The 144,179-nt window shown below is 41.6% G+C and overlaps 2 protein-coding genes and 1 long non-coding RNA gene across 3 annotated transcripts; 2 read left to right on the forward strand and 1 right to left on the reverse strand.

Moving 5' to 3' along the window:
* Positions 1-4,958: 4,958 nt before the first annotated feature.
* PAH (phenylalanine hydroxylase) lies at positions 4,959-75,802 on the reverse strand. Its single transcript, XM_005572043.3, has 13 exons — positions 75,654-75,802; positions 71,503-71,610; positions 54,457-54,640; positions 37,240-37,328; positions 26,709-26,776; positions 21,526-21,722; positions 19,216-19,351; positions 18,088-18,157; positions 13,487-13,543; positions 10,928-11,023; positions 10,241-10,374; positions 7,036-7,151; positions 4,959-5,860 (listed from the first exon to the last, which is right to left on the reverse strand). The coding sequence occupies exons 1-13, from the start codon at positions 75,711-75,713 to the stop codon at positions 5,817-5,819; spliced, it is 1,359 nt and encodes a 452-aa protein (XP_005572100.1). The 5' UTR covers positions 75,714-75,802; the 3' UTR covers positions 4,959-5,816.
* A 40,829-nt stretch (positions 75,803-116,631) lies between these two features.
* On the forward strand, positions 116,632-119,478 carry ASCL1 (achaete-scute family bHLH transcription factor 1). The gene is made up of 2 exons (XM_045365793.3): positions 116,632-117,976; positions 118,339-119,478. The coding sequence occupies exon 1, from the start codon at positions 117,213-117,215 to the stop codon at positions 117,927-117,929; it is 717 nt and encodes a 238-aa protein (XP_045221728.2). The 5' UTR covers positions 116,632-117,212; the 3' UTR covers positions 117,930-117,976; positions 118,339-119,478.
* A 4,541-nt stretch (positions 119,479-124,019) lies between these two features.
* On the forward strand, positions 124,020-127,274 carry LOC141408087 (uncharacterized). Its single transcript, XR_012420536.1, has 2 exons — positions 124,020-125,441; positions 126,857-127,274. It is a non-coding gene; the product is annotated as an uncharacterized lncRNA (long non-coding RNA).
* The last annotated feature ends 16,905 nt before the right edge of the window (positions 127,275-144,179 follow it).

Raw genomic sequence — 144,179 nt, forward strand, 5'->3', positions numbered from 1 at the left:
TGTCCTCAGTGCTGAGAATCTCCACTCTGGAAGGCATGGATAGTCTGCTCCGCTCTCTCTTTGCCCCAGGCTGAGGTGCCTTGTCTTAGAGGTTATATTCCTGGAGCAATACAGTGGATTTCACAGTCACAAAACCTCTATTGTGTAATTCCAGGCTGCACTCCACGCGGAGAAATTAGCAGCTATTTTTCACAAGAGTGACCTCAAAGAGAGTCTCTTGCCTCCGTGGCTTTCCCAAGGACATTCTAGGAACAGAAAGTTTGGGAAAGTTTCTGCTTCCTCCTTTTTCACTCTCAAACTTGATTTATTTTATTAGGCCAAGGAAACAGAGTTTATCTATCTTCACAGATTTGGGGAAGGTGGGCAGAAGCAGTATTTGGGTGCTGCTGGAGATGGAAAGCCTTTCTAGACCAACAGTTACTCTGCAGTCAAAGTTAGGTATTTCAAGCTAATTTTTTGTTTTGGGATGTTTTTGATGCCTGGTGACTCTCTAACGAACAGCTTTAAACTGTGTTCTATTCCAATATATGGCAGGGTGGGTCTTAGGGAAAGGGCCAGCTGCTCTGTGCCTTTGCTGATGGAATTCTCAACTTAGCCCTATCTATGGCCTCTGAGAGGTAGGAGGAATGGCGGGGAGTGGTGGTAGAATTAATGACTTCTCAAAGAAATTCACACTTTTGAAAAGAGAGACATGAGGGAGAAACTCAAAGTCACAAATGAACATACATCTTAGTTCTTCCTTTCTAAATCCAAATTCCATCCTCCCCAGGCCCCTCATAAGGAAAGATGAAAATTATCCCTTTGACACAACTCACTTACCTTACATTTGCAAGGTAAGATTGTGGGATAAGACAGGTCCAGCTAACATTTGTTTGAGAACCCTTTGGAATAAAGAGACCTTAAAGAGGACTAAATTTCTTTCTTTTAAAATAGATATTCCTTAATTTATGTCTACTTCTAGGAATAGTAAATTAAAGGCATCCAAACTATAGAAAAATTTTAATAAAGATGCTGATCCACTTACTTCCTCTGGGCATCATGTACCACCTAAGAATGATCTAGGGAAAAATAAGTACCGCAGTTCAAGCTTAATTACTATTTATCTTTTATTCATTTAGGCAAATTTAAAAATTAACAGTCTGTTATGATTTCTTTAGTAATGTTTTCTTTTCTTGGAAACTTAAGAATCCCATCTCTCAGAGAAGCACATCTTTTTAAAAGGAAGTTTTAAAATTCACACATACAAATTACATATATTTATGGTGTATAATGTAGTGTGTGTATATATATGTGCAATACATATATGCATATATACATATGCATATACATATATGTGCACACACATTGTGAAATGATTAAATCAAGGTAATTGGCATATCCATCACCTAACATATTTATATTTTTGGAGGGTGAGAACATTAAAAACTACTCTTAGCAACTTTCAAGTTTCAAGCAATTTTACTTTTGAAACTTCACAGGAAATCTATTAAAAGGCAGTGACCATCTGTGTGTGTGTGTGTTTGTGTGTGTGGAGGGGGCACGCACACTTTACTGGGAAGAGTACTTTAAACACATTTTTAATCTTTCCTTTGCCAAATACATTTTTATTTCTTTCTTAATTTGTTTCCTTGATTTTTTTTTTTTTTTTAACAAATGTTAGGGAAGTCACTCAATGCTTTCTGAGCATTTCAGCCTGACTATGGACAACAGTGAAGTTTTGCTGGTGTAATTTTTTATCTTTATTTATCAACAAACATTTATTAAGCACTTACCATAGTGCAGTTATTATCCAAGCAGCATAAATACAAACTATCCATAATCTAGTCTAAACTGGATATAAGGGGTAATATCTTTCTTTTTAAAAAATCGCAGTTTTGTCTGGGTACGGTGGCTCATGCTTGTAATCCCAGCACTTTGGAAGGCCAAGGTGAGTGGATCACTTGAGCTCAGGAGTTCAAGACCAGCCTAGTCAAAATGGTGAAACCCGTCTCTACTAAAAATACAAAAATTAGCCAGGTATGGTGGTGCGTGCCTGAAATCCCAGCTACTTGGGAGGCTGAGGCAGGAGAATTGCTTAAGCCCAGGAGGCTGAGGTTGCAGTGAGCCGAGATCATGCCACTGCACTCCAGTCTGGGCAACAGAGCAAGACTCCGTGTCAAAAAAAAAAAAAAATCACAATTTTGACTAATTTATAAATTTTCTTTTTTTAATTATACTTTATGTTCTAGGGTACATGTGTACAATGTGCAGGTTTGTTACATATGTATACATGTGCCATGTTAGTGTGCTGCACCTGTTAACTCGTCATTTACATTAGGTATATCTCCTAATGCTATCCCTCCCCTGTCCCCCCACCCCACAACAGGCCCCGGTGTGTGATGTTCCCCTTCCTGTGTCCAAGTGTTCTCACTGCTCAATTCCCACCTGTAAGTGAGAACATGCGGTGTTTGGTTTTCTGTTCTTGCAATAGTTTGCTGAGAATGATGGTTTCCAGCTGCATCCATGTCCCTACAAAGGACATGAACTCATCCTTTTATATGGCTGCATAGTATTCCATGGTGTATATGTGCCACATTTTCTTAATCCAGTATGTCATTGATGGACATTTGGGTTGGTTCCAAGTCTTTGCTATTGTGAATAGTGCCACAATAAACATACGTGTGCATGTGTCTTTATAGCAGCATGATTTATAATCCTTTGGGTATATACCCAGTAATGGGATGGCTGGGACAAATGGTATTTCTAGTTCTAGATCCTTGAGGAATTGCCACACTGTCTTCCACAATGGTTGAACTAGTTTACAGTCCCACCAACAGTGTAAAAGTGTTCCTATTTCTCCACATCCTCTCCAGCACCTGTTGTTTCCTGACTTTTTAATGATCACCATTCTAACTGGTGTGAGATGGTATCTCATTGTGGTTTTGATTTGCATTTCTCTGATGGCTAGTGATGATGAGCATTTTTTCATGCATCTGTTGGCTGCATAAATGTTTTCTTTTGAAAAGTGTCTGTTATATCCTTTGCCCACTTTTTGATGGGGTAGTTTGTTTTTTCTTGTAAATTTGTTTGAGTTCTTTGTAGGTTCTGGATATTAGCCCTTTGTCAGATGAGTAGATTGCAAAAATTTTCTCCCATTCTGTAGGTTACCTGTTCACTCTGATGGTAGTTTCTTTTCCTGTGCAGAAGCTCTTTAGTTTAATTAGATCCTATTTGTCAAGTTTGGCTTTTGTTGCCATTGCTTTTGGTGTTTTAGACATGAAGTCCTCGCCCATGCCTATGTCCTGAATGGTATTGCCCAGGTTTTCTTCTAGGGTTATTATGGTTTTAGGTCTAACATTTAAGTCTCTAATCTATCTTGAATTAACAAATTTAGTTGTTTCTAAACTTTTCTTACACAATAGTTTATTTGTGATCAACAATCTTTGCTACCTTCTTTGTGATGCAGCTCACTCAGCAATTGTTTTAAAATAAATTATTGAGCATCTATTATGTGCTAAGTGCTAATGGTTTCAGAGGTGAAAATAAAGTCAAGGTTTCTGTTTTTATAAAGCTGATATTTTATTAGTGGATTTTTTGAAACACAACTAAATTATATAACTTAGAAACCTACAATTAAAATTCAGATTCCTACTTTCGGAAACTTATTAAACATCAACGCCTCACACTTGGAATTTTTTATGTATTTCTCTGGATTGCACTCAGCAAGATCATCTGTCAGTAAAGACTGATACTGTTTCTAAAATATTGCTCATTTACTAGAAATTAAACAAATAAAAACACATATTGGAAATTTATTAAATCCCATTGCTATAGACTGGGCTTTTATATCTGGATAAAAAAGAGTTAAGAACTGAGTAGCACATTACCAAAAGTACAAACATTATATTTCATTCAGTATGTAACTTCCTGGGAAAATCCTAACTTAACCAAAACTTTACCTTCAAGCTCATTAAAACATCTTTACTGGACTAAAACTCACTCTTCAATATTGTCAAAAATATTATCTAAGTTCCAGAGTCAACAATTAACTTTTCATGTGAAATAAAGAAACATCAGAATAATCCCTTTGCAGGGATTGTTTGGTGTTTAGAGTAACACCAGAGAAAAAAGTCCATTTTCACTTTTAAAATCAGTGGGTTTTACAAAGGCATGAACATAGATACAGGCATAAAATTCCAACTTCTAAACAATGAAATTTCAGACACATTCAGTAAATTCCTCCTTCCTTCCAGCTGTCTTATGTAAGCAGGTATTGTAACACCCTATTAGTGGATCAGGGATAGCTATATAAAGACACATGTGAAAACTTGAATCATATTTCAAGGCTGCAATGGACCTTGGTTTATAAAGTTTAACTCCCTCATTGTTAGAGTGACACTGAGGTCTGAAGAAGGGAAACAGCTTATCTACATTGGCATCATTGGCAGTGGCAGACTGACCAGCACAAGTCAGGTTTTCTCAAACTGAATGTACCTGATAGAATTTGGCTATGAATAATGAAAATAATAATTTTGGGATACTTAAAATACAGGTATCTGGGCCTTATCTTTAGAGATTCAAATTGGGTGGAGCTGGGAAGGTACCCAGAATTTACTGTTGATACTACAGCTGATCTGAGAACTACACTTGAAGAAACACTATGGAAATTCTTTAAGACTTAACAATTTCCAAAATAAAATGTAAAGTAGTGTGAGAATTTCAAATTCAGAGCTTTAAAGACATTGTTTTTCTCCCCATTGCTTCTAAGATATTCATGTGTTCATGGCAAACACACAATCAACAAAAGTCAAAGTCTGCTGCCTGTCCAGGCATGACTTTGAATGTCACAAGGAGCCCCTGCAAAGGGTTGGAAATATAAGCCTCTGGCCATTTTCTCATGTTACAAAATTATCTAGCTAATGTATTTCTAAGGCAGTGAGAAGAATATTTCATTCCAGGAAATATCTGAAACAGCAAAATTGCTTAAACTACTAATGTTTTATTTCTAATACAAATAAAATTTTCACATGTATAGAGATTTGCTTTTCAATAATGTATTTACTTATTTATTCAATGAACATTTCCTAAATATCTACCAAGCAAGCCTTTAGTCAACATCTGCTGCATAATAAATGTCTTCAAAATGTCTCCCAAAACAGACTTGATAATTAATTGGAAAATGAAACTGGAAGTTATGGGGATTAGGTGCACAGTTTTATTACCTTATACAGCAGTATTTGTAATTACAACAAAACATACAAAAATGTTTTATATTAATATAATACTAAAGAAGTTCAATGCTTATAAATATTTTAATGGGCTTCTGAATTAAGGAAAATTTACTTAGGTACAATAACAAAGCAGTAATTGGAATCATAGTTAACTCCAACAGAAAATAAACTTCATAGGTTACGATTTATAGGAAGCCCACTAATTCAATTATAATGACAGTCTTGTGTTTTACATTTAGCCTTATATGCTCCTTTATGAATTCTCTACAAAGCATATATGAAGCTTGAATGAAGCAGGTCCCAAATTTTAATTAACCTTGATGAAATGCGACAGATTACTGATTTAACTCAATTGAGAGTATGGAATTATCATGTCTAAAGCAAAGATGACCCCAAAAGATTTACCATTATGCGTTTGAGTATGTACTCATATCCTGTCATTTCAGATTATTTTGACTTATTTGTTGTTTCTCCATCTTGTTCTATAAAGGATTTAAGGCTCTTATTTCAAATTAAGGTTTGCTTTTCAGACTTTTTCTGATGAAAGAAATAGTTGGATCTCCATCAATAGATTCACAGTTGACAGACCAAGTTCTGTCCATGGCTTTACTTTATTTTCTGGAGGGCACTGCAAAGGATTCCAATTTCACCTACAAAGAAAAACACCCTCAAAATGGGCCACTCATATAATAAACAAACACTCTTCAAGTATCCACAGTGCAAAGCACTGGGGGATAAGTGGGCTTCTTGGATAAGCTGGATACCACCCCAACTTTCAAGGAGCTTTCATTATGGTATAAGTACTTGCATGTTTTAGAAAATGCCAGAGCCATTAATGTAATCAGCATCCCTTTTCCATAGGTCACTTCCCAGGGAAGGACTTAACAGGTCTCTCCCCAGGCAAATTATTAGCCGTTCCATTCCTCTTTTACATTACCATCTACAGATGCTTCAGGAAGCAAAATCATTGAACCTAATAGTATGGTTCACACAAAACTCGAGTGTCAGAATCACCTGAGGTCTATAAACTCCCAAGAGTTATCACAGATTTGGTAAATTTAGCCTTGGCTATGACTCAAAGCTATTAATTTTTAGCTAGCTTTTCATTTGATTCTGATGCACATTCAAAGTTTAGAATCCATGGTTTAAGCAGATAACTCAATTTAGATGGCAAGATCACTGGATGAAGGTGTGAGGCAGCCTTCCATTTATGCCATGTTCTCACATACCAAGTAAATGAGAATGGAAAGGAGAATATTTTAAACATAAAGAACTGCATGGGCAAGAGTTAAGAGTCAGGAAAGAGCATGAGAACTAAAAATTGATCACTGTTGCTGGAAGAGAATGTGAAGCGCTAGAGAGATAATCAGGTGATAAATGAAGTAACCCTGTGACATTCTTAAGAGCAATTATTATAATATTCTCATTACGAAAGAAGAGTGGAAGGTCAACAGATGAGCCACTGGACAGCTTATAAAGTGGATAGAACCAGGAAGAGTGATACCAACTGGTCACTTTGCGTAGAAGGGATGGAGAGGTGAAGGAGAAAAAGGAACATGGCGGTGACAGGCTAAGTGTGGAAAGGTAGAATGATGGTGGGAGGTGGAGTGGAATCTAGGAAGGTCAAAGGAAAAAGGACACAAAGGTAATTCCTATCTTTTTGTCAAGCTCTTCTCCATCAGTGAACCCGTGGCTTAAATGGAGATGCTTTTCTCCTTAATTAAATATTTCAATAAATTTCTTATTTTTCCTATGGCAATGGTAAGGAAACACAGTCTTCTATTACTGAGAAACAGAGTGGCCTTGTAAGGTGTAAATTACTTACTGTTAATGGAATCAGCCAAAATCTTAAGCTGCTGGGTATTGTCCAAGACCTCAATCCTTTGGGTGTATGGGTCATAGCGAACTGAGAAGGGCCGAGGGATTGTGGCAGCAAAGTTCCTAAAACCAAAACCACAGGCTTGAGTGAAGGGCACCATTTGGAGAAAGGTAATCTTAAGAGAATTCTCAGTGACATTTTACTTCTCTTTTAGGAATACGGACACCTCCCTAGAACACGGTCTTCAACAGCCAGGGCTGAGGAGGGGAACGGAGTTTTAGTGAGTCTTCTTAGGAAGCCTTCTTGTGTGTATGCGTATGTACAAACACGTATATACACATATTTAGTCACTTAGCTCCAAGAAGACAGAGGTAGCTTACAGTGAAAGTACTGAATACAATAAAGCCACAAACTCCTATCATTAAATAAAATCAAGAGTGAGTAAAATTTAGCTAAAGAATGCTATATATAGAAAAAAAAAAAAACCTCTGAAATGCTTGACAGTCAATGCAGAGGGAAATGGCTCTCAAGTGGTGAAGAAAGCACCTTCTATGTACCAAGAACTATGTTAAGTTCTAACTGCCCAATGCTCTTTACAAATATCCTTCTTATTTAAGCTTCACAAAAACCTTAGCAGAAAGGCACCATTACCATACCCATTTTATGGATGAGGAAACAGGCTTGGGAAGGCTACGTGACTACTAAGGCAATACCGTCAGTAAGTTAACTAACTGGGAAGGAACCCAGGTAGTCTGACTCTGGCCTGGACCCTTTGCTTTCTTGCCTTCCCAATACCTTACTCCTGGATCTGGGAGAAATCCACCATGAGGGCCTCTATGAGGGACATCATGCAATACCAATAACAAGATGTTCCAAAGTAATCACAAATTTCTAAGTTGGCCTCTGGTGAACATATAAGCTGCCGTACTGAAAATACAGTGTTACAGGAGACAGTAGGGACCTCCAAGTTTGGCAAGAGTGGCTCCCCAAGTTCCAAGTCAAGCTGCCTAGGCTGAAACCCTGCCTCTGTCTATTACAGCCCTTGTGACCGTGGGCACAGGGGACCACTCTTCTGTACCCCAATTTCCTCTGTAAAATCGGGGCAAGAGTAATAGCTGCCCCAGGGGGTTGCAGCAAGTGCTGTTATACTATGGAGTAAGTGCCCCATCAGTGTTAGTTGCTACCTTTAATGAAGAACAAATGGCCAGGTATGTATTTCCACCTCTTCTTCTCTGAAAAGAGCGGTCTCAGTCCAGCTAGTGGCATGAGCCATGTGTTACACATCTGTAATTTTGCCTGCTCTGCACCTCTTCCTCCTTCTTCCCATAAAGCAGCTCATTTTTTGCTTTGGGTGATTTACTCCTACCCTACTAGGTGTGTATCAGTCCAGAAGTCAGTATTTGGTGCCAGCCATCCTCTGGCGAAGAGGTAGCATGTGAACCCTGCTCAGCCAATCACATCTCTGCCTACAATTTGAATCTTGAAATTCCAAGTGGTTAGAATTGGTTGCTCTTGGCTGGGACGCTCTGAGAGAATCCAAAGGGATGCACAGATTCCTTGTTTTGAAGCCTGTCCTTTAGCATTCTCTTTGACTCTCTGAACCACTTCTCAGCAGAATGGAGTTTTCATGGTTGTTTCCCTTGAGGCCTTGGTACTGACAGGCCTGTGTCCTGGCAAGCTCTTCCCTGCTGGTCTGGGACCGATCACATGCTGATTAGAGAGCTGTGTCCAGGAGGGCTCATCCAAATATTATCTTGGTATGACAGGGTGCTCATCAGCACTGCCTCTAAGCCCCAATGCCTGGGTCCAAACCTTGGGCCTTGGAGGAAGAGGAGGATGGTGCTGGAAAGTGTCTAGGCTTCCAGTTTAGGAGAGAACTAAGAAAGCAGAGCAGGAAGGACCTGAGAGCTCTGGACAGAGCTGGAGACATAGTCATTTTAGGCCAAACCAAGTAGATTTGTGGGCCAGCATTTTACCTTTAATTATCTAAAGATAGAAGTAGACATAATTTAAGGAATATCTATTTTAAAAGAAAGAAACTTAGTCCTCTTTAAGGTCTCTTTATTCCAAAGGATTCTCAAACAAATGTTAGCTGGACCTGTCTTATCCCACAATCTTACCTTGCAAATATAAGGTAAGTGAGTGAGTTGTGTCAAAGGGATAATTTTCATCTTTCCTTGTGAGGGGCCGGGGGAGGATGGAATTTGGATTTAGAAAGGAAGAACTAAGATGTATGTTCATTTGTGACTTTGAGTTTCTCCCTCATGTCTCTCTTTTCAAAAGTGTGAATTTCTTTGAGAAGTCATTAATTCTACCACCACTCCCCGCCATTCCTCCAACCTCTCAGAGTCCATAGATAGGGTTGAAAGCTAACACACTCAGCTTCATAGACTCCCAAAGGCCCGTATGTCCCATGCCTGTCATCCATCACTGATAAGATTTTTTTAAGTGGTAACATACAATGAGTATTAGGATATCCATGTCCAGGTTGACCCTCTGCCCAGTCTGTCTCCTGCTTGGGTGCAGGAACTGTGCACTCAGAGGGCCAATAGTCTCAGAGTCCCAGCACTGCTCCATCAGCCTCTTGCTGAACTGCCTCTGAGATTAATGCCTCCACCAATTATTTATTGAGTGCTTACTCTGTGTCAGGTATTGTTCTAGGGGCCGGAGGAAAAACAGAAAATAGAAAGAACAAAATTTCTACCCTCATAGAGCTTACCTTATGTAATATATTACAAGTTAATAAGTATTACAGAAGCACTGTAATACTTGGCAGGGATGAGTAGAAATAAGTTGGTTAGAGAAAGACATATGGAGATTAAATTTGGGTAAAGATACAAAGGAGGAAGCACGTTTTGTAGGTGTTTGGGAGAAGGAAGTGATGAAAGGACTTCCTAGGTTATAAGACTTCTTTGATTTTGTGGGGAGACTTCTGTGGCCTCTCTGTATGCAGGAGGGTTCAGTATCTGGACTTGGTAGTTGCGTTGAACAGGGACCAGGTGGCAGGGGTGTGTGCAAAGGTCAGCACGCCCAACCTTCCAACGGAGAACGGAAAAAAAGGAGGGAGGATGGAGAACATGGGAGAGAAACTGTCTATGGTACAAAGTTGCAGTAGGCATTGGAGTCCACTCTCCTGGCCAACCACCCACAGATGAGTGCCACCAGCCAGGAGGCCCCCAGAGCTAGTGGCTCACCTTTGTCACCACCTCACCTTACTTTCTCCTTGGCATCATTAAAACTCTCCGCCACATAATACAGGGGCTGGAACTCCGTAACAGTGTACTTTTGGATGGCTGTCTTCTCCAGCTCCAGGGGAAGGAGCTTTGGCTTGTCTGATAAGCAGTACTGTAGACCCCAAGTGACAAGTTATTATCACTGTTAAATAAGGATCAGTATTCCCTACTGCATCCCAGAGGCCATTTGTGCCCCTTCTCTCATCTCACCCCGATTCCTTCTATATCACGGCCCAAATGCAGTGAGCCAAATTACTTTGCACATACTAGGTTCTACCCTTCATAGCTCATCTAAAACCTACAGCCAAGGGAGAAAGGAGTAATTCATTCCAATTACTTTCAAGTAAGGTGGTCAATAGATGATGTGGGAGCCAACCACACTTTCTGGCATGTGTTTGCATACTCACAAGGCTGCATGCATAGGTCAGTCTTGGAATCAGGAGGCCCTTTCTCCCCAGAGATGCGTGTACTTGCAATTCCATTTCTATCTGTAACACCCACAGCCATAATCAAATCATAGCTGCTAAGGTACCAATCACTGAATGAGTACCCAGGTTGCATGTCAAAATGGATACAAATAGGGTTTCAACAATATCGAAAGCACAATAATGGTTTTCTGTACCCACCACTTTTAAATCCATCCTTGGTTCCTGTTAAGGTCATACCTGTAATTCACCAAAGGATGACAGGAGCCCAGCACCATATGCCTTTATGGAGTCTCCTTGTTTGCAGAGCCCAAATTCCACAGTAAACCAGTAAATCTGGAATGGAAAGTCAATCTGAGAGCACACTGTGATGGTTAATTTTATGTGTCACCTTGAATGAATGAAGGGATACCTGGATAGCTAGTAAAGCATTATTTTGGGGTGTGTCTATGAGGGTGTTTCTGGAGGGGATTGGCATTGAGCCAGTGTAATGAGTGGGGAAGATCTTTCCTCAATGTGGGTGGGAACCACCCAATGGGTTGGAATCCCAGATGGAAGAAAAAGGCAGAGGAAAGCCACATTCATATTCTATCCCTCTTAGAACCAGGATACCCTGTTTCTCCTGCCCTTGGACATCAGAACTCCAGGCTCTCTGGCCTGTGGACTCTGGGACTCGCACCTCATCACCACCCAGGAGTTCTCAGGCCTTTGGTCTCAGACTGAGAGTTATACCATCAACTTCCATGAGTCTGAGGCTTTTGAACTTTGAATAATCTACGCCACTGACTTTTCAAGTTCTACAGCTTGCAGCCAGCATATTGTGGGACCTCTCAGTCTCGATAACTGTGTAAGCCAGTTTCCCTAATAAGTCCCATCTCAGATTTCCCTCTCTCTCTTTATCTCTCTCTCTATACATCTCACTGGTTCTTTTTCTCTGGAGATCCTTGACTAGTACACATCCCAAAGAAGGAGAAGGCAGCAACTGCCCCAGTGCCACGGACAAGATTGCCCAGGTAGGAGCCTGTGCAGGTTTGTTCTCTAAATCAGCATGACCTGTGATCATGTCTGTGTGTCCTGTGTCTCACTCTATCCAGTCACCTGTTGAATCGAATGTTGGCTGAATGTAAAGAGTGATGGAAAATATCAGGTGGTACTAAGAAGCCCCAAAAGGAGACTTCCAACAATTTGTTCTCCATATGACAGGAACTCTTCTATCTCTTTTGTCTGTGGTGTCAACTAGATGGAGATGTTCCTCAGATGCTCTGAAGCTAGTAGAGCTCATCAGGCACAACAGTGGGAGGTAGCAGATTAGGTAGTGATAGAATCAATGAGGAGAATCTCCCATCATCTATGCTAAAACTTCGGGGTGTTTCTGAAGTCAACTACTGCATTTATCTCCCCAAATAACCAAGTATTTTTCTTTCAATAACCCACAGGCCAATATGTCCTAGAGAGTTGGCCTGAAAAAAAGAATATGGGAGTTCTGGGACTAAGAGGAACCCAGAGCTCAGTTAGCTGCTAGAGACAGTCACAGTTTTGGAGAATTCGGGGTAGGTTATTAGTTACATCTGTTTATTGGACTAGAATATGTTAAACCTGGGAGGGCTGTCAGAGCTCAGTCAGTCTGACCTCCTCACATACAGGTGAGGAGTCTTCAGCCCAGGAAGGTAAGGCAACATGCATGTAGTTACACAGCAAATTAAGGGCAGCAAGAATCCAGAACTGTTCCCCAACCAACCAGTAACATTTTTCCAATCAGTAACAATTTTTTAGAGAAGTCGAATTGGTGATAAGTCATTTTAATATTGTTATGGTAGATAACATGATGCTTTGAGTTCCAAATTTATTTTCTTTGTAGAAATGAGAAATTCTATCCAGCTCTGTAGCTTCTTTGAAAGCCGCTCCTTGTATCTCTGAAGCCTCTGGCATTTAAAAACCCATGTTCACAAAAATTTAAATAATTAAATTTAAATAGTTAAATTTTTAGTTGCTTTTGAGATGGGCAAGATATGAGCTATTGCATTTCATTTTTAGAGATAAGGAAGAAAAAGCCACTTGTCCAGGGCCTAAAAGCAGCTGTCAGTGAGAAAATAACCTTCTTGGAGTTTTTAGCCTTTCTGACGGAACGAGTTCATAAGCTTCTAAAACTGATATATCTTAATAATAGATTTGCACTCATTGGCAGTCCATAATTCAATTATAAACGTTTATTTTTCAACTTCCAGCACAGGCAATGTGGCTAGTGGCTGGGGTGGGATGTAGTAAAATTAGAAATGAGTATGAAGGAAGGAAATCACCTGCTATGCAGAATTGCTGCTTCTATAGCCCCAGTGGACAAGTGTCATCAAATATACTCAGGAGAGGAAAGTGTTCAGCAATAACGGGAAAGCCCACCCCTGTTTCTCCCTCGTATCTGAGAAAGAAAAAATCCTAATGCATGCTCTGGTGTGAAAGTAGAGATGTAAACATTCCCTCTTCAAAGTTCTGGATCCAGATTACTTCATACACACACTTTATGCCAAAGGTTTTCAAGGGCTACTGTTATAGCCTGTTGGTGGGTTCAAGATACCGCTTAAAATTTAAGAGATGTAAACATCTGCAGGTAGCTGATTTCAAAATCAAATTATTAAGGAGAAATCAATCAAAATGTGAAGTTTCACTTGTGCAAATGTAATCCACCACATTCTGATTTTTTTTCCCCAGATAACCTGGCTTCCAGGGGAGTAGCAAAGCTTCAAAGACCTGAGGGCCATAGCCTATAGCACTCCCACCATCCACCCAGGGAGAGAAGGGACTTACTGTAGCGAGCTTTTCAATGTACTCATCAGGTGCACCCAGAGAGGCAAGGCCAATTTCCTGTAATTGGGGGAAAACAGAGTCACTGGAGTAGCTGGTGTCTGGCCGTCTTTAACATTCACCCATAGAGCCAACCTGGTACTTGGCCATAAAAAGGTGATGGGTGGCCAGATGCCTTCAGAACGGCCCACATGGACCCTGAGTGTGGTGTCAAGTCTTTCCTGCCCACATGTTATAGAATCACAGATCTCCAGGGCAGGGAGACCCTTTCACCCTCACTTAGTCCTTTGTTTTCACTTTATAAGTGAGGAAACTGAGGCACAGAGACGGGAAGTGACTTGCTCATGGTCACAGGGTTGGTTAGTATCTAAAGCTTCTTCTCTTGACTCCAGCTCAGTGATTATTCATCAGCAGAACATTCCTGGAGTGTTAAATTAGTCTTAATCATGTACCCTGGAAACTTCACAGGAGAACTGCAGATAAGTGGTGACATCGGTCCAGGCATACATATAACTGGAGAGTCTAACACGTCATCGATTAATTCTCACCACAGCTTCTGTTGCAGAATTCCTCTATTGGTCTCTTTGTCTCTTTTACAGCACTTACTGCAGCCTGCCTTGTGCGTATGTGTCTTTCTTACTGTATACATTAATGCATTCTTGAAATATTAAGTTCATTCGATGTGCCAGGCAGTGTATAAAATCAGTAAAGGCATCTTGTGAATTCTAGTGGAGACAGACAATAAATAATGAACGTATACATAACTATGTTAGAAGAATACAAGTTCTTTGGAGAGAAGAAACAAAAGAAGAAATAAACAAGAGGGACTAAGAGCTCCAGGGGATTGAGAGGAGGCTTCGATTTTAAATAGGGTTCCAGGGTAAGCATTGTTGAGAAGGTGATATTTGTGCACAGACTTGAAGGAAGTGGGGTTGTTGGTTATACTGACATCTGAGGGAAGAACATTGTAGGCCAAGCATATAGCCAGTGCAAAAGCTTGCATTTCTTTCCCAAGAAAAGGAAGTGTTGTTTGGGTCAAGAAACAGGGAGGAGCCAATGTGGCTAGAGCAGGATTAGTGAGGGGGCAGTGGCAGGTGATATCAAAGAGGGGTCCAAAGCCAGATCATGTAGAATATTTTTAGACATTTTAGGGCTTGAGCTTTTCCTTTCAGTGAAACAGGAGCCATTGCATGGTAATGAGCAGATAGAAGGTCATGATCTCACTTGTGTTATCAAGTACTCCTTCTGGCTGCTATGTGAGAATAGATGGTAGGAGTTGAGGGTAGAGGCAGGACACCAGGAGACTGGATGGTAGACAGGGAACCAGGAGACTGAAGGGGCTGAGGGTAGACAGGACACCAGGAGACTGGAGATGTGGAGGGTAGACAGGGCACCAGGACACTGGAGAGGTTGAGTGTAGACAGGACACCAGGACACTGGAGAGGTGGTGGGTAGACAAGACACCAGGAGACTGGAGAGGCTGAGTGTAGACAGGACACCAGGACACTGGAGAGGTTGAGGGTAAACAGGACACCAGGCCACTGGAGACATGGAAGGTAGACAGGAACCAGGAGACTGGAGAGGTGGAGGGTAGACAGGACACCAGGACACTGGAGAGGCAGAGGGTAGACAGGACACCAGGACACTGGAGAGGTTGAGGGTAGACAGGACACCAGGAGACTGGAGAGATGACAGGTAGACAGGTCACCAGGAGACTGGAGAGGCTGAGTATAGACAGGACACCAGGAGACTTGAGAGGTGGAGGGTAAACAGGACATCAGGAGACTGGAGAGGTGGATGGTAAACAGGACACCAGGAGACTGGAGAGGCTGAGTGTAGATGGGACACCAGGACACTGGAGAGGTTGAGGGTAAATGGGACACCAGGAGACTGGAGGAGGCCAGGGTAGAGACCACTAGATGGGGCCAATGAGGAGGCTACTGCAGTCACCAGGATGAGAAATGATAGTGGCTGAGACCAAGTTGGTAGCAGTAGACATAATTGAAATGGTCAGACTCTACACATATTTTGAAGGTAGAACACACAGGATTTTCTGAAAGATTTGTTGTGGGGTTAAGAGAGAAAGGAGCTGGTAATGTCCCAAAGTACTTATGGTTTGATCAGCTGGAAGGGTGGAGTTCCTGTGAACTGATAGAGAAAAAGCTATCCTGGAGAAGGTTTGCGAAGGAAGATCCATAACTCAGTTTTGGACAGTATGATAGAGATTTCTTATAGACATCCAAGGGGAGATGTTGAATAGGCAGTTCAATATGTAAGTCTGAATTTTGGGATGGAAGTCCTGGCTGGAGATATAAATGTGTCCATCATCAGAGTAGAGATGGTATTTAAAGCAATGAAATTGAGTGAGATCACCAGAGGAGTGGGTGTAGACAGAGATGAAGACTATGATTAGACTCACTTTGAAGCAAGAAGCTACATGGTCTATATCTGTATCACTCCCTGGGCCAAGTCCAGAGCCTGGTTTGGATTAGGCTTATAAAATGCTTTCTGATTTAGAGTGAACCGAATTCAAATTGTTAGCCTGGATCTGCTCTGCTGACCCTCAGCCATCTCCAATCCATCTACCCGCCCAGACATACCACAGTCTCAATTCAGCTAGAAACCACTGATAAATCCAAGACCAAAATGGCGCCTTGTTCTCTTAGTCACCATTCTTTGTGAGCCTAGAGCTTGCCTACAACAAGGGGCCCAACATCCCTGTGCTTCAGTTCCACTCCATCCTGTACTGTAGTGGGAAGCAAGTCCTTCCTCTGTTTAACAAGGAATGTTCTCAGGAAACTTTCAACACGTCTCACTGCCTTGGGACCATCCAGATCAAAATTGGAACCATGTGACACTGATGCCCCAGGAGCTCCTGTTTGTTGACTTGAGTAACCATCCACTCTTCTGTGGGGTTCCCCAAGTGGAAATGGCTTAAGAAGGACTGCCACTTAGCCTCTGACTTCAGAAACTAGCTTCTGGTGGTAAGAATAAAAGTTTCCTATTCTTCAAGGAAAAACTGATTGCTTTGGGGCCATAGTAACAAATCCAGATTTTAAAACTGTCCCAAGCAATCAAAGATATCTTGGCAGCCTAACCACACTTCTGAATGTCATTGGTGATCCTTCTACAGTTAAAGTTCAACTAATCCCTAAACACTCCCACTTCCAAAAGTCCAACAATCTTTGAACTCCATAATTCCTCAAACCTCACATAAAAGTAATTTTTCCTTTTGTTTAGAGAGGCTGCATCTTACAAGTACAGTTTTCCCTCACTTAGCAAGCAATAAATTCCAGTTTTTTGTTTGTTTGTTTCAAATATTTACTGGTAGCTTCCTTATTTGACCGTGGGAATGTTTATTTCTTTCAGCTAAGGGAAAATGCCCATTAAATTCACACATGATCCCATTATTCTGAAATCCCAATACTTGGCTCAGCATTTGCTCATAGGTCATTCCATTTGATCCTCATGCTTCTTTGTGAGGAAGCTGGCTGGTGCAGAGGGCTTTTGACTGATCCACATTTATTAAAAAGGAGGCACAGGGTGGCTGATAATGTAAACCCAGGTCATACAACTGGTTAGTGGCAAGGTTGGAGCCTTGGTACATCAGAACACCATTCAACCTTCTCATGATCCCAGCTACCAAACCATGGTTTTAGGCTGCCTCTCAGTGCCTGGAGAGAATTAGTAGAATTATTTTACTCAGCCCAAAACTTTCTTTTTTGGCCAGGTGTGGTGACTCTTGCCTGTAATCTTCTCACTTTGGGAGGCTGAGGTGGGAGGATTGAGGTCAAGAGTTTGAGGTCAGCCTGGGCAACATAGTGAGACTCTGTCTCTACAAAAATTTAAAAATTCAGCCAGGCATGAAAGCACGTGCTTGTAGTCCCAGTCACTCAGGAGGCTGAGGTGGGAGGACTGCTTGAGCCCAGAAGACTGAGGCTGCAGTGAACCATGATTACTCCACTGCACTCTAATCCAGTCTGGGTGACAGAGTGAGACCCTGCCATAAAAATAAAAAAAATTTTTTTAAAAAAAGCTTTTTTTTTTTTTGAGCTTGTTAACCACTGTGAAAGATGAATGAAATTCTAGGTTGCAGGGTTGCAGCTTTGATGATGGTGATAAGATATTCAGCTCATTTTTATTTCTTTGTTAACTGTAAGTCAGGGTTTCAGCATTGAATTCTTGGCAATGTCATCTCACTTAATTCAAGCATATACACAAATAACTGCCTGACAAGGCAGAAAGTTACAATGGCCCTGAAAAGGTGAGGGGAATGCACTAAGAGATTGGAAGAAGGTGAGGTAGTTCCTGCATGGGCATCAGGGAGGCTTTCATGCATGAAAGGCTCTAGCAGGAAAAATGAGATTAGTACATTGAAGAACACACATATGATTCAGAGGATGAGTGATGCACCAACCCCATGCTTGATCTCTGAAATGGGTATTTAGCTTCCCAGAACCACTCACCCATTTCAGGTGGGATCATAGAACTGTACCTGGTTTCCACTCTTGCAGAGGGCATGAGGGCCCCTCCCTGGGCTCAACTCATTTGAGAAATTCAGGTCACAGACCTATAATTAGAAGGCTAAAAAATCCATTCCTTACCTGGGAAAACTGGGCAAAGCTGCGATCTGAAAACAAGGGCACATGTCCCAACAGCTCATGGCAGATGTCACTGAAAGACAGAAAGCACAGAGAGCTTGGAGGGGAGGAGGTTTAAGCCAAGCCAGACTCAGTCTTTCCATGTGAGGAATGGGTAGAAAGAATGGAAATAACTCTTTTAGGCTTATAATCTCTCTCCCAGGAATAACTGATATGCAGAGGTTGGGATCAGAAAAGGTAAGGTAAAAGATAAAAAGAAGAAAAGGAAGGAAAAATAAGAGACAGGTACAGGGCAGGGCACAGCAGCCAAGGGTCTTAGGAGTATGCCCAGTGGGGTACAGGGCAGAAGAGCTAATATTTCTGTGGACATGCTCCCATATACCTAAGCAAGCTATGAGTCATGAACACTTCTCATCCTGTCTTCTCCCTGGTATTGACTTCCCTGGGCAGATACAATATGCTCAGCTATTCCACTGGGAACTAAAACAAAAACAGTGCTGCTCTTCTCTTAGTCTGGAGGTGGACAGCAGTGAGGGAAGAAAACCTACCTTTACTTAATATTTTATGTGCTATGTCCATTTGGAACAGGTCTTTTTGGATTTGTAGCAATGAACTTTATGGGCAAGGAAAAATAATTTTGGATGTTCTACTGAATTTTTTATAAGTTGCATAAGTTTTATCAGACTAAGGGGATAACTAAACACCCAAGTAAGAAGCATAATGGCTGCCATTCTCTCCCTCTACCCAATACACAATCTAGGCAAAGAAAGATAAGAGTAATCTAGATGTATACTTAGGAGGTATTGAGATAGCTTGGCTGCCACTTGTTCCTGTTCTCATTTGCAATTTCATAGCTTTGACTTTGGAACTTGATTGGGATCTCTCATTCTCACTGCCAAGGGAGTTCTGAGTTATTGGATCACAGGATGCCCAAATCTCTAATCAGTCTGGTCTATCTACTTGGATGGAGAAAATCTCCAGAATAGATGAGTTGTTTTTAGTACTATCAGCAAACAGTCTAGACAACTAGTCCTATGGACCAGCCAGTAATGAACCCAAATCTCATTCTTGCAGCAGGAAAGGATGGTGCTCATTGTGCCTGGCAACTAGTAGCTGGAGGACAGTACTCACGGTTCGGGGGTGTACATGGGCTTGGATCCATGTCTGATGTACTGTGTGCAGTGGAAAACTCGGAAGGCCAGGCCACCCAAGAAATCCCGAGAGGAAAGCAGGCCAGCCACAGGTCGGAGGCGGAAACCAGTGCAAGCTGGGATGCAAAGAAGAAAGAAAACTCAAAGCTCTTCACCACTGAGCCAGAAGTACTAAGAGACCTTCAGGTAGTGGAGTAGCACACATAATTGCCCAGGGACATAGGCTTTGATGCTAGGCAAATTTGGCTTCAGATGTCTGCCTCGCTGCTTTCTAGCTAGGTGATCTGATCAAGTAAATTCACATTTCTGAGCCTCAGTTTCCTCATCTGCATAATGTAGACAGATACCTCTTAGAGATGTTTGAAGAATAAAAAGAGCTAATGAATATAAAGTACTTAGCACAGAGTCTAGCACATTGGAAACATGCGATAAATTTAGCTTTCATTACCATTTGTTAGGGTGGAACAATTATTCCCTACTTCTCCTGCTTCTAGAGTGAAAAGGGAATTTGTACCTCATTTCCCAGAAGGTAAGAGTATGGATAGAGTGCTTCCAGCTTCTGTCCTGCACCTCACACAGTCCACCCCATGAGTAGCAGTGACCTGTCTGACTGGAGCATTTGGGAAGAAAATATGAATATTATCAATTTAACTCTTTCTGTACTGCTCTTTCTCTTTTGATTGCTCACAGAGGACCTCATTCCAGTCTGCTCTTGGCCATGCAATGGACTGTGCTGCATGAATTGCCAGGTAAGTTTACCTAATTAAGGGGGTAAAATATTAGCAAGTCCATTTGTGTGCACATCTATATCACATTCTCTAAATCGCTCAATTTTAAAGTTGACCTCTGATCACCATCTCTATGGTTCCTGTATCTGTCTCTCAATTTGTTCCAAACTTTAAAGGATAAGGACAATGACAGTGATAATGGTAATAATAGCTAACACTATATATTACCTACTGTATGTAAGACACTCTTTTAAGCTACTTTATGTGTGCTACTAATCCCCACAATAGCCCTATGAAGTAGACACTCTTATTATGCCCACTTTACAGATGGGAAAGCTGAGACAGAGATAGGTTAAAGGTTTCATTCAAGGTCACAGCCATAGGTAGTCTAGCTTCAAAGTCTGTTCTCTTAATTACTATTATATAGCTTCCCAACTGCTAGTATTACTGTTTTATTACTCTTATTATTGGCCATGGCAATGGGAGTAATTAGCTAAAGAAGTCTTTGAGATCTCCTTGCCTCTTGCCCCCTGTTCTCTATGTCTTCAGGCTGAAGCACACTCTGCTTGGACCCTTACTCCACTCTTTATCTAAGAAGCAAAGACTTTCTAATGGAAGGGACCCAAAAGGTCATCTAGCTCACCCCCGATCTGTCCTGGCTACAACTTCCCTTCCTGCCAAGTAATTTCCCTGGCTCATTGTCCCCAGAGTGGCTCATCTCTGCACAGCTCTGATATATAGAAACTTTTGTAACCTGTAGTCTGTCTCCCTACTTTTGCTTATTCTACCTGGCACACAGTAGGTGTTCAATATGTGTTAGTTCATTGTTTTGTTTTTGCTAAATTAACATCCTCTTAGCAGAAAGAATAACACCTATTTCCCCTGAATATATACTGTATGGAGAGGCCTGCGACTCAATGTATTTACCTATTGAGCTACTCAGGTTTCAATTCAGTCCAAATTCACTGAATACCTGCTGTGTATGCAAGACTGTGCTGAGTGTTTTCATATGCAGCATCTTACTTCATTCTCGTAATTTCCCTATGGGAAAAGCTAAAGCGTTGATACAGTGTCCATTTGACAGATGACAAAACTGAGGCAGGTTTACTTAGCTGGAGGGTGTCAAAGGCAGGATTCATACCAGATGCACAGACTCAGAGCTCAGGGCTCTTGGCACCATCCCCAAAAATAGCACATTTCTTACACAAACACACACTCCTAACTCATAACACAGCAGGAGCTACAGGGAAAAAACAAAAAACAAAAAACTCAGTGAAACAGCTTGGGCTTTAAGTGTGAAAGAAAATACTTTTCAGGGACATGTACACAGCAAAATCCACAGCCTCAGGTGTTTGATTGAATGAAAGTGGATAAACACAGTAGAGACTGGAGGGAAGGTAGAGCACAGTGAAACTGAGTTCTTCCTGGAGGAATCAACCTGCATGCATTTCTACAATCACATGCTTTCATACTCGCCTCCACATACGTCTTCCCCTTCCCTCTCCTCTGCTTCAATCCTGCCCCCACTTTCTGCAGGGTCATTGACCCTCATGTGGACCTACTCTGCAGAAATTGAGAAACGTCTTCCAGCTGGGGAATGTTATCTTCACGGAAGCCACAGTACTTTTCAAGAAGTGGAAAAATGTGATTGTACTCGTAGCAAGCATGGGTTTTATACAAGGACTTCAGAGTCTTGAACACTGTACCCCAGGTTTTCTTTTCTTCCTCTGTGTATTCCACTCGAGGAATGGGCTGCCCACTAGAATACAGACAAAAATAGGTGTCTCAAGCAGGGCAAGGGCACAGCAGAATGCAGGTTAGGTTAGCAGAGGGAGTCGGAGGCCAGAACCTGTGAGCTGCCATCACTTGCTCCAGTGAATTTCATACATTATTTGAAAGAGAAAAATTACACATCTTGATACAGGAAACATTACTGTTTTGATTTCCCACATGAAATTGGCTAAGCAATGGTTAACCACTTTGATTAAGCAATGATACAGGCTGCATTGAGGATTTGCTCTCACTTTCAGGAAATCGCTTGGTTTTTCTACTCTTCCAATTCTCTAACTGCTTACCTAGGGTGGAAATTCACTTACCTGCATGGGCCAGTCAGGTATCACAAAGGTGTAAAGTTTCAGAAATAAGGCAATAAGGAGAATGGTGGCCAGCTGGAGAATGCATTGCCTTTCTAAACCAGGGCATCTAAGTCCAGTTAAAGCAAAATAGTGTATTTTTATGGTGTTAACTAAAGCAATTATACCAGTGGGCTGAACTGGATTTAATATGTAGGCCACGAATCTGAGATCCCCTTTGTTTGGTAGGCATGCACTTATTGGGTTTGATATTTCTTCTCCTGTGAAGTTATAAAGGTATTTAAATACAGGCTAAGTAAGATTCCACATTGTATACATATATCAAAACATCATGTTGTACACCATAAATATACACAATTTTTATTTGTCAATTAAAAAAACTAAATAAATAAACAAGTTCTAGATCAAGGATAATAAATATTGGAACAAAGGAGAGAAAATTTTATAAATCCATGCTAAGGTATAAAATGCCTTACACCTTCTCTACACTGAGCTTGTTCAAGTACATATGCCAGGCCCCACAGATTCTGAATCTCTTGGGGAAGGGAAGGCTCACGTATCTGGAGTCTAGTAAGCTCCCCACGTGACTCTGATGCAAACTATAGTTTAAAAGTCATTCGTTGTAAAAGTCCTTTTGAAAACCACCTGGGAAGGAGCTGTGTTCTGAACAGCACAAACAGATGAAAACCAAACAAAGCCTGACTTCAAAGACCAGTGACTCTTCCCTAGGCTGCAGGCCTATTTCTCTAACAGGAACACAGAGTCTGGGACAAAGTGAGACTGTTTATCTCAGAATTATGGATCATGATTAGGCTCCAGATTAGGTCTTTCTTGCCCTTTCAGAATTGTACCTCATCTAAACGCATTAGAGCACAGTCTTCGTTATTGTCTACAGATGAGTGACAGGGATTAGGCAAAAAGATAGCATTTTGCTTAAGTATTGAAAGCCAGACAAGTTCAGAAGGTCTTGTGGTAACCAGCAGTGATGGTGAAAAAAAAAAAAAATCAGGTAAGCTCTTGCCCAAGAACGTGCCATTATCAAGACTAAGAACTGATACAGGAGACGAATAGACTTTGGAAACAGACACAGACTGTTCAATCCTTGGCCCTGCCATTACCTAGCTGTATCAGCTCAGGCAATTCAGCAAAAATCTCTAAGCCTTAATCTGCAGCTGCTACATGGGCTAAACATAAGTAACTATTTAAATTTAAGTCTAATACTATGTATAAAGTACCTAGTATTAGTACTGACAAATCCTAACAATTGGATAATTGATCATTACCATTATTACTGATTCTAATTTTAAAAGAAAGGCATCTGTTATTCCTGGCACAAATTTCAAGAGATGGTAACATCCTGAGCACCAAGATGTTCTGCTGGTTGACACCTGCTGTTCTAGGGACTCAACATCTGTTCCCCATTCATCAGTAAAGCACCTTTCTGCCCTCTCAGTCTGTGAGGTTCGGGTGAGGCGAGACTCCATTCCTACCTTCAGAAGTGGGCATGTGACCAGGCTAAGCAAATTGAAATCCCTCATTCCCCTGCATTGTGCCTGGCTGACAGATGGGCCTATGTCCTAATCAGAGTCAGTGGACTCAATGCTAGAACTGTGATTGACCTTGTTGGAAATAGACAGGACCTCTAACTGAGTTGAGGTATCAGCCTAGAGGTGCTAGGTTCCCTCTCCAAGAGAAATGAGGCCAAAGTCTGAAAGCAAGGCCAAAGCAAAGGACACTAGAGTCAGAGAGGCAAATAATGAGACACTGAATCCTGGACCTGCCTGAGCCTAAACGACCCCCCTTAAACTCTTCATTTATAGTATCCAGTAGAGCTTTCCTTTATGTTTGAGTTGTTTTGCAGCTGAAAAATATAAGCTCCTATGATCCATTTTATCTATTCCTAGATAAAACTTAAAAGCCCAACCTCCACTCCAGTAATATCATCAAAACCTGCTGTAGCAGTCTTCCATATGGTTCTAGACACAATTCCTGGCTCTGCCTCCAATTCACCATTTTGAATCTTTACTCTTATATGGTCTCTTGGATTAATTCATTCGTTCAACAAATGTTAATTGAGCACTGTGACAAAACAGTCAATTACCCCTGCCCTCATGAAGTCCACATTTCCAGTAGAGGGAGACAGAAAGCCAACACAACTCCATTAGATGGTGAGAAATGCTACAGAGAAAAAAAGGACAAAGGTATAAAGAGTTTCAGAATGGGTTTTCACTTTTACATAGGGTGTAGAGAGGGGCATGGCTGAGAAGGTGACATCTAAATGAAAACCTGAGGAGATGAGGCCTTGGTGCTTCACTCTGGAGTCTTCCATTTAGCTTGAACATAACTATTTGAGATTCTGATTCCACTTTTCTGCAGGTTAATCTGGTTAGCACCAGTCCCTGAAGTCTAAAGCAGTGACAGCTGTATCCCCTTCATGCAGGTATTGGGGCTGCTCATCCCAAGCTTGATAGCAGTGGCTCAGCACTCCCTGCTTTCCTGGGAAAAGCAGGAGAATCTCAACTCTAACTCTGCTGCTTCCTAACTGAGTGAGACCTTGGTCAATTGTTAAAAAGCAAATCACAAACGAAAGCACAAAAATGTTAAAAATGTGACACTAAACAGACCATGTAAAGGACACAGGTTGACAAAATGAGGGTAGAAACAGAAAGGTAGAGTGTTGCCTTGTTTGACCTCAGTTGGAGATATACACCTCAGTAGAATCAAATTTTTTCTCCTGCTCTGTGCAAGTCTGGGAATGACTGTGAAAGTGTACAATTTTGGGGTCACAAATACACTTAAGTAGGCAAATTCACAAAGTAGAATCTGCAAAAAAAAAAAAAAAAAAAAAAAGGATGAACTATATCAGACCCTGAAGTAAGACTATTTACTATTTTGAGACTAATAGACTCTAGTAAGACTAGAGACTATTTTGAAGAAGAAAGACATAGTAAAAACAGCATCAAAAGCTTAAATGACATGAGATAAAGTAAGATCTGAAATAGGCTTTGAATTTTTTAAAAGGCGAACCCTTAACTAGCTACACGACCTTTGGCACATCAGTTAATCATCTGGGATTCATCTATAAAACGTGAGAAATTGACTAAAAAATTTTAACGTACTTCTGAGAGTCCAGCCATCTATAGATGATTTTCAATAACCAATGTAAATGATTAACATGCAGGATTGTGAGGTGATTCACCAATTTCACTCTTCTTCATAAGGTTTCACATTTCTATGAGAAGGAGGTTGAGGAGGATCTGTCTTCGCTCTCCCCAAGTCCCAGCAACCCAGAAGTAAGTGAATGTACTTTCTAAGCACCTCCTCCTTGATTATATGAAGTGCAGTTTCTAGACTCTAGGAGTCCCCAGACACTCAGAAGAGTGGCTAAAAATACCCTTAGAATTCAACAAACCTGAGTTTAAAACCTGATTATGTCACATACTAGCTACATGATGTTGGCAACTTACTGAACCTTTGTAAGCTTTGATTTCCCCATCTGAAAAATGAGAAGTTATTATTATTAAGGCTGAACAAAGCATGTACCAAAGCCCCCAGACACATAGCAAGAAGATAACAAGTATGATCTGTTATTGCTGACTATCTGAAGGACTCTTGCCTGCACCCGCTTTGATGGTGTCCACCTGACTGTGCTGGGGCAAAGGTGGGGTCAGGAGAGGGAGGTCACCATCTTCTGTGAATCCTGCTCAGCAGGATCCAAGGCCCAGATGGGCTTAGATCTGACCAAAGACAGCACATTTTTTAATCCTTCCACTACCAAAAGTCATTCAGAAAAAAACTTTCCCTCTCTTTTTCTGGAGGTTTTTCCATGTTGAAAGTAACTTTGTATTCAGTATAGAAAGGCCCATCATCTTCTCCATCTCCCTGAGATTCTGTCAAAGCTGTCAAAGTACTATGCCATGAGCATTCTGGACAACTTTTACGTTTCTTCTTGTGTATGTCTTTTCTTAATCCCTTAACTCAATAACGGCACTTGTCAAAACACTGTTTCCCATGGTGGCATTTCTGTAGTTCCTTAAGACTCAAAAGAGCAAAGCTGTTGTCTTCTCAAACATGTTTGATACTTGCATTTTCTTTTGGCTAAAATAGGGTAGGAGAGGAACACAGAACCTCAGACAGAAACAAAACAAAACAAAAAAAATCCTAAAATTGTCCTTCACAGCTGGGTCAGACCAGATAAAAGTAGAAAGCTGAAGTTTGGCTGGCCTGAAATCTTGAATGATTCATTATTTCAGTAAAGCAGCCAGCTCCTTCTTGAATGTAAATGATTCTCTTTCCTTCTTCCCTGTTTAATGTGCAGAAGACCGGAGGCTGTTTTATTCAGGACTGAGGCCTTTTCTAATTACTGCAGACACCACTGAGTAATTAGACAACAAAGCTTGGGAGAGAGCAGGGCCCCAGCACAGTGGGTAATTTTGTTTTGTCTAGCAGCAATCGTTTTTTATCGTATGTTATTAAAGGGAGGGTTTAAACACACCCCCAAACACATACACGCACGCACGTGAACACATGCACACACAGAAGGCAGGACTCTTCAAGCTGGTATTTTCCATTCTCAACTGGGTGAGGGCAAGGGAGAAACAGGCTAGGGGTGTGTTTTTCTCTCTTCCCTGCAACAAGCAAGGCAGACTTACTGGCGGTAATTGTAGGCAGTGTCAGCAAACTGCTTCCGTCTTGCACGGTACACAGGATCTTTAAAACCCTAGGAGAAAAGAGACACCTGATTTTCAAGGCTTCATAGAAAGAGGTCTGGTACCTTTGTGAATGCTTTGAACGGGGGCTCTTGAGCCATGACAGTGCATGTCTCCTTCCCTTGTTTATACCCTAAAACTAAAGTCTTGGTTAAACTTAGGATAAGCTCTCCTGCCAGATATTGTGAGTGACACCTGGTTAGTAACTCCTTTGATTTAGCATGAGCCTCCTTGCTGTGGATTCCAATGTGCATGCTCCGTTCTTAAAGAAACCTCATCTACAGTATATCTGACTGACACACTTGCTAAATTAGGCAAAGTTCATAGGATGGATGTCTATGATGAAGATATACAATATCCATTTAATTCCTGATTGAGGTGTGTGTCTAGCTCTACCTTTTAATTTCTTGATAGAAAAAGGTACATGCTTATTGCTCTTGCAATTTTTAAAAATACGATTTATTAAATATATACTATGTGCCCATCTGTGAGTACTAGGAACTGATTTTACATATAATTCTCACAACAAACTTGCAAGTTCGACGAGTATGATTATCCTGTTCTTTCCAGAATAAATGGTGGTTCGGAGAAGTGGAGCCGTAGTGGAGGTGAGGCTGGGATTTAGATCACCATCAGTAATTGTCAGCCTTTACAACCTGGCAGGGGCCTAGCTAACTGAGAGTCTGTCTCAGGACCTAAAAAGGATGATAATGGCTTCTCCTCTGAAGCTGACTCACAGGCAGCCTTTTCCCAGTGATTTGTAAGCTCATTTCTTTTCACTCATTTCTGAGTGAAAAGAGGCTAAGTGTGTCTTTGAGTGTTTGGGGTGGAAGTGGGATTCCAACTGATTGAAAGACAATTTTCCAAAAAAAGTTGATTGCAGTCTAAATTTCAGTAAGACAAGAGACTGATGTCATTGCTGTAGAACTCTGCTGTGGTTCTTCCAAGCCTTTCCCAGTAAGCCATGCCATCCACCACTTTAGCTCACAATTTCTCTGCTCCACTCTCCCTCCAAACCAAGGCAGTAGTGAATTCAAAACAAAAGCTTATATCACAGAGTGTAATGTTTAAAGGAGCTTTTAAAAAGAGAAATATTCCCTGATTTTTAGATATTGTTTTTTGTTTTGGTTGCTTGATTGGTTGAATTTTTATTTTGGCAGAGTTTCTCTCTCTCTCTCTCTCTCTCTCTCTCTCTCTCTGATATATATATATATATATCAGGGCCTACCAGTAATTGTAAAGACACAGAGGGCAATGTAATATAATGTAATTTCTTCTGAGAATCTGCAGCATTGATTTTGGCACACAGAAAAAACTACAGACACTTGTTGGAAGAAAGGAAGGGAGGAAGGGAGGGAGGAAAGGAGTTAATTAGTTTATTTCCTGGAATATATTTTGAAAAATAGAAATATCCAAATGTTTCACACTTGAAAAGTGAAGTAAAACTACTACACATTTTTTTTTCACTCCAAAGCTAAATCCCAGATAAATAATGTGATTACTCTGTTTAGAAAAGATTTTATGACGCGGTTATTACAAAGTATAACTCTTCCTTTCCCTAGAGCACTGAATGGTTTTTAATCATTAATTACAGATTAGAAAGCTTAGGAATCTGAAGACTTAAAACTACTGTTGTGCCTCATTTCTACTGGGTGAAGATAAGTTGGTTTGAGATGATGTGGTTAAAAAAAAAAACAAAAAAAAACCTGGGCAGCATGATTTACTTTCCAAGCATCAATAACACACCATTTTAGAAACCTGTCTACTGGACTAATCAAAGAACATTTATTTGTCCACATCTCCATACTTGGGGCTCAAAATAAAAATGTAATATTGGTCAGTCATTAAGGTTTGATTGTTACAGTCATTCTCACTTGCCATTCTTATTGAATAGTTAGTAATGAATAGCCTTCTTCAGGCCCTAAGGATAATAGGTAGACTTCTGACCCTGTAAGGCACCTTGGAGAAAGGTCCATTTCTATATTTTGGTGTCGAATTGAAGAATATAAAGCCCATGGAGCCGTTTGCCTAAAGGCCCTAAACTACAGAACTAGCACCTCCATTTGGATTTTGTGGCCCTGCCTAGGCTGGCAAGCTGAGATTTGAGCACTGAAGTAGGAAGCCAGGAAGAAAAGAGAATTCCTTCAATCCATGGATTTCCACTTCATCATGCTGCTTCTAGGAATGAGATGTCCATGAACAATTCTTACCCCCATTTGCCTTTATTGTTTATCTTTCATGTACCTTGCCTAGGTGGTTTAAAGATTTTCCACTTGTGAAAATAAAACCTAATGTAATACTGTATATCCAGTTGATATTATCAGTTATGTCATATATCAATTAGGTCAGAGGAAATATGTAAGTATATAAATGAAATGACTAAAGAAATACACCAAACTCTAACAAATGTTACCTCCAGGTAGTGGGAAAAATAAGTAACACTAACAGTTGTATTCTTGAAAACTATTTATGCTTTTCAAGTTTTCTAATGTGAGAATGGGTTTCTTTTAGAATAAGAAAAAAAGAAAATAGTATTAAATATTCATCTCAAATCATTTTAGTGAAGTAGCAGGAGATTCACATGAGAATGTGAGAATAGGTTTCTTTTAGAATAAGAAATAAAGAAAATAGTATCAACATCCATCTCAAATCATGTTAGTGAAGTAGCAGGAGATTCACACACTGGTATACAGGAACACACACACAGATAATGCACTATACAGATCTTCCATGTGGGAAGGCTTCTAACCATGACCCTTTCCAGCTCTGGTTTCTAAGAAGTTCATTATCAGCCTGCAAGGGGCCCCCACCAACCAGGTTGCAAGGAGTTTTGCTTTCTCAGTTACCAGTGGTCAGACATCTCTGTGGCCTGAAGCCCAGCCTCTTGGGGATTTGGCCTCGCATCCCTTGGGCTACCAGATGATCACAGGGCCTCTGTAGCTGTCCATGTGGAGTACATTCTGAATCAAATCACAGTTGGTGATGACTGATCACCCTGTCTCAATTTAGACTAATAGCAGCAATTTCAGTAGCACTGCATGTAATTTATTTATAATCACCCTGTCTCAATTAAACTAATAGCGGCAATTTTGGTTGCACTGCATGTAACCAAATATGTTTTGACAGGAAAATATATTGTTGGTGAAGGAGTGGTGAAGGGGAGGGAGAGGGGATAGGAAAAGACGGGAGAAAGTCGAGAGAGTTCTACAGGACGCAAGTCATGACATCAACAGGAGTCTGCATGTATTCAGAGGTATAATTTGTGTGTGTGTCGGTTTAGCGGAGAGGGTAACTACATATATGGAAAAGTGTTGAGTACTCTTGTAGACAGATATTTATCCCATCATTTCCTAATATCATAGTTAAGGTTAAACCTCAGAAGTGCTCTCTTTAGGCTAGTGAGAACACGGGTTTTAAAGTCAGAAAAGCTGTGTTGGAATACTAATTCATTTATTCATTAGGAGCATGGCCTGGGGGCGGCCAGGTTATCTCTCAGCCTTAGTTTCCTCATCAGTAAAATGAGACTGTCAATCCTACCTGCTTCACAGTGTTATATAGTTTAAGTCAGGTAATGTCAGCAGCACATTAAGTAAAATTCGGAGCACATCGTAGGCGCTCAAAGAATGATGCATTTGTGCAAAATGGCGGGAAATCCAAAGACAGAGAAGTCTGGCTCAGAACATAAAAAAGATATACTCTGGAATGGGTCAGTGATCCCCACCAGCCACATGGGGCTGTTAAACCAACATCTACAGAATTCTTACCTTGCTGTGTATATTGGCTAGGCCAATAACAAGAGGCATTTTGCATTTTCCATAACGTTTCATGACAACTGGGGGAAGGATGGAACACAGAAGACAAAAGGTTCAAACTAACTGGCATTTATTAAGTAGCTGCCATTCCCATCCTAGAGATACTGGTCAAGGAGGACTTGCAAACAGTAGACTAGGGGACTACCGACTGTTCCTAATTCCTTTGCTCACCCTACAATTGGCCAAGAAGCCTATTTTGGAAAAATGTATGTACCTAGTTGCCCAAGCCCATAAGCTAGGAGTTATTGTTTTACTTCCCCCTTTTCTCTTCCTTCATATCCAGCAACCAATTTCTGCCCATTCTACCATTCAAACATCTAAGTCTGTCCTTCCAACTTCATTCTCACTGCTGCACCTGCATTCGACCACCACCATTTCTTGCCTGACTATTGTAGCTGCTGTGTAAGTGGCCTCTCAACCCCGCCACTTCAGCCCAAATTAGATTTATAAAGCTCAAGTCTGGTGAGGCCACTCACCTCCTCAAAAGTCCTTCAATGGCTTCTCATTGCTGTTAGACTATTGTCCAAAATATTTAGCATGGTCCACAAGGCTTTACATGATCCAGCTCTGTCTATGTGTCCAGCCCTGTGCTGACTTACTCTGGCCTTCCTAGGATGCTCCAGAGTAGGACCCTCTTCCCCACTTGTTTAGACCAATAAGTCACTACCTGTTCTTTCTGTCTTCCTGGATTTTTCCAAAATTTATTGGTTTCCCTCAGTGTGCTGTATATTTCTCTTTTCAGATGGTCTCACATGTGTTAATAATGATTAAACTCAGGAAACTCTCTTACATATCACTGGATTTTTGGGGCATAGCACATTCAGCATACCCCCAAGCAGAAGCTGTTGAAAAAATTATGCAAAACAGGCCAGGTGTGGTGGTTCATGCCTGTAATCCCAGCACTTTGGGAGGCCAAGGTGGGCAGATCACCTGAGGTCAGGAGTTCGAAACAAGCCTGGCCAACATAGTGAAATCCTGTCTCTACTAAAAATACAAAATTAGCCAGACGTGGTGGCGCATGCCTGCATTCCCAGCTATTCGGGAGGCTGAGGCAGGAGAACTGATTGAACCTGGGAGGCAGAGGTTGCAGTGAGCCAAGATCGTGCCACTGCACTCCAGCCTGGGTGACAAGAGCAAAACTTCGTCTCAAAAAAAAAAAAAAAAAAATATATATATATATGCAAAACCTAGGAAAAAGGGCAAACAAATTACTGTGTGCCTTTTAAATGTCATATGAGATCATTGTCTCACAAGCTCACTCTGTGCTCTAAGGGGACATATATTTACTACTTATAAAGTTACAACCACTTCAAAGTAGATACTGGCTTCCTAGAAGACCAGTAAGTTGTAAAATATTCATTTGATGATCAAATTGTAAGTTGTTTCTGTCTAGTAGAAAGGATAAGACACATGATTATGGCTTTATTGCCTTATGGAACATTAATCACTTGTGCATCCATCTTTGTGATCTTATTCTGGCTTTCTATTTTCCAATGACCACATGTACTTTGGTCTCTTGTAAATCTTTTCTGCACTATCTTTGTCATCTTGCTGGTTCCCTCAATAATGAGCTAAATGGATCTTTGACAGGTGTTCACTATATACCTGCATGACAGTTAGGTTTTTAACTTTTTGCAAATTATGCTTGGATAGAGAAACTTAGTAAGAATGCAACAAGTCTTTGATGACTCAACTAGCTGACTGACTCTTAGAATTAATTCTGACAAGGTCTCAGGTGGAGAAAACTAGGTGGGCAAAAGGAAAAGAAAAGGAGAAAAGTATTGAAAAACATAGTCTTGTTCTTGGACAATTTGCTGGAGAACAAATTTCCTACGGGAGAGCAGGAAAACTTGATGTCCACACCTTGAAAGATTAAAAAGCAGTTTCAGGCCTGGTGCGGTGGCTCATGCCCATAATCCCAGCAGTTTGGGAGGCCGAGGCAAGCGGATCACCTGAGGACAGGAGTTTGAGACCAGTCTGGTCAACATGACGAAACCCCCTCTCTACTAAAAATACAAAAATTAGCTGGATGTGGTGGCACAGACCTGTAATCCTAGCTATGCGGGAGGCTGAGGCAGGAGAATCACTTGAACCCAGGAGGTGGAGGTTGCAGTGAGCTAAGATCGCACTATTGTACTCCAGCCTGGGCAGCAAGAGTGAAACTCCATAAAACAAACAAACACACAAACAAACAAACAAAAACAGTTTCAAAGACTTGGGTCAAGAAGTAGAAATATACACAGAAGGACAGTTGTGTTGGCTGATATTTTCTTCACTAAGCCCCCGCTATTGCAGATCTGTAGCCTAGACTCCAGTGCAGCTGCCAGGTAAACTGGAATAGGTAGCTCTGGAGTTGGGGTCTATGTGGCAGAGGCTGCTAGTGCTCCCCAAGATCTGTCCTCTCTCCTTTGTTCAGAGAACATTGCTAAACTATTTTCCCCCATCTCCTTTGCAGTTAGTAATGGGCATGTGACTGAGCTGTACTCAATGGAATTTGATTGAAGGGATGTGAGTCATCTCCAGACATGGCCCATGAAAACTTCCCAGAAGCAATTCTCACTCTTTCTTCTCCCATCCACTGGCAGAATGAGTGGGCTCCAAGGAGTTGAAGGAGGGTACAGCCATCGGTGGAAGGAGCCTTGGTTCTGAAAGACCGTGTGGAGCAGTTTCCTTACTGACCCACATTGGAAGTGAACTTTTATTGGGTTAGCCATGGAGATCTGGGGATTGTTTGCCGAGCAGTTAGCTTGCTCTGGTTGCTGGAGGGCTAGACTCAGATCTTCCTCTTTCTAGAAGACCTCCCTAACCATTCCAGTCCACAGTGACCTTAGAAATGATAGCACATGCTATCTGACTCACGAAACCTGGCATTTATGCACTTTTTAAAGTTATTATTTGACTAATTATTATCCAAACTGTATTCCATGGAAAACTACCACTCAAGATAATGTTGCTAGGCATTTCATTAAAAAGAGTTCCGTGGGTAAATACGTTTAAGGAAACATTACATTGACTGGGTTTCATTTTTGCAGGACTTTCCAAAGTTTCTGATGAGATCATGGAATTTGCATATTTGAAGTAGGGTTATAGAATACAGAGTTTCTCTCTTTGATCATGGGATATTTTTCATAAACTATAGTTTGGGAAACATGCATATGGCCCTTTCACTTGCATAGAGTATCTTGTGCCTCCCATGAGGTTATAAGTCATAAAGAAGTAAACTTACTGTGATCTGATACTCTATACCCAAAGCATAAAGCACAATGTGATAGTTGCCATCTCTGCGATAGTAACAGAGTAACAGTGTGAAAAACTTAAGTCTGGGAAGAGACAGGAAGAAGGCTTTAGGGAGGCAACATATGTGATTTAGACCTTAGATGAATAGAGGTTTTCAAGTGGGGAAAGAACAGGTAGGTTGACAAGAGAAAACTTCTTAGGTAAAGGGAACAACATGGACAGAAAGGGGAGTACATTTTGGAAATGGAAATTAAGTAGAACCGGTTAGATTCTGCCTGCCAAGTTTACAGTTGCTATTCCAGCTCCCTCCTGCACTGCTTTGAGAACAATCAACACCCCTTCTCCCTCTACTGTACAACTGCAGGCCCCTGGGAGGCAGGGATCATGTCTTATCCGTCACTTCAACCCCCTGTCTTTTATATGGCCTGAGACATAGTTCACGTACAGGTGATGCTACACGGCCCTCTCCCTCTGAGATTTCTCATCTGAAAATGAGGTGTACAGCCCTCGTAGGGCGGTGATAATATTCAAACTTAAAAAGGAATGCCAAGCATTTAGCATTGTGCCTGGCACATAGACCATGCTGAAGAAGCATTAGCTCCTAATATCATTAGCTAAATAAAAGCTTGTGGAAAAAAGCAAGCAAGGTGGGAAAGGGGAAAGGAAGGAGACTGGGAAAGAACGGGAAAGGAGGCAAGCTGGTCACTAGGGAATCTCGCTTTCCTATTTCATTTTCTCACTTAGCTAAAACTGAAAGGCAGAGGCCGTTTTCCCTCTATCTTGGAAACAATCCTTCCTTTACTTCATTTTTCAAAGCAGGACCTGATGAGAGATATTGGGTCACACATCCATGCATACTGCCAAGGGCCGGGTTCAGGGACGAAGAGATTACACAGGATGCAACGGGACAGAGAGAACAGAGGGTCCTTTGGAGAAGAACACCCGCTGCCTGCGCCACTCCTTGTGCTGGTTTCTGTTTGCAGTCACACACTGAGGCCAGGCGTGTGGGCCCCGGGGTCTCTGGGAAAGCACGCTGGAGGGTTTGCTTTGTCCTTGGCCCACCTCCCTGGGATCTGATGAGAAACCAAAGGAACAGAGAGAGCCTGGCGCCTCGTCTTCAGGGAACTGTGTACCTGATATGTTGTATTTTTACAATAAAATTCATAACATTGAGAGGGCAGGGAGTCAAAGACGTGGCTTTTAAAGCCCAATGAATTCCAGAGACTTTTAAAGCCAGTGCCAGCAGCTTTGGAGGGGACATGAGGATACAGGGAGAAAAATGTCAATCTCTTTGTGCTGGCGTCTTCCACTGCCCCAAATGAAAAGGGAGTGAGACCAATGGGAAAAATGCCCGTTTGGGGCAGGAAGACAGGAGTTTGGTAAGAGGAGAATAACGCCCTGCTGGACAGACCCCTTGGATGGGGTCAGAGGTGAACAGATAGCTTTTCTGAGAACCGGTATCTTTGGAGATGCTTTGCGGACAGAGTTGATGGCTAAGAGGCCCCAGACAGAGACCTGTTGAACAGGTACACAAAGCAGAGTCCCACGTGAGCAACCTTGGCACCCCAGGGCTCCTGGGAGTAGGCTACATGGTATACAGGAGGATGGAATGGGGGCCAAAAGTCCCCAAATTTACCTTTAGTTTTCGGAGAGGGAGAGTATTTAAGTAATATATACTAAGAGCCTTAAATGTAATTCCTATCCTTAGTTTAAATATAACTTAGTTTAATTTCACAGCTGATATTCAAGGAAGCCATTGGAAGTTCACATGAACATGCACAGGCGAGACTCAAACTTCCTATACGTTTGCAATTGGGTGCTGGTTAGTAAGTTGTGGCACGTATACACACACACACACACAAAATTGTGTGCATATATACATATATATATATATATATATTTAGAGAGAGAGAGAGAGAGAGAGAGAGAAAGGAGGAAGGATGGAGGCACACCCAAATATTAATATTGATTTATTGATTATTTTAGAATAGTGTGATAATGGGTGATTTTTTTTTTTCTGTTTTGAAGTCTGGGAGATGGGAGGAAATTCACCTTTGTTTCTGTTTATATATGCTTTCTCATTATTTAAAAAATGCAGAATAGGCCAGAGAGAAAAACAGAAATAACTAAAATTATGGTTGCTTTTCATTTTCCTCCTCATGTTCTTCTGTGTTTTCAAGCCCACTATAATGGGTTTTACAATTTGAATTAGAAGAAGCATCAATCATTCATATTTCAAAAGGCCAGCCTGCCTCTGAAATAGTTCGCCTTTGGCCTCTGTAAAAGAGCCTGAATTTCTGCCACTAGCCAGGCCTTTGTCTCCAGGCACCATGAGCTCTCAGGATTCACAGTATAGCACAGGGCCTTAGAAAAGTCATCAGGCTCCTCAGGCCTCACTAGTTCTGTAAGATGGAAGCATCTGCTTTGCCTCCTGAAAAAGGCCTTTGCGAACATCCTTTGCTGATTGTAAAGACCCACATAAATGTGAGGAGAAAACAAACTCCTGTGGAAGTGTAGACGCTTCCTCTGGGTTCTGCTAAACCTTCACCAATGTAAATGGCTGCAAGTCATTTAAAGATTAAGGAGTCATTTGCCTGGCAGAGAATAAAGGGCAGGCAACAGGATGGTGGCCCTTCCCACCAAAGGAGGCTGTGAGACCTGGCCCCGAGCCACCGCAGCCTGGGCTGTTCCTTCCCAGACCCTCTGCCCCAGAGTAGAGGGAACGATGAAATTTCCCCTACCCAGTCCTCTACTCAAAAACCATTAAAGGACCTGCCTCCATGGCTGCAAGACACAGGCCCAGTCCGTGTTCCTCGTTCTGGTCCATCAGACCTTTTACAATCTGATCCCAACCCACTGCCCCAACCGCATCTCTCATTCTCATACTTAATGCACCAACCAGTCATTCCCACAATATTGTGGATGCTTCCAGGACTCTTGGTATCTCATACACTGTTCTTTCAGCCATAAGCCCTCTCTGTTCCTTATCTGACCAACATCTCCCACTCAGTTTTTAAGATCCAGTTTCAACGTTGCCACTCCCCCCTGCCCCCTGCAGTTGGCAGAGTTGTTAGTACAGGTTGCTGTTTACCAAGCACTTGATTTAAACCTCCATAGATGTACACAGGCAGAAGCAATGATGATTTGCATCTATGTGTGTGTTTGTGCACACACAGATCTAGTATATAGAGACAATAGTTTCTGGACAGTGATTTATATTTGCTCCTACAATAATAATGACCACGATAATGATGATGACAATAATGTCTTGCTAATTTTTCCCAGCCCTCGTGTAAATAGGAACACAATAAGTGTTTGTCGAACAAGTGAACAAGCACATTGCTCCAGGTGGAGGAGGTAGGAGGAGGGGAGGGAAGTGGAGGAGAGGCACTGAAAGAATCTCATCCTATGGGCCATGGACTCACAGGGTGGTCAGCATCCAGTTCCGCTCCATAGCTGAGAATCTGATTGGCAAATCTGTCCAGTTCTTGAATGGTTCTTGGGAACCAGGGCACTGAAACACAGAGAAGGCAAAGTCCTGAGTGCAGATTGGCAGGACATGGCCAAAGGCCTCGCTGAGATCAGAAGCGGGAATCCCAGTCAATGGTGATGGCAAGTGGGCTGGCTTTCAGATAACCCCCAAATTACTATCATTTAAAAGTTAAACTCCGTTTTCCTTAGAAACCAGTTTTAAAACCCATTCCCAAATACATTATCTTTCATGGAGATGTTCTCTGAATTATCTCAAAATTCATCTCCCTCCCACCCGTCATGGTAGTTTTCTTTGATGGTTTTCTTTAGTAGCAGAATTTTTTTTCCCCTCTGTCACCCAGGCTGGAGTACAGTGGCACGTGATCTCAGCTCACCGCAACCTCTGCCTCCTGGGTTCAAGCGACTCTCCTGCCTCAACCTCCCGAATAGCTGGGATTACAGGTGCGTGCCATCACGCCTGGCTAATTTTTATAGTTTTGGTAGAGGCAGAGTTTCACCATGTTGGCTGGTCTGGTCTCGAACTTTTGACCTCAGGTGACCCACCCCCTTGGACTTCCAAAGTGCTGGGATTACAGGCATGAGCCACTGTGTCCGGCCTTCGCAGCAGAATATTACATATAGGCCCAAAATATAAATTATATAAAACCAGACTGTTCTACTGTAAACAAGTTCATGAGATCCCATCTTCCCATTATGTGTTTCCCTCCCAAAGGCCCCAGGCACTGCAGCAAAATCTTTTGATTGCAAAGCCAGTTAGAAAGCCATTGCGAAGCAGAGCGAACGGAGTCAGGTAGTTGGGATCTGAAGATGCCTTGCAGCACCTAAAGGATTTCAGACTTGCTTCTGAGCCAGTGTAGTGGGGAAGGGGTTGGGCTTGAGTAGGGTGAACTACAACACCTGGGTCTTGCAGAGAGAGGGGCCCAGGAAGAAGGGCAGGTGGCAGCACCGACGTCCCTGTAGGTTACAGGAAACAAGACACATTGCAGGTGAAAATTTCCCAGGAATGAACAGAGACAAGGGCATTTTGGACTGTAAGTTTCATGAGGGCAGAAACCATGGGTACTTTGTTGTACCAGGCATAAAGAGAAAAAGAAGGAAGGAAGGAAGAGGGAAGAGAGGGAGGGAAGAAAAGGATAGAAAGGAGGGAGAAAACAAGATAAGGAAGGAAGGAAGAAACGGAGGGAAGAAAGGAGTGAAGGAAGGAACTAATGGATTCACCCTGGTTATGTTAACATTTAAGGTATTGACAGCAGTAACCACCATCCAGAAGGCCTGCTTTGGTACAGTTGCTATTTCTGAGGTACCTCCAAAATAAGGAAGGCATGATAATCCCTCTTGCGCGGGTAAGAAACTGAGGCTCTAAAATTTTAAATAGCTGGTTTAAGATCACACCAGGACTAAGAAAATGGTAGATTCAAAAAGAATCCAGAGAGCCAAAATAGATGTGGTGGGAACCCTGAAGTGAGCACAAGGCTTCCAAACTTCCCCTGAAATGAGGTTGAGGGGAAGATGCTGAACTTCCAATCAGCATCCGGTCTGGCTTAGAACCCGGGCTCCATCTGCCTACTTATCTTCTCTGTGTCTCAGTTCCTCCTCCAGGAGGAGGAGGAATAAAACAGCTGGGATACACAACTATAGGAAGAACCGCAAATGTGTTTTTGAAGCCTTCCCATGTGCCAGGCACTTCTGGTGTAGCATTTCTGGTGGAGTAGCTCTTTCAATCTGAGGACTGCTGTGGGCAGTGATGAGAAAACAGGCAAAGGGCGCCGCTCAGCGTCTGGCACATAAAACACGACTTTCCATCTGATACCCATTATTCATGATTCTGACCTACTTAGATGGGACAGGAAAGAGCATGCGTGCCATCTAGTGGCCAATCTGGGGAAATTCCATCCATGATCTAAACAGGAGCCTCAGGAGGAGCAGCAGCTGCATTACAGCAAAACAAGGAGAGCTGATTCCAGCAGTTCATCAAGGTCCATTTAGACCCTGGTTTCTGCAGAGCTGAGGAGCCTAGGCTCTCTACCACCCATGTTAGCAATAAAACTAACACAGAATGGTGTTCTAAATATTTTACCTGTGAGCTGGGTACTATTAATATTCCTATTTTAAAGACGAGGACATTGAGGTACAGAGAGGTTTAGTGCAAACCCAAATACACACACTGCTAAGAAACAGTGGAGTCAGGATTCAAATACAGGTCCAGCTGACTCTCTGGCTTCTGGTCTTGATCGCCAATCCATCCTGCCACTCATGGGAAGGTGGCAGAGCATACTGATAAGGAGGGCTGGCTCTGAAGCCAGATTTCCTGCCCAGAGGTTTCCATGGCCCTAAAGCCCAGCCCTCTTTTCCAGATTGGCTCCCTATGGACAGCAAGAACAGAAGCAGATGCTGCAGCCATCGTTCCAGGTAACACTTCTGTAGTACTTGCTGTGTATCAGACACTGCCCTAAACATCTCACATATGCTACCCCCTTCAATTTCTGCAACAGTCCTTTGAGGTAGGTATTATTATTATCCCATTCTACAGATGAAGAAACTGAGGAACAGTGAGGGCAAGCCTCTTGATAGACCTTCTTGGTCCCAACTGTTGAAACTTTGGAGTCTCGGGTGACTCAATACCATGCTCTGCTCACTTGGTGAGGAATGTGGCTTCCCACCTTGTCACCTACACTCCTCCCCAAGCTCTCCTTCCTCTGTGGGTCCAGCATTTGTATTGCACACTGAACCTCTGTTGTCAGTGCCAAGAATGGGGGTTTTTCCCACCCAGGTTTGCAAGGCCTTGAGAAAGGAATCAGCACTTCAGAGTCATCCAGGGCTCAGGATCTTCTTTAAGATCTTTCTTGTTTCTCCAGGACATTTCCACTGCGGGGTTTCAATGACTGGCACCCATCTGGACAAGGGGGCCTAACTTCTCTCCTCGGTGTTCAGCACCACGGATAACCCCATCCCCGCACTGTGGAGGTAGCCTGGCTCCATTCATTCATCATTTCTCTTTTGCCTGGGAATCATTCATAATTCTGTCAGTAACTGCTGGCCCCAGAAATAAGGCAGGCCAAGTCCTTTCTTGCTGCACCCCCTTCTTACTTAGGCGACCCTTAGAATCACCAAAGGAGATTCCACAAATATGTACTGAGTACCTCCTGCATACTAAGCACAAAGCACTGGGGGGTGCATACAAGGGAGTCTTCATCCTTGTGGTGCTTACGTTCTGGCAGGGGCAACACGAAATAAGTAAATATCAATACGTGACGATGTAAGGAAATTCTTGAAGAAGAAGAATAAAGAAGCATAAGGAAATGGAAAGTTATGGGGATGCTCTTTTTTAAATTCTTTTTTTAAAATTCCATCTTTATTGAGGTATAATGGAACAATAAAAAATGGATATATTTTTATAATATAAAATTACAATTGTATACAATTGCATACAATTGTAAAATTTACATGTATACACACAATTATATTTGTATATATTGCATATATTTTAGTATTTATTTATTTGAAACGGAGTCTTCCTCTGTCGCCCAGGCTGGAGTGCAGTGGCACAGTCTCGGCTCACTGCAACCTACGCCTCCCGGGTTCAAGCAATTTTCCTGCCTCAGCCTCCCAAGTAACTGGGACTACAGGCACGTGCCACCACACCCTGCTAATTTTTGTATTTTTAGTAGAGACAGGATTTCACCACGTTGGCCAGGCTGGTCTGGAACTCCTGACCTCATGATCCGCCCGCCTCGGCCTCCCAAAGTTCTGGGATTACAGGTGTGAGTCACCGCACCTGGCCTATTGCATATATTTTATGTAACACTTATATATATATTTATATTATAAAATTATAAATACAATGTAATTATTTAATACATGCATGCATCATGGTTACCATGATCAAGTTAATGAACATATTAATCATCTCATGTAGTCATTTTTCCTGTGTGGGGATGGAGTGGGACCAGGACACTTCAGATCTCTCTGAGCAAATTTCAAGTACACAGTAAAGTGTGATTAACAATAGTCACCATGCCATACATTTGACCCCCAGCACTTGCTCATCTTATGACTGAAACTTTGTACCCTTGACCATCTCCCAATTTCTCTCATCACCCTACCCCCTGGCAACCAACATTCTACTCTCTGCTTCTATAAATTCAACACGTTTTGAATTGGATATGTGTGGTATCATGCAGTATTTGTCTTTCTGTGTCTGGCTTATTTCACTTGGCATAACGCCCTTCGGGTTCACCCATGTTGTCCCAAATGACAAGATTTCTTTTTTATGGCTGAATAATATTCCATTGTGTGTGTGTGTGTGTGTGTGTGTGTGTTTGGGGGTATCACATTTTCTTCATTAATCCACCTTGATAGATACATATTGATAGATATGTAGGTTGTTTCCCTTGGCTGTTGTGAATAATACTGCAATGAATAAGGGGTGCAGACATCTCTTCGACATACTGATTTCATTTCCTTTGAATATATACTCAGACGTGGGATTTCTGGAAAGTATGGTATTTATATTTTACATTTGTGAGGGACTTTCATGCTGTTTTCCATAATAGCTGTGCCAACTTACATCCCCACCAGCAGAGTACAAGGGTTCCCTCTTCTCCACACCCTTGCCAACACTTATCTCTTGTCTTTTTGATGTTAAAGGCAACATGCTATTTACTATGACATCCTCTGCCTCTAGACCCCAGAGGGAAGACCCTGGTGACTTGACATTGCCTTGGCATGGCTCAATGGAGTCTGGGATAGTCAGGATCTGGCCCTAGTCCAGAGTTGGTTTCCTATTTGTGTCATGAATAGTCAGTCCAGCAATGGTTAAGAGTCTTACAACAGCCAGACAGCCCAGGTTTGAATCTTATCTCTGCGTTTACTATCTATGAGCCCAGGAAAAGTTATTAAATCTCTTTGTGCCTCACTCTTCCTATCTTTGAAATGGTGATAATAGTAGTACTAGAAAATACTGCTTTATAAGAACAACACGATGTCAAATGAGTTAATATGCATGATTCATGGAAAACAATACCGGCACATAGTAGATAGTATTACTGCTCAGCTGTGAGTTACATATGTGTGTGTATGTATATAAACACACACACATATCACACATACTATATATGTATGTGCATATATATGCATATACATATATACACACACACACACACATATATATATATATAATTTTTTCTACTCTGTCCTTAGCTTATCATAGCAGAGAGCAGAGTGGAAAGTTTTCCAGCAAGCCTCGAAAGTCTCTGCCACTTATTTTGTTGTGCAACTGGCCAGTGTCTTATCTCCTGGAGTCTTAGTTTCCCTATTCACAAAATGAATTAAAATGCTCTTTCCATATTATTGGATGAATTAAATGCTGCAGCAATACGACACATCTTAGCACAGTGGCCCATAATAAGTGCTTTATCAGTGTTAACCATTAATATGACAACGATTTTAATGATGATGATTAAAGGAGGAGGAGGGAGGAGGAAAGAACAGAGATTGGGATCAGGAAGCTGGTTCTCTGTCCAGCTTTGATATTAAGAGGTTTCTAATCTCGGGCTTCAGTTTCTGTGACATGTGGGTATTAGATTCATCTGCGCGTCACGCCCTTTTGAGTTTCTTATTCCGAGACCCGTGGGATCCTCTGAAGGGCTGAGACTGGCCAGAGGATACTTGAAAAGTCAGCTTCACTTCAGTCAATGTGTCAACCTCATTTATTTTTCAGAAATACAGTCACCACATTTGTTCGGTTCCCAAATGCACTGCCTCATTTCCCTTTCTCCTCCCACCAGAGAAACAACATTCTTCCCCATAAACCTAAGCTAGGGTGCACCACCTTGACTTGGGGCTGTGTGGGCTGGCTGGCGCCCAGCGAACGCCAGAGGGCAGCAGAACCAGCGTATTTCCAGCTCTGGGTGACTTTTTTTTTTTTTTTTTTTTTCCTTATCCAAAGGAAAATTCTTCCTGGGCTACCTGGCTTCATTCAGCTCTCTTGGTCGGAGCAATAAAACAAAATAAAACAAAACAAAAACAAAAAATTTGAAGAACTTGAGAAAATTTGCCAAGACTCAGATGATTCAAGTCTCTGTAAAAAGAAGACAAAGATCAAAACAGCTCGCCACATCCCAGACCTTTGAGCTCTGCACCTTGTCACAGAGGCTGTGAGGGACCCCAAGGTAGCACTGCGAAGCTGCAGGGTGCTCACCTGAGTCCAGGGGCCTTTGGTGGCTTTGGGACCCCACCATCTTCAAAAAAAGGTCCAAAACACAGCCAGGCTGGAGAAGTGGCAAAGCCTGGGGGCTCTTCATACACACTTTGCAGCCAGACCGCCTAGCTCCAATCTAGCTCCAATCTCAACTTTGGAACTTTGGAACTTTGTGCAAATTACTTAATCCCTCTGTTCCCTAGTTTCCCATTTACGAAATAGCTATAATAACAGTACGTCCTTCAGAGGGTTGATGGGAGGATTAAAATGAACTCATGTATGGAGAGTGCTTAGAATGCTGTCTGGCACACAGCAAGTGCTTATAAGTATCTGGTAGTGGTATTATTATCATTATAGAAGGGCAAGTGAGAAAGGGTGAGAAGGCCTGGTGCTTACTTCCTCCAGGCAGCAGCCCAGCCCCATCTTTGATCTATTCCCTCACGTGAAGTTAATGCCCTTGGGTACAGTCTATGTGTCTTCTATGGTAGGATGAGGACCCAGGTCAGGCCTATCCATTAAGAGAAATTCACCAGCTATCATGTTGGAGAGCAGGGACAAAGCCTGAGGAATGAGACCGGGGAGAGGCACCTGGGTGCTGGGTGTTGGGGACTGGGGATCGATCCCTGATGTGGCTCACTTCCCATCTTGCAGAGTTGTGAAACAGGCAGTGCAAAGACCTCAGGAGAGACCACGGAGGACCCCAGACAAACTCAGTGCCAAGCCTTGACACATGTACTGACTCTCTACATTGTGTGAAGGGTGTGCACATCCTGGGCTTGAAGCCAGCAGGTCTGAGTTCAAGTCTCATCTTTCCCACCCACACAACATGGGAGTCTGAGCAAACTACTTAATTCCTGAGTCTCTGGCTTTGCATCTGTGAAATGGGCAAGGTGCTGAGCCCTTGCCCACCTCCTTCTTTGGAGTGGGAAGAAACTGACCCAAAACAGGTGCACCTGTGACATCAGTCCTTGCACCTGAGCCTCATAATAAACTCCAGAGTTGCTTGTCTGACTAAGATAGTGGTCTCAGAGGCCACTAGAGGCCAAGCCAGTCTGTACTTGTGTCTCTAACCTCTGCACCTGGGCTTTTCTGATTTTTCTCAGGCAAAAAGGTAGGGCTACCCTTTTTCCTCTAAAGTTACATTTTCTTGAGAGCTTATTATGCACCAGATACTGTGCTAAGTGCCTTACTTTCATCATCTCCTTTAATTCTCAAAACAGTCCTAGGTGGTAGACATTATTGCTGTTCACTGATGAGCAAACAGGCTCAAAGAGATAAAGTGATTTGCTTAAGATCACTGAGCTAGCTGAGCTGAAAGAACAATTCTGCAGCCAATGCACTTCACCAAAAAGCAATGCTGGGCTTTGAATAAAGGTGTGGTGGTGGTGAAGGAGTGCTTTTAAATTTTAGATTCATTTTCTCCCACCTTGAGAAGGAAAGGAAGTGTGACAAACTAAAGTAGATCTCTAAAGGTGCTTGAAGAAGATCCCTAGGACAGCCTTGGGCCTGCCCCATCCTAAGCATCCCTGGATTTAGGGATAGTCTCTTTTTAACGTAAGTTCTCCTTCACATACCCCTTCTTTTCTTTACTGAAGGCTGCAGGTCCCTTCCCCCACCCAGTCTCTCTCACAAAGCTGGAAATAGAGACTGACCCCAGCGACCCAGACCTCTGTTTTGAAAAGTTAAATCAGATTAGCTCATTAATGGCCTTGCCAAATACCTCGGCCGGTGGGCTGGCCTCTGTGAGCCCCTCAACAGCCTCTCGGGTGGGCGGCTGGGCTTCACGGTTAATGAATGACTTGGGCAGGCTGGGGCAACAGAGGCCCTCTGTGGAGCGGAGGCACCCGGTGGGGGCAGATCATTAATAAATATTGATTTGGCTCCAAAGGAAGCAGCCCGCTGGAGAGCTGGCCCTGGACACCCACGTAGTGGTCCCATTAAGTCGGGGTCAAATGCTTAGCCAGGACGCCAAGGGGCGGCTGGCTCAGGAGCGTCACTGAGCAAAAGACCCCCCAGGCCTGGCCAGAACCTGCTTCCTGGCCAGTGGGTCAGAGGAGGCCCATTCAATTTACAGCAGCTCAAGGTGCAGGCTGAGTCCAATCTTACCCCCTCCCTCCACCCGACATTCACCAGCCCCAGGGGTTAGCCGGCAAGGCACCCAGGCTTGCCTCCAGCCTGTCTCAGAGAGAGCAATAAATCCTGGTTTCTTGGGTGTGAAATAGAAGGCTGTTTTCACCACCCCCTCCCAGGCTCCCGGATGTCTCCTTCTAGGCAGTGGCCTCCAGCCGCGCAGAGAAGCAGTTGCTGCGTGCTGATCTCCACAGCTCCCACAAAGGAAGAAGAGACGGCTTGCCAGCATCCTGCAGGAGCAAGACTTGTAGGGGTTTTGTTTTTCTCTTTTAAGTAGCTTCTACTTTCTTTCTGGAGAAGGAATGCTCTTCAGGAAGCTCTTGGCAAGAATGATGAGCCAAAGGCTGGCTGATGGTGCCCAGCTATTACTCTCTGCCTCCTGGAGACAGCAGTGGTCAGAAGTCAGGAGTAGTGGTTTTAGGGCAAAGCATCTGTTCTCTCTGTTCACATGGAAAAATAAGAATCCCCGAACTAGACGACTAAAAGGGATCTCACACATGAAGGGTGAAATTGTGCTTAATAAGCAGAGGGAGTGAGTGAATGGATATGAGTGAAATTATGAATAAATAAAATAATAACCTGTAGGGCCATTTATTCCAACCACCCCCTAAATTACAACTACCCTCCCAATATCATTTTTAAGATACTATGTATCTCATAAACATTATCCATTGGCAGGTTGGCCCCTATATCCCCAAATATCCAATTCTGTCTTCTGAGAGCTCACCATTGCATTGAGATCTGGTTGCCTGTCACTGACAACTCTAGTTATGGTCAGTCAACATTGGGCCTAACAGAAGACACCTAAAGCCTCCTCCATGTATTGGCTGTGTCACTCCAGGAGCACTTATTTGGCCCTGCTCCCCTTCTTCTCATCAACTGAACCCACGCCTGGACTCAGTGCCTCAGTGCACCTCCTAAGACTACTCCTGAGGCATGCCACCTTCTCTATCACTGCCATGTATTATGCCATGTAGCCACAACCTACTAGATTATACAATGCATGGGTCTAGGCACCATGTCTGTCTTTTTCACTATTGCATCCTATCATGTGACTGACACCGAGTGGGCACTCAATCAATATCGGTAGCATAAATGATAACTGAATTAGGAGATAGATGTGAATGAGAGAGGAATTTGGCAATGCTGACTCTGTGCTGTTTGAGAAGGAGTAGTAAGAGAAGGAAGAAAATTCCAACAGTCAAGATTTTTAAAAGGTAAGGGCCACATAATTCATAAAATACTAAGGAAAGAGAGAATTCCTGGGGGATATTTGTGTCAGATGCTACAAAAATGTCAAAGAGGATGAAAAATAAAAGAGGCTATTGGTTTTGAGTATTGTCAGAATGGTACAAGGAAAGGAAGAAGAGAAAAGAAAAGGGAAAGAAGAAAGAAGGAAGCAAGGAGGAAAGAGGATGGTGGAAGTAAGGAAGGAAAGAGGAAGAAAGAAGGGAAGGAGAAAGAAAAGCTGCATGAAAAGGTGACCTTCTATATCATATGCCAGTGCCATGTGCAATATAGCACCAAGTGGATGATGTTAAGCACAAAAAGTATTTGGAAATGTGAGATCATTCACAGGGCCCATCATACAATCCCACACATGAAGTTGTCTCCGTGGCTGCTAGGTAAGCCTGGCTTCAATGAGGTGGTGGCTGTGACCAATTCCTTATATATTATTATTGGCCTGGTCAGTGTCTATGTCCATGGAACTGGTGGTGACAAGTAACCTGCTATTGGCTGGGGTTATAAATCATAGAGAACTCTCACTATTGAAGCTTAAGGATGTCTAAGATCAAGGGCCTACTCAACTCAAGCAAGTTCAACTTGATCTTTAAGCACCCTAATGCACAGGGTACTCCACACAATCCCCTCAAGGAATCACACGAATTGGGAGAGTGGGTCTTTGCTCCGTTTCACAGATTAAGGACAAGGGGTCATCCATCTGGAAGGGTGTCAGATGGAATTCAAACCTAGCTGGTAGTGTATAAGATGGAGACCCAAATCCTGGCTCTTGACTCTAAATTCATGGCCCTTAGTGCGTCACGACAATACTCCCTCAATCCAGCATGATGGCAGTGACATTTAGTTACAGTCATTCCATATCCTTTTACTTCCTTCTTCAACTGAGAGAACACACCTGTCACACAGAGAAAATGTATTCCCTGTCTAATTTTTTTCTACCTTTCACTATCTTTTGGACTGACCCAAATAGCATTTTGCGGTTGCCTTTGTTTATCAGACATCAAGAGTTTTGGGAGTTTGGACTTGCTCAGCCCTAAGATTCATTGTGTGTGTATCCTTATGAGAGACTTAAGGGTAAGTTTACTTTTAACCTTTTGCATGGGCCCTACATGCTAGGCACTTTATGCAAATTATATCATATAATCCACACAACCACACTGGTACCTGGATTTCTTCATTTGCAGATGAAAATATTGAGGCCTAAAGAGGGACAGCAACTTGGCCAAACAGCTACAGTCCAGGAATTGAACTGCAACATCCATGCAATCTTTTAATTATACCTTTCTGACTTGTTTTCTAATATTGAAAACAAGAATGTTTGCTTTAGCTATGTTTGCTTTAGCTGTCAGAGTTGGTTGTTGCAAAACTTAAATGAGACAACCTAATGTGAAAGAATTTGGAAAACACTGGATGTGGCATACCAGTGAGGGATTCCTCTTAGAATGAGAGCCTCCTTATAATTTTTTAATCTTCCTGAGCTTGAAGCTCTGTGACCTGACAAACTAGATGGGCTACAGAAATAGCATTTGCTCAGGATCTTCCTTTGCCAATGAAGAGAGCTGCTTGTGACTGACCACAGGGAGAAGACAGTCTACCAAGGATATGAAGAGACTCTGCTTCCCGCTCCTGGGTTGGTGTCAGCTCCCCCTGTATGGGCTGATCCTCTCAGCTGGAGTGTGCTTGTCTCAGTGAGGCAGTCTGCTGAAACGAGTGACCTCCCCAGCTGCCAGGACTTAGTGCTACATCAGCACATCCAGCAAGCATCCAGGTAAAGACTGAAAAAGGCAGTCAATCCTGTGTTTTTGCAAACATGCAGATACTTGGTCTCCTGCAGACAAAGAGCCACATATATCTACAGCTGTGAAAGGCACTCATGGAATGCACAAAGTGAAATGCATGGGAGCAGGTTTAGAACTGAGAAGAGGGCAGTGGGAAGGTGGAGACAGAAAAGCCAAGCAGACGAAAGGAGAGAGGAAAGAAACGCTCAGGTGGTGGGAGTGGAGAAAAACTCTAACCATATGGATTCCCTTCCAGCCCTAAGCAGCTTCTCTCTAAAATTCTTAACTCTTTGGGAACCATAGCCCCTTTGAAAAATCTTGTCTCCTAAAAAATATGCATGCACACCCATGTACTATCTTGCCCACAATCCCAGGGGCTTTTCAGAGCCCTCTAAGGAATCCTATCCTCCCTTCAACCCCAATTGTTCTGAAATGTCAGCTTTATTCAGCACTGTTCTTCAGGTCAGAAATGTTGAAGCAGAAAAAACTCAAGAAGGCAAGAAGGGGCAATAAGAGGGAAGGAATGACTATAATGATGTTGCTTTTGTCTTCTCATAGCAATCATAAGTGTCCCCAGGCAACGTAGATAGATAGATAGATAGATAGATAGATAGATAGATAGATAGATAGATAGATAGATAGATACACAGATAGGTCTTTCTGCTTTCCACAGAACCAGTAGTTGTTCTGGTAATTTGAGTCCACTTTTCTTCCCCTTATAATCACCATAAATTAAACAAAACCCAACAGATATTTATCCGCTCTTGGAAAATAACTGCAAACGTATTTCTCAAATGGTGATGTTCCTATAACTCTGTCTACCCAAGACATTGTGTCTGTCCGCTTCTCCTGGCTGCAATCTGTCTCCATATAGGAATTTTCTAACCCCCACTAAATGTAATGTCATGCAGTCGACTCAAAGGGAAAGGTAAAAGGATTAGTAGATTGATCGATGAAAGATATTAATGCTCTTTCATGTTGGGTTGAAGAAGGATTTGAAGTCATCAGGAAAGAGGGTAGCAGGAGAATAGACCTCAAGTATTCAAAAGACTCTCTGGATTAAAATCCTATTAAATTCACATCAGCTTCTCCAGGAGGCATTTGAGAAGGTTGGGGTTTCTTTACCATGTCGCCGTAATTAACCTTCTCTTAAGCTGTTTTGGGTGGGGAACTTTCGCAATTAAGAAACTAAAAAACTTTTATTTTCTATCACCCACATGGCTTTTTGAATGGTTTAAAAACTAGAGTGGAAAGTGGTTTAGCTTAATTGATTTCTCCTACTTGAACCTGCTGTCAGACTCGCCTCTGAGATCTGTGCCCCTCAATAAAAAGGGCATTTTGTCCGGAGAAAGAATCAAAGGTTCAGATCTACTACAATGCTTTTCTTCCTCTGACTGTTCTCCCACTGAGTCCTATAGAAAGGGCGATTTTGCAAAGAAATGGTTGTTCTCCTTAAAAAGACCTGTTTCTTGGCCCAGACCCCACTTCATGGAAACTGTCACAGAAACCCAAAGAGCCTTTCTTGGCAGATGCCACGTTGTGGCATGTCAGCATCAGCTGTCTCATTACAGGTAAGTTAAGGTCAGGTGGGGGCAGCCACTATGGGATTGGGTGACCAATCATCTGAAGAAATAAGGGTCACAAAACACATGTTGTTTTAAAGGGTTGGTCTTAGCCAGTTTTTCTTCCCTAGGGAAAATGTCATCCCACTTCAAATATCAACAACCTTGCCATTTTGAGCAAAGACGTGAGAATCCTTGCTAGGGAAATGAACCTGTGCTTCCTCCAGGTTCCAATAAGCCCAACTTTTATTACATGATGCCTCTATGTAAAAACATTAGCTTTTTAGGCTGGGCACTGTGGCTTACACTTGTAATCTCAGCACTTTGGGAGGCCGAGGTGGGCAGATCACCTGAGGTCAGGAGTGCAAGACCAGCCTGACCAACATGGCGAAACCCCGTCTCTACTAAAAATATAAAAATTAGCTGGGTGTGGTGGCATGCATCTGTAATCCCAGCTACTCAGTGAGGCTGAGGCAGGAGAATTGCTTGAACCCAGAAGGCGGAGGTTGTAGTGAGCAGAGATTGTGCTCCCGTGTACTCCAGCCTGGGCAACAGAGTGAGGCTCCATCTCAAAAAAAAAGATATCATTAGCTTTTTTTACTTTCATACTTCCTGGATTCTCAGAGCTAAACACAAGCAGGGAACAGGCCGAATTGCACCAACCTTGTCTTTCTCACAGCACCTGTTCCTCTATTCTACTTACCTGGGTGTGTCTTCTCCTTTGCCAGGCTGCGAGCTCCTTAAGAACAGGCAGTTTGACCCTTTCTCTCCTAGCACTGTGCCTGGCACAGAGCAGCTCTCAACACACCCTTGCCCGTGACCCCCTAGAACCCATTCTTTGCCTTAAGGCAAGTCCCAGCCTCTGTTTTTACAATGAAAAATGAAGGGGTCTGTAGGACTGCATGACCTCTCAGGTCACCTTCCAGTTGCCAGACTCTCTGAAAAAGGAGCTGTGTACAGGCTGCATTTCGGTAGCTCTTGTGCTCATGCCAGTGTTTATAACGATAATGATGATAATGGTAAGAATAGAGAATATCTTTAAGTCCTTAAACATGCTCTGCTCTGTTCCCAGTGCTTCACTTGTGTGATTTCACCAATCCTATAAGGCAGAGGCTGTTGTGACTCCCCTTTGATACAGTGGGAGACTGCAAGGGTGAATGATTTGCTCAAAGTCACACCAAGTGTGGTCAACGTGGTTCCTGAGTCTGCACTCCTAACTCCCCCTCTATGTCCCCGCTAAGAACCTCCTTTCTGAGCCTCCAGTTCAGGCTGCCGGCTCTCCAGCTGGTTTACTATATATTCTCTGGCTCCTCCAGGGGCTGGCTGTCTGCCTGTCAATTGCTTTGATTTCCTTCCTCATGGCCCCAGCTGGCCCAGCCTCCACCTGCTCCAACCAGAGGCTGAATTGCCCCAGGATCTGGCAGGCCCTTTGTCCAGAGGGTCTGCAGCTCCTGTTGAGAGCAGGTGGCCGGAAAAAAGCAAGAGAGGGCAGTCATTGGGGAAGCAGCTTGGGAGGCTGAAAAGGAAAGAAGGCAGATAGGAATGATCCAGGGAGGAATTCCCAGTGCCTGCCCTCCAGGGACCTGAGCCCATCTGCATGGCTGCCCACTCTCTGCAAAGCCAGAACACTGGGGTGGGCTTTCCTTACCTTGGTTATACCTACAGGAGAATGAAGGCAGAGATGAGTCTCCTAGAAAGACCACGGAGCTACCTTTTGAAAAATGTTTCAGTGGCCTATTTTACGGGGTGGATCTTGTCTCATTTTAAAGCATCTCTGCCTATTCAAATGCTTCTTTCAGCTATGGTGCCTGAATTCCTCGTGACCCAAAGTCTTTCCAAGTGTTTTGGAAAGAAACTTGATTTTACAGTAGAAAAAAATAATTTTTTAAAGAAGTTCATCTCTGCAATCACATTCTTAAGTATTTACTTGAATCAGTTGAAAACTTATCTTCACACAAAAACCTGCACATAAATGTTTATTCACAGCTTTATTCATAAGCATCAAAAATTGGAAGCAACCAAGATGTCCTTCAATAGGTGAATGCATAAGCAAACTGTGATACATCCTGACAATGGAATATTATTCAGGAACAAAGAGAAATGAGCTATCAAGTCACAAAAAGACATGGAGGATTTGTAAATATGTATTGCTAAATGGAGGAAGCCAGTCTGAAAAGGCTACATACTGTATGATTTCAACTATGTGGCATTCTTGAAAAAGCAAAACTATGGAGCTAGTAAAAAGATCAGTGGTTGCTGCAAGGAGTGTGTAAAGAAGGAATGAATAGCTGGAGCATGGGGCATTTTTAGGGCAATTAAACTATTCTGTATGACATTGAAATGGTAGATACATGACATTACGCATTTGTCAAAATCAATAAAACTACAAAACACAAAGCATGATCCCGAATGTAAGCTATGGACTTCAGTTAGAGATAATATATCAATATTGGCTCATCAATTCTAAAAAAAAAAAAAAAAAAAAAAAAAAAAAAAAAAAAAAAAACCACACAAATGCAAGATGTCAATAGAAGAAACTGAGGTAGGGATGAAAGACCTGGGAACTCTCTGTACTTTCTGTGCAATTTTTCTGTAAGCCTAATATTGCTCTTTTAAAAAGCCTATTAAGGTCAGACGCAGAGGTTCACGCTTGTAATCCCAACACTTTGGGAGGCTGAGGCGGGTAGATCACCTGAGGTCAAGAGTTCGAGACCAGCTTGACAAACATGGTGACAGACCGTCTGTACAGAAAATACAAAAATTAGCCGGGCTTGGTGGCGAATGCCTATAATCCCAGCTACTCGAGAGGTTGAGGCGGGATAATGGCTTGAACCTGGGAGGCAGAGGTTGCGGTGAGCCGAGATCGCACCATTGCACTCCAGCCTGGGCAACAAGAGCAACACTCTGTCTAAAAAGAATAAAATAAAAATAAAAAATAAAATAAAACGTCTATTAAAAAATGGTTCACTTGAATATACTCGAGGCCCTAAAAAGCAGTCACTTTGCTCCTCTGTATTGCTTTCAGGCCAATCATAATCATAATAACAATCACATGGTATCATTTGTCCAGCCCTACAGTGCACCAGGCACTGTTCTAAGCACTGTTTATGTATGACTTCATTTAATCCTCACAAAAGCCCTATGAAAAATTGAGGTCAAGGCAGTTAAAGCAAGTTGTCAGGGGTATCAAACTCAATAGGTGGAAGAAGCAGGACTTGAACCACAGGCTATTCAACTTCAAGCCCACACTTATAATTGCTACACTCCATCACCCTTCCCCGCCCCCACCCCCAATCCCGAGAGGATGGGTAGCATTTCAGTATGTAAATAATGGGACAATGCAAGTTTTGACAACTCCTTTATTAGTCATTCACTTGGAAATATGTGCAGAGCACCTGTGTACCAAGCAGTGTGCTAAACTCTGAGGATACAAATATAGGTAAGAGTGTACCTGCCCACAAGGAGCTTGTATGAGTAGAAGAGACAGATAAGAAGATGGAAAATGACAATGAAAGCCCTAGTAACAAGAAGCCAGGTAGCTCCAGCTCTGGAATTGGCATGTTATGAACTGGAGCTATATGGGGAGATCCCTCTGGTTGGAATGGAGAGATGCAAAAATCCATTCAACCATCTTGAGTTGATTTTTGTATATGGTAAAAGGCAGTGGTCCAGTTTCAATCTTCTGCATATGGCTTTCGAGTTATCCCAGCAGCATGTATTGACTAGGAACTCCTTTCCCCATTGCTTGTTTTCATGGGTTTTGTTGAAAACTAGATACTACTTATTGGGTATTACGCTGATTACGTGGGTCACAAAATTATCTGTACACCAAATTCCCATGACACACAATTCACCCATGTAAAAAACCTGTACCTATAACCCTGAATTTAAAATAAAAGTCAAAAGAAAAAAAAGAGAGAAAAATAAAAATAAATACAAATTAAAAGCTTATAAAGTTAAAGAGAGAGAGAGAGAGAAAAGAAAAGAGAAAAGAAATAGCTATCTTTAGGAAGGGGGAAAAGAACTAAAATTCATTATATGTCTAAAATATACCACGCACTTGCCTAGGTCCCCAACCTATATCCGCTCAATCCCCCAAACAGTCTTCCAAGGCATTATTTCCAATACATATATATTAAATATACATATATTTAAATATGCTGTTAAATATATATCTTGCTGTTATTTTATGAAGACAGTGTGGAGTTACTTATGTTGCAAAATTCCTCTAATTCTTACCTGTGTCTTTCTTCTTATCTCGTGAAAGCTCATGGACAGTGGCCCCAATGTCGTGCCTCAAGATCTTGATGATGTTTGTCAGAGCAGGCAGGCTACGTTTATCCAAATGGGTGAAAAATTCGTACTCATCTTTCTTTAAGCGAGAAGGTCTAGATTCAATGTGGGTCAGGTTTATATCATTCTCCTAGAAGAGAGAATGGGGAGGGTGAGGAGACAGTCACTGGAACTAACGCAGGTCAAAGATGCAGAACCAGTACAATAAAACCTAACACAACAAAATGGAGAGTTCATGAATACAATTGTTTTTATAAGAGTAGAAAAGAGTCCTTAAATTTGCAAATTTTTTTTTGTTTACTTTTTCTTCTTTAAAACCAAGTACTAAGTGGCAGGAGGTGGGGCAGTTAGTTCACATGTCACAATTTAATCACATGAAAATCTGCTAAAGGCCTAGAGTTGCCACTGTAAGATTTTGATTTGGTTAAAATATTTAAGACAGTGGTTGCCAAAAATATTTACATAGGAAACCTCCCCACTTCCCAAGTGAAATTCTATGGAATTACAATAAATAAATAAGATAGAAGCAACATTGTTCTGCTTGAATAGGGGGATCAGACTTACTTGATTTATATCTAACATCTAAATTTATTGCTTGTGAGACAATGTACTTTCATGTTTCTAATCCTCAGTTTTTCCATCTGTAACTTGCTGGTCTTAATTATACCTGCTTCGTAAGTTCATTGGGAATGTTGATGATATGATACATACGCACCACTTGGCACACAGTAAAAATTATCTCATATAATTACCACTAATATGTTTATATAGGCCAGGTGCGGTGACTCATGCCTGTAATCCCAGCACTTTGCGGGGCGGAGGCAGGTGGATTGCCTGAGGTCAGGAGTTCGAGACCAATCTGGCCAACATAGTGAAACCCCATCTCTACTAAAAACACAAAAGAATTAGCCGTGCATGGTGGTGTGTGCCTGTAATCCCAATCCCAGCTACTTGGGAGGCTGAGACCGGGGAATTACTTGAACCAGGGAGGTGGAGGTTGCAGTGAGCCAAGATCGTGCCACTGCACTCCAACTTGGGCGACAAAGCGAGACTCTGTCTCAAAATTAAATAAATAAATAAATAAATAAAATAATATGTATATATATAATTACTTTCCATTCAAGCTATTCAATAAATATATACATTTGTAGCACCCAACAGTGGCCAATGATCCTTCTAGCAGCTTGGAATCCATCAGTGAACAAAATAAAGATGCTTTCCTTTATAAAGCTTACATTGAAGTTGAGGGGACACAAACAACACACAGAAACTCATTTGTGCATGTTATAATGAGAAGGTCTAAGGCAACAATGCAAGGCAGAGCAGGAGGAAGCAAATGGGCATTCCTGAGGCAGGGTGAGGGCAGATTGCAGGACTAAATAGGGCAGGCACATGGGGCCTCATTGGGATGGCACAGTTTATGTACAGTCCTAAAGGAGTTGAGGGAGATGAAGGCCGGAAGGTGGCAGCATGCCTGGCCTGTTGAAGAGACAGCCACAAGGTGGGTTGACGAGAGTGGAGGAGGTCAAGGGGAAAATAACAGGAGACAGTGTCAGAATAATCACAGGGCATTGCAGGCCATTTTAAGGACTATGGTTTTGATTCTGAAAGAAATAGGGGTCTTTGCAAAATTTTGAGCAGAGGAATAATATGATCTCATAGGCTTAAAAGGATCAGTCTAACTTCTATGTTGAGAACAAACTTTAAGGGATAAGATAGACCAAGCAAAGCCTGTCAAGAGGCTGGTGCTGAAATGCAGACGAGACGTGAATGTGGCTATGTCCACGTTGGTGGGAGTGGAAGTGGTAAGAAGACATTATATTCAGGACATCTTCTATAATCTCCTCAAAAGGATCAAAATTATCCAAGGATATGAGAAAAGTTTGTGGGTAAGAAAACGGAAAAAAAGTTCATCATATTCCATGTCACCCTCAGATTTGACTATTACACTGATCACTATGTGGCTAAATAAAGAGAATTTCAGGAATCCAATGGGAAGAAAAGAGCACATCATATCTCCCTGAGGAATATCATCTTTATATCAAATATTATGGGCCAAGCTAGGTACTCGAATAATGCAAGGATGAATAAGATATTTCCCGCTTTTACATTAGCCATTCCTACCCTAATCAGACCATTTTTAATGGCTGCCTGATGATCTGCTGCATAGATGCAGTCATAAATTCTTTAACCAATACTATAGTGATGGATATATGTGCTGCTTCTTGTTTTTCTGCCACTAGAAATAATGGACAACATTATACATAAATTTTTGCCTACTTGTCTGATTTCTCAGAATAAATGCCTAGGGGTCAAATTGTTTAATCAGAAACTACCCTTTAAAGATTATTTATATATTGTCCCATTGCCTTCCAGAAAGACTATACTCATCTCTTCTATCTTTCCACTAGAAGATCCATGTTTCCCACCTGTACTAACTTTAAGAATTTTCAATATTCTTGACTTGACAGATGAAAACAGCAAATAACTCATTACTCAATTTTTTTATTTAATTGCTGATGACACTAAACATTTTTCCTAGGTTTAGTAGCCATTTGCATTTTTTTAATGAATTACCAGTTTATACCATTTTTTTTATCACAGAGATTTTTTACTGATTTGTAATAATTGTTTATATTTTCACATTAACTCTTGTGTGTGTGTGTGTGTATATATATATATATATAAAATTCAAACTGACATTTATTCTTGACTATTCTTAAACACCTCAGTGAAAAAACAATTTTTAAAATGCTCTCAAAAAGTGTTGGAACATCACAAGTATAAATAGTCTTAGAGTTTTTAAGGAATGTAGCTGTGATGTATTACCAGAAAAAGGCAATAACTTCTTTCTCAAAGGTAATAACTGCCTGCGTATCAGAGTTTGCTTGATGTCTGAAATGCTCCCTAATTGTAGAACCAAATTCCTTGGACTCTTTTGGATTACTATGGCATCTGCTGAGTGCTAGATGCAAAATCACCAGACATAGATAAGAGGCACAAGGTGGGTTGTATAATTTGTCCAAATGCATCCCCTAAAAAAATTAGGCTGGATGACTCAAGAGTTTTATTTATATCTGTCTTGTCCCTTTCTGAGAATAGGCTGTGGGGGACTGGAGCTCATTTGTAATTATGCCACAGTTTTCTTGCAAAACCTTCACTCTTTACACTGGTTCTGAAGCAGAAATGAACTAAAAAATGAATGTTGGTCAGCAGCAACACTTGGCAAAGTCTACTAAAATGCACTGAACCCCCAACACAAAGATGTCAACTTGCAGTCAGTGTTTTCCTGCTGGAAGCACTTACTAAGTATGGAAACACCCCACTCCCACATTCGTGCGAAGAGCTGGGAAGCTGCTTTCATTAAATGCCATAAAAACGTGAAAATAATGATTATTTACTACAGCTTCTCAATTTCAATGTCTTTAGATAGTGATATTTTAGTTCTTATGGTTATTACCAAAAAAGTCATTTATTTTAGTTGGTCCTCTAACATAAATGCCTAGCAAATTATCTGCTACTTAGTCAGAAAGTGTGTGATTTCCTTGGTAATACTATTTATTATGGAGAAAAACAAGGAGTATCATATACACTTTATTAAAACAAACAGATAATAGGGGTTACTCCAATATTTAAATGGACAGAAAGTATCTGAAAATATAACTTAAATAACTCTAAAATGTCAAAAAATTAAAATTCACTGAACTTGTGGTTGAAGAGGTTTATCTATTGCCTGAATCGTTAATGGTATAAAGTTCAAAAGAACGGTAGTGATGCCTTTTCACACTTAAGTATCACTTTATAGTACAGAATTCTTTTCTATGACCATCCCAACAATCCTTTGAAAAGGTTAAAGGAGACATAAAAAGATAAAATCAGAGATGAAGGTGCTTTGCCTTAAGCAGCTAGAGAACAAGGCCCATTTTTTTCCTAATCTCAGAGTCATTAGTTTTTTAACCACACTGCCTTTCCTGCCAGGCATATATACAGTGAGCACTCCACTAAAATACTAACTTTTATTATTATTACTACCATTATGTCAAACACAAATAATTAAAACCTCTGGATGTAGTAAATACAATAAGTAACCTCAAACAGGCTCATGGTGCAGCCATTATTTATGGCTTCAACTGCAGGCAACACACCCTTGAGGACTGTGGCTAGGGAAACCCACAGAGGGGCCCCCATTAGGGAGAGAGAGAATAGTGGGGAGGTAACGCCAGAGAGACAGTGGCAGGTCTGAAGCTTTCTCTGGCAAACACAGATTACTTGTTAAACAAAGCAAAGAGCAATGTCATCCTTCTTGGCTCAAGAAGAAAGAGAATGGGTAGGTTCCACCTACTATTTACCTAAGATGAAACTTCAAAAGAAGACATAACCAATTCCTGCCTTATGCAGAGCTGAGAGCACAGCAAATTCAAGAACCAAGAATGGACACACCTCTGGCATGCTTATTTGTGGGAGAGTTTGGGAAGGAAGGGGAGCAGGGAAGAAGTTCTGGGAAGCAGACCATAGGATATAGTGCTCTTCACTCATACCCCACCCCTGGAAGCATCCACTTCCACAGAGAAGCTTCTAGCTTTGAGGATAACAATAAAACAATTTATGTTTCATGACTCAGTTTTTCTAGTGTTAGAGATTTAACTTATGAGAAAATTCACATAGCATTTCACCAAAACTACTAAGCTAAACTCCCATAATAGAGGAATGATGAAGTGGACTGTGGTATAATCACACAATGGAAGATTAGGCAATCATTAAAAAGTGAGTAACAAAAACAACAACATGTATTAAAAAACGTGTCGGTAAGCATTTCAAGACCTGAGTGCGGTGGCGGTCTCCAGATGAAGGGCTTAGGGGTGATTTTGTTTCCTTCTTTCTCTTTTTTTAAAATCATAGTTCAACTTTTTTGTTTCCTTCTTTCTCTTTTTTTAAAATCATAGTTCAACTTTCCTAGAAACATTTATTGCTTTTTTTTTTTTTTTTTTTTTTTGAGACAGAGTCTCGCTCTGTTGCCCAGGCTGGAATGCAGTGGCACGATCTCGGCCCACTGCAAACTCCGCCTCCCGGGTTCATGTCATTCTCCTGCCTCAGGCTCCCGAGTAAGTGAGACTACAGGTGCTTGCCACCACGCCTGGCTAATTTTTTGTATTTTTAGTAGGAAAGAGGTTTCACCACTTTAACCAGGATGATCTCGATCTCCTGACCTCGTGATCCACCTGCCTTGACCTCCCAAAGTGCTGGGATCACAGGCGTGAGCCACTGTGCCCAGCCACATTTATTACTTTCATAATGAAACCTTAACTTTATTTGTTAAGTGGTTATAATGATAACCATTGGGGTAAATACTTATGATAGGTATAGGCATGTGATTATTAAAAAATGTTTAAAATATTATGCCCAGGCTAACAAATGGGGGGTGGCGCGTGGAAGTTATGATGAGATTATATGTAACTGCTACTTACTTGGCAGAAGTCTTACATGAGTGAAGTTTCTGGTTAATTACATACTGAACATAGAGCTGAATTGTTTAAATCATTTCTTTCCCATTGGAATCAATTTGTTAATAAACAACCCTCCAGTTTGGCATGTAATTTCCTTATTGGCGTCTTTCTAATTTACTAGTATGGATCCTTAGAAACCAATAATTTTGATTGCTAAGAGAGCCTCGAAAGTTAATTTACAAGCCTGATTAGGATCATACTTTTAACAAATGAATTTTTACTTTTCAACAAGTGTCTGTGTAGGTTTACAAATTGACCCATATACACTCACCACATCTTTGCTGAGGGATAAAGAAAGCACTCTTGATACTACTCCAAGTGGACATCTAGGGGAAGGCAATAAAGGCTTGAACTTTTCAAAAACAATTTCATGATTTGTCTAATATTTAATTTATGCATAAAAGATGGCAGCATAAAACCTTGCTTAATCAGGATTCAAACAGAAGATACAGGCAAGGTGAAATGAATCACCAATTTTTCTAAGTATTCACCAGAAACCCCTTTCTTCTCCTATCCTTTAACAAAGTCTTTCTAAAGGGGGATTGGTCACAAGTAAATAAAACTATAGAAACAGACTTCATAATGGTGAAAAGTTGGCTTGTCTTTCTGGATCTTCTCTTGACCAGAAACTGGGCACCCCGTCTCCTCCTCCTCCTCTATTTTATTCATTGAAAAGAGAGAACAGTATCTTGCAAGTATGTGGGCTATCTGAGTTCAAATTTTGGTTCTGCTACTCACTACCTTTGGCTATATTAATTGGCCATTCTGAAGTTGGTATTCTGTGTTTAAAATTAAGATGATAATATTACCTGGCAGCTTAATGAGAGTTTAAAAAAGCAAAAGCACCTAACAATTTTTGTCTGCACCTAACAATTTTTGTCTTCATTAATAGATATTCAGTAGGTATTCCTTACACTCTGCCTCCTCAACTTGGTATAGATGCTCATTTCTCTGAAAGATGGAGCACATTACATTTTATGTGTCATTTTATTCTTCAATATTTGTTTCACCCTAAATTTTTCTCAGCTCTTTTTTTTTATTTTTATTTTTTTTGAGAGCACACTTCGAAAAGAAGGAAGGCCTAGGCATCTTTTGAGATGAGAATAGACTGGCAAGGGAGAGCTTCTTGGACCACTATGTGCTACGTGCTGTTGTCTTAGAGTAAACCTAAGTGAAGTTATGTCCTGGCCTGTTTCAGAGGTTGCTGGGGACAATATCAAAGAAATTTACAAAAAAATGTCCTAAATCACCGGTCTTAGGTAAATAGACAGGAACGTTCAATAATTCATTCAGTTAAGCACCTTTTTTGTGTTAACCACTGTTCTAGGTGCTGGGGTGTAACAGTGGGAAAAGCAGAAAAAAAAAATCTCAGCCCTCGTGAAGCTTTATGTTCTCGAAGGAGGAGATAAATGGTAGGTATGGTAAAGAAGTAAAATATATAGTCTTCAGATGGTGGTCAGCATCACGGAGAAAGATGAAGCTGGAAAGGGACTGGCTACACCATTGTTCATGGAGGTGCTATTTTTAAACAATGTAGCGACGAAGTCATAAAAAAATAAACAGGTAATGTTTAAGCATGAACCTGAAATCAGTGAGGGAGAAAAACGTGAGGGAACAGCCAGTGCAAGGGTCCTGGAGTAAGAGAATGCACAACGTGAGGGCAGACCAACAAGGAGGCCGGTGTGACTGGGGCAGAGTGAGCAGGAAGTGGGGGTGTGAAAACACCAGGCAGAGAAGTTACCAGGAATAGATTATGGAGGGCCATTTTGGCCATTATAAGAAGCTATGCAAGGTAATTAGGCAGAAGAGAGATATCATTTGATTCATGTTTTAAAAGACGCATTCTGGCAGCTGTTTTAAGACTAGACTGTAGTGGGACGAGACAGGAACTGTCTGGGGCAACAACATTTGGAGTGAGATATGGTAGTTGCAAAAGTTGGAGAAGTCGCAAGGAGATACTGATGGAAGTTCTTACATGTTTCACTGATTTCCTCTTCCGGGAGGGCCAACAATGCCCCAGTTGACCAACAATATGGAAATTAAACCCACTGGCATTTATAGGAAACTAGAAATATTCAAGAAAGTATGAGCAGCACAATTAAATTCTATAGGGAGCTCAAGATTATCCCCCACTCTAGTCTGGAGGAGGAGATCTTGGAGAGATTCAAGCTGGACCTTCCATGGGATTCTCACCCCAAAGACCATCTTTTGGGATCTCATTCCTGCTTCCTCTTGGCATGTCTCTGGTGTGATTCTTTGGACATTTTTTTCTTTCAGCCACCTCCCTCTTTATGAGATTATTTCTTCCTCCACTCTCCCTTCCAGGTAGTTTGGGCTGCCTAACTCAGAGGAGACTCCTTGCAGGAGAGAGCCAGGGCTGCAGCCAGTCTGAGGACAGACCTTTTGGAAGCAAAGGTCTGTCTACTGTAAAAATGGAGGGTAAATTCTGAAGCAGTTTTTGGCTCTAAGTGTCTAGTTCCTGGAAGCTTGTCTAGTCTGAGCGTAGGTGTCTTCATCAATTGAATGATGCTGTCTTTGAACCTACCCATATACGCCAGAGACGGCCTTGGAGCTCAGAGCTCTGTATATCTGCTTGTTTGCTTGTTCCCTTCCCCAGAGAATACATGGTAAGGTGAACAGTGTACTTCCCCCAGAAGCCTGCTTCTCATTTTTTATCCCATTACTAAGCCACTTAGAGTAAAGATTCTCAGGAGACTATTTTCCTAAAAGGCATGGACATGAGCTAGCAGAGGCTAAAAATATAGAGCGCTACAGAAAATGTTTAAACCAATGCATAAATAATTGAAAGTTAGAACAATCTACAGAGGTCAGTGGGATGTTTGTAGGTTAGCAGGTAAGGGTTTTGGTATACTCCTAATCATTTGGCCCCAATTCACTTGAACTTCTACTTCTTATCTTAATTTTTAGAATGAGGAAACCTAGCCACTAAAAAGTTAAATAATTTTCCTGAGGTCATCAAGCTTACAGGTTATGCAACTGGGTTCTGAATCTAAACAGTCTGATTCTAGATGATATATTCTTACTCCCAATGCCAGGTTAACCCCAAACCTAGGTTATCGCTGATAGTTTGGAGTTCATAACTGTAAAACAGCATAAGTTTAGTGGAACACTGGTGCCTGGAAGATATTAACAGATCTTCCCTAAACAAGGTCCCATGGTAAATACATATAGGAAATGCTGAGTGAGATTACACTGAACAGGTTTCCTCTCTGCAGAACTTCTCAGAATCTTTAATAAATTCATGTGTACTATGGCTCTCTAAAACCTAGATGTGGAATTTTTCAGATATAATGACCCTTGGAATTCTTTTCTGATAAAACATCTACTATCATACCAATTTTGCCAAAAAAAATGTTTAGGAAACACTGCTCTAAAGTATAGTCTAGATTATTTCATTTGTTTTGCCACTTATTTCCTTTAATTTCATTTTATAGGGTCCAGAAATGTGTTGTAAACTCCACAGCTTAAAGGTCTTGTCCGTATTTTCATATATGACTCACTTCTCCACCTCATTCACAAAGATGTTGGGAGAGGTGTAAATACACAAGCACACTATGTGCACCACAATCCCCCACTCTGCCAAGTTATTTTTCTTCTGGCAAATGGCTCCACACCAGCTATTATTGGCCATTGCCACTTTTCTATAAGTGTTCATGAACAATGCAAGTCATTCATTCTAGATTTTCATTAAAAAAATAAAACTTTAAAATCAAGGTTTTCTACTCTCCCTAGTCTTCCAACATCTTTATCATCTTCACGCTTTCTTGAAGATTCCTAATGGGGTTCATAGATCACACATGGAAGGGGTAAAGGAATAAAAATTGTGTGAGCATCTTCTGTGGCCTCAGAGTCACACCAGGCATAGCAAGATCAATAAGTTAATCACTGGCAGATCTGGGATTTAGATGCCCAATATCAAGCCTATATTCCTCCTACTCTTTATATCATAACATGGGGCTACTATAATGTTTGGTACCAAAGATATGAATTCATCTATGGGCAAATAGTGATCTCTTGATTCCTCATAAAACCTTGGCCCCAGATAGTTCCCTGATTCAACCCTTTGTAAGTAACAGATAGGTGATGGGGTGAAGTCACTAGTCCAAGGACAGAGTCCCAAGATCTACCAGCCATGCTTCTCTTGGCTCTCAATATTTTGTTTCAACGTTCGCAGTTTAAAGATAATTCTCTTTACAACGAAAAGAGATGCAAAATAACTGCTGTGTCCTTCTGCTTTCTCATAGCAATTGGTTTTTCTCTGATTAAAAAAATATATAAGCCCGGAGGTTTTAGCACAATAGACCTAGGTCAATTTCTGAAGTCCTACCACCTTCTCTACCTTAGACAAGCTACTGAGTCTCTGAGGTTTAGTTTCCTCCTCTCTAAAATGGGTATGGCATCTCTGACTCCCCATAGCACTGTGATGAGTAGTAAATATGACTTAATTCCTGTGAAGTGATAACACAGTCTCTCATACACAGCAAGAACCCCTTCCCGGGCAACAGCCTAGAACAATGGTTCTCATTCCCGGCTGGGCATCAGAGTCACCAGTGGAGTTTAAAAAAAAATTCACAAACAAACAAAAATCTAAAACCATGAAAAAATGACTGAAAATGTTGATTATATCAGAATTTTAAATTTCAACATGACAAATTATACCATAAACCCAAGTAAAATGAGAAAGACTGGGAGAAAATCTTTGTAACACACATAACAGTATTCAGAGCATATAAAATGTCAAAAAATCAGTAAGAAAAAGGCACATTTGCCAAAAAAAACCATGTGTAGACAAATCACAATTTACAAAAAGACAAGTCATTAATGTTATGAAATATGACCTACATCTCACTGATAATCAGAAAAATGAAAATTAAATAAATAAATTACTGCATTTCACTCATTATATTGTCCAAGATTAAAGGCAATAATAAGCATATATTCTTAAATCTATAGGGAAATCAGTATTCTCATGTCAAACCAGTGGGAGTATAAATTCTTACAGGACATTTGGAGAAAAACTTTGTAGTTCTGATTAAAACTAAAGATGTCCATATCCTAGGACCAGATTCCACTTATAGGTATCTACTCAAAATAAATGTTTGCATATTACTTACCAAAAAAATTGAACAAAATACTGCAGAATTGTCTGTGACTACAGAAAACAGAAAACACCATGGATGCCAAAAATAGAGGGATGATAAATAAAATATGATACACATATATTAAGAACTATACTTCAGAAGTTAAAAGTTATGAACCTGCTCTGTATGTGTCAACATGTATACATTTTTAAATGTTGCATTCAAGAAATATATATATAGTAATTCTTACTTAACAGTTAATAAACATTCTGAGGGTTTCACATGCATTGAGTGATTTAATCTTTAGAACTACCCTATGAAGCAGACACGATTACTGTTTCCATTTTACAGATGAGGAACTGAAGCACAGAGAAGACAAGTGACCCTTTCTAAGCCACAGCCCTACATACATGGAGTCCATCCTCTTGGCCACTCCATTGTGCTCACTGAAAGAGGCTGCAGACCAATGTGCACAGTATGACATTTGTTAATATCAACATACTTTTCCAAAGGCCTGGAAGGAAATATGCTAAACTCATAATGATGCTGTCTTGGCTAGAAAGTTTGTAGAATGATCAGGATAGAGGAGAGATCAGAGAAGACTGTAGCTTTATCTTCTATTTTTTTTTCTTAAGAAACAATATGTTAATTTGTAATTTTTGAAACTGCAATTATACAGGAAAAATTGAAAGTGATATGTCAAAATGTTAACAGCGGTTGATAATAGATGGAAGGAATATTAGTAGTTAATTTTCTTGCATTTAAATGCATTTTTCAATATGAAAGAAAAAATACCCAGAGACAGACACTGTTGCCCCCTTCCCCCAAGAATGGGAGACTGGGGCCAGGATATTTGCATTTTTTAAAAAACTCCAGAGTGATTCAGATGTTCAGGGATATCTGTATTTGGCAGAGGTGTGGGGTGTAATAGAAAGATCATGGGTTTTGGAATCTGAGATTCATAGTTCAATGCCATTTCCACTGCACATTAGCTGTGTGATCTTGAGCAAATTACTCAGCCACTCTGAACCTCAGCCCTCATCCATAAAGTGAGAGCACTACCGTCACTTAGTTTAATGCGGATTAAATCAACAGTCATATGTGCCCAGCTCATTGCATAACATGGTTCCACAAATACTAGAATTTGATTCTTTTAACGCAGCATCTTTTTTTGGGGGGGGGGTGCAGGGGGACAGAGTTTCACTCTGTTGCCCAGGCTGGAGTGCAGTTGGGGTGGTCTCAGCTAACTGCAACCTCTGTCTCCCGGGTTCAAGCAATTTTCATGTCTCAGCCACCTGAGTAGCTGGGATTACAGGAATGCGCCATCATGCCCAGATAATTTTTGTACTTTTAGTAGTGACAGGGATTCGCCATTTTGGCCAGGCTGGTTTGAATTCCTGGCCTCAAGTGATCTGCCTGCCTCGGCCTCCCAAAGTGCTGGGATTACAGGTTTGAGCCACCATGCCCAGCCTTAACTCAGCACTTTGAGTGATTGTAACATTTTGCCAGGCTGTTACTAAGGTGAGAAGCATACTGGCCTATACAATGTCTACAGCAACTTCTGAAGTATGCTTGGAAAAAAAATCAATACTCACTAACAACCCTTCTTCAGTCACCCACTATAGTGACCTCTGTTTCCTCTTCTGTAAAATGGGTGTAATAATATCACTTACTGACCTGTGTAGTTGAGATTCTGGATAACGCTTCAGAGAGTTCAACCAAAGTTCACACACATTCATGTGTCCCCCTTCCTGGCCCCCCCGCACCACCACCACCACATACACACACACACACAAACACACGTCTTGAGTGCATTCCATCCAGTTCTGATAATTTAGTTACTTGTTGTTTATTTACTAGGTTGAAAACATTCTGTTCATTTACTATTATTTAATCTATTAACTCTGACTTAGGCCTAAGGGGCAACCTCTCAAGGAGAAAATGCTGATTATCTAATATAAAAGCTAAAAAGTTAGGTGCATTTTACAGATATATTCTTTCTCATGGACAGTTTGTTGCTCAGAAAACGCTGTCCCTCTTCTCTACACTCATTGCTTGCTCTCACTCAGACATAAATTCTCCTCCCCCAGGTTTAATTTTTTAAGGCAATTTTTAAAGAATAATTTTGATTTATGAAAAAATAGAAACGATAGCACAGAGAGTTTCCACATAACCTGGACTCAGTCTCCCTCATTATGAACATGTTACATTAATGTGGAACACAGGTTACAATTAATGAACCAATATTGATGCACGTTGTAAACTAAAGACCATACTTTATTCAAATTTCTTTAGTTTATATCTAAAGTCCTTTGTCTGTTCTAGGATCTCATTCAAGATACCACATTACATTTAGTCCTCATGTCTCTTTTTTTTTTTTTTTTTTTTTTTTTGAGATGGAGTTTCACTCTTGTTGCCCAGGCTGGAGGGCAATGGTGCGATCTCGGCTTTCTGCAACCTCTGCCCCCCTGGTTCAAGCAATACTCTTGCCTCAGCCTCCCAAGTAGCTGGGATTACAGGTGCCCACCACCACCCCCAGCTAATTTTTTGTGTTTTTAGTAGAGACGGGGTTTCACCATGTTGGCCAGGCTGGTCTTAAACTCCTGACCTCAGGTGATCTGCCCGCCTCAGCCTCTCAAAGTGCTGGGATTACAGGCGTGAGCCACCATGCCTGGCCTGAATCTTCATGCCTCTTTAGGCTCCTCTCGGCTGTGAAAATCGCCCAGACAGTACTTGTTTTTGATGACCCTGAGAGTTTTCAGGAGTAATGGTCATGTATTTTGGATAATGTTCCTCATTAGGATTCATTTGACTTTTTCTCTCATGGTTAGATGGAGGTTATGGATTGTGGGGAGGAAGACCACAGGGGTAATGAACCATTTTCATCCTACCAAGAATTCATACTATCAACATGACATCACTGATTATGTTAATTTAATTTTATTTTTTTACTATTAAGGAAAGGTTTATTTTAATACTCAGTTTCTTTTTGAATAATGTTGATTTTGGTCACATGGCTGAGGTGTCTTTGTCACATGTCACCACTGTAAAGAGACTTTTCTCCCCCTTCCATGTGGTACTTTTTGGGAAAAAAAAGTCACTATAAAAACCCACTACTTAAATTGTTTGGAATTCTAAATAGGAGATCTCTTTTCTCTACTTATTCATATATTCAATCACAAGATTTAATTATATTTAAAAACTCAGGGTAAAAATTAACCAGCTCTGGCCAGGCCTGGTAGCTCATGCCTGTAATCCCAGCACTTTCGGAGGCCAAGGCAGGCAGATGACTCGAGTCCAGAAGTGCCAGATCAGGTTGGGCAACATGGTGAAATCCTGTCTCTACTAAAATTATAAAAATTAGCTGGGCATGACGTGCCTGTAGTCCCAACTACTCGGGAGGCTGGGGCATTAGAATCGCTTGAACCTGGGAGGCAGAGGTTGCAGTGAGCTGAGATCGCGCCACTGCACTCCAGCCTGGGTGACAGAGTAAGACCCTGTCTCAAAAATAATAATAATAATAATAATAATAATAATAATTGGTTCAAAAAGTGAAAAGATATTTTTAAAACATTTTTTAACTTAAAAAATGTATTAAGTTAAAAAAATTTTCTTTAGATTGAATTTCATTCTTAACTGAACACAACATATATAAAACTCAGATTCTGTTGAGGATATAAACATGACTCAAGGTTCCCTTCTTGAAGAAACCATCCTCAGGGCTAGACATAAATGTAGACACTGAGCAAACAAGGAAGTGCTGCAGTTAAACATAAGAAGTGCTTTGGGAACACTGAGAAGATCGTAATTAATTCAAGGAAAGCTTCATAAAAGAGGTGTGAGGTCAGGGCCAGCTTCTGGGATGTGCAACCAGTGTCCAGTGTCGGCCCACAGGAATCACACTTGGGGTTTCATGTTCTTCATGTTCTTTGCAACCTTCTTGAAATTTGTTTGTGTTTTTTTGTTTTTTTGTTTTTTTGTTTTTTTGAGACAGAGTCTCACTCTGTAGTCCAGGGTGGAGTGCAGTGGTGCGATCTGGGCTCACTGCAAGCTCCACCTCCCGGGTTCACGCCATTCTCCTGCCTCAGCCTCCCGAGTAGCTGGGACTACAGGTGCCCACCATCATGCCCGGCTAATTTTTTGTATTTTTGGTAGAGACGGGGTTTCACCGTGTTAGCCAGCATGGTCTCCATCTCCTGACCTCGTGATCCGCCTGCCTCGGCCTCCCAAAGTGCTGGGATTACAGGCGTGAGTTGAAATTCTTAATAACGACTTTTGAATTTGTGTTTGATAAGCAAAGTCCAATGGGACAATGAAGCACATGCTGGGTATTTGGAGACTCAGCTCATGTGTAATCACACCATTTGCCCTCTCCTTACCTTCTCAGCCATGGTTCTAAGGGCTTGCTTTCAAGCTTGTTGGACCTCTGGGCCCACACAGCCTTCCCCTCCCTGGTCTTCCCTCACCACCACTACTGCTGTTTGCCCAGCGTCATGACCAGGAGGCATGGCCTTTGCGGGGAAGCTCATATTCAGCTGCCACTCTCCCCCAACCCTGGGAGATCTGGCAGGGGATTTGGCGGGTGGTTTGGCTTTAGGCAAGCTTTGTTTCCATTCTCCATCCAGAGGTTACAATCTCTTGGGGGATAGCTTGTCACTGTGGGTTGGTGCAGCAGGCCCACGGAAATGAAACATGGATTTCCCCATCCTTGGTAGAGGCTTAACTGTCAGCCCAGCACTGGCTGGAGAGGGAACCCAGCAGTTAGAGGGCCACTGTGCCCAGGGAAGGAGAGCACAACTAAATGGCAAATCAAAAACACCATAACAGGACATGAGAGAGACCACAGAAGACAGGACAAAGTTATATATTCTAGTACTTTTAACAGCGTTGTTTCCTGTTTTTGAGGAAGAGACCCCACGTTTTCATTTTGCAGTGGGCCCTGCAAACTATGAAGCCCATTCTGTCTGGGGCAGTACTGAATAGCAGTTAAGAGTGTCTGTAGGTTCTGGAGTCAGAATGCCTGGGTTTAAATGATGTCTTCAGTATTTACTAGCTGTTTGACCTTGGGTACATTTACCTAATCCCTCTAAGCCTCGGTTTCTACCTCTGAAAAATGGGAGCAGAAATAGCTCCTACCTCATGTTATTTTCATAAGACTGAATAAGATCATGTCTATAAAGTTACCTTTTACTGAGATAACTTCTCATGCTCTGCCTTCCCTCCCCAGCTACTCAGAATATTTGCTTCCCCTGATAGATCCTAAAGGAGGCAGTTTCTCTTCCTTACAATTTCTGTGTATCCCCCATCTTCCTCCCCACCCATAGTGCTGAGAACATCATAGGTTTTCACAAGATATCTAATCATATCCAGTCATGCCACAAAACGATTTGTTGATTGCATGCCCAAACACACTGAGCACTAACTATGTGCACAACCCTGACCAATGTGCTACCCCTGCCTCCCAATCAGCTAGAGAGGTCACAGGAATCTCAGTATAAAGCAATGCATTTTCAGGTGGGACAAAATCCCAGCAAAAATATTAGCATAGTACTTGGGAGGAATCTGGATGAGGAAACCTATTTGGAATTCTGTGAAGTTTGGCTGCCCAGCAAACACCCAAATCAATATTTCCTAAACTCTGTTCCAAGATGTTAATAAATGTTCTTAAAATAAAAAAGGATCCACAGTCAAGTAAGTTTGGAAAATAATATATACATTTCTCTCTTTAAACGACTTAGTATAATTAGTTTTAGAGACTCTAAAAGTTCTATAATAAAGAAATCAGGTAAAATAATATGCCCAAGTTTCCCAAGTTTATTAATTATGGAACCACTTTAATCATAAAACATTTACCAATGTCTTGAAGAACATTAGCTATTTTCTAAAACATAGTTTTGCGTTAAGCTGCTTGAAGCAAAGAACAGTGTCTTGCATATTATTTTATACCTACACATAGAAGACAATCAATATTAATTTAGCGAATAAAAGAATTAATATGTATTTCTCGTTTTTGTCTAGTCTTTAACTGTAATCGTATGTGACACATGTGATTACATGTTATGTGAAATGTAATCACATGTGTCACATATGATTATAGTTAATCACACATGTGATTAGGCATTTTACAAAACACATTATTTCATCACAAAGTTCCTGTTGAAGCTGACAAGGCACATATTATCAGCACTATATTATGAATGGAAAACTGAAGCTCAGACAGATTGAATGACTTAGCTAAGGTCACACAGTTGGTTAATGTAAGAACCTGAGCTGAAATTCAAATCTGCCTGTTCCAGATCCTGTGTTCTTTTCATTGCATCTAACTAGAAAATAACATGGAAGTTTGCTACGACATTATCCAAGACAAACATGAATGTAGCACTGACCTCAAATAAGCGCAATACTTTGGCCAATGCACCAACTTCTTCTTTGAGTGAGAAGATCAGTGATATGGCACCATTTTGATTGGCGTTGTCTTCAATATAGCTTGTTTCCTACAGGATAAGATGCATTTGGTTAAAACATTTTCCACAGTTTAGCAATTCATTCCTATTAAACCTCCATGGACAAAGCAAACATGAACTCTTTCTTCTAGTTAAATCTTGCAATACGACGAGCTATATATATTTCATACAGAAATATGTAGTGTGGTGGAAAATAAGTAAGTCCAAGGCAATTAAATGATCAATGATGCCACTGAGTCAGTTATCAACTTAAGGAAGCTTCAATTATTCATTGATGTAACCATTCAATCCTGTAAATTCGATACTTTTAATGAGCACCTACTAGGTTCCAGACACTATTTGGGCTCTGAGAAATTTAAAGATGAGTAAGACAATGCTCTATCTTTTAGGAGCTCACAATCTAATTTAATAGACACATATATAACAAACTGAAAGATCCTTAGAGATGATATAATATGGTTTATAAAATGTCCCAGAAAGATATTGAGAAATACAGTGTGAAAAGTACTAAAAATGGAACATACACAGGCTTTTGAGTCCTAAGACCTGGATTGGAATCCTCTCTCTTTCATTTTCCAGGTGGACTACTTTGGGCAAATCACTCAGCTTTCTTCGTTTTCTCATCTGTAAAAGCATGCTAATAACAAGCTCTGTCAAAACAGTATTCAGATGATGAAAAAAGGAAAAGAACAGTTTAAAAAGAATTTTGAGAAATATATAAAAATGATGAAAATATTATAAACACACAAAAATGACCTCTTGACCTTTGGCAAAGATCTCGGGACGCATTAACTTGCTCCCATATGCTGAGATCTGAGATATCCAATTGTTGAAAAAGAGCCACAAAATCCATGAAAGTATACAAATAATCCATTAGAAAATAAACTTAGTCTTAAACTAAATCTAAAAGAATGTCCAGGATCTAGCACTTACTATGTGCACGTGACAGAAAACCAAGGTTGGGGTTAGGACTGACATTCCAGAGTTTGCTAAAACATTAGCCTGTTTAAAAATAATACATAAAATTCTATGTGTGCCCACAATAAACAGCAGGTATCTAAAACTGAGAAGAAACAAATTTGCAGAACAATTACTCTCTTGTAAGCAAGTTAATGAAATTAATGGAATGGATGTTACATCATCTCAATGAGAGAAGGCTGTGTTAGGAAACTCTTAGTGACTCAGAATAACAAGCTCAGAATTCATGAATACTGATGACCCTTAGCAAAAAATTCTTTCAACTCAGAAAATGCAGAGTTTTGCCAAAACATCCCCATGAAACTGAGGTATGAGGGAAAAAACAAATTTATCAGCAAGAGTGATTATAGGGAGCTTCAAATGAAATGGAAGACTAAACCGTTAAATATCCCTATTTTGATCGTGATGTTATCTTTCTAAAAAACTGCTTAATACCCCATTTATTTAGAGCCTATAATTTCCGGGTATTATAATAATCACTTGATTTGGATTATCTCATGTAATTCTGGCAACAACCTAAGAGGTAGGTTTTATTAGGCACCAAGTGCCTCCTTTTATTGATGACAAAATTAAGGCTTAGAGAGGTTAAGTAACTTGCCTATATTACACAGTTAGCAGTGGAGCCAGGATCTGAAACCAGGTCATGTGATCTCTGCATACTGTCCATGAATCACAATCTCTTGCAGCCTCCATTCCCCTTCCCCCTTTTAAACCCTGCCAGAAAGGTACAGATGACTCTCTGACTTCAGTCTTCTTCCTACCAAAGAACACTGAGTCTTCTTTCCAGTGTCTGTGAAATGACAAAAGATATTCCTGTTTCTAGTTCACTTGGCAACACTTTTCTCCTGTTGGCTTCCAAGAAAAGTAAGATATTTCTGATACACGTCAACAGGTGCTACCTTTGTCTGGGGCAATTCAGACTTGAATGTACCTGGGCTAAAGCTGAGTCACCTCCCAATCCCCACCCCACTCCAGTGTGTGTTCAGCCAATCACAAGTCTGATCTCGTCTTCTCCAGAAATGCCTCTGGGCATCAGGTCCTTTCTTCGTTCCCACTGCCATCACCTGAATCCATTTCTTAGTGGCCTGCATGGATCCAGCCTGACATTTTTCCTCGTGTCCTTCTTCTACTTAGAATCCCTCAAACGCTCCCTCCCCATGGCTTCTTGCTGATGTTTGGCAGTTTCTGGGGTACCTTATATCTGGAGGCCTACTACAGAACCTCCTTTCCAGCCAAGCTGCTTTCTTTCTTGCCTTTTTAGCTCCTCATTAGAGTAATCACCAAATTTCCCTTTCCAAGATCTCACCTTCCTTAAAGGCTCTTTTGGATCTCACTTCTCTTGGGAAATGTTTGTGCCCCTCAGCCCAGGTGCACAATCACTTCTTTATCTATGCTTTCCACTTGACATTTGATGCCCGCATGGTACTTTATAATAATTAACCAACAGAAATTGATTTGTCCTTAGTGCTCATCTAGTTAAACTCCCTCACATTACAGGTGGGGAAAACTTAGAGCCAAAGGGAGAAAGTAACTCACCTGAAGCCACATAGGTAGTAGAGGCTGGTCAAGAACTCCAGCTCCAAATTATCAATTGTTCTATATAGTTCCCTTTGCTATGGACATAATATGGGAATTTAGTCCTCTGTTTCTTGCGAAGTAAAAGATTTACTCTGGTCCAGTCACCAGAGAGTTAGTCAATACCACTGCTAACAGCTTATAATGCAGTTCCCTGGGCTTTACCTCAACCTATTAAATCAGGTTGTCTTAGAAACTGCCATTTCAAAACCATCCCGAGTGATTCTTAACCATAGAAAATTTTAGAACCATTGCTAAATATGCAGCCTATTTTTTTGAATCATAACTTTTCCCTAAATGTGTCTGCAAATTCACATTTACTATATAACAAGACACTATTTGTTTGTTATTAATACAATTTGTGGATTCTCAATCTTCTAAGTGCTCTATAAAGAACTTTAAACCCCCATCCTTTCCTGGTGAGATCGCTGCCCCTAACCGCTTCCTACAGTTGTGGGGACCCTATTGCCAGCAGCAACAAAACTACGTGGAGGATGGAGCCAGGACCTGTTCTGGGATCACTCTGACTCTCACACTGTTCCTCTGTACAATAAGTTCTATCTCCTAAGAGCCATGCACCATTTTCATAAGAAGTTTTTTTTTTTTTAAAGATTCAAAAAAAAAATCAGTCCAAAGTTGGGCAGTCTTTCTAGTTATATTAACGTTAACATCAACCATTCTTTTCTCTTCAGCCTCCCCGTTCTCTACTGACAACTCTTCTCCCTAATCCTACAGATGACAGAGCGCTGCAGACTCACATTACTTCCCGGGTCTAGCTTTATGACTGAATCTCAGAGTCCAGGAGTAGACTTCTTGCCATGGGTAGATATATAGGTCACATTAGAGAATGTATTCTGCAATTCTTCACCTCAAGAAAATGCCAACAAATCCTGGAGAATGGAATATACCTTGGGCATTATTTCCAAGTCACATTTAGGGTTCTTTCACATTCCATGCCCAGGGCTAACTCTTGGTCATTTTCCTCTCTGCTTAGTTTCTGCCTCCCTGGTCTGAGTAAGTTTCTGTCTGAATTCTCTTCATGCCTCATCTTCTTCCCATAATGAAAGGAGGATACTTACTCACAATTTTGCCATTTTGACACCTGGCTGAGAGCACTTTATAAATATTACAAAAGAAATCTAGAAGGACTCCACATCCCACCTCAGATCATTAGGGACCAGCCCCTTCAGTGTACAGAAAAGTAAACAGACAACAGAGAGGGACAGTAACTTGTCCAAAGACACACAACTAATTGGTGGCAGTTCTGGAGGCCAGATCCCCAACCCCCTAGAGCAATGGTCACTCATCCCTGTGAAAGTCACCCAGGACAGATGTTCTCCCACTTAGAAACAATTGTTGAGGACATTTGTCTGTTGACTTCCTGGACATTCCCATCAGCTTCCAAAGAATTCAGACTTCTTACTGAGCTTAGGAAACCAGGAAGCACCAGCAGTCTTCAGACCTCTTTCTCTGGAGGCCCAAATTCCCCTACCTGAGCAGCTCAGGCTGCCGTGGCTCACCTGTCCAAAGTCAGAGAGTTTCCTGACCAAGCCTGGGTTTTCCAGGACCGCAGTGGACATGCTGGCTCCCCGGGAGTGAGGTCTCTGGCTTTTTAGGGCCTCAGGTACAGACAGGTTTGCAAACAGCACGTGGGGTTGAAGGTTTTAACCTCGCATTAGGGAGGAGACGAGAGTTACAAAGGGTGTCTCTTGCGCGGTGCATCTCCGCACAGTAACGCCCCTCGTGGGCGTTGTCCTGACGCAGGAGGCCAGGGCAGCCTGCCCGATGCTCCAGGTCACCTGCCCAGGACAGGCCGGAGGGGAAGGGCTAAGGGAAAGTGTGGGGGATGCGGGAGGCACCACTTGGCTGCCCGCCCTGGGTAATGGGAAGACACCAGGCAGCGACCGGCCACCCAAGCCCCAGAAGGTTTAGGCACTTCCGGGACTCTCGGAAGCCTGGGAAGCGGGTTCTCTGCAATTGGAATAAGCTTGCGACCGTCTGGTATAACAATTATATGAATAATCCGCCCCCCTTACCCCCAGCTGAAACAGTCAGGATTCTCATTTAGATTTTTGTGGTTGTTTTCCCTTCTGTTAACCTCTAAGCACAGTGCCTTGCTGTGCGCTGACTTCAGAAAACTACAGCTAGAGGTCACGTGAACGCTGAGAACAGCAGGTAAAGAGCAAATGTAAGAGCCATCTGGGTTTAAATCCAGCCTGGTATTCTCCAGCTGTTCGCATAACTGCTCCTGAAGCTCAGAAAAGTGGGTGGTAGAGCCACCTTGCTGGAAAGTTTTAAGAATAGGAATAAAGAAATGCATTAAAATTTAGTGCAGTTCTTCCACATAAACACTCAGTAAATGGAAGATATTGTTTAAAAGCATGTCCACATAAATTTGACAACAAATAACTACTGAGACCTATACTGTGTGCTTGGTGGTGTTCTAGTCTTTGGGAATACAGCAATGAACAAAACAGACTCTGCCTCCCCAGCCATGCTGCCATTCTGGTGGGCAGAAAATAAACATATAAATAAGTTTAGGCAGGGCTAAGTCTTTTGAAGAAAGTAAAGTAGGGGAATAGTATATGAGTGAGCTGGTGGGTTTTGGCCAGTGGTCTTCAGATAGTCAGAAAGATGTCATTAACCACACTTTTAGAGGAGAAGACTGAGGTGAGGCATTAGTGACCAGCAGGTAAAACAAAGTATAAAAGAATACTGGAAAGCAGGTTCAGAGGTTCAGAAAGGATGTAAAAACTCAGTGGCCTCAAACCTTGAGTGCCTGCTTAATATTTTCCCAAGAGAAATTAATGGGCTGTAAGAAAGTAAGCCAATAATAAAGGTTGCTGGAAACCCGTCCCTCTCCTCCCACTGTTCTTTGACCAAGCATCTGACAAAAAAAATAAATAAATAAATAAAAATAAACAAAAATAATAAAAATTCAGGTTTAGGATTCAAAACAAGTGGTTTAACTCTTGGTTCTACCACTGATTTGGTCAAGCCCATGCTTGTTTTTTCTTTCTTTCTTTTTTTTTTTTTTTTTTTTTTTTGGTCTTTAAAATGAGAATTTTAAGGGATATTTAGGATTCCTTAAGCTTCTATGATGTACCAGACTTTCTACTGTCTGCTAAGAATACAGATATAACAAGTGTAATTTCTGTCCAAAAGGAACACTTAGGGGCCTGATGAATATTTCCCATAGTAAGTTGGAAGATCAATGTTGTTAAATATTGAAGGCCAAGATCTTGATTTCCATCCTCAGGAGAATGTATTCTTTATCTGACTCCAGTATTTTTCAATGTAGAAGACATAAAACATGTTGTATTCCTCAGCCTCCGGGTTTTCTTACAAACTTCATTTCATCTCTTGATGCTACTTGAGGGCAATGAATGTGACAGCTCCAAAAATATTACAGGCATGCAATAAAGAAAAGCAAACAATGTTATCTACTTATTTGCATGCACACTCTGTCTTAGACACTGTGCCAGGCTCTCCACATGCATGGTTTCACTTCTTCCTCTCAACAATCCCATGAACTATGCACTCCCTCTTAATAGGCAAGAAACTGAGGCCCAGGAAGTTTAAACGAATGGCCCAAATTCAATCTATACTTCGCCCAACACCAAGCCACTGCACTGGCTCTCAAATACTTTTTCTTTCCTGTTTGAAATGAGGACAACATAATTTTTAGGGCAACAAAATGATAGCTTTTCTTTCTTCTCCCCATAACAGCTGAAAATGCAATTCTTTTTTCTGATTTTTAATTTTTGTGGGAACTTAGTAGATGTATGCATTTATGGGGTATGTGTGACATTTTGATACAGGCATGTAATGTGTAATAATCACATCATTGAAAATGGGGCATCCATCCCCTCAAGCATTTATCTTTTGTGTTGCAAACAACCCAATTATACTCTTTCAGGTATTTTTAAATGTATAATTCAATTATTTTCACTATATTCACCCTGTTGTACTACCAAATACTAGGTCTTATTCATTCTTTCTATATTTTTTTGTACCTGTTAACCATCTCCACCTCGCCTCCAGGCCCTCACTACCCTTCCCCACCTCTGGTAATTATCCCTCTACTCTCTAGCCCCATTAATCAAATTGTTTTGATTTTTAGACCCCACATATGAGTGAGAACATGCGATGTTTGGCTTTCTGTGCCTGGCTTATTTCATTTGACATAATGACCTCCAGTTCTGTGCATGTTATTACAAATGACAGGATCTCATTCTTTTTTATGGCTGAATAGTACTCCGTTGTGTATAAAAGTACGTCATTTTTTTTAAACCCATGTTGATTGATACTTGGGTTGCTTCCAAATCTTGGCTATTGTGAATAGTGCTGCAACAAACATAAGAGAGCAGACATCTCCTCGATATACTGATTTCCCTTCTTCTGGGTATATACCCAGGAGTGGAATCGCTGGATCATACAGTAGCTCTACTTTTAGTTTTTTTGAGGAACTGCCAAACTCTTCTCTAAATGGTTGTACAAAAATGGAATTTTTAATCCTATCTCACATAAAAATGCCCCAAATCTAGGTTGAGAGGAAATCACACTTAATCGTCTGCTAACTCAGAGAAGAAAATCTAATCACTTCTTTTAAAAAAATTATTCTGACAAAAAGGAAACATTTACTTATGCACTAAGATAAGAGATTGCTTGTGCAATAAACTTGCAGATGATTTTTAAGCTCTTTGTTCAATTTGGATGGAATGCAGTGTGTTGCTATAATGAGGGTAGGGCTGGATACTAAGGAAATTGAGAAAAAAAATGGCACATCTAGAAGAAGCATCCACAGTCAAATCAGTAGACCACTGAGGTATTTTTTTAAGACTGCATAGAGGTGGGCAACATGTCGCAAGATGAGAAGTTGTGTACTTGGCAAACTTAGAGCTGACCTTCACTGATTTGGAAGTTGAAGATTACCCAACCATTGCAGGTTTATCAGTTCTTTCTTGTTTATCTTCATGTGCAGAAGGTTGAGTTAATCATAATCCATGAGTTCATGGCACAGAAACAAAACCTACATGACCTATCTCTTGTTGTTTTATTCGTTCTCTTTTATCATAATTCCTCACTCTCATTGCCTTTCCCCAGAGGCAACTTCTCTAATATGACATTTGGCCTTGAACTTGTAAAATACATAGAAATGTTTGTGCATATCTTTCGTCTATTTTTCATGGATATGTGATGTGGCATTACAGATGTACTATAATCTATGGATGTACTGTAGATTTCATAGTTTCTTTTTTCTTTCAACTGTGTTCTTAGGATCTAGCCATGCTGCTGAATATTTATCTAGTTCTTTGCTTTTCTAATTGATTCAGAATATCCCAGTGTGTATCTGCCACATTTGACTTCTTTATTTTCCAGTTATGGATACCTAAGCCGTTTCTAATTTTTCACCACCCCAAACAATACTGTGATGCATTTCCTTATATTTCTTCCTTTATAGGCCTGGGGTAGAAGTTTTCTGGGATATAAGAGTGGGGTTATTATGAATCACAGGGAACATACACTCTTTCACGAAGTGCTGCCAGATTGCCCTTTAGAGTGACTTGGACCAGTCTCTATGTCCACCAGAAGGCAAAAGAGTTCCTATTGCTGGATATATCTAATATGTGGTGTTCTCCAAAGGTCAGAATTTTTGCCAACCTGATCAGCTAGAGCTGGTGTGTTTTTTTTTTAATTTTAATTTCTCTCATAACTAATGAGTCTGAGTATCCTTTATGTATTTATACCTCTTAGATTTCCCATGCTGTGAATAGTTTATCATCATATTCTCTGCCCATTTTCTACTAGGATTCCTGTCTTATAGATTTGCTGCAATAATTTCTATGGTCCAAATATTAGCTCAGTCACTGAACACATTGCCTCCCAATCACTGTCACTTAACTGTCAACTGGTGTCCTTCCGTGATTAAACAATAAAACAAGTAATTTTGAAATAATAAGTCCATCCTTTAAAAAACTGTTGTGGTTTGTAGTATAGAGTATTGTTTAAGAAGTCCTTCCCCATCCCAAAGTTCCAAAGAGGTGCTCTTCTCCCTATCATCTAGATCTTTCATATCTAGATCTTTAATCTACCTGCATTGTAGATCTACCTGTACAAGCCTTGGGGATTGCTTAGAGGCTTTTCAACATGGTCCCACAGTCCAGGTAATACCACCTGACTTAAAGAGGTCCACCCTCAGTCAATTGTTTTTTGGGATTATCTCACCATGCAGCCTGTTTTAACTTTCTGCTAGATATATAGGTCAAATTTCCTTTCTGTGATTTGAAAGTTATTCCTTGTATTTTTATTTTTTTGCTATATTTTTATTTTTTTACTCCAAGTTATATTATCTCCAAGTTATATAATTTCTTCCTTTTAGATATCATTTTTCTTTCATTTATTTTTGAGAAGGTGAGCACTCATATGGCTCAAACATCAAAATGTAAAACTTAGTGAAAATTATTTTACATTCCCCTGTTCATTAGGCACTTGATTCTCTTCTCCAAAAGTAAACAATGTTGTCAGTTTCTTCTAGAGATTTTTAAGCAAATAATTATGATAGTGTATGTGCATATATTCCTTCCCTCCTTTTCTTACACAAATAGTAGTGTACCATACATGATTCTAACTCCTGCCTTTTTTTTTTTTTTTTTTTTGAGATGAAGTCTCGCTCTGTCGGCAGGCTGGAATACAGTGGTGCGATCTCGGCTCACTGCAACCTCTGCCTCCCAAGTTCAAGTGATTCCCCCATCTCAGCATCCTTAGTAGCTGGGACTACAGGTGCACACCACCATGCCCAGCTAATTTTTTGTATTTTAGTAGAGACAGGGTTTCGCCATGTTGGCCAGGATGGTCTCAATCTCCTGAACTCATGATCCACCCACCTCGGCCTCCCAAAGTGCTGGGATTACAGGCGTGAGTCACTGTGCCCGGCTGTAAATCTTGCCATTTTAAACTTTAAACTTAATGATATATCTTGAGGTCACCCTGCTTACTACATGAAGACCTTCTTTATTCTTTTGTAATGGCTCCATTGTATTTTTATGTGGATTATCATAATTTATTTCATCAGTACTCTGTTGGTAAGTATTAACATTTATGTTGTTTCTAATCTTTCACATTACAAATAATGCTCTAATGAAGAACTTTGTATGTATCATTTTACATATATGTCAGAAGATATCTATGTGAAATAATACCTTAAGTTGAATTTATGTGTCAAAGGATATGAGAATTTATCATTTTAGTACATATTGACAAATTACCCTTTAAAGGATGACCATATAATTTATTATCCATGTGGGAATGTTTTGATAGTGAAATGAGGTACTAGTTATAATTACACTGAAAAAAAAAACCAGATATAAATTGGACTGTCTCCGTTAAACAGTTATGTATAGTCTATCAATCCATATGAGTTTTACCAACTTACACTTTACCAACATAATAAAAGAATGTCCACTTTCCCTATACTTTTCAACCCAATGTGACATTGTATACTTCACCACTGGGCAATGTCAAGAAGTAAGTTCAGATATACAGAAAGACCAGACATCACTTGATTAAATCAAGAGGTCTGCTGAGTCAAGATTCACAGCACAAAAGGTCATCAATATCACCTACGAACAAGCAGGATGTACGTTTACAGCCTGCAATCTTCAGCAGGGCATACACACTTGTGGATGACAATGCCTGCGTGAATGAGAGATGCTAGACCTTATGGAAGCTCAGCTTCCCCTTCACACACAGCCTGATGAGCATGAGACTAAATCAGTTCTGGACAGAGACTTGACTGTATACAACACACTTGGTTTCAGCATAACACATTAATCTTACTCACACATTGCACAGTTTGGTGAAGAGGATATAGCACAGGGTACCCTTATGGCTGAACAAACTTCTCATTAATCATATTCAAGCTCTTCATGCTAATGTAAACTGCTTGAACCAAGAACACTTATGAATTTATTGCTGTGGGACCAGAATAAATGTTAGGTACCCAGACATGTGGCCTATAGACCATCCATGAGAACTTACCAGAATTTTTGATTCTTACCATTCTGGAGGGGGAAAAACACATTATAGTTTAAATTAGAATGTACCTTATTTTGAGCAATGTTTGTACACATTTAAAAGTAATTTCCATTGTAATTTCTGTGAACTGTCTATACCTAAGATGGCTAAATTCTGATTATTTCTCTAATGGGGTATTTTATACATGTCTTGGGGATTTCCCAGAGGCTTTTCAACATGGTCTCACAGTCCAGGTAATGCTACCTGACTTAAAGAGGTCCATCCCACAATCAATTTTCTTTTGGGGTAATTTCCCTGTGCAGCCTATTTCAAGAAAAACATACCTTTGTCCTGCCAGTGGTGGAGTCCAGCTTCTTCTCTGTCTATGCTCAATATTCAAAGAAGTTATCCAGGTTTTTGCCTTTATACACGAGTTAGGCGGTTTCTACACCCCCAAAGTCCAGAGGACATAGGCCAAACTCTCTGGTAGGTTTTTTTAACCTCCCTAACTTGGTATAAGGTGAAGAGGAGGGAACCCTTTTCCCCTTCCAGTGGAAGCAAAAGAAAAATGTCACAGCACACTGGTACATCTCTAGTGAAATTCTCTTTCCAGCCATTTGTTTTAGTCTTCTGGTTTGTCCTTATAAATCCTTACAGTGAGTATTGAGTCTAATCCCGCAAAATGGGATTCTTCATCTCTTAGCATGTCCTGTATAGAAAGTTTCCAACTCCAAAGCAGCAAAAACAAAACAATCACATTCAATGTACTATTAGCAGCAACTAGACTGATGGGTTTTTAAAGATTAAGCTATTTCCTTAAATATTTAACCAGTTTTATGCATTTGTACAGAATTTAGGAAATGGGGATGTTAGAGACAATTTCCATGGCATTTCCACATGTCTTGGACTACCTTTTCAAGGATACATGCACAGCAAAGACCTTTAGAGGCTAGAGATAGTTTGTCTCTTTGGGTCAGACAGCAGAATTATTTCTTGACACGTATAATAATTATAGAGAACATCTGCATCTCTGAAGACGTTCCATAATGATAAAATCTTCAACATCTCATCAGAAGAAAACTTGTTTCCATGCCAAGGTAAAGACAATGCCTGTCTTTGTAGAGGAGGATGAGGAATTTGCCATCAGCTTCTGTATGGATCAGAATGTCCCAAGCTCAGTGATTCTCGGCTGTGAAACTGTACGCTTGGCATCCACCTGGATCCACTCTGCATTACCCATGGACTTGGGAGACAAGGAGAATCAATGAAAACATGGACCTAATGTTGCTTATTGTGCCCTGAACAATAAACTGTGTGAATTCATTTGGGTCCCTGGTTTACTCATTTGCCAATGTTATGAAAGTGTGGAAAGTCTGCCTAGAAGTTACACTGATGTTTAGGAATTGCTTGGCAACTTGATATGAAAAAAAGGGAGCTGTAGCATATACAGCTAGGTTCTCCATTTTCTTTCCTTTTTTCTCATGGAAATAGAAACTCAAGGTTAGTTATCCCCAATCCTTTATAGAATAAAAACTGCCTTTCCCAGCCTTTCTTTCAGCTGAGTGTAACTCCAGGTCTAATATTTGACAAAAGAAATGCAAGGAGAAGTAGTCTGTGCAATGCCTAAGTATTGCCCATAGAGGAGGCATACCCTTCTCTTTCCATTTTCTCCTTCTTGCAGGCTGGAAAAATGCTGACTGGAGCAGGAGCAGCCATACTGAATTATAAGGTAAATTTAGGAATGGAGCCATGTTTTTCAGGGCAAAGGAGGAAAGGTTCAAGATAGAAGATGCATTAGTGGTTATTGATACCATAAAGCATCACTTCAGCAGCCTTAGACTGCTGACTTAGAATTTTATGAGAAAAATTAACTTCTACTTTGTTTAAACTCTTTTTTTTAGAGTTTCTGTCACTCACAACCAAATATAATCCCAACAATCTAAGAGACATGGAATGATATTTAAGATGGATTTACTTGTCCTAAAACTATTCTTTCTTCATCAGACTTCAGAGAAAAATGCAATGTCTCATTGCAAACACTAAGGGAACTTCCTAAAAAGTCAGCATGGCTCACGAACTTCTTCAGAACCTTGTTTCCATGGCATCCTTCTTTTTAGTCTAACTTTTCCCTCACAGACAACCCAGAAATCTAAAGAGCAGCCAAAGCCCACATAAATCCAATGCAATCAAGGTATGAAGTCATGGTTTTCATTAAAATAAGATTTCAGGCAGGCTATTCCAGGAATTCTTAGCAGAATTTAGCCTTTACGTTGAGTCATAATAAAGTCAATTAGTAAATCAAGTGCATTTGATCAAAGTTTAAGTACAAATCAATATATATATAATATACATTATATGTATGATCTCAAGACTCTGAAGCCATTGCATTATCATCCCTTCTCGGCAACATCAGAGTGAGATCACTGAGTGCTGTCATTCATGCACACATTTATTCAACAAATGTTTGTTGAAGATGTACTAAGTGCCAGACCCTGTTTGTGATGAACAGGACAGTCAAGGTTACTACTCAAAGTGATTTCACATCCTATTAGGAAACATGAACATTAAACAAATAGTCACAAAAGACAAGATAAACTCAATACTTACAGTGACCAAGAAGACATTGAGTTTTAAAAAGAGGTAAGAGACTATATGGGGATACTGGTTTAAGTTGGGTGCTGAGGGAAAATCTATTCAACAAGATGATATTTGAGCTGAGAACTGAGTGATAGAAAGGCTCCAAATGCAAAGAGCTGGGGGAAGGGATTTCTGGTAGAGGAAACACCTATACAAAATCTCTAATGTATGAGTAAATGGGACTTTTTTTGAGTAGCATACATAAGCCAGTTGTGGTGGGGGTAAAGAGAGTGAAAAGGAGAGAGATATAAACTGATTCTGGAGAAGTAGGCAGGACAAATTCATGTCACTGGTTCATAGCCAGTTGTGAGCTAAAAGTATTAGGTTGGTGCAAAAGTAATTGCGGTTTTTGCCATTAAAAAAATGCAAAAACCACAATTACTTTTGCACCAACCTGATAGTTCACATAGATGCTCCAGAGACTATTTTTCAAGAACTAATCAATAATTTTGTGAGCATATTTCTAAACAGAACCACAATTTAAAACTAAATTATGTAAATTTGTGATTAAATCAGTTATATTAAAAACAAAGGTAATAAATACTCCAAGAAGATTACTTCTAATTATTTTACTGCATTTTATTAGTATCTATGCTTTTAACATTATTTTATGTCCATTGTATCTATGTGGTAGAAATATGACATAATACGCTACTGCACGTCTCTTCCCAATTCTGTGTTCAGTGACATGATGTTGGTAACTTGAAGTCAGTCATAGAGTTAGTCTTTACATCATGAAAATTAGCAAAGACTGTTTGTTCGGGTGGGGGGTTGCTAAACCTTTACCGAAACCCCACTGACTATTACTATGGTAGCAAAGTCACAAATAGGACTGGATTGAAGTCTGATGGCTCAGAGGACAGAGCAACAATATGATTAGGAATAGAAGACACTTAGGGGCAGAGCAGGCTCAGCCATTGATAACAGAGAAAGGGACATCAAATCCAAGGTTATCAGGGTGTACTTGGTCTGAAGAAAAATTCAAGGTGAAAGCTAGGGGAAGCTGCCAAAATGGAAGGCTTAGGAGTAAGGATCAATACTCACCTGGTCAATTCGTACAGTACATCTTCAAAAACATTTTTTTTTTTTTCTGACTCATTACTCCTAGTCAGAGGTGGGCACCCTTCCTTGACTCAGACAGTGCCTGGCAGTTTTCTCTGTAAACTCACACATTCTTCTTGTGATTTTGTTTCCACTCTTCTGTCTCCTCTCCTGGACTAAGAACTCTCAGGACAGAGATCAAATATTTGTATTTCTAAATTCTCAGGACTAAGCATGGTGCCTGGTGCACATTATGTGTTAAATGCTTACTAGTATAATCAGAAATGTAGAAAAAATATGCACAAGTATGTTCAAGATTATAAAAGTGTGATATTTTAAAATTTACACAATTAAACTATGAATAGTTACTGACAAAAGATATAAAGATTTGTATTCCTCATTATGTAGATACGTCAAGAAGCATACACCCCAACCTTATGCCAAAAAACAAACAAAAAACAAAAAACATAAACCTAGAAAGAGGCAGTGTTTTGTTTAGATTGTGAAATCAGGAGTGATATTTTGTTTGTCACATTTATTCTTTCCCACTTACATGTACGTAAGGAAGTACAGTTGCAAGGGAAAGTATAGTTTGCCTAAAACTATATTGGATTTCTAGTTGAACATGAATGAAATATCCTTCAGCTTTATTTTTTCTATTTCATTCCTCCTGGGAAGAGAGAGAAAAAAAATTAATTCAGCACTTAGTTACTCAGTACCAGGTACATTCGAACCAGGTTATCTCACTTGATACTTTCTACGGTCCAATGAGAGAGGCTTTTATTTTAAATTTTTTTAATGTTTAATATTTGCGGGTACATAGTAGTTTTATATGTTTGTGGGGTACATGAGATATTTTGATACAATCATACAATGTGTCATAATCACATCAGGATAAATGGGGTATCTGTCACCTCAAGCATTTATCCTTTCTTTGTGTTACAACAATCCAATTATACTTTTAGTTATTTTTAAATGTACAATAAATTACTGTTGACTGATAGGTTTTTAGTATTCTTATTGTGTGGATGAGGAATCTGAGATATTGTACTCTTCTGGGATAGAAAGGAAAATATCAGGTATGGTGATGTCACGGCTGAAGAAAGTCCCCATTATCTTTTCCCTCTGGTTCTCAAGGGAAGCAAAATGTTTAGTGGAAGGGGTGTGGTCTAAACACCCCTGTCCACTTAGAGACCCCTGACCCTTGCAGGGACTTGGTAGGTTCGACCATTTGAAAGCTTAAGTTTTGGTGACTGCAGTCATTACTCATCTAATAAAAAAATTTGGAGGCACATATTCTGAGGTACACAGTCCATCAGGCCATATGGTGCTCAGTTTCCTGATAACACACAGACCTGATCGTGGATATGAATTCTTTCTCTAATTCCTCTGTGTCTGTCTCACCAGGGGAAAAAGCTGGCTGAGCTCTAAGGCTAAGGAGACACTTGGAGGACTAGATATGAGATTCATCCACCCAATCTAAAAGTATTTATTCAGCTTTTGCTGCAAGAGAGCCACTGTTCTAGGTTTCATGGTTACAACTGCCTTCCTAAGTTTATGCTTCTTGTAGGAAATGGAGATTGATACGGTTTGGCTGTGCCACCACCCAAATTGGGGCGTTCTCATGCCCCCATGCTTCTGTTCTCATGGTAATAAATGAGTTTTCAGGATATCTGATGGTTTTATAAGGGATTTTTTCTCTTTTGCTAGGCATTTTTCCTTCCTGCCACCATGTGAAGAAGGATGTGTTTGCCTCCCCTTCCACCATGATTGTCAGTTTCCTGAGGCCTCCTCAGCCCTGAAGAACTATGGGTCAATTAAACCTCTTTCCTTTATAAATTACCCGGTCTTGGGTATGTCTTTATTAGCAGCATGAGAACAGACTAATACAGACATTAGTCAAATCACAGGAATAAATTCAAATTTGTAATCTTAACAAGAACCACGAAGGAGATGTACATAATACTCTGAGAACTTTTCCCTAGGAAGTTTTCACAATCTCAGAGAGCAAAGTTGAAATATCTAGATGAACAGGGAAGGGAAGAACCTGGAACCTTCCAGAACCTTCCAGGCAGAGGGAATAGCATGAGCAAAGGTCATGGTGTAGAAACAATGGGGAACTTGGTTGAAGATGTGAGTGGAAAGCTCCTTGGGGTAGACCATGTCAACCATGGCAAGGAACTTCTATCTTTATCCTGAGAGTTGGAGTGCCCTTGAAGTGTGTAATCAGAGGTGGCTCCATGATCTGTGCATTTTTACAAGACCACTCTGGTTGCAAGGCGGAGAGTGGAATGGAGGGGATCAAAGGCAGTTAATAGGTGATTGCACTTGTCCAGGTGAGAAATGGCCATGATGCCTTGGAATAAAGTGATACTGAGGGTGAAGATGAAGAAAATAGGATGGATTTGAGAAAAATTTAGAAATTTTAAAGAGGAGTCAGTTTAGATATGAGCCAGCATGAGAAACAGGTCAAAGATGACTCCTAGTCTGCTAAGTAGATGGAGGGAATGCCATTCTCAGAGATAGCTCCATTTCTAATTTTGAAGGAACAAAGAGATCCATTGAGTTGTGATCTTCAATCTAACCATTGAGAAGATCCCTGTGGACCTGGGACTCATTGAGATATTAAGTAGGAGACCTTCTATTATGTGTTGTTTCTACAAACTATTTTTCTATTTGTATTTTACATTTTGATTTACAGAGTATTTTCAAATACATTATCTGTAAGTTATAGATTGCTATCCCCATTTTGAAAATGAGGAAATAAAGTGAGTAGTTAAGTAACTTGTTCAAAGTCACACTGGCTATCTGAATCCAAATTCAATGCTCTTTATTTTATTTCTGCCATTCATTCATTCAGTACGTGTTTACCACCTACTCACAGGCAGCAGAGGCAGATTCATCATGGAGCTAATGAACTAAAGCTTTAGAGCCTCACATCTACATAAGCTCTGAGGCTCTTAGAGGAATCCTAGAAATGAGTTCGTCTGGTTACATATTTTCATCTTTTTTTTTTTTTTTAATTTGCCAAAGTAGGATAGTTAAACCACAGTCAGGTATGACTGCCATCTCTTCCCACATTAACATCCTCTCCATCATGCTTCTCCTCATGGCCAGTGGCCACAGACATCTTTGAGATCCAGATAAGAACAGGGTAGGATGAAAATTAATGTAGTGTATAGTGGTTATATTGACATCTTTTACACCTACTTTTATAAGAGTTGTTTTCCTGGCTAAGTGTAAGAAGAAATTCCAGGAATGCCCCTGCTGTCCACTATGCTGAGTTACTGGGTCTTAAGGTCTTGAGAAGAAGTTTGGAGAGCATGTAATATGGGGTCTAGTTCTCTCTAATCCCTGATCAAAACAGAATTTCTCTCCTTGTCAGGAATATACTTGATAGTAAAGCAAAAACACACACCTTTTCTTCCCCATTTCTGTTGAGAATTGTGTGAAATCAATTTACAATAATTCCTGTGTTTGTAAGGCACAAATCTATAGTAGTTCTACAACTACACATTTCAGTATATTTGTGTGAAGTGATATGTCTTAGGTATCTATAGTATCAATAATAAAAAAACAAAGTTCAATCATGTTATAGAAAAAATAAATTTTTTATTCTCTCTGAAGATAATGAGAGTAAAAATTACGAGATAATCAGAGTGTACACCAAAAATATAGAAACAATTACTACAGAGGTTGATTCAATAATTTTTAAATAAAAATATTATATAATTTACCTGGAATTTGTGGCATTTTGCCAGCCTTCAGTAATGTGGAATTTCCTTGGGTTTTTGTTCTAAAGACATATTTATTTTTCTATCAAATTTTATATTTAAAATTTTGTATTCCTTTCCTTAAATAGAGCCCCAAAGTTTTATTAGCCACAGGCTTCCAAAATTTGGATGTACTCCCACACAGGAACTATGTGAATCAAACAAAATATCCTTCTCCCCCAACAACTTAAAGCTTATGAGAGGGAAATGGCAGTGGGGTGGGTAGGTGTTAGAGCTTGGCTGTGTGGGGCCAAGTACTATGGGAAAGCACCACAGATGCCCCTGACTGCCTCGAGGGTTGATGGTGATGATTAGGAAAGGAAGATGATTCCCAAGCAGAAAGGAGAGGTAAGGATGTCTTAGGTAGAAAGACTAGCCAAAACCTCACATAGACATAGCTTTAATCCTCACTACTTGATCTAAGGTCCATGAATTGTTTCTTACACAAAGCTCTGATGACTTCATTTTGGGAGCTCTCCTTTCATTGCTACTTCTCTCAATCTCCTTGCCTACCTTCCCTGGGGAGAGTCAGTTGCCCCTTGCATTGTTCTGGGTCAGCACCCTGTTGATATTCTGGTTTTGCATTCAGCCTTGTTCCTTGCCCTCTTGCAAAAAGGAATATTATGTTAACTCCCTCAATACAGAAACTAAGTCTTTTTTCAATTTTTGCACCCTAGAACCCACCACTTTGTTGGTACATAGTAGGTATCCAATAAATGTTGATGCAGTAATATTTATTGAGCTCCTATCATGTGGCAGCCCCTGTACTAGACACCAAAAAACCACTGGTAAATGAAGCAGACACAGCCCCTGCCATCCTGGGGCTTACATTCTAGTCTGTGTTGAAAGAATAAATGAATAAATGAATGGTGGTGTGTGTGCTGAACAAGCTCAGAAAAAGTGATGTCAGGAAAGAGGTGTGAGGCAGTCAGAGTCTGTCTCCTCCAATCCCTCTTCCATTGTTTCAGACTTATCATCCGTGTTACCTCTCTGCTTAAAAACCTCCCAGGCCATCCCAACCAAACCATTTGTCTGTCATTCAAGGCTTCCCAAAGTCAAGCCCACCCTGCTCAACTATCCCAAACCCTTAGGACCCAACAGTACAGAGCCTCTGCTCTTCCCACTGTGCAGTTCTTATACTTACAACTTATGAGAAGGAAATGGCACTAGACTTTGGCAAGTTAACAACCATGATTATATGATACCATCAATATCAACTACAATGAACATTTATTAAATGCCTGCTCTTCAGTAAATAAGCACCAGACTCTGTGGGCTCCTTGGAGAGAAGACCCAATTGCTCGAGGCTAGGAAGATATTCACATGACAAGATCGCTGGTGATCCTAGAGAGCCCATGCCAAGGGACAAATGACGCTACAGAGATGACAACAGGAGAAGGACAGTTTTTCTGAGACCATTACATTAAGTGTTTTGCATGCCACTTCCTGTATTACATATACATATATCTTACATTATGTAAGCAGCTTTAGTTCCACCAACTCAATTCACTTCTTCAACAAGTATATATGGAACATCTGCCTTGTTCGAGACACCATGATGAGTACTGAGTTCATGAAAGGCGGCAAAGCAGGTTTTTCACTCTTATGGAACTTCAAAGGCAGTGGGTTCTTATAAGAACAATGGGAGGCTTTTTCATTATTTTAATTTTTAATTTTTGTGAGTATGTAGTAGGTGTGTATTTATGGAGTACATGAGATATTTTCATACAAGCATGCAGTGCTTAATAGTGACATTACACATTGCATGCTTATACTCATGGAAAATAGGGTATCCTGTCCCTCAACCATTTATTCTTTCTTTGTGTTACAAACAATCCAGTTATGCTTTTTTATTTTAAAATGTACAAGAAATTATCATTGACTGTAGTCACCCTGATGTGCTGTCAAATACTAGAAGTTTTTCATTCTATATCATTATATTTTTGTACCATTAACCATCTACCCTTTCACCACAACACTATCCTTCCCAGCCTCTGGTACCCATTGTTCAATTCTCTGTCTCCAAAAATTCAATTGTTTAAATATTCAGCCTCCATAAATAAGTGAGAACATGCAAAGTTTGTCTTTCTGTGCCTGGCTTATTTCACTCAACATAATGACCTCCAGTTCCATCCATGTTATTTCAAACAACAGGATCTCATTCTTGTTATGGCTGAATAGTACTCCATGTGTATACGTACCACATTTTGCATATCTATTCGTTTGTTAATAGGCACAGGTTTCTTGCAAAATTTGCGTATTATGAATAATGCTGCAATAAACATGGGGCATGAATATTTCTCTTCAATATAGTAACTTCGTTTATTTGGGGTATATACCCAGCAGTGGGATTGCTAGATCATATTGTTGCTCTATTTTCAATTTTTGAGGAACCTCCAAACTGTTCTCTTTCACTCGCGTCCATGTGAAGAGACCACCAAATAGGCTTTGTGTGAGCAACAAGGCTGTTTATTTCACCTGGGTGCCGGCGGGCTCAGTCCAAAAAGAGAGTCAGTGAAGGGAGATAGGGGTGGGGCCATTTTATAGAATTTGGATAGGTAAAGGAAAATTACAGGAAAAGGGGGTTGTTCTCTGACTGGCAAGGGTGGGGATCAGAAGGTGCTCAGTGGGGGAGCCTTTTAGCCAGGATGAGCCAGGAGAAGGAATTTCACAAGGTAATGTCATCAGTTAAGGCAGGGACAGGCCATTTTCACTTCTTTTGTGGTGGAAAGTCATCAGTTAAGGCAAGAACAGGCCATTTTCACTTCTTTTGTGATTCTTCAGTTACTTCAGGCCACAGGGGATATGATGACTTAGCTTGGGCTCAGAGACCTGACATTGTCCATAGTGGTTGTACTAATTTACATTCTCACTAACAGCATACAAGGGTTCCTCTTTGCCTGTCTTTTGGATATAAGCCATTTTAACCAGGGTGAGATGATATTTCATTGCAGTTTTGATTAGCATTTCTCTGATGATCAATGATATCAAGCATCTTTTCATATACCTGTTTTCCATTTATATGTTTTCTTTTCACAATGTTTATTCAGATTTTTTGCCCATTTTTCAATTGGATTATTAGAATTTTCTCCATACAGTTGTTTGACCTCTTTATATATTTTAGTTATTAATTGGTTGTCAGATGTAGAGTTTGCAAATATTTTCTCCCCTTCCGTGGGTTGTCACTTCACTTTGTTGTTTCTTTTGTGGTGCAAAAGCATTTTTAACTTGATATAATCCCATTCATTCATTTTTGCTTTGGTTCACTGTGCTTGTGGGATATTACTCAAGAGATCTTCGCCCAGTTCAATGTTCTGAAGAGTTTCCCCAATGTTTTCTTACAGTATTTTCATAGTTTTAGGTCTTAAATTTTGATTTGATTTTTGTATATGATGAGAGAGAGGAATGTTGCTTCATTCCTCTGCATATGGGTTTCCAGTTTTCCCAGCATCATTGATTGAAAAGACTGTCCTTTCCCCAGTGTATGTTCTTGGCACCTTGGTAAAAAACGAGTTCACTGTAGATGTATGGATTTGTTTGTATGTTCTTTATTCTCTTCCATTGATCTATGTGTCTGTTTATGCCATTACCATCCTGTTTTGGTTACTATAGCTCTGTATTATAATTTGAAGCCAGGTAACGCAATTCCTCCAGTTTTGTTCTTTTGGATCAGAATAGCTTTGGATATTCTGGGTATTGCATGGTTCCTTAAATTTTAAGATTCTTTTTTTTTCTGTTTCTGTGAAGAACGTCATTGATATTTTGATAGGGATTGCATTGGATCTATATATTGCTTTGGGTAGTATGTACATTTTAACAATATTATTTTTTCCAATCCATGAATATGGAAAATCTTTCTATTTTTTTGCATCCACTTCAATTTCTTTCATCAATGTTTTATAGTTTTCATTGTAGAGATCTTCCACTTCTTAGGTTAACTCCTAGGTATTTTATTTTATTTGTGGATATTGTAAATGGGATTACTTTCTTGATTTCTTTTTCAGATTGTTTGCTGCTGGCATATGGAAATGCTACTGATTTTCTATGTTAATTTTGTATACTGAAATTTACTGAATTTGTTTAACCAGTTCTATTATTTGGTTAAATACTTAGGTTTTTCCAAATATAAGAGCATATCATCGAAAAATAAAGATAATCTGACTTTCTCCTTTCCAAATTTGATGCCTTTTATTTCTTTCTCTTGTCTGATTGCTCTAACTAGAACTTCGGTGGTTAAAGTAGGCATCCTTGTTATTTTCCGTATCTTTGAGGAAAGGCTTTCCAGACCCACAGCTAGGGTCATGCTGAATGGGGAAAGACTGAAAGCCTTCTATATTTTATTGTGTTGAGGTATCCTCCTTCTATACCCAGTTTTTTGAGGGTTTTTATCATGAAGGGATGTTGAATTTTATCCAACGTTTTTTCAGCATCAGTTGAAATGATCACATGGTTTTTGTCCTTCATTCTGTTGATATAATGTATCACTTTGATTGATATGTAAATGTTGAACCATCCTTGTATCCTGGGATAAATCTCACGTTGTCATGATGAATGATCTTTTAAACGTGATGTTGAATTTCTTTTGCTAGTATTTTGTTAAGGATTTTTGCATCAATGTTCATTAAGGATATTGGTCTGTAGTTTCCTTTATTCACTTGTCTTTGTCTGGTTTTGGTATCAGGGTAATATGGCCTTGTAGAATGAGTTTGGAAGTACTCCCTTCACCTCTATTTGTCAGAATAGTTTGAGTAGCATTGGTATTATTTCTTCTTTAAGTGTTTGGTGAAATTCAGCAATGAACCCATCAGTACCAGGCTTTTCTTTGCTGGAAGACTTCATTATAGCTTAGGTCTTTTTACTTGTTATCTGTCTGTTCAGGTTTTGGATTTCTTCATGGTTCAATATTGGTAGGTTTTATGTGTCTAGGAATGTATCCATTTCTTCTAGGTTTTCCAATTTATTGGTATACAGTTGCTCATTGTAGCCTCTAATGTTCCTCTAAATTCCTGTGGTATTGGTTGTAATGTCTCCTTTTTCATATAAGATTTTATTTAATTCGGTCTTCTCTCTTTTTTTTCTTAGTCTGGCTAAAGGTTTGCTGATATTGTTTTATCTTTTCAAAAAAACACCTTTTCGTTATGTTGATCTGTTGTATTGTTTTCTTTGTTTCTTTCTTTCTGCCCTGATCTTTATTATTTTTTTCTTCTATTACTTTTGGGTTTTGTTTGCTCTTGTTTTTCTAGTTCCTTAAGATGCATTGTAAGCTTATTTATTTGAAGTTTTTTGTTTTTTAATGTGGATGCTTATAGGTATAAAATTTTCTTTTAGTACTGCTTTCACTGTAACCCAAAGGTTTTGCTTTGTTGTGTTTCCATTATCACTGGTTTCAGCAAATTTTTCCATTTCTTTTTTAATTTATTCATTTGACCCACTGGCCATTTAGGAGCATATTGCTTAATTTCCATGTGTTTGTATAGTTTCCAAAATTCTTCCTGTTATTGATTTCTAGTTTTCTTCCATAATGGTCAGAGAAGATACTTAATATAATCTCAATTTTTGAACTTTTAAAGACTCTTTTGTCACCTAAAATATGGTCTATTCTTGAGAAGATCCATGAGCTGTGGAGAATAATGTATCTTCTGCAGCCATTGAATGAAATGTTCTATAAATATCTATTAGGTTCATTTGGTCTATAGTGCAGATTAAGTTGATGTTTCTTTGTTAAATTTCTGCATCAGTGATCTCCTCAATGCTGAAAGTGAGGTGTTGATGTCTCTAGTTATTATTGTATGGGAATCTACCTCTCTCTTTAACTCTAATAATATTTGCTTTGTATATCTGGGTGATCCAGCATTGGGTGCATATATATTTACAATTGTTATATTGTCTTGATGAATTTACCCCTTTATCATTATACAATGATCTTCTTTGTCTCTTTTAATAGTTTCTCTCTTGAAATATATTTTGTCTAAATGTAGCTACTCCTTCTCTTTTCTGGTTTCCGTTGACATGAAGTATGTTTTTCTGTTTCTTTATTTTTAGTCTATGTGTGTCTTTAGGAGAAGTGTGTTACGTGTAGGCAACAGATCATTGAGACTTACTTTTTCTTTCCATTTAGACAGCCTATGTCTTTTGACTGGAGAGTGATACGGTTTGGCTGAGTCCCCACTCAAATCTCATCTTGAATTGTAGTTCTCATAATCCCCACATGTTGTGGGAGGGACTTAGTGGGAGGTAATTTAATTATGGGGGAGCAGTAACCCTCATGCTGTTCTCGTGATAGAGTGAGTTCTCAGGAGATCTGATGGTTTTATAAGGGGCTTTTCCCTCTCTTGCTTGGCACTCCTTGCTGCCACCATGTGAAGAAGGACGTATTTGCTTGTCCTTCATTATTGTAAGTTTTGTGAGGCCTCCCCAGCCCTGCAGAACTGTGATTTAATTAAATCTCTTTCCTCTGTAAATTACCCAGTCTCGAGCATGTCTTTATTAGCAGTGTGAGAAAGAACTAATACTGAGAGTTTAGTCCTTTTATATTCAATGCTATTATTAAGTAAGGACTTACTCCTGCCATTTCTGTTGCTTATTTTTCTGGTTGTTTTGTGGTCTTCTTCTTCTTTCCCTCTTTTCTGTCTTCCTTTTAGTGAAAGCGGTTTTCTGTGGTGGTATGTTATAATTTCTTGCTTTTTACTTTTTTTTTTTTTGTATCTGTTGCATTGTTTTTTTAATTTAAGGGTACAAATGAGGCTGCCACATAATATCTTATAATCTATTAATTTAATCTGATGCCAACTTAACACTGATTGCATAAACAAACAAGCAAAGAGAAAACTAATTTTAAAACTCTACACTTTAACTTCGTTGCCCTGATTTTTAATGTTTTTTTATTTCTATTTATATATTGTTGTACTTTCAATGTATGGACAAGTTGTTGTAGTTATGATTTTTTATTTACTCATCTTTTCATCATTCCACTCACGATATGAATAGTTTATATACTATATTTACAATTTTATTATATTATGTTTTTCTCTGTGCTTAGTATTACCAGTAAGTTTTTCACCTTCAGATTATTTCTTATTGCTCATTAACATCATTTTCTTTCAGATTAAAAAACTCCATCAGCATTTCTTGTAGGATAAGTTTGGTGTTGATAAAATCCCTCAGGTTTTGTTTGCCTCGGAAAGTCTTTATTTCTCCTTCATGTTGAAGAACTTTTTGGCTGGATACACTACTCTAGGATAAACATTTTTTTCCAGAGGAGAGGTGCCAAGATGGCTGACTGGAAACAACTACTGTGCACTGCTCTCATGGAATGGAGATAAAGTTGTGAGTAAACACTATAAATTTTCCTTTTAGTACTGCTCTTCAACAAGATTGTACAGGAAGCCATGTTGGAATTCATCAAGGAAGCAACAGTGAACCAGAGAGAGCAGAGAAGAATGAGGCAGGACAGCTGCCCACCCAGGATTGGCATGGAAGCAAGGGAGTCTCCCCACCATGGGGAAAGGGTGAGTGAGCAAGAGGCCCCCTAGTGACCACACTTATGCCATAGATCTTTGCAATTCTGGGCACAGGAGATTCCCTATGACTCTCCCCGCAACCTCTCCCTCCCAGGCCTCCAAACTGACATGGACAGCTGCCTAGAATCTGGGCAGAGCTACCACTCAGACTCATATGGATCCCCAAGGATCTTGGATCCCTGAGCACCCCGACACCACCTGCTGTAGGGGTGTATTTCACCAATAAGGAATGCCAAGCTCTCTTGCTCACCCTCAGGATAGGGTTTGTGTCCACCATGTTGAGGAGTGGACAGACTGCAAGCCTCACCTCTGCTTCATATCTTCAGGCAAAGTCCACTGGCCCAGGACCCCAGAACAGCCACCCTATTCCCACCTAAGCACTTGGGCCAGTAGCAGCTCTGCATTTCTCTGGGACAGAACTCCCAGAGGTAAATGACAGACCCTCAGTTGCTGCTGCATGCTGTCTGCTGTCTTGGCCCTCACTTCTACTTCCCTCAGGCCAGGGAGGTAGTGAGGATCCCAAATACTGTCTCAAACCTCCAACATGCCATAGTAGATGTCATACAGAAAACGAGCCAGATTATTCTTAACACTGGTCCCTGCTCCTGTTACACTTCACTCAGCAGGGCCTCCCAACCTGAGCTCCCACCACAGCCACCTTCTTACTTCAGTTGGCGGTGGCTGTGCATTTCTGTGAGGTAGAATATCCAGAGATAACTAATGGGCTCTCTACCATTGCCATGGCAGCATATCAACTCTTTCTGCCCTTGGGCTGGGAACACACAAAGACCCTGATTGCTTTGCTCACATGTCCAACATGCCTCAGCCACCATACAGAGCGGAGCCCAGTCTCTCTTCCCTGTGAGCTCCTGACACCCTGCGCTTCATCAGGCAGAAACCCCCACTTGGGCCTGCAGAGTAAGTATCCCACCTCCAACTGAACATTTCCACTGACAGCCCTGTGTCTTTCTCAAGTAGAGTACACCCAAGCAACTGACAGCCTCTCTGCCATTGCCACTGCTGCCTTCTGGCTGAAAAAGGAACAACAAAGAACCTGAGTGCTTTACTCACATTTCCAGCACACCACAGAAGACCTACGGAAAAGAGGCCAGACTGTCTTCCCCAAGAGCCCTCTATACACCTTGCTCTTCACCCAGCAGGGTCCCCTGGCTTGGGCCTGCAACACAGCTGTCCCACCCTTAGCTAAATGTTCCCATTGGCAACAGCTCTGTGTTTCTCCAGGGCAGAGCTCCCAAAAGCAACTGACAACCCTTCTGGCACTACCACTGCCATGATACCTGCCGTTGCTGCTCTTGGGCTGGGGAGTGAACAAAGACCCTGATCGTTTGGCTCACAGCTCCATCATGCAGTTTCCATGCAGACAGGAGCCCAGTCTCTCTTCACTGTGAGACCCTGACTCCCTGCTGTTCTTCACCATGCAGGGCCCCCAATTTGGGACTACAAAGCAGCCACCCCACCTGTAAGTGATTATTCCAATTGGCAGTGGTTCTGCATTTCTCTGGGGTGGAGCTCCCAGATATAAGTGACAGGCCTGCCATTGCCACTGCCAAGGTCTTTGCCCCTGCAGACCTTAAGCTAGGGAGGAAACAAAAGCCCAAGCTTGCCCCAGGGCTGCAGTGTGCAACCTGGGAGTGCCAAGCCAAGATCTGTGGCCAGCATTTCACTGGAAGAGGAGCCCACACTGTCAGAGCACTGAGAGGGTGGAGGCAAGCAGGAGGAAATACAGAGGAGCCATGAAATTGAGAGCCTGTCTAATGGCCCTTATGTTTAAGTGCCATCTACTGAGTTGCAGCTGAAACTACAACAGCAAAAATAGTTTGCTAATACACCCCACTGTGAAACCATGGGAAAGAATTTAGCCACAAAGACAGACCCTGCACAAAGCCTGGCCCTCTGAAAACATCTAGAAATGAAGCCAACCGACTGCTCAAATGACACCACAGTTAAAGAACGTCATCACACACAGATGAGAAAGAACCAGCATGACAACTCTGACAATTCTAAAAGCCAAAGCTTCTCATCTCCAAAAGACCACATTAGCTTTCCAGTGATGTTTCTTAAGGAGAATGAAATGGCTGAAATGACAGACATAGAATTCAGAATCTAGATGGCCATGAATATCGTAGAGATTCAAGAGAAAGCTGAAACCCAACTCAAGGAATTTTAAAAATTCAGTAAACTGATTCAAGAGATGAAAGGCAAAATTTTCATTTTAAGAAAGAACCAAACTGATCTAATAGAGCTGAATGACTCACTACAAGAATTTCATAACACAGTATTAACAGCAGAATCAAACGAGCTGAGGAAAGAATTCAGAGCTCAAAGACTTGTTCTTTGAATTAGTTCAGTGAGACAAAGACAAAGGGAAGCAAATTTTTTAAAATAAACAAAACCTCTGTGAAATGTGGGATTATGTAAAAAGACCTAACCTATGAGTCACTGGCATCACTGAAAGAGAGGAAGAGAGAGCAAGCAACTTGGGAAACGTATTTGAAAATACTGTCCACAAAAATTTTCCCAATCTTGCTAGAGAGGTAGACATTCATATTCAGAAAATTCAAAGAACCTCTGATATACTATACAAGATGACCACCCCAAGACACATAGTCATCAGAATCTCTAAGGTCAGTGTGGAAAAATATATGTTAAAGCAGCTAGAGAAGAAAGGGCAGGTCACCTGCAAAGGAAACCCTATCAGGATAACAGCTGACATTTCAGCAGAAGCCCTACAAACCAGAAGAGATTGGGGACCTATATTCAGCATTCCTAATGAAAATAAATTCCAACAAAGAATTTTATATCCAGACAAACTAAGCTTCAAAAGTAAAGGAGAAATAAAACTCTTTTCAGACAAGCAAATGCTAATGGAATGCATTACCACCAAACCTGCCTTATAATAAATCTTTAACGAGTGCTAAACATGGAAACAAAAACCACTACTGGCCACAACAATAAGTACATAGGTCATTGACACTGTAAAGCAAATACACAATTTACATAACAACCAGCTAATAACACAGTGATAGGATCAAATCTGAATATTCCCATATTAAACTAGCATGTAAGTGGGATAAATCCTCCCAATTAAAAGACACAGAGTAGCAAGCTGGATACAGAAGCAAGACCAAACTATATGCTGTCTTCAAGAGAACCATCTGACATGAATGACATCCATAGGCTAAAAGTAAAAAGATGGAGAAAGATCTATCAAGCAAATGGAAAACAAAAAAATAGCAGGGGTTTCTATTGTTACTTCAGGCAAAACAGACTTTAAACCAACAATAATAAAAAATAATGAAGTAGAGCATCACATAATAATACAGAGTTCAATTCAATGAGAAGACTTAACTGTCCTAACTATATATGCACCCCACATTGGAGCACCCAGATTCATAAATTCTTAGAGGTCTACAAAAAGACTTAGAAAATCATACAAAAGTAGTGGGGAACTATCACAAAGCAAATCCACAGTGATCAAGTAAACTATATTTCTGGGATGCCATGTTGATTCAACATAGGAAAGTCAATAAATGTGATTTATCACAAAAACAGGACTAAAACAAAAACCACATGATCTTCTCAATAGATGCAGAAAAGGCTTTTGATAAAACTCAACATCCCTTCGTGTTAAAAACCCTCAACAAACTAGGCATCTAAGGAACGCACCTCAAAATAGTAAGAGCCATCTAGGACGAACCCTCAGCCAACATCATACTGAACAGCAAAAGATGGAAGCTTGAGAATTGGAATAAGACAAGGATGCCAACTCTCACCACTCCTATTCAACATAGTACTAGAAGTCCTAGCCAGAGTAATCAGGCAAGAGAAAGAAATAAAAGGCATCCAAATAGGACAGGAAGTCAAACTATCTCTCTTCATAGATGTTATGATTCTATACCTAGAAAACCCCATTGTATCTGCCCTAAGCCTTCTAGATCTGATAAACAACTTCATCAAAGTTTCAGAATAAAAAAAAATCAATGTATAAAAGTTAGTAGTATTTCTGTACACAGTAACATCCAAGCTGGGAGTCAAATTAAGAACACAATCGCATTTACAATAGTCACAAAAATAATAAAATACCTGAGAATACAGCTAACCAAGGAGGTGAAAGAGCTCTACAATGAGAATTACAAATCTCACTGCTGAAAGAAATCAGGCACAACGCAAGCAAATGGAAAAACATTCCATGCTCATGGGTAGGAATAATTAACATTGGTAAAATGGCCATACTACCCAAAACAGTTTATAAATTCATTGCTATTTCCATGAAACTACTAATGGCATTTTTTTTTCACAGAATAAGAAGATACCATTCTAAAATTCATATGAAACCAAAAAAGAGCCCAGGTATTCAAAACAATCCTAAGCAAACAGAACAAATTCAGAGGCATCACACTATCCAACTTCAAACCACACTGCAAGGCTAAAGTAACCAAAACAGCATAGTACTGTTACAAAAACAGACATATAGACCAATGGAACAGATTAGAGAACTCAGAAATAAAGCTGCACACCTATAATTACCTGATTTTGAACAAAGTCGACAATAATAAGCAATTGGAAAAGGACTGCCTATTCAATAAATGGCGCTGGGATAGAGGACTAGCCATATGCTGAAGACTGAAACTGTACTTCCTTTCACCATATACAAAAGTCAACTCAAGATAATTGAAAGACTTTAAAAACCTAAAACTTATAAAACCTAACGCTTTAAGAACCCTAGAAGAAAACCTAGGAAATACCAATCTGGACATCAGCCCTGGCAAAAATTTCATGAAGAAAATTCCAAAATCAATTATAACAAAAAGAAAAAATTGACAAGTGGGACTTAATTAAACTAAAGAGTTTCTGCACAGCAAAATAAACTATCAATAGAGAAAAGAGAAGACCTACAAAATGGGAGAAAATATTTGCAAACTATGCATCCAACAAAGGTCTAATATTAAGATTCTATGAGGAACTTAAACTAATAAACGAAAAACAAACAACCCCATTAAAAATGAGCAAATGACATGAACAGACACTTCTCAAGAGAAGACATACACACACCAAACAAGCGTATGAGAAAATGCTCAACATCACTAATCATTAGAGAAATGCAAATCAAAATCATAGTGAGATACCATCCACACTAATCAGAACAGCGATCATGGAAAAGTAAAAATGTAGCAGATGTTGGTGAGGTTGTGGAGAAAGGGAGATGTTTATACACTGCTGATGGGAAATTAAATTAGTTTAGCCACTGTGGAAAGCTGCTTGGAGATGTCTCAAAGGACTTAAAACAGAACTACCATTTGACCCAGCATTATATTATATACCCAAAGGAATATAAATCATTCTACCATAAAGATACACACATGCACATGTTTGCTGCAGCATTATTCACAATAGCAAAGACATGTAATCAACCTAGATGCCCATCAATGGTAGACTGGATAAAGAAAATGTAGGACATATACATCATGGAATACTATGCCATAAAAATGAATGAAATCATGTCATTTGTGGCAACATGGATAGAGCTGGAGGCCATTATTCTAAGTGAATTCATGCAAGAATAGAAAATCAAATAAACATTGAGTGAAGATAGACACACGCCAAAAAAACAGAAAAATAGATACTGAGTCCTACTTGAGGTTGGAGGGTGGGAGAAGGGTGAAGATTGAAAAATTACCTATCAGATACTATGTTCACTACCTGGGTGACAAAATAATTGGTACACCAAACCCCTGTGATATACAATTTACCCATGTAACAAACCTGTACATGTATTCCCTGAACCTAAAATAAAAGTTGGAAAGAAAAAACAGTTTTTTCCCTTCAGCACTTTAAATATGTCATACTACTCTCTCCATGTCTCCTATAAGGTTTCCACTGAAAAGTCTACTGTCAGATATATTGGAGATCCATTGTACATTATTTGTTTCTTTTCTTTTGCTGCTTTTAGAATCCTTCCTTTATCCTTGACCTTTTTTGATTATTAAATGTCTTCAGGTAGTCCTAACTGGGTTAAATCTGCTTAGTGTTCTATAATCTTCTTGTACTTGAATATCGATATTGTTCTTTAGGTTCAGCAAGTTCTGCTATTAAACTTTGAAAAACTTTCTACCGCCATCTCTCTCTCTCTACCTTCTCTTTAAGGTCAACAACCCTTAGGTTTGCTCTTTTAAGGCTATTTTCTAGATCTTGTAGGCATGCTTCATTCTTTTTTACTCTTCTGTCTCCTTTGTGTATTTTCAAATAGCCTGTCTTCAAGCTCACTAATTCTTTCTTCTGCTTTGTCAATTACCTTATGACTGTAATACATTCTTCAGTATGTCTATTGCACTTTTCAGCTTCAGAATTTCTGCTTAATTCTTTTTAATTATTTCAAATTCTGTTAAATTTAACCAATAAAATTCTGAATTCCTTCTCTATGTTATCTTGAATTATGTTGAGTTTCCTCAAAGCAGCTATTCTGACTTCCCTGTCTGAAAGGTCACATATCTGTCTCTTCAGCATTGGTTCCTGGGTGTCTTATTTAGTTCATTTGGTGAGGTCGTGTTTGTCTAGATGGTCTTGATACTTGACCATCTAGTTCATTGTTGTCTGGGCATTGAAGACTTAGGTGTTTCATATAGTTCTCATCATCTGGGCTTGTTTGTAGTAGTCCTTTTTGGAAAGGATTTCCAGATATTCTAATAAATTTGGATATGGTAATCTAAGTTTTTGGTCACTGCAGCTGTATTTGCAGTAGGGGAAACTCCAAACCAAGTGATACTGTGGAGCTTGCAAGCTTACAGAGGTACCACCTTGGTGGTGTTGGATAAGGTCTGGAAGAATTCTCTGAATTACCAGGCAGAGACTCTTGTTCTTTTTCCTTACTTCCTCCCAGACCAGTAGAGTCTCTCACTCTGTGCTGAGCTGTCTGGAGCTGGGGGAGCAGAGCAGTGACACAAGCACCCCTGTGGTCACCACCACTAGGACTTCATTGGGTCAGATCTGAAGCCAGCACAGCACTGGATCTAGCCCAAGACCTGTGGCAACTACTGCCTGGCTACTACCTATGTTCACTCAAGGCCCTAGGGCTCTACAATCAGTAGGTGGTAAAGCCAGCCAGAGTGATGACATGTTCTTCCCAGCCCCAGGCTTGTCCAGAGATGGAAGCCCATACTGCAAGAAGGATATTAAACAACTAACTCTTTAACATTCAAGTGCCAGACCCTGGAGTTTGGAAACCTTAGGAACCTACCTGGTGCTCTGTTTTACTGTGGCTGAGCTGGCACCCAAGCCACAAGACAAAGTTCTTCCCATTCTTCCTTCCCCTTTCCACAAGCAGAGGGGTTTCTCACCCTGGCTACCACTGCCCCAGGCCCACAGGGAGTACTGCCAGGCTATCACTGATCTTCACTCAAGGGCTAAGGGCTCTTTGGGCAGCTTGTGGTGAATGCTACAAGGTCTGAGACTCTCTCTTTAGAGGAGTGGGCCCCCTCTGGCCCAGGGCAGTCCAGAAATGCCATCCAAGAGCTAAGGCCTGAAATTGGGAACCCAAGAGCCTGCCTGCTACTTTACCCCACTGCGGCCAACCTCATACCCAAGCTCCAAGACTAAGTCCCCTTTATTCTTCCCCCTCTGTTTCTCAAGCAGAGGGAGTCTCTCCTCATTGACACCACAGCTAGGAATATGCTGGGTCACACGTGAAGCCAGCATGTCTGAATCTAACCCAAGGACCATGGAATATACTACCTGGTTGCTGTTGCTCATTATTCAGGGCCAGGGGTTCTTTCCATGACTGGGTCTTTCACTTCAAGGCAGTGGGGTCTCTTCTGTCCCAGGGTGTGTCTAGAAATGTTGTCTGGGAGCTAGAGCCTGGAATAGAGGCCTCAGGACTCTGCCCAGTACTCTATTCTACTGTGGCTGAGCTAATATTCAAGTTGCAAGACAAAGCCCTCTTTATTCCTCCCTCTCCTCAAACAGAGTGAAGGGGTCTCTCCTGGAGCTGTGAGCTGTGCTGCCAAGGGTTGCAGGATGGGTGAGACAAGCACTCGCTTGACCACTCTGGCTGGGGATTCACTAGGTCATGTGTCCTGCAAGTCCACTGGCTCTGAGCCCAGCATAGCATCAGGACATGCCTGGGAATTGCAGTCTTTGTGGCCTAGACTGCCTTTCAAGTTTATTTAGTATCCAAGAGCTGTTTAGCCCATGTTACTGAGACTTATAGGAACTAAACTTTTGAACACTAGGATGGACAGTTCTCCTCTGGCTAGGCCCGGTCTAAATACTCCCTCTGTAGGTGCTGACTGAGTTCTGCCTGATGTTGCTTTCCACTGTGGCAGGGCAGAACTGAGTTCCAATGCCAAGTCCCACAATCCCTTTGCTGTCCCTTACCAAAGCACAGAGATTCTCTCTCCAAGCCATGCGGCCACTGCTGCTGGAGTGTTGGGGTGATGGGGGAGGAGTTGCATCCGCAATTCAAGACTGTCTTTTCTACCCTCTTTGGTGTCCCTTTCAGTGATATAAAACAAAAATCATGTAATGTGATCGCTCACCTGATTTTTGGTTCTTATGAAGATGCTTTTTTTGTGTGGATAGTCACACAATTTGGTGTTCCTGTGGGGAGAATGATAGGTGAAGGCTTCTATTCAGTCATCCTTTTCTGAAAGGTTTTGTAGAGGAGCAATAGGGTATGTGATACTTTGTAAAGATCACTTTGTCTGGGGCTGTAATATAAAGGTCCATTTATTTACATTCTGATGCCTTTTATACGTGTGACTGTGACATTTAGTTAGATCATTCTGGTGGCAGTGAAGAAAAGGTATTTGAGGGAGATTAAACTAAAAGCATGATTACCAGCTGGGACAATACTGAAGTAAAGCAATGATATAGTAATAGGGAGGAAGAAAATGATTTAAATTCAGATGGAGTTTTCATTATGTACATTTGTTTATATTATATACATACTATGTGTCTGTGTATGTGTGTGTATATGTGTGTGTCTGTATCTGTGCATGTGTATAATTGTTAAGACTTGGTGGTTGTGGAGTGGCTGTGAGAGAGTGGTGAGAGTGTGGCATGACCCCAGGATTTTGGTTTGACTGTGTGGGCAGGTGGTGCTAAGCCCTGAAATACAGAACACAAAAAGAGGGAACTAGTTGAGGGAGTAAGCATGATGAGCTCGGTTTCAAATATGTTGCCCTTGATACACCCATGGAATACTCCAGTAGCAATGTTGGTCACACTAGTTTCAGATCCCAGGGAAGTCAGTCCAGAACCAAGAATTTGAGAGTCATCAGCAAAAGAGGTGGAAGCTAAACTCTAAGGGCAGCATATGTCAATAAGAAACTTGACACTGGGGGTGAGAAACTAAAAAAAACTAAGTACTGAGAAACAAAGGATCAGAAGGATGAGAACCATGGTAGTCAAAGGAGGAGAGAATCTCAAGAAGAGATGAGTGATCAACAGGGCCAGATGCATTGAGATGATCAAGTAAAGTAGGACCTGATGTATCCATTATATGTAGCAGAATAGAGTCAGGGGTGAGTGTATTAGTCTGGGTTCTCCAGAGAAACAGAACCAGTAAGAGATTAGATGTAGATGGACATGTATTTCAAGAAATTAGCTCAGGTGGTTATGGAGGCTGAGGAGTCCCAAGATCTGCAGTTGACAAACTGTGGACCCAGACTACAGTTCCAGTATGAGTCTGAGTCCAAAGTTAGGAGAAGACTGCTGCCCCACCTCTAAGACAGTCAGAGAGAGTAAGTTCTCCTTCACTCATCCTCAGTCCCTCAACAGATTGGATCAGGCCTACCCACAATCTTTACTCAGCCCACCTTATCCAGAAAGACTCCCACAGACACACTCTGGGCACTCCAGAGGGAAGAGCGGGAGATAAATGAAACTGTGGGTGTCGACTAATGTTCAAAAAATTTGGCAGAGAGCTAAAGGTGGTCACAAGGTCAAAGAGTGTATCAGCTTTCTTTTAGGATGGGAAGGTAAGCATTTTATAAGTTATAGGTTTATGAGTTAATCAATCAAGCTTGCCTGAGTTGGGGGTGACCAGATTGGGAAGAAATAGAGCTCAGGAAAGGAGGTTGGAGAGAGGCAGGGCAGAAGTGAGGATAAGGAAGAATCAGAGGATGAAGCTACACAGTCGGAATGGAAAGTTAAGATTTCCAAAGTGGGGTTCTTCTGAATAAAGGCAAAGCCCAAGATGCAGCCTTGAAAGGGGTGACTGAAGAGGAATGGAGGTTAAGGCTACTGGAGTGGAGAAAGCCAAGGAAGCGAAAGGCTCCGGGGCTGGGTACGTTGTTCCTGTGGCTCTTTTCTTCCCCCTGCAAGTTTCTGACCATTCTTCAGGGCCTGTATCAGAGGCCATCTTTGTAATAACTTACTGAGCCTCTCCTCCCATTCAAGTCACTAGGGCATCCTCTTACCCAAATAAAGTATTAATATATTTACATGACTAGTTTAACTTCTTTATCAGAAGATATTAGTTCTTCATGAGTCTGAGTAATGGAGACTGTCTTATCACCCCGAATACCTCTAGAGAAATAGTTCTTTATCTTTAGTATACAAAAGGACTACCAAGTAGCTTGTTAAAAGAGCCGATTTGCCAGATTCTGATTTGGTGGATCTGGGATAAAGCTTCAGAATCTGAATATTAACAAACATCTCAGATATCTCTAATGGGAGTATCAGGGGAGAACGTCATTCAGTCCGCACAATGCTCTATGGTTGCACCAAATTGTATGGAGAAGAATTAACAGAATAGAATCCAGTAGTCTTGAATGAATCAAGTTGCAAATGTTCACAGTCCCAGCTGCAGTTTGAGAAACAACCGGCAGGTGGCGAACGACCCACACAACTGGCAGAAATTACAGCTTCTCGGGATCCCAATTTCCAGACCCAAAACTGCCCAGGAGTAGAGGAGAAACCTATTTTCCAAGCAATGCTGTCGGCGACAATGGTGAGTTTCATCTGTTTGCATGTGCATCCTGATGTGTCGATGGCCGATCTCTTGCCCTGGTTCCTAGGGCTAAAGTCATGCTGACCCCATGACATTGCCTTCTGACTACAAAAAGCCATAATCCTGGCACCAGCAAGGACTGGTCTCACTGATGACATCATTTGCCCCCTGAAGGTTCTTGTGGTGGAAGGGCAGTGGGAGAAGAACAGCAAAACAAGTTTGTCTGTTCAAAGAATGGTTGCCACTAGAGGATTATGTGGTCCACACCTGTATTCTCTATTTAGTCAGAGGGGAGGCATCTTACTCAACCCCCTCATTTTATAGAGCCTGAGAGAGGATGAGCAACTTTCCAGAGGTCACAGAGCTAGAAAGTTCCAGGATCTTCTGGGATTTGTCTCAAGTGACTTGCCTTTTCACTGCACCTAACAGTAACGTGTGGCAAAGGGTGTGTGTATGTTGAAATCATTAGTGTCTGCTCATGAATTGTTACATAGGAGAAGCTTGGGGTGACCATCTGGTTGGGCAAGAGGGGCTGGATGACATTAGGATGTGTTTGCATAACAAGTCCGGCACTTTTTCCTAGATTGTGTGTTTATTTGGGGGTAGTCTGGCAGATGCAGGAGGGTGGGAGTTCAAAAAGAAGGGAGCACGGGGAAGAACATTCTCCATGGCTGCCCCCACTGCATGTTTTAATGGACTTTCTTATACATCTCCTTTAATGTCTACTAAGTCACAAATTTATTGAAGGCACTCATTGAGTCTTATTCCCCTCTGATTATGTTTCATAGTTATTTGATGAATCAATGACCATGTCAACCTTGATCATTTTCAGATCTAAACAGTATTTTCTAACATCTTAGATGATTAGCATATACCTCATGTTATCTATTCCTGTCTGTTTGTACTTGTTCAACACATATCCAGTGTTTACTATGTGCACCATTGTCAGCATTTTACAAACATCAACTTATTTAATCTTGTCTTTGTTGCTGTTTCCTAAACAGTCCATGACGGTGACTATCTACTATTAGAAATCCTTTTCTTCCTCTCTCTTCCTCTTCCTCTCCAAAGGACTGAAAATCAGTTACTGGTCCCTGCCCGTTTTGCAAATATTTGGCCTGGGGAAGAGTGGTGGGGAGGGATGAAATAGTTAACTAGCTGACCTGGGGCGCACAGTTTCCCTGGCAGATGCTGCGCTCAGGCTGCGGCTGCTTCCTCCTGAATCTGTTAGGAGTACACTTTCCCTTTGCCCTCGGGGCCAGCGTCCAGGTTTGCCCCGGTGGTGGAGACAGCTCCAGCCACGAAGCTGATTTATAGGCCAGAGCATTCCCAGGCCGCACCGCAAGGAGTCGGGCTGAGCTTGGACTTTGGGGAGGTGGTGATGGACACAGGACACGTGGCCACACAATGGGGACACACGACTGACCTCAGTCACTTCGGTAAACTGCCCTTGCTTTCCGGAGGCGGCAGGAACGTTTCAGGAGCTCCAAGGCTCTAGGCGCCTGCCTTCCTCGCCCAAGCAGGTAGTCCCCTCGCCCTGTTGAACGCAAGAGCATCCAAGGGCGCGCAAGCCCCCAAGAGCTCTCAGAGGTCCCTGACCCTGAGCGTTAAAGCCCTTCCTTGTGGATGAGACCCTTGGTGTGTTCCACCCGCTTGGGGGCTGAGACTGGCCAGGACGCGCTGAGAACGAACTTTCCGCGCAGGTCAGATATAGGCACTCAGGGGTTTTGTGACGTCACAGTGCCGTCGGGCCCGTTGAAAGGCAAAGGAAGGGTCAAAAACGGATAGTGTGTGTGTTGTGTGGCTGAAGTGGGGGCATGTGAGAAAAGGGAAGTCAGAGGAATGGGGGAAGGGATTTGGGGACATGAATTTGAGAAGGAGTAATCAAGTTTGTGCGTGGAGGGTAGGGGGAAGCAGGATTTTTTCTTTTTCCCTCCTATATGCAAACTGTCACTTCGGGTTAGCGTGAACCCTTATCTGGCTCATTAGCATGAGCTGTGGCTAACACGCTTAAACCCTCTAATTATTTATTATGCCGTCACGGAGCGGGTTGCAACTCCACCCCGGGGCTCACTTTCGGGAACCTGCAGAGCTGGGCACCGCACGGGGGCCGGGGCACAGCTCCTGGTCCGGCTGCGCGCTACCAGGGAGACCCCTCACGACTCAGGAGCCCCACGGGGCACTGTTCTGAGGGTCAACGAAGCAGAGTTGTTGGGGGTCTGTCTGGAATGGCTTCTCACCAACATTCATCCCCTAGTAGTACTGCACTCGCCTGGCGAATCTACATAGCACCCTAATTTCTCCATTGACAACTCCAAAGACCGAAGTTGGAGCCAAGAGGAACAGACTTTTTGCAAAAATAAAAACAGAGGCCAAACCCGGTGCAAAGGGCCTGGGAATTGGGTTGAGTAGCATGTTGAGTACACTTTCCAGAAGAACCCTGGGGAGAACCTAAAGTTTGCTGGAGCCTTCTTCCCCCACCCCCACGTTCCAAGAGGATCCACAAAGTGGGGGTAGGAGATTTGATGGGCTGAAATCCGGTCACTCACTACCACGGTTCTATTCAGAAAACAGTTTCAAAATAAGTTAACCTCTGTAGGGCGTTTTTTCCCCTCCCCTTCTAATTGTCCCCGCTTCCCCCTCCCCCTCCTCATTTGAGTCTGTTTTATGTTCCCCTGCGTTGTGCCAACTATTTTATCTTTATTCCTTCTCTTTCTCTCTTGCCATTCATTCCTTTTTTTGTGTGTGTGGCTTCTCTGGCTGATGTGCGGCTCGTTACCACCCACTGCACACTTGCTCCTGTAGCTGAGGTGTTTCTATACAAACTCCAGCGTCCAGTTGTCATATTAATTATTACACTGAGTAATGACTGAAATGGTCAAAATAAGGGGAGACTCAAGAGCGCTTTTTCTTGCAGCTCAAAGATTCAGCAAAGAAGCCGTGCAACAAAGCACTAATTGGTCCCCAGAAACACTCTGACAAGGCATGGAAGATAGGTTTCATAGAGCCCTTCGATTGTGAAGGGGGGAGAGCTCTGAATGGACTCCACGCTTCTTTTCTAAACTCTCTTGCTGAGCAAAAAATGGACCTCTGTTTGAATACTGCCCTGATCCTTGAATACTATACCCAGCAGAGAAAAAAATGCACCATTTATTGTAAGTTTTTTTTTCTTCTCCAGCTATTCAGAGGTTCTCTGTGAAGAATCAGCTGGTTTTGTTTACCGTGAAAGACCTTTACTTTATTTTCATTCTTGGAGGAGGTGGGGAGGAGGAGGGAAGGAAAGCCATGTGCCTAGACAGAGAGGAGCTGGCCTACTGTAACAAAATAGAGTGTAACAAATCCTACAAAAGTTTAGAATGTATTGATTCTTTGGAGAGCTATATAGATTAACGACTTTCTTTATGCTCATCCAAGGAAGGTATTTAATCATAATGTAAATGGGGCTTTAGAAAAAAATAAAGACTTAGCGTTACTTCTCCTTATTTGGAGAACTTCAAAAGGACTTGTGAGGGTGGCTGCAAATTACCTCCTCACCCATCCCCACATTCCCTCCTTATCCCAAAAGCCACAATAAAATATAGTTTGTGCTTTTTTTGTTTTGTTTTTTCAAACTTTTTTTTTCTTTTTAAAGCACATTGAAAAAGTGAATAGATTTGTTAGAAGGCTGAATTCCTCAATGCAGGTGCAAGCTTGGCTGCTGTGACCAGGAAGCTGAGCCAAGCCAAATACATGGTTTGTGCTATTCTGCCCCCTGAGCAGGCCCTCCAAAGCTGGTGCAGAGTCAATGCAGGCTAGGCAGCAATCCTTTCTGAAATTACCTTGGGTAGGGTATTCTTAGAGGCAGTAGATTGTGCAGTAACGTTCTTTTCTTTTCCCTGGATAGGGCAGTGTCTAGCACAGGCTTACAGCAGCACACAGCTCAGCAGGACAGAGGCCCTGTATTAATTATAGCTCCTGGAAGATGAATATTGGCTATGAATGCCAAGCACACTCACTTTTCTCAAAGCCTCCATTGCTTCTGGAACTCAAGTCACCCCCAAATTCAAAGATTACACTTAAAATCCTGTAACAAAATCCAGAATCCAAGATTTGTGTTCATCCTTGTACCCCCTTTGCCCCTGATTCGGAATCTAACTAAAGTTAAAAATACAACTTTATTAAATTATTTGTCCAGTGGAAATCCTAGTTTCACTTGTAATATCAATCCCTCTCCCAAAAGAGAAAGCATAAATTGGTTTTCAAAGAGATGAGTCACATCTTCTTTTTACAGAGAGACAACACACAGTCAAGAGCACATACATAGTTCTTGAGCTTGAGTGAAGTTGGTATTGGCCTGGCCTTCAGCTGTGAATGGAAATTAAGGTGGCAGGAGACTCAAGGCACAGGGTCTCTGATCTCAGGGCAGCAGACCCCTGTGGCCACTAGGAAAGCCATCTCACCCTACAGATCCTGATGCTGAATGAAGATAAGGTCTAATCTGAAGTATGGTTCAGCTCCAGAGTGTTCTGATATAGGAAAGGGGCCTGAAGGTGCAGAAATTAAGTCCCCTATTGGATTGGAGGAGAAAAAGAAGCCTTCTCATCTTTCTGCAATGTCTGTACTCTGGTTGACACTCACCAAAGGGGATCAGTGCTTTGCTCTTCCCACTCCCCCACCCCCATGACAAGACAGAACACTGTTTGAATACTGCTATTTGAAAAAGCAAAAAGGCAATCTCTGATATATGGAGAAACTTGCAAAGCAAATCACCCAACAACATCTGATTTAATTCTCATAACACCCTTGACATACAGGCAAAGGGAGTACCACCACCTCATTTACAAATGAAGGTATCAAACCCTCCTTTTGTGAGTTGTTTACTTCTCCCTTCATGTGAAGATAAATGCGACATTGTTCAAGTGTCTTAGCCAAGTAAAGTCCTAAGGACTTGCTCAGAATCAGGCCCACTGTGTGGCAAGGGAGCCACAGAAAGCAGAGCCCAGTGGCTCGGCTGAAGCCCCTTGCATGTGGAGGCCACAGAACATCTCTATAGTTTATCTCACTTGCTACTGTTCATGTCTAAAAATTGGGTTACTATCTCCATCACTTTAATATGCCAGCATCACCACCATTTCTCAAAAATGACAGGAATTACTCACCCCTAGGTGCTGGGGCAGTGAGACAGAGTGGCACTGGATCTCCATCAGCTGGAGTGACGATCACAAAGTGGTTCCAGGAAGCCAAGTGCTGAGGCTGCTCCTGCCATACACCCTTTCCTGGGTGTGTTGTGTGAGCGTGACTTCCTTATTAATCCTTTTCTCTCTAGACCTGGCCTAGAGTGCTCTACATACATATCACTGAAATCGCACAACTCTTCGAGGTAGGTACTATAATTATTGGCATAGGTGAAATAGAGACACCCAGAGTGTTTCAGGATCACACAGCTCTCAGGTAATGAGGCCTGGATACCAAGTCAAATCAGCCTGCTTTATCTGGAATTCCATGGGCCTAGGGGAGCAGAACATGTGGCCAGTTCTCTCAGGTTGGGAGGAGGGATTCTAATCTAGGCCACAGTGTCAGAGGCAGGATTCTAATTTTGGTTCCTGAGCCTCCCATCTTTTGCTTCGCACTGGTGAAAACAACCAGGAAGCCAATATCAATGGAAAACTCTCCTTGATAGAATCCCCAAGGATAGAAATGCAAACCTCTAAAGAAAAATTATAGACTGTTCTACCCTAGGGTTGGAGGAGAAAGTGGACATGACAGTGTTGAGGTGCAAATTCCAGGTTTACTTGAGTGGAGAAAGGAGAATGCCTGGGTTCTTGGAAGGCTTTGCAAAGCATGTAAGGAAGAAAAACTTAGCATACTAGGGTGAGAAGAGTGAGGACAGGCTCAGGGCTGGCATAGGGAGAATAATGACAAATGTTCTGGTGGTTTTGGCCAGAAGGATCCTAGCATCAACTGTCTTTTCTCCTGGCCTGAGGCCAATGAGTAAGGCCACTACAAGACAAGTCTTCTTCACTACAATGCACTTCCATTTGGGCACCCATTTCATGGTGTGTGGGAGGGGAGAGGAGGTTCCATCCTCTACATCCCTGGTATTGAGATCCTTGTGTATGCATCCTGGAAAAGGAAACTGGGAACATGTGCTGGCTACCAGCAAATTTTCTAAGCTGTTAGATACAAGTTTCAAAATTAGCTGGTGTACATCCCTTCTGTGCAGATCAGAAAACTGAGGCCCGTAGAGGCAGAGGGACTTGTTCAAGGTTATAAGGCACCATTGTGGTAGAGCTCAGACTCCGGACCTTTGTGAAGTGAGTCCAAGTTGGTAGGGAGCTTGGGGTTCATGTTTCAGCTTAATGTAAAAGAAAACACATCTAGATGATTCCACGTTTGCAAGACTCCCTCTCACTCTCACCCCGGACACTCAACTATTTTGCTGAAATAGAGTGAATGGGGCATTCGGACACAGCTGGGTCATGTGGGAGGTGAGTAAGGAGTGCCTGAATAATTCCTATTTCTGCAAGTGATCTGAGGCTTACTGTGGCTGGGAGGCACAGGGTGCCCAGACTGTGTTGTGACTCTGCTTTTGGGTGCTCACCTCCTATACTTCCAGAGATCTCTTAGCCTTTCCTGTGGTCAGGGATGTGGAGAAAGGCCCGAGGTGTGAATCCCACGGGGTTCAGCCAGTCCTGTGAGGCCAGCAAGTTACAGGTTACTATGGGGAGAAGAGGCTGTGTGGCTAGGAAAGGTTACAGAATTGACCTCTGTTGGCACGATTTGGTCCTATACCTCTCAAGCTTACCTATTCTGCAAAGAGGAAACTGAGGCAGAGAAGAGAGTTGATTCACTCCGGCAGCCGCCCGTCCTTACCGCCCACCATCATCAATATTGTTCCAGAAACACTCAGCCAGCCCACATACCAAGGGCAGCTCCCTGGGTCATCCCCGTTGGCCCTTTAGAAAGATCCATCTCCACAAAGGGGAGTTCAATTAGAACCAATTATCCGGATAATTCACCACAATCATTCTTGCATCCAGATCTCGGATTATTTCTACTGGAAAATCAAACGGATGATTGCCCTCCACTTCGTTCTGCCTATGTAGACGCGACCTGATACGCGCCCCAGCCTCTCTCCGGACCAGAGCCTTAAAGAGATGGGGCCTGTTGCTCGGTCTGCTTTCTCTGCAGCGCCGCGTCCCCAGACGTCCTGAAGCTGGACAGGGTTCTGGCCAGAGCGCGCCAGGGCCGAGGGCCCAGGAAGGGCGCCTGGGCAGGCGCTGTCCAAGCGGTCGAACGACGGCTGCAAGCGCCTCCCCCTCCCTCGCGGCGCCAGCACGCGGCCCCGCCGGGCTCTGCTCCCAGTCGCCTGCCACCGGCCCGCCGGGCACACGCCTGGGGCGGGATGGGGGCTGCGCCAAGGCCGCCGAGGTGCCCGCGGCGGCGCGGAACAACCAGGAAGCTCCACCAGTGCCCTAAGCGCCATCACCCAACCCCCCCCCCCCCCCGGCGTCTTTCTTCTCCGAGGGTCTGGGAATATCCCAGAGCACTCCTTTCTTTATGATATCCCCCAAGCTGGTCAGGAAATAATCCTTATGGGGAGGGGGTGGCGGTAGAGGGCGGCGGTAGGGGGTGATCCTACGGGGGCCAGAGGTCATCCTAGGGGGATGTCCCTGCCATATACACCCACCTATAGGACGGTTCACAACCACTCCTCAGTGGCGCTTCTCCTTGCCCCCCCATACACTTGCTCAGTTGTGGGGAACACATCCTAGGTTTTAGAGCTGAATGGGACTTTAGAGACCATATTCTGTGGCTGCAGACGAGGAAGCGAAGGCTTAGAGAGGATGCCACTTACGAGGAGCCACAGAGCATTGAGAGGACGCCTTGGGACTAGAACCCACGTTTTCACATAGTCCAGCACCCTTTTTCACTGTCCTGGACGGAGTTACCCCCTACCCATGTTTCTAAGCCTCAATCATAATTTGCTCCAATTTCTAGGGTTACCGAAAAACCCGAAGAGAATAATAGTGAGGAGGGGGAGAAAACAGGAAAAGTCGAGCCCCACTCCATCCTCACCGCGACACCGCTCCTGTGCCAGTTTTTCTGCCCAAACCCTTCCCTGCGCTTTGCTTCAAGTTCTTAGCAGAATCCAAGGGAACTTCACCCCCAATCTTTCCACCTATACACCTCAATTCCTAGAGCCATTTGTCCGTCCTGTGACGCCCCCCACCCCCTTCCTAAAACCACCCCCGGCTGCAGCCCGCCCCGAGCGCGCCGCCTGTTTATTCAGCCGGGAGTCCGGCACGCGCCAGGCGCACGCACTGCAACAACAAACCCAGCTGAATGGAGAGTTTGCAAGGAGCGGGAGAAAGGAACGGGAGGGGGGAGAGGAGAGGAGGAGGGGGAGTTTAGGGAGTGGGTGGGAGGAGAAGATAAGAGGAGGGGGGAGTGGGGGCTGCAGCCGCTCGCTGCAGCAGCGGGGAGTGGGGGGCGAGGCGGGGCCAGGGCTGCGCGTGGGGCTGGGTGTCCCATTGAAAAGGCGGACGCACTCCGGCCGCCCAGCACTCTCTCACTTCTGGCCAGGGAACGTGGAAGGCGCACCGACAGGGATCCGGCCAGGGAGGGCGAGTGAAAGAAGGAAATCAGAAAGAAAGGGAGTTAACAAAATAATAAAAACAGCCTGAGCCACGGCTGGAGAGACCGAGACCCGGCGCAAGAGAGCGCAGCCTTAGTAGGAGAGGAACGCGAGACGCGGCAGAGCGCGCTCAGCACTGACTTTTGCTGCTGCTGCTGCTTCTGCTTTTTTTTTTTTTTCTTAGAAACAAGAAGGCGCCAGCGGCAGCCTCACACGCGAGCGCCACGCGAGGCTCCCGAAGCCAACCCGCGAAGGGAGGAGGGGAGGGAGGAGGAGGCGACGTACAGGGAGGAGAAAAAGCATTTTCACCTTCTTTGCTCCCACTCTAAGAAGTCTCCCGGGGATTTTGTATATATTTTTTAACTTCCCTCAGGGCTCCCGCTTCATCTTTCCTCTTCTTTCCCTCTCTGTTCCTGCACCCAAGTCCTCTCTGTGTCCCCCTCGCGCGCCCCGCACCTCGCGTCCCCGCTCGCTCTGATTCCGCGACTCCTTGGCCGCCGCTGCGCATGGAAAGCTCTGCCAAGATGGAGAGCGGCGGCGCGGGCCAGCAGCCCCAGCCGCAGCCCCAGCCGCAGCCCCAGCAGCCCTTCCTGCCACCCGCAGCCTGTTTCTTTGCCACCGCAGCAGCAGCGGCGGCCGCCGCAGCCGCAGCGGCCGCGCAGAGCGCGCAGCAGCAGCAGCAGCAGCAACAGCAGCAGGCGCCGCAGCTGAGACCGGCGGCCGACGGCCAGCCCTCAGGGGGCGGTCACAAGTCAGCGCCCAAGCAAGTCAAGCGACAGCGCTCGTCTTCGCCCGAACTGATGCGCTGCAAACGCCGGCTCAACTTCAGCGGCTTTGGCTACAGCCTGCCGCAGCAGCAGCCGGCCGCCGTGGCGCGCCGCAACGAGCGCGAGCGCAACCGCGTCAAGTTGGTTAACCTGGGCTTTGCCACCCTTCGGGAGCACGTCCCCAACGGCGCGGCCAACAAGAAGATGAGTAAGGTGGAGACACTGCGCTCTGCCGTCGAGTACATTCGCGCGCTGCAGCAGCTGCTGGATGAGCATGACGCGGTGAGCGCCGCCTTCCAGGCTGGCGTCCTGTCGCCCACCATCTCCCCCAACTACTCCAACGACTTGAACTCCATGGCCGGCTCGCCGGTCTCATCCTACTCCTCGGACGAGGGCTCTTACGACCCGCTCAGCCCCGAGGAGCAGGAGCTGCTCGACTTCACCAACTGGTTCTGAGGGGCTCGGCCTGGTCAGGCCCTGGTGCGAAAGGACTTTGAAAGCAGGTAGGTTGCATTTTGGGGCGGGCGGGGGAGGGGTATTCTTGCCTTAGTCCTCCGTCTGAGTGTCTGTGGAAGTGCGGATGTCTCCAAGGAGATGGGGGAATTTTTATTTAAAGGATTTGTGAAAGCTGGTCGATTTCAAGTCCTAGTTTGTTAGTTTCAGCACTGGCCTCTGAAAATGGCTTTGCCCAGGTCTCCAAGGAGTGAAGGGTAGTAGTGAGGTGCAGAGATACTGGTGAACCGAATACTGGGACGTGTCAAAAGAGACGTCTACCTGACAGATTCTTTCCCCAGACCTCCATCTCCCCCTACCACTAACCTACACGTTCAAGTTAACCTCTCCTGTTATTTTCCTTATGTTATAGGGTGATCGCATAACCTGCATCTTTAGTGCTTTCTCGTCAGTGGCGTTGGGAGGGGGAGAAAAGAAAAAGAAGAAGAAAAGGGAAGAAGAAAAAAACGAAAACAGTCAACCAACCCCAACGCCAACCAAGCGAGGCATGCCTGAGAAACATGGCTTTCAGAAAAACGGGAAGCGCTCACAACAGTATCTTTGCACTCCAATCATTCACGGAAATATGAAGAGCAACTGGGACCTGAGTCAACGCGCAAAATGCAGCTTGTGTGCAAAAGCAGTGGGCTCCTGGCAGAAGGGAGCAGCACACGCATTATAGTAACTCCCACCACCTCTAACACGCACAGCTGAAAGCTCTTGCTCGGGTCCCTTCACCTCCCTGCCCTCTCTCAAAGTGCAGTTCTTAGCCCTCTAGAAACGAGTTGGTGTCTTTCGTCTCAGTAGCCCCCACCCCAATAAGCTGTAGACGTTGGTTTACAGTGAAACTATGCTATTCTCAGCCCTTTGAAACCCTGCTTCTCCTCCAGGGCCGGATTCCCAAACCCCATGGCTTCCCTCACACTGTCTTTTCTATCATTTTCATCATAGAATGCTTCCAATCTTTTGTGAATTTTTTTATTATAAAAAAATCTATTTGTATCTATCCTAACCAGTTTGGGGATATATTAAGATATTTTTGTACATAAGAGAGAAAGAGAGAGAAAAATTTATAGAAGTTTTGTACAAATGGTTTAAAATGTGTATATCTTGATACTTTAACATGTAATGCTATTACCTCTGCATATTTTAGATGTGTAGTTCACCTTACAACTGCCATTTTCCCTATGTGGTTTTGTAAAGAACTCTCCTCATAGGTGAGATCAAGAGGCCACCAGTTGTACTTCAGCACCAATGTGTCTTACTTTATAGAAATGTTGTTAATGTATTAATGATGTTATTAAATACTGTTCAAGAAGAACAAAGTTTATGCAGCTACTGTCCAAACTCAAAGTGGCAGCCAGTTGGTTTTGATAGGTTGCCTTTTGGAGATTCCTCTTACTGCCTTTTTTTTTCCTTACTGTTTTATTACAAACTTACAAAAATATGTATAACCCTGTTTTATACAAACTAGTTTCGTAATAAAACCTTTTTCCTTTTTTAAAAATGAAAATAATCAACTGCCTCTAATCTTTCTTTGACTCTGGTGCCCCTAGTTCAGTTTTATGAAAATGTCAAAGGGAAGAGTGGGTGGAGAAGAAAATGTTGCAAAACATGCTAAGTGGCAGAAATGACAATGATAAGTGCCACGGCCAGTCCCATCCAAATGGTGACTTTATGATGAATGTGTGTGTGTGTGTACATGTATATACGTTTTCTTTCTATCCTGTGCGCAAATGTACATGCCCACCAAAAGAATAGATGATGATTGATGGCTGCATTATCCTTTGATCAAAATTTAAAATCCCCAAAAAGTGAACCAGAAAGAGAGGGTCCTCCACCGTTTTCCAATTCTCAACTCCGTTCTGAGTTTCTCCATGTGAAACTATGGTAGGACTGGATGAAATAATGGAGACTAGGTCTGGGTGGGGAGAATGGTGGTTCTGGGATGGGGGTTGGAGAGGTATCCCTCTCCACATTCAAGCTCCTAGTGGTGAGTATGTTTCTCTTCCCTCACTTCCAGGCACACATTTTCTACTCATTTTCTCCAGTACACATACTTGCCACATTGATTTTAAGTAAAAGGCACCTATGATATGAATTCATTCCAAACGGATTGAGATTTTAATAAAAAAACGCATTAGAAATGTGTGGTCGCTTTGAGACACTGGTCTATCTAAGCTTGTGACTCTATCCGAATAGCGTGAGCTGCGTATAAAAGTACCCAATTACCAAGATTCAAAAAGAAATTGGTGGGTTTTTGGCTGGCTTGCTTCTTGTCAGTTAGCAAGGACGTGATTAGAATCCTACTCGGCCTCTCGCCGGCTCCTCGCTCGCCGCCTGCATTACTTGCAGATTCAGTTTGCGTGTCTCCAGCCAAGCGGAAAGCCGAGCGCAAAATGCATCTTACAAAACCCAACAAAGAACGGGTAGCCAGCACGTCTTCCAGAGTTAAAAATCTAGTCTGTGTTGGTACATCTATACCATTTAGTGGCACAGAATAATCATTTTTTAAAGCCACGATGCGCGGAGCACGCCACAGCGTCTGATGTCATTTTGCTAAATGACCCTCTATAGAATGCACATTGAGGCTTCAGTCCCTTTCAAAGAGATGAGCGTAATTAAGGAAAAAAAATCAGTAAATTCCTCATCGCCATAAATAATCGGACTTTCTGCCAGCAGTGGGCCAATTTAGAGCTTACTTGAGAGAAGTAATGCTTTTGTGATGCCTGCTTTTATTTTTATCTTCTCATTTGGAGGACCAGAGATGGGCTCCACCCCCACTCTCCATTTCTCTTTCCTTTAATTTATCTCCTTTGCAAGTTTCCAGATAAGGTATGCAAAGAAAGTGTAGCAAGTCACTTATGGCTATGAATATAACATTAGGATAATGTTTCAGCCCGCACAAAAGGGGATTTTTTTTTCCCTCTCCTGTGGAGACAGGTGTTCTTTTACTCACTTCTGAATGGGAAATATCCAGTCTCGTTAAACTCGAGGCAAAGTTAGTCGTTGTTTGCCACAATGTGAAGGCAAACTCGAAAAATTCACAAAAACACACACACACAATTTTGCCGAAGCTAGGAAAGGGCAAAGCGAGGATTGGGCAAAATCTCATTACATCTGCTCTAATCGCTTAGCAACACAAAGCCGGGGCTTGTGCGGCGAAGGGAAGCCATTCACAGCGCTCTGACAGGCCGCATTCAGCGCGCGTTAGTCAGCTCCATAAATCACCGCTGCCCATTGGCTGCGCGGCGGGCTTTGGAGCGGCCCTGGGCTGTCAGCGAAATACAAAATGTAGACCCCAGAGGCTAGCAATAGCAGCCTCTTCCCGGTCTTAGCCCCCACCTATTTTTCTTTCTTTCTTTCTTTCTTTCTTTCTTTCTTTCTTTCTTTCTTTCTTTCTTTCTTTCTTTCTTTCTTTCTTTCTTTCTTTCTTTCTTTCTTTCTTTTTCTTTCTTTCTTTCCTTCCTTCCTTCTTTCTTTCTTTCTTTCTTTCTCTCTTTTCGTTTCGTTTCGTTTAGTTTCTTTTTTTTTTTTTAAGAGAGAGGAGGGGAATGCTGGGGTAGAAAACTGCATTGACTTTATTGACTGACAAATCTTACCTATTCAACAATGGCCTGGAGACCACCGAGTTAAGACTGAAGACACGCTGAAATCGATGAGGAGGAGTGGGGAGTGCGGGAGAGAAAGAAAATACAGACCTGCCGCGGGCTGCAGAGCTGTTGAATGGCACACATCATCAAAGGATGGGAGAGAGCTATTGGTGCACAGGTTTCACCTCCCTGACACAGTTCTTTTAACATTTTAAATTGAGAGTAGAAGGGGATGCATCAAGAAGAATCTATCTCAAGTTCACATCAGGCAGGACCCACTAAGGAAGAGAGAAGAAACCATTCTATGGTTTGCAGAGAACTTCAAAGGAGTAGGACTGAGATGTCTTAAGAAAGAGGGATAGAACGTGCCTTTCCACTTCGCTGTTCTTGCAGTGCTGGCGATGTTTAAACACAGAAGTAGCAGCCCAATTCGTTGATATACACAGCAGCTGGGTGAAGCCACGTAAAGGAGTTAAGAAATGGCTTGGTGGCAGAGATTACAAGCTATATGTAAATGTTAACCCCTGTTGCTGTTGCTATTCTTATCTTCCGGTCTTGTATCTCATTTTCCTGGGGACTGGTCAGGTGCATCTAGATCACAACCCAAATTGGATTCTTACCCACAAACCACGTAGAAAAAGTCTGATAATAGATGTGGTATCAAGGGAGATTTTTCTAAGATGCCCAAGTTGCTTTACCTCAAATGCCACCTCCTCCAAGAAGCTTTCCCTGACTACCCTCTTTAAAGCAGCTCTCCATTGCTATAATCGCTGTCCATTAATCCTATTTTTCCTTCCTGGCATTTACCACTATCTGAAAATGCTGTATCTTTGTTTGGTTATATGATTATTGTCAATTATCCCCCACTACACGGTAACCTCCCTGAAGCTAGGGACCTTACTTGTCGTGTTCACCATTATCTCTCCCGCCCCTGGGAAGAAAAGGTATTTATTGACTACATGGACACATGGGGATGGTCTTCTCTGCTCCACGGAAAGTTGTGTTTCTCATTCTTCCTTTCCCCTCCACTTGCACTCTCCACCCTTCTCTGCTCTTCTCTCTGTCTCAGGAGGCAGGCTTATCTTTATGGAATTCATCACAAGAGTTGTGTGTCCTTCTGGCTTCCTCTTGGGTTTGGCCAGTGGGAGACACCAGCAGGAGGTGGCAAAGTAGAAGGGGAGATAGGTTGGGATATTTTTATCCCTGCTCCATCCCTGCCTAGGCCCTATTGCTTTGACAGTGTCTCTACTCCTTGTCCTAAGTCCAGGGCTCTTGTCAGGAGGCTTCTCTCCCACCAATACAGCTCTTACTGAAGTCTAGTAACAACTCCCTCCTCTTGCCCCTTAATTAAGGCCCAGAGCTGGTAACAGCTCTCCCTTGTTCCTAGTCTCTGGGTGCAGCCTCATTTTAGTTAACCTCACCAACATCTCTGTCTTTCTGTTAAACTTTTTCATTTACCCTTGTGCCATCATCTCTCTTGCCAACTCTGTCTGCTACACAGGCCATTTCCCCACAGGATCTCATGGATATATTAGTTTTGTGTAAGATTTTTCAGGGACTCTTGGGGTTATGAGTAAGAAAAATCCTAGAGTATGGATGAACCCAACTCCATACAACATGTAACTCTAGAAACATCAGTTCATCTTCTTCAACCAGGAGTGAAGTCAATTACAGTTTTCTCTTCTGGAAGATGAGGAAAATAATACCTTCCTTTGCATAGATCACCAGGTGAACAGAAAATGGAAGGGCTTTAGAGCATCCAATGACTATATCAATGCAAGAGATATGTGCTTCTTACGATCTTTCTGAACCAGGTAGTGGAGTGGTACTGGGGACTTGCCATTAGGATCAGCAAAGCTGTTGCTGCTGTTGGAAGCCACCCCCACTTTCTTTCGCCCATTCATTCGCCCTGCAATTTATGCACTCACTTCAAAGGGGAGGGACAAATTATTAAATCTGGTCAACATTTCTAAAACTTAATTGTGTTAATTTGTGTTTTCTCTCCAAGAAGCATCTGTTATTGCAACTTCTTAAAACAACAACAACAACAACAACAACACCACCACCACCACTGTGGATGCTTCTGTGGTGTAATAATTGTCCGCAACCTCAGGTCCTTTTATTTATTGCTGAAAAGCCTCTGAACTTCTTTCTCCCTCTCTCCACTCCTGAGCCAAGACATAGTTCTTTTCGGACTTCCAGAGAAACTCCTGGTTATCCGGAGACAACGGTAAGGAGGGAAGCGGATTCGCTGACACTAAGGTTCTTTATCTACTGCGAAAGCGAATGACTTGGATCTAGCGCAGGTCGAAGTTATATTCCTTCTTCCTTTGTATGCAAGATTAGGTTGTTACAAAAGAGGGTGTGTAGGTTAATGGCAGGAGGCAAGTTGCAGCGCGGAGCGCGGGCCCTGAGCGCGTGTCAGGCTTAATGATTTATTCAAGCTGCAGCGCATCCGGGCGTTGATTGGCTGCAGGCATGCGTCCGCTGTCAGCTGCGCGCGCCGGGAACTCTCCAGGCTACCTGAAGCTGGGGGGAGGAAGAGGAGGCGTGGGGACCCGAGGGGAGAGGTGTGAAAAGGAGGAACAGGTAGGAGTAGGGGGTGAGGGAGAGGAACAGAGAGAGAGAAACAGAGAGGAAGAGAGACATAGAGGAGATGGGAAAAGAAAAAGTAGAGAGAAACTGAGTGAGAGGAGGAGAGAAGGGAAGGAAGGAGGGAGAACAGAGAAGGGAAGAGAAACTCAAGCCTAGGTTGCTGGGGTAGGAGAGAGGGGAGAGGAAAAGATGGAGAAAGCAGACGAGAAAAACAAGAGGGAGAAAGAGAAAATGAAGGAGAGGCGAGGATAGGAGAATAAATGAGAGAGAACATAGACAGAGATTGGAGACAGGAGTGGGACGCGCTCCCAGAACGTCCCGCGTGCGCCCCCCTCCAGGCAGCCAGCGGGCGGCCGCTTACAAAGCCGCCTTTGATGCGCTGGCTACCAGGGCTATTTTGGGGACGAGATGGGGGAAAGCCGCCAACCCACACTCCTTGGAGGGAGTCACTTTCTGTAAAGTGCATTGGAGAGGACTGGGCCCTGGATCCGTGCTATCGAAGCAGGAAGTGGATGTAGGGGACAAAAGCTCCGCACCTGCCAAATGGGAGACCTTAGAGAGAGCCTCCCACTCGCCGCTCCCTGCTCCCCCGCCGGCCCGGGAAGCCTGCACTACCAGGCTCAGCGCAGCCAGCCCCACCGCCTCCGGACTCGACCCAGCACAGCCCCGCCCTGCACATCCTCTCTGAACCAAACTGCTTCTGCCTGCCTTTCTTTGGATCTGTCTTTCTCGGTCATCTGAGTCACTTTCTCTCTCGCCTCTCTTTTCTTTCTTCCTTTTCTTCTTCCTTCCCCTCTTCTTTCGCACTCATTTGTTCTTTGTTTTTTTTGTTATCATTATTTACAATTAACAAAACCCCAGACACTTCTAGATTGGAGCTCTGCTCAGCCGGTGGACTCTTTGGAAAGAGGGAAGACAGAGGGGAGAAAAAGCAGAAGAAAGGTATTGCTGGGGGAAGAGAGTGACATTTGAAAATCGAATGAGAAAATCAGCCCACTGTGTGCATTTGCCCGGATGAAGTTGTTGAGCCTGCAGGGTCAGCAGTCAGAGAGCGGCTGCTTGTGTTGGGGGAATTGGAAATTCTATCAATAACCACCCCTCTCCTGAAGACCAGACAGAAGTAAAGCTGGCGTGTCCTTCCCCCAGCCACCCCCCTCCAGTACACACAGCTTTTGGGTTCCTCCAGCTATCTCTCTTTACTAGGAAAAACAGTCTGTCTCCATTGTCCAGGTGCCAGCAGGGCCTTTGGCGAAAGGGAGGCCGGCCAGCCTTCTGATCAAACTCAAAGGTTAGTTAAAAGACAAAAACAGCTGAAAGTCTTCATGAATAATGTTGGGCCAGTGCCCCCCTCCTCCACTCCACCATCCCAACCCCCACCCCCCAACTCAGTGTAGTGCAAGCCATGCTGAATGCCCTACCACTTGGTTATGCTGCTCGCCTAAGTCAGAATTTCACAGAAAGCCCGAAAGAAAAGCTCCCACAATTAGGGGTCGCCTGTCAGAAAACATTAACGCCTTCCTCTCCCAGCCTGTCAGGCTTGCTGCAGATACAAACCGCCATGGCGAATTGGCCCTCCACCCCATGAAGTGCCTGCCAGCCAAAGGAGCAGGGATTTGCAAGCCACAGGAGATGGAGCCTGCCCTAGTGCAGTTTCTGCAGTGTCCTGATGCACGGAGATGCCCCCAGTTTCTGCTTTCTAAGGCTTGGCTGTGTTGGATGCCTGGAAGAGGTCATACAAGATAGTACTGCAGATGGGCAGATGAATGACCTCCCAGACCAGGGCAGTATAGCAAGACCTTTTCCTACAATGGAAATGGGTAAAATATATACACATGACTACATCCTTATCTCCTGTTTGCTGAGCATTTTTCAAGTGCCGGGGATCTTATATTGTTAATGATCAGAGCAATCCTTCAAGGTGGTGTATTATTATATTTATCTTATAGGTGAATAAAGCTGACAGTCTGTAACAGCTAAGTAGTGGCAGATAGGATTGGACCTCAGATTTGCCTGACTCCAAATTTCATTCCCCTTCCACCATAATCCATCCCTTAGTTTCTCCAATAAGATCCAGACACCAACTCTATGCTTGCTTGCTTCTGAAAGCATTGCCAATACTTGAGTGTGTTCTTTGCCATCTTCCTTGTATTATCGAGAATATTCTCCACTTTTAGAACAGTATCTGGCATGTCCTTGACACTCATAAACTTGTGGATGGAAGGGAAGAGGAAGATACAAAGAAAAGAAAAAAGGAAGGAAGGGAGGAATTCCTTAGAAAAGTCCTTTTGGTTTTCTTTGAACATTATTTTGTTCTGGAAGATATTTGACTTTGCATGAAGAGATCTGGTTGGGATTCTTATGTACCATCAGTTAGTTCGGGAGTGGAACCTTTGTTTTCTCATCTGCATAAGTGGAGATAATAATAACTACCTTCTATGGTAATGATAAAGATAGAATAAGATTAACTTTGTGAAAGTTCCTAGCATGATATCCAACACATGCTCAAGAAAATCCAGTTGAAAATGAAATAGGTCTTAGTTTTTTATTTTTGTGTATCAAGAGAATATATATCACACATGCATTATATCTGTGAAACAAAAATGCTGTGTTATAGCTAAGTCCTCAGAAAATTTTTAATACTGTTGTTCTGTGGTGTTCATGCCACCAAGATGGAATGAGGTAAAGTAGAAATGATGTTCACAGGTCTAAACCTGCGGAAGGAAGGAAAGAGGAAAGACCGTCTAGTGTTGTGGAAGAGTTTCAGGGCTTCAAAGAAGTGAGCCGTCATCTTCCAGCAAGAGCAGAATGATGTGGGTGTTACTTCTCCATGATGAAGCAGGTAGGAAATTATCAGCCCATTTTGTGGAACAGAGAAATGAAGCCCCAAGATGTGATTACTTTCCTAGGAGAAATTAAACACTGGAAGTTAAAATTGGCCACTGTGGTTCCTTTCAGGAGACATATCTTCTGAGCTTTCTGGAGTGATTCAGAACTTTGGTCTTCTCAGGCCTTAGAAGGAACATTTTCACAAAACCATTCATAGCGATTCAAGGGATAGCCATTATTTCCATTGCATGGGACACTAGTGAAATTATTAAAATTTGCTTCAGTTTTCAAACTTCCAAGATTGCTGTCACTGTCTGTCTTTGATTCTACCCACCAATCAGCTCTTTCAGTTCCAAAACACCAATTTTTTAAAAATGGAGAACAAAGCAAGAAAAACTACTGTTGATAATCCCGGAAATGTTTGATAATCCTGCAAAAGTTGGTCAGCTTCTTGGTCATTAGTTTTTCACTGAGTCCTTGTATGATGTTTTCATTTCTGGAGAGCAGGAATGATCTTCAACATGTCCCTCTTTGTCTTTCCCACATTTCTGGGTTTTTTTTCCTTCTCTGGTTAACCTTCTTTATCTTCCAGAAGACAGATTATGTTTTTGAGATATAATAATTACCTCATGCACTGTTGGCCAAAAATAAGAGGCCAAAAAAGTAAACACAAGGTCTACTTTTCAGATATTTTATGGAAATATTACATTGTCTAAATATGTTCAGAATGCAGTAGTGTTTGATACATAGGGCAGATTTAGAAACAACCATAAGCCTGCCCCACATAAGCACATAATATAGGACTGCTGAAATAAAAATGGTAGAGTTGGTATAACCATAGCGATGTAGCAATAGTGGTTCATGTAAACTAATGATGATATTTTTTCCCTTGAAAATCCATGAAAATATAATAACCACATATCTCAGCCTTGGGAGGATGATCTGGCTAGACTAGTCCAGGTTCAGCATTCAGACCACTCATGTGTCCACTTCCTGAGGACAGGGAAGCTGTGTTTGGAAGAGAGAGCAACACGTGTAGGGCATGTTTTTTTCTCCTGTTGGGGTGGCCAAGAAGAGGCCTGCTTTATATCCATCTACTCCTTCTCAGGAATGTCCCTGCTTCACCAGGACACAGAAATGAGGGGGGTTTATTTTGTGGCATCTAAATAGGGTATACATTTCAATGAACAGCTAATTTGTTGCTGGAGATCCTCTATAGATGAAAGTAGACACGATATTCTAATTCTAGGGACTTTTTGTAAGGCAAAAAACAAAACAAACAAAACAAAACAAAACAAAAAAAACCCAGACAAGTTGAAAAGATACATAGCCAGGGGTGTTTGTTGTAGTATTTTTTTTTTTTTTTAAAGATAATGGTGAAAAACCCAAAACAACCTGAAACTTTAATCTTGAGTATTCGTTCAAATAAATATTTTATTTGCAGGCAGGTCACAGCAGCTCATATCTGAGATCTCAGCGCTTCAGGAGGCTGAGGCAGGAGGGTTGCTTTTGAGTGTGGGAGTTTGAGACTAGCCTGGGCAAGATGGAGAGACCCTGTCTCTACAAAAATTAGCTGAGTGTGCTGGCGCACACCGGTGGTCTCAGCTACTCAGGAAGCTGAGGTGGGAGGATCATTTAAGCCTGGGAGGCTGAGGCTACAGTGAACCACTGTAGTGCTACTGAACTCCAGGTTGGGTGGCAGAGCTAGAGACCCTGTCTCAATAAATGTATAAAGAGATAAATCGATTAATATTTACAAGCTCATATAATAGTATATTGTGCAGAATTTTAAATGGTCATGCAGATTTATGTTTATTACCATAGAAATATATCTGTGTTATACATAAATGAAAAGAAGAAAATAGCCATCACCTATAATTCTATCAACCAGAGAATATTAGACAATATTTAATTATCTATCAATCTATTATCTATCTTTCATCTATTTATTTTTATAAAATAGCATCAGATCTTTCACTTTTCTACTTAAAATATAAACATCAATTAGTTTAGTTATTTATTCAACAAATGTTTTCCCAGGTCCTGTTGTAAGCCCTCAAGATACAGTAGTGAAAAAGACCAATAGTGGTCCAGACCTTACAGTTTACGTAACCCCATAAGACAGAAACTCAAACATATAATAGTTACATGTTTCTGTATCACTAGTCTTCTACAACATGGTTTAAAATGTTAAAATGTTGATTGAAGGTATAATAACATCTTAAATCTGTGTATTTTTAAACAAGGAATTTCTTTTTTTTAAATATGTTGCTCTTAGTGAATAAATTCTATGATGAAAAACATTATAACCAAACAATTACACACTTCCATGATTATATCCTCAGGACAGATCTACAGAAGGAGACTTTCTTTGCCCAAGGAAATGTGTCTTTTGGAGGCTTTTTGATTCATATTTCTTAATTATCTTCAGAAAGATTCAATCAGTTATGATTCCATTGTCAGCGATATGAGTATGAATTTCCTCATGGTCTCACTAAGTTTTATTATATTTTAAACCAACAAATTTACCAATTAGTAAGTTTTCTTAAAAGTGATTTCTCATTTTAAAAATTCTGCTTATTTTATATCACTAGTGACACTCAATTTTTCTTTTCTTAGTATTTGTAGCAGTGATTATCATACGCTGGACTAAAATTGGCAGCATTATAATAAATGGGGAGAGGTTTGCTTAAAATACCTATTTCTGGCCGGGCGCGGTGGCTCAAGCCTGTAATCCCAGCACTTTGGGAGGCCGAGACGGGCGGATCACGAGGTCAGGAGATCGAGACCATCCTGGCTAAAACAATGAAACCCCGTCTCCACTAAAAATACAAAAAAAATTAGCCGGGCGTGGTGGCGGCGCCTGTAGTCCCAGCTACTCGGGAGGCTGAGGCAGGAGAATGGCGGGAACCCAGGAGGCGGAGCTTGCAGTGAGCTGAGATCCGGCCACTGCACTCCAGCCTGGGCGACAGAGCGAGACTCCGCCTCAAAAAAAAAAAAAAAAAAAAAAAAAAAAAATACCTATTTCTGGAGATTCTAAATTAACTGAGGTTGCTCTGATATAAGGCTAGTTTGTAGACAATTGTTTTTAATTTTAGCCTTTCTGGGGAGATAAATCAGATAGAAAACTTTAGAAATAACAATTGTGGATAAGATAAAGCCTCTAATTCCATAAAGAGGGCTTATTCTAAATTTACTTCTCCCAAGTTACATGGGTTGAATGTCCCCAGTGGTAATCTATTGGAGGCGAATGCAGAGGATTACTTTGGACTCTGATTCCCCCAGTGGTCCTGTTCTCCTTTCCAGTCTCTTCCCGTTTGTGCTGACCTCTCAGCCCTGCCCCCCACCTGCTGCTAGCCTGGAGAAGAAAGCCATTTCCATTGGCCTTGGCTGCCTGGGGAGATCTATATTACTCTGGGGAAGACAAGAGCTGCCCCCATCTTGGTAAAGTGTGAAATTCGGTTTTGATTGCAAAGGGAAGCCATTTCAACGGGATTACACCGTGACCATGTAGATTAAACTCAGCCATATGGCCTAGGGACACTTCTTCCTACAGTCAGGTAACAGTGCATTGCTAATGACATGACAATGACATTTTCAAATGAAAAATAAAGCCACCTGGACGGGAATAAAGGAGGCAAATAAATGACAAGATGTTGGTAAGCATTAACAGAACTCTGGACTCTGCTGGTTTTGAAGAGGGGATGTAATGTGCTTAATTTATAAGTAAAACTTGTAAGCGTGATGTTATAAAAGGACTTTCGCCTGCTTGGCATAGTGGAAAGAGATTCCTTGTTTTTATCAAAAGAGATTCCAGTGTTGACCCAACGAGATTGCTTAACCTCACTTAACCTCAGTTTCTTCACCTGTTAAGTGGGCGTAAACACACTTCACAGAGTTGTCACAAGACAAAAACAGTTATATGAAGGTGATTTGTAAACTGCTAACTGATGTACAAATGGAAAAAAAAAATAGGTGGTTTTATCAGTCAGAGCTCTCAGTTACAAGCAACAGAAATAGACTTTGGTCAATTTAAACTAAAAAGAAAGTTACAGAAGGAGCTTTGGGTAGTCCATAAAATTACTAAAAAGGCTAATTCCAGAATCAGAACAGGGACTAGAAAATGTGCAGCTGAAAAGCAGCCAAAACCATCATTAAAACCACTTCCCAGAATAGTTAGATAAGGCTGCAACCACCACTGCTTCTGATCTCTGTTTCCCACTGTTTGTACTGATGCCATCCCCAGGTCTAGACACTGAATGTCCTGCTGGTGCAGATGGTGCCACAGCCTGGAAATTTGTTAGCCCCAGGTACTGCTGGGACACAAACAGGTTCTCCTCTGTCCCTGCTTCTCTGTGCTAGTAATCATTAGGTCCACATCTGTGGTGAGAGCTTCAGAATGGTTGAGCCATAGATGCAAGGGAGGCCAGGAAAGTGAGTGGCCTTGTCCGCTTTTATACTTTTCTCAAAATGCTTAAGAATACCCAAGGGAGGCCGGGCGCAGTGGCTCAAGCCTGTAATCCCAGCACTTTGGGAGGCCGAGACGGGCGGATCAGGAGGTCAGGAGATCGAGACCATCCTGGCTAACACGGTGAAACCCCGTCTCTACTAAAAAATACAAAAAAAAAAAAAAGCCGGGCGAGGTGGCGGGCGCCTGTAGTCCCAGCTACTCGGGAGGCTGAGGCAGGAGAATGGCGGGAACCTGGGAGGCGGAGCTTGCAGTGAGCTGAGATCCGGCCACAGCACTCCAGCCTGGGCGACAGAGCGAGACTCTGTCTCAAAAAAAAAAAAAAAAAAAAAAAAAAGAATACCCAAGGGAAGGGTACTCAGACACCGGGCAGCCAAAAATAAAGCAAAACAACAAACAAGAAAATACAACTATCTTTTAGATCAGGAGTCTGCAAATTATTTTGTAAAGGGTGACATAGTAAATATTTTCAGCTTCATGAGCAACTACTCAGTTCTGCAATTGTAGTGCAAAAGCAGCAAGGAGCAATATATAAATGAATGAGTGTGACTATGCTCCAATAAAATTTTACTTACAACAACAGGATTTGATTCTCAGATTGTACTTTGCTGGTCCTTGCTCTAGAGTGATGATGATGGTGACAACTAGGTGAACTTTAAAACTGTCCTTCCAGGACTGGCTGGAAACGGATGCTGGCAGAGACAGTAGCAATTCACTCAACTGTGCACTAGAAAGATGTTTTCTCTCATTTGGTTGTGTTGCCCCCAGTAACTGTTGGTTTCATTGTGAAAACTGTTTCCCAGTTAGAAGGTTAACAATATGTAAACTATTTGCATTTAAACATAATTTCAGTTCAGATCTGGGCATTAGTCGAGGACTGTAGCAGAACGAAGGAGGCAGAAGAAGTGCCTTCTCCTACCTTATACCTTCCTGTGTGACCACCCAGGCTTTGTTCTGAGGCTCCCAAGTGCTCCTCTTCTCAGCCCTGATGCATTATTACACCTTTTGGAGCATGTTTCATAATTCCTTGCCATGGATGGTATCGCAAGGGCACTTCACCTACCCCAGGAACCTGGGTATTACGTTCTGCCTAAGGACATGTCAGCCACGTTGGTGAAATTCAGCAGAAACTTCTTATGGTTTCCATGTGATGTTCCCATAGACTGGTTTAGTTGACCTGGGAAGGAGGAAGAATCAATCTAATGATGAATCATCACATGTAAATGTTTGCTGTCAAAATGATGGAATAACTCTTTGATGGAAAAAGGACTCTTTCCTTCTCTCCATCATTTATTTAACGCATAGGAATTGTGGTCCTAAAGTATGTCATGTCTACATTGGGCAATAGGGCTAGAGATGAATAAAATGTGGCCTCTGTCCTGGAAGACATACAATTAGTTTTGTTCTTCTTTGTAGTCAAGATTTCTTACCGGAAGCAGTCATTTATTATATCTGTAACTCCCAAGCATACTAAGTGTTGCAGAGAAACGACCTTATTCATCACTATACGAAAGAGGCCAGTCATCATATTTATCAGAAATAGGTTGATGGTGCAGAAAACCCAACCTATGATAGCAAAACCAAATGACGGATGCACCCCTTCCTTCCTTCCTTCCTTCCTTCCTTCCTTCCTTCCTTCCTTCCTTCCTTCCTTCCTTCCTTCCTTCCTTTCCTCATGCCTTTCTTTTCTTCTTTTCTCTCTTCCTTTGTTCCTTCCTTCCTTCCTCCCCTCTCTTCCTCCCCCTGCCTCCCTCTTTTCCTTCCTTCTTTCTTCTTTCATTCCTTTCCTCCCTCCTTCCTCTCTCTTCCTTCCTCAATGTCTCCCCCCTCTCCCTTCTTTCTTTCTTCCTTCCATCCTTCCCTCTCCCTCTTTCCCTGCCTTCATTCCTTTTTCAGTGCCTCCTCTCTCTACTTTCTGCCCCCCTTTCTCTGTTCTCTCCCTCTCTCCAGCTTCCTTCCTTCCCTCTCTCTTTCCCTCCCTTTTTCCTTCCTTCTTTCCTTTGTTCCTTTCCTCCCTCTCTTCTTTCTCTCCTTCTCTCTCTCTTCTCCTCCCTTTGTCTGTCTCTCTTATTCTTTTCCTCTCTCCTTCACTTCCTTCCACTCTTCCTCCCTCCTGCCTTTCCTTTCTTCCTTTTTCTCTGAGCAAGAAGTCTGGGTGTAGGAATGCACTGGGGTTACTATCATGGCTCTCAGTGCTTTCAGGGTCACAGGTGCTGACTAGCTTTCCACTCAGCCATCCTTAGTGTTTAACCTGTTGCCTTGTGGTCCCAGGATGACTGCCCCATCTCCAGATAATGTCTGCTTTCAAGGCAAGAAGGGGAAGGATACAGGGAAAAAGAGTGTGCCAGTTGAAAGCTGCTCTCTTCTAAAATGTGGCTAGAGTTTTACTTTTTAAGTCAGGAGTGTCACTGCTTAAAATGCAAGGGGAATTCTGTAAGGAAGAGGGGGACAGCGGGTATGGGGTTTCAGAGAGACTCAGGCTCTGTCTACTATAGATTTTACTCCGAGGGCCACTTTGAACAAATTTGTGGGTCCCACCCACGAGCTGGCATTTGCTCCCCATCCTTTTCATCCTCCTTAATTGTCTGAACTTAAAGTTTTCTGAACAGTAGGGTCAGATTTCCCTACATAGAATCCCTGAATGTTTAAGGTAGAAGTACCTTAGAGGTCTCCTTCTTCAACCCTCTGAGCTACAGATGGTGGAAACAGAGGTCCAGAAATATTAAATGACTTAGGCCGGGCGCGATGGCTCACGCCTGTAATCCCGGCACTTTGGGAGGCCAAGGTGGGCGAATGACGAGGTAAGGAGTTCGAGACTAGTCTGGCCAAAATGGTGAAACCCCATCTCTACTAAAAATACAAACAATTATCTGGGCGTGGTGGTGGATGCCTTAATCCAAGCCACTCAGGAGGCTGAGGCAGGAGAATCACTTGAACCCAGGAGGCAGAGGTTGCAGTAAGCCCAGATCGTGCCACTGCACTCCAGCCTGGGTGACAGAGTGAGACTATCTGAAAAAACAAAAAATAAATAAAAACTAAAAATAAATAAATAAATAAACAAACAAACAAAAAATTAAATGACTTGCCCAAGATGATACCACTCGTAACTGGGAGATTCAAGATTAAAAGACATGGAGAGAATAGCAAGTATGTTCCTTCAAAAGGCCATTTTCTCAATTAGATTTCAAGATTGCAAAAATTTCAAACCATCAAGGCCAGGAAGAATCTTCTCTGTCTAGTTCCTTTCATTACTGGGATCTACGTTTTAGCTGATAGCACTGGCATTGGTGTTTGAACTGCATTACCAGCCTTTCCTATGTTTTTCCATTCCTAGAACCTCTAAGGTCCTTAGTCTAGCTCTCATGAAGTGCTTCTCAGGCTCTGAAAAAAACGTTGGTTGAAAGAACATGCCGAACTTGTTTTCCAAATCTTGGTTTGTGATATTGCCACCCCCCTAATATTTTCAACCAGAAACCCATGAGTAGTTTGTATCCTTTCTCATCCTCTTCTACCAGACCCCAGTGAGCATCAATAAATCTAGAAGATTCTGTATGAGGTCTTAAAAGTCTAGAAAATGGGGATATATTAAAATTATTTGTTGAACTATTTCCCCCAATTAATGATTAGACCCATAAAGCTTTAAATTTAGAGATATTTTGCCTGTAAATATGTCCTGAGGTTGGAGGAAACTTCTGAGCATGTTATTTGAAAATGTAACTGATGCACAATTTAGACATATTTTTTTCTGTTTCCAAACCTTTTATATGACCTTTTCAATTCAGCTGCTGCCTTCTCAACTCCATGGTTTTTGCCTTTGTTCAGGACCTGATCATTTCTCCCTGGACCTTCGCCTCTTAAACACTTTTCTTATTCTTGTCGCTCCAATCCATCCTCCACCCTATGGCCACTAGAGTACTTTTAAAATAGTACACAGACCACACCACTGCCACCAAAGTGATCTTTTAAAAGTATGATTGTATATCTCTTATTTAAAACACCTTCACGGTTTCCCCCATTGTCCGTGACAGTAGTTACTTTTTTCACTCCACAAATATTCATGGAGCTCTTACAATGTGCCAGAGCTATGCTAGGTAAAGTTGATGTGATGCTGAATAAGGCAGATGTGCTGGCTACTCACCTGGAACTTCTGTTCTAATGGATGCTTGATAAGAGATTTGATGACCTGGCCTCTGTCTTCAGCCCCACCCAGATCTCCAGTCACCCTGTTGACCTTTATCCCCCAGCAATGCCAAACTGCTTGTCCTCTCTGCACACATTTGGCTTTGTCTCATCTTGGTATCTTCGTGTATGACCTCTTTGTTTCTCTGGTGTTTCAATCATCACTTCCTCCAGGAGGCCTTCCTCGATCCCACTTTACACAGATTAATCACTTTTCTCTGGAACTTTTGCACACAATTGGCCCTCCATATCCATGAGTTCTACATCTGTGAATTCAACCAATTTCAGATTGAACATATCCCCCAAAAAATTACATCTGTACTGAACATGGACAGATTTTTCTCTTGTCATTATTCCCTGAATGATATAACAACTATTTATATATCATTTACCTTGTATTAAGTATTATAAGTAATCTACAGATGATTTAAAGTAGAAGGGGGGATGTATATAGGTTATACGCAAATACTATGCCATTTTATATCAGGGATTGTAGTATATCAGCACTCGTGGACTTTGGTGTCCCAGGGGTTCCTGGAACCAATCCACCACAGACACCAAGGGATGAACGTATTCTATTGTTATGTAGTTGCCCTCATCACAATATTCTCTTATTTGTGTATAGTCCTAACTTTTTTTTCCCCCCCAGAGTGAAAAAGCTTATCAAAATAAAAGAACTTTGAATTGTGTTTAGAATTCAGAAAAACTCCTGGAATCACTTTTATTAAGTAGACTCTGCTGTATCAAAAAGAGAAAGGATGAAAATTTTCATATTGACCACCAGGAGTTACAATGAGCATTCTGTAGCTCTGAGAACAATAGCTCTAAAGAAAAGGAGCCAGGAAACTCCATGATGCTTTATCTCACTCAGCTATAACAATTTGTGAATCCTCATTAATTGTCTAACAATGTTTCGAGAATCTTGAAAGTAACCGAAATAAAAGAGTTCATTAGTGTGTGCTTCATAATGGGAGAAACTCAATTTTCAGAACACCAGAAGGAACTATTCTTTTTTTCTCTTTAGGTGTCAGGAGGTCTAGGGAACAGAAAGAACAGTCTGTAGCAAAATGCAGACGGATTTGGGACTTTTTTTTCTCAGTCTAAAAAATCTTGGTGGCAAGAAAATGGGGGTGGAGAGAGAACAATCTAAGCAAAACTGATTCATGTGGGAAAGCAGAAACTTGTGTGTCTACTCTCACGTTTTGTTCTCCATATGAGGGAACTTTCATGTTTTATTTTCACACAGATTGTTGGGGTTTTGGGAACAGTACTGTGTTTAATATTCCCAATGCCTAAGGCAGAAACATAGTAGGTGCTCAATAAATGTAGATTTCAATTAAATCATTGTATGGTTGATGAAGGTTTTTGGGGAAAAATTGTGTAGCGTAATTGTATAGTTGATGACTGGTTTTGATGGGAAGCAATCTAAAATCTAAGAGAGGTGACAGACATGATAGGAAAAAATACTTTGGTTATGTAAAACAACAGGTCTTAGGGTGTTGCTGAGTTTTACATTTTTGGGCATGCAGGACAAAGGCCCAGCAATGGGGAATATGAGTATATGTGCACATGTACAGCACCACGCAGATAAGTCATATATATCCCAAGCTTTGGCCTGGCAACTCCTAGACTCTATAGCTTAAGTGCTGTTTTTCTCTGGTAGTCTCAGCACCCCCATTCTCTTTTGTTGCCTTTGCCAGCGACATGGAACTTTATTCCTGCATTTTATTTTCAACTTTTCTTTTCAAACAACCTCAGGGAGTCCAGGTATAAAAAAAAGAGGAGGGCCTAAGAGCTGTTCTGGCCCACTGGGAGCAGGATTTTCACTTCCCTTCTTTCTGGCCCCAATTCATAACTTTTTATTTTTGTTCTTGGCGCCCCCTTCTTTATAAACCCATTCAGCAATTTTTTTAAAAAAATTATACAAATTCAATGTGTGTGTGGATTTTGGGTGGGCTGTGGAAATTGATTTACGAGTCAACCACTTTTCTCTTTTCTTGCCATCTCCCGCTTGAGTGGTTTGTCGGCCCTGGGGCCTTTCTTTCACTCGAGGAGAATAAGGTTGTCTATGGAAGAGGTCAGCATTTCAAATTGGTGGAGTTCAACTGCACAAATGACATAGAACTGACAAGAAAAGACAGGGGGTTTGGAGGTCACAGACTGCATAGGTCTCGCTTAGGGTTTTTGCTTTGTGATGAACCCTGGCACCAAAATGAATTAAATAACAGGCTTAAGGACTATTGAGGGAGGACTGAATGCAAATCAAAGATAAGTAGAAGTTTTCTTTCCTAAAAGGGGAATGATTTTTTTCCTTCCCTCTCCCCTTCCATATCTGTGCCGGCAAGAGCTGCATGTTAAACATGATTTCGCTGGCATTATGCTGGGCGCTTTCACTCCAGGCCGCTGCAATGGCCTATCTTGGCCTATGATTAATGACCTGCTAGGCAATTTGGAAACCATAATAACTCCACGGTTCACACACAAACTATATAGTCGCATTCCTTTTGCAGATTTGCCAAGCTGTTACCAAGGGGCCCACAGAGGAGCCGGATTGCTGGAGAGATAGGGAGGCATTTCTGCAAATGCCATTCGGGCCTTATCTTGCTGAAAAGTGCAATGAGCGGCAGGCTCATTTACAAAATTCAAAGCCTAGATCTTGCGGCTTCTTTATTTAAGCCCAGATTAGGGAAAACAAAACAAAACAAACAAAAATGGCTCCAAAAAAAATGGGCTGGTAAAAATCAATCTTTCGATATGGTCTCTAGACTCTGAGTGATTCCAGAGACAGCACAGTGATATTCCCAAATTTTGAATTGGATTCATCAAGGTCTAATGATAGTAACGCCTCTCAAAACAAAGAGTGGAGTTTTGAAAATCCTAGGCAGAGACAAAGGCTCCTCTTCAAGTTTTGCTCTTGGAACTATTTGCGCACACGCTTCTAAACAGTAAACTTGTTTATTAGAGTGGAAGGGCATTGCACTGGGAGTCATAGAGTCAGGGTCTAGTGCTGGGTCAGTCGCTGCTCTGCTCTGTGACCCCGGATGCATTTCTTCTCCTCTCTGGGCTGCAGTTTTCACACCAGTTCAATGAGAATGTTGGATTTAGAAACAACCTGGCAAGCTTTTTCTGGCTCAGATTTTTATTTATGTTGCGGATATTTATTGAGCACTCACCATATAGTTAGCAGTCTTCTAGGCTCTTGAGATATTTAGAGAAGAAAGCAGACAAAGATCGTCCTGTGCCCAAGGAGCTCACATTCTAGAGGGGTGAGACAATCATTGACAATAACAATAATTTAATAAGGAAATTATATATGTTAGAGGATAATAAGCACTATGGAAAAGAAAATAGTAGGACAGAATAAGGGGAAATAGGAATTGTATTGGGTAGAGGTTGGGGACAGAGCACAGTCAGAAATATGGTGGTCAGTGAGATTTGGCAGTGACCTGAAGGAGATGAGGGAGTCAGCCAAGCATATATCTGAAGGCGAAGCATTCAGGCAAGGAGAACATGTCTAGAGCCACGGCCCTAATGGTCTGTAAGACCACTGATGCTGTCGTTTTCTGTGACTAACTGTCTCTCAGTCACTTAGCTAGCTGATGGTGACTTTATCACCCAGCTCTGTGGTTTTCAATCTTGGCTGCATGTTGAAAACACCCAGATAATTAGAAAAATAAAACTCCTGGGTTCCACTTCCAGAGATTCTGATTCAATTGGTGTGAGATGTAGTCTGGGCGTGGAGGGCTTTCAAAGCTCCCAGGTGTTTCTTCTATGCAGTCAAGGATGAGAAACACTCAACCTTGAGAGCAGTGGGTCAGCTTCACCATAACCTTTCCGGGAGCTGTTTGTCACTAAGAAGGCTGACCTTACAATGCACACAGTCAAGCCAAGTAACTGTCATCAAGTTTCCAGGCGTCATCTCATGAAGAACCTTCTATGCACTAGGTTCTATGCACAGTACTCATCATGCAAGATAATCCATGCCAAAATATGGAGAAGATGGACATGGGAAAAACATTTTTCACAAAGAAAAATGTTTGGTACGGAGCACCAAAACTTGTAAGATACTAACAGCCAGTTTCTGTCACGCATAACTCATTGAAATGACACTTCCTTATGTTTGTCATATTCATGTAATACTTTTTGTTTAGTTGCTTACTTTACTCTTGCCCTAGTCAATAGTACCTGTAAAATTACTTGTTTGATATGCTATATGTCACAAATTTGATATATACTTTATATAATATATGTCGTTGCATGTATATGTATATAATTGAAAAAATAACAATTGTTCATCCAAACACTATCTAAAATCATCTCCAGGATAACTACCAGAAGAAAGTGAGCTACATTTTTGGAAATAGAACTGAATGACATGAGGTGGTGACAACAAAGAGAGAAAGAGAACATTTGAGGCTGACGGACCCATGGCTTCCATTTTATTTACATATATAAACGGTCAATGCTGGACAAAGAGAGTCAAAGTCAGATAGTTGAAGTAGGCTTTGTGGTTATAACCCTTTGATCAGGTTTTTGCCATTTGGATGATTAGTGGATGAATTTTTCTTTGAAATTCCTAAACATCAAAAATCACTTGTTTTTCACCGTGTGGCCAGACTTCACTTTTCTCTCTTTGTGTCAAAGCATTGTGACTGGGAGTCAAGGTCATGCCACATGAACTCAGGGGAGTCCAAGGCATAAACACTAGTATGTTTAGAAAAAACATTGAAATGGTAATTTTTGGTCTGATGATTGTATCATTCTGGAGAGCTTACCTTTGAGAGAAAAACATGTAAAAACATTTTTTAAAAAATTAGGCTTTGGCTACTGGATGAGGCAAATTTCCAAATTTCTATGTTTTTCAGGTTTATATTTGCTTTGAAAATTCTTTTTTCTTTCCCTACTTATTCTAATTAGAAGGCAGCAACATACTTTTGGAATCTGTACAATACTCAATAGACACATGGTACTGGTGTCCTCTTTTCTAAAAATATTTTTATTTTTTAACTTCCAAGTAATAAATAAATTAATTCCCACTGCAAAATATTTAGGCATTGTAGAGAATAGTTATAACTTCCTATCTTTATTTCAGAGGGAGTCATTGTCACCAGCTAGGATTGAACCTTGCTGGCCCTTTTTTTTTTTTTCTTTTTAAGGTATTTACACACATGAAGCTTTGAAACTAATTTCTGTGTGTATCTGTTTCATAGAAGTATGTATGATGTTATACTTTACATGTCATTCTGCAACATTTTTTTCACTGAACAATATGTCTCATGCATGTATGTCTTGTACTAGGTCAGTACAAATGAGTCCACCTCATTAAAAAAATAGGTGCATGAAGTTTCAAAGTATGCATTTACATACTAGAGATAGTCACTGTGCTACAAAACCAATGTTGCCTGATGACTATCCATACAAATGTCTTCCTCTTTTATAAAACCTCGTCTTACACCTATGAGTCTGCCTGTAGGGTAGGTACTGAAAATTGAAATTGATGGATTATAGGGCATAAGCGTTATTAACTTTAATATATTCCACCAAAATGTCCTCCAAAATAGCTTAACCAACTTTCACTATGTTGTAGGACCACGTGCCATTTCTTAGGTGTGTCTTTTATGTAATTCCACTGTTTGTAGGTGGTATGTTCACTAAAATCTTCTCATGTATGATAGTGGGAATATATATACCCAGATCTATCCATATTCTCATTTGCAGCCCAGAGTAGTAAGAGTTGGTTGAAAACAGTATGGAATTATCTGTCCCAGGCAGGGGTGATGGTCCTCATCTTAAACTGTGTTTTGATCAACTGAACTAAACAGTGGCCCAGAGTCTTCACAACACCTTGGCATATCTATGTTGCATTAATTACATGCAGGATATTAGGCTTTGGAACAGACACACAAAATAATAGTGGTTAAAATAAGTTTAGAAAATTAATTGTCTCACAAAACTGTTCAAGTGTGATAAGCTCAAGGCTGGTACTGAAGATCCACAGTGGTAGGAATCTAGGTCCCTTTTCTTCTTCCAATTTCCTTAGGGTCAACACCTATTTCATCTAGTCAAAGATGGTGTACAACCACATCCACATTCCAGCCAGGAGAAAGAGGATTACACACTCAGAAGCCACATCCAATCTGCCCATATGCAGAATTTAGACACAAGGCAATATCTATCTGCAAAGGGGTCTTGGAAATGTACTCTCTCTCTCTCTCTCTCTCTCTCTCTCTCTCTCTCTCTCTATATATATATATATATATATATATATATATATATAGACAGTCTTGCTTAGTCTCTAGGCTGAAGTACAGTGGCACAATCTCAGGTCATTGCAGCCTCTGCCTCCTGGCTTCAAGAGATTCCCCTGCCTCAGCCTCCCAAGTAGCTGGGACTACAGGTGCATGCCACCACCCCAGCTAATTTTTTTTTTATTTTTTCGTTTTAGTAGTGACAGGGTTTCACCATGTTGACCACAATGGTCTCAATCTCCTGACCTTGTGATCCACCACGTCCGGCCTATTTACTTATATTTTTTATTGCCATGAACTTAGCCAACAATCAGGAGTTCTATTACCATGAAAAGGAACGTAAGACCAGATATTGTAAACATTAGCAATCTTGCTACAAATGTCCAAAGGACCATTATGTGGTATCTCAACAGGAAGAAGAATAACAGCAAGTTATTTGTCTAGAGTTTACATTTTACAAAACATTTTGATGTATATTATCTCATTTTGCACTCACATAATCCTGTAAATTAGAGAAGTGAAGTGGGGAAGGATGAACTCAAGCAACAGGCAGAATTGACAGTTTAGAAAAGTGCACTCTGGCCGGGCGCAGTGACTCAAGCCTGTAATCCCAGCACTTTGGGAGGTCGAGATGGGCAGATCACGAGGTCAGGAGATCGAGACCATCCTGGCTAACATGGTGAAACCCTGTCTCTACTAAAAAAATACACACACAAAAAAAAAACTAACCAGGCATGGTGGCGGGCGCCTATAGTCCCAGCTACTCGGGAGGCTGAGGCAGGAGAATGGCGTGAACCCGGGAGGCGGAGCTTGCAGTGAGCTGAGATCCCGCCACTGCACTCCAGCCTGGGTGACAGAGCGAGACTCCATCTCAAAAAAAAAAAAAAAAAGAAAAGAAAAGAAAAGTGCACTCTGAACAACCATTGTCAGCAGCTTAATTTAAAAGCCTTGTTTGGTCATTATATATGTCATTGATGGAACATACTTCAATTGTTCTAGATATCTAATTCTGCAGGAGAAGATATTTCTGAAAGAAGTGGAGGTCTTTCCTTTACAGATGAAGAAGTGAAATCTAGTTGGGATAAATATGTAAAGAGGAAAGGCGGAGAATGCAGGGAGACAGGCTCTGAGGAGCCAAGCAGACAGGACCACAGGCATGAATGGCATTTGAAGGGGACACACTCGATTATATGAGACGATTTCTACAATGCTCATGGCGTTTTGTTGGGGATCTCCTCATCACTGATGGAGGTCAAGTTTGGCACAGATGGTTGCCGTTAAGTGTACATCAAAGGATAAGATTTCAGTGTTTGTGTCATTTCTCACTTCAGCCTTCTTGTTAAGCTTGAGGCATCAAAGTAAGAAGAGATAAGCTCTTCCAGTTCCCATGGACCACATACAGAAGGAATGCAGCTCAAATTTATTGAGCACATACTATGTGCTTGGCACTGCTAACAGCACTTGGATTATTTCATTTTCATTCCCTAAACAACGCTATGAGGTGGAAATGATACTTGCAGTTTTGCAAATGAGGAAATAGGCTTGAAGGAGTTGTAGCCATGTGACACAAAGCAAAATGGCTTATAACTGTGTGAGCTTTCAGACATTGAGTCCAATCAGTACTTGCTGACTACCTATGTTCCAAGTTCTATTATCAAAGGCAAGAATGACTGTCACGAGGTGCATGTCCCTTTCTCTGGCCAGAGCAGCCTATGCCTATGCTATATCACTATGTGGGTGAAGAAATTTGCAGACTCATTCATTGGTTTTGCTTTCCCATTTTCCATTTCTGAATGAAAAATCAATTTCTGAAACTCTCTCCAAGTCTTCTGAATGTTTCTATTTCTTTCTTGAATGTTCAGTATTCATTCAAGGTGAAGACCAGGTAATGAAAGATTCCTATAACTGTGAGGACATACAGCTGATATATCAGTTCAAAGAGGAAGATGAGCATGAAATCTAGACTTGCTTAGATTGATATTAAAGGCTTTTCATGGTCTGGCCTTAATCTGCCTCTCCAGACTTGTTTCCTGCGACATCCCACAAGGATTTTATTCCATGACTATTTAATTATTTATAGAATGTTCCATGCATGGTTTTAGGGATAGGGGATTTAAGCAGTGAACAAGACAGAAGTCTGCTATCCACGGGGCTTACATTCTGTTAATCAAATGTATAATAACATAATTTCAGGTCATGGTAAGTGCAATGAAGACAATTAAGATGGAATCATATGATAAAGATGGAGCATATGCGGGTTGCTTTAGCAAGGGTATCTGGGAGGTGTCTCTGAGGAGCTGGCATG

The sequence above is a fragment of the Macaca fascicularis genome, chromosome 11 (assembly GCF_037993035.2).
Source record: "Macaca fascicularis isolate 582-1 chromosome 11, T2T-MFA8v1.1".
In the NCBI taxonomy this organism is placed as follows: Eukaryota; Metazoa; Chordata; class Mammalia; order Primates; family Cercopithecidae; genus Macaca; species Macaca fascicularis.

Bases quoted from the DNA above. Each gene is read 5' to 3' on its own strand.
- PAH (XM_005572043.3), bottom strand. From the start codon at position 75,713: ATGTCCACTGCGGTCCTGGAAAACCCAGGCTTGGTCAGGAAACTCTCT. The intron at 11,024-13,486 runs GTAAGTCCCTTC...TTTCCATTCCAG, and splicing joins ACATTGAAAAGCTCGCTACA to ATTTACTGGTTTACTGTGGA. The intron at 5,861-7,035 runs GTAAGTAATTTA...TTTTCTTTGTAG, and splicing joins TTTGGCTGATTCCATTAACA to GTGAAATTGGAATCCTTTGC.
- ASCL1 (XM_045365793.3), top strand. From the start codon at position 117,213: ATGGAAAGCTCTGCCAAGATGGAGAGCGGCGGCGCGGGCCAGCAGCCC.